The 139853-nt window shown below is 41.7% G+C and overlaps 11 protein-coding genes across 27 annotated transcripts in view; 6 read left to right on the plus strand and 5 right to left on the minus strand.

The window, feature by feature from the left end:
* atad5a (ATPase family AAA domain containing 5a) overlaps positions 1-8158 on the plus strand; it is a 10574-nt gene extending 2416 nt beyond the window's left edge. Inside the window, exons 3-22 of one of the 2 annotated variants that reach the window (XM_019265033.2) lie at positions 1-204; positions 319-403; positions 506-664; positions 1398-1530; positions 1620-1880; positions 1992-2140; positions 2313-2463; positions 2573-2899; positions 3336-3432; positions 3527-3609; positions 3693-3829; positions 3912-4089; positions 4185-4352; positions 4475-4717; positions 4804-4868; positions 4987-5176; positions 5697-5821; positions 5937-6802; positions 6929-7087; positions 7339-8158. The exon at positions 1-204 is cut by the window's left edge and continues 1553 nt beyond it. In XM_019265033.2, the coding sequence (XP_019120578.2) occupies positions 1-204; positions 319-403; positions 506-664; positions 1398-1530; positions 1620-1880; positions 1992-2140; positions 2313-2463; positions 2573-2899; positions 3336-3432; positions 3527-3609; positions 3693-3829; positions 3912-4089; positions 4185-4352; positions 4475-4717; positions 4804-4868; positions 4987-5176; positions 5697-5821; positions 5937-6802; positions 6929-7087; positions 7339-7417 (3859 nt within the window). In that variant the 3' untranslated portion in view covers positions 7418-8158. The remainder of the gene's footprint in view (positions 205-318; positions 404-505; positions 665-1397; positions 1531-1619; positions 1881-1991; positions 2141-2312; positions 2464-2572; positions 2900-3335; positions 3433-3526; positions 3610-3692; positions 3830-3911; positions 4090-4184; positions 4353-4474; positions 4718-4803; positions 4869-4986; positions 5177-5696; positions 5822-5936; positions 6803-6928; positions 7088-7338) is intronic. The other variant, XM_027285402.1, reaches the window with a different exon arrangement.
* Positions 8159-8384: 226 nt separating this feature from the next.
* Positions 8385-13766, plus strand: adap2 (ArfGAP with dual PH domains 2). Its single transcript, XM_010750282.3, has 11 exons — positions 8385-8704; positions 9179-9303; positions 9417-9508; positions 9787-9875; positions 10109-10221; positions 10781-10930; positions 11052-11135; positions 11288-11350; positions 11657-11734; positions 11837-12065; positions 12643-13766. Exons 1-11 carry the CDS (start codon positions 8617-8619, stop codon positions 12669-12671), a joined length of 1140 nt encoding a protein of 379 aa, XP_010748584.1. The 5' UTR covers positions 8385-8616; the 3' UTR covers positions 12672-13766.
* A 1527-nt stretch (positions 13767-15293) lies between these two features.
* On the plus strand, positions 15294-31162 carry rhot1a (ras homolog family member T1a). 5 transcript variants are annotated; one of them, XM_027285193.1, is made up of 21 exons: positions 15294-15703; positions 18319-18377; positions 18506-18587; positions 18677-18720; positions 18805-18858; positions 18970-19022; positions 19680-19788; positions 20567-20668; positions 22190-22288; positions 22489-22597; positions 22729-22849; positions 22939-23023; positions 23156-23301; positions 23485-23585; positions 23777-23907; positions 24289-24372; positions 24511-24633; positions 24730-24932; positions 25807-25929; positions 26427-26513; positions 27354-28044. In XM_027285193.1, exons 1-21 carry the CDS (start codon positions 15667-15669, stop codon positions 27418-27420), a joined length of 2019 nt encoding a protein of 672 aa, XP_027140994.1. In that variant the 5' UTR covers positions 15294-15666; the 3' UTR covers positions 27421-28044. The 5 variants fall into 5 exon arrangements, with proteins under 5 accessions (XP_027140994.1, XP_027140995.1, XP_019120581.1 ...); XM_027285194.1 differs by lacking the exons at positions 26427-26513; positions 27354-28044 and adding an exon at positions 28851-29271; XM_019265036.2 differs by lacking the exon at positions 26427-26513 and having other exon boundaries at positions 15296-15703; positions 27354-28043.
* Positions 31163-31273: 111 nt separating this feature from the next.
* LOC109139890 (uncharacterized) lies at positions 31274-34126 on the plus strand. Of its 3 annotated transcripts, XM_019265005.2 has the most exons (10): positions 31280-31430; positions 31528-31605; positions 31783-31815; positions 32512-32598; positions 32712-32809; positions 32889-33109; positions 33191-33280; positions 33375-33461; positions 33546-33602; positions 33717-34126. In XM_019265005.2, the coding sequence occupies exons 1-10, from the start codon at positions 31368-31370 to the stop codon at positions 33764-33766; spliced, it is 864 nt and encodes a 287-aa protein (XP_019120550.2). In that variant the 5' UTR covers positions 31280-31367; the 3' UTR covers positions 33767-34126. The 3 variants fall into 3 exon arrangements, with proteins under 3 accessions (XP_027140997.1, XP_019120551.2, XP_019120550.2); XM_027285196.1 differs by lacking the exon at positions 31783-31815 and having other exon boundaries at positions 31274-31430; XM_019265006.2 differs by lacking the exons at positions 31528-31605; positions 31783-31815 and having other exon boundaries at positions 31277-31430.
* On the minus strand, positions 34010-40110 carry cxiih17orf75 (chromosome XII C17orf75 homolog). Its single transcript, XM_019261872.2, has 10 exons — positions 39742-40110; positions 38021-38095; positions 37379-37504; positions 37121-37249; positions 36937-36997; positions 36740-36859; positions 36160-36224; positions 35913-36052; positions 35716-35819; positions 34010-35454 (listed from the first exon to the last, which is right to left on the minus strand). The coding sequence occupies exons 1-10, from the start codon at positions 39879-39881 to the stop codon at positions 35239-35241; spliced, it is 1176 nt and encodes a 391-aa protein (XP_019117417.2). The 5' UTR covers positions 39882-40110; the 3' UTR covers positions 34010-35238.
* A 1412-nt stretch (positions 40111-41522) lies between these two features.
* Positions 41523-46929, plus strand: znf207a (zinc finger protein 207, a). Of its 3 annotated transcripts, XM_019261876.2 has the most exons (12): positions 41523-41663; positions 41973-42099; positions 42181-42319; positions 42401-42583; positions 42852-42927; positions 43007-43077; positions 43219-43373; positions 43557-43655; positions 44608-44835; positions 45038-45176; positions 45914-46101; positions 46361-46929. In XM_019261876.2, the coding sequence occupies exons 1-11, from the start codon at positions 41623-41625 to the stop codon at positions 46075-46077; spliced, it is 1422 nt and encodes a 473-aa protein (XP_019117421.2). In that variant the 5' UTR covers positions 41523-41622; the 3' UTR covers positions 46078-46101; positions 46361-46929. The 3 variants fall into 3 exon arrangements, with proteins under 3 accessions (XP_019117421.2, XP_019117420.2, XP_019117422.2); XM_019261875.2 differs by having other exon boundaries at positions 45914-46929; XM_019261877.2 differs by lacking the exon at positions 43557-43655 and having other exon boundaries at positions 45914-46929.
* Positions 46930-49217: 2288 nt separating this feature from the next.
* Positions 49218-51230, minus strand: LOC109139895 (zona pellucida sperm-binding protein 3). Its single transcript, XM_019265031.2, has 8 exons — positions 50711-51230; positions 50512-50627; positions 50341-50435; positions 50092-50269; positions 49896-50013; positions 49732-49817; positions 49439-49551; positions 49218-49360 (listed from the first exon to the last, which is right to left on the minus strand). Exons 1-8 carry the CDS (start codon positions 51092-51094, stop codon positions 49302-49304), a joined length of 1149 nt encoding a protein of 382 aa, XP_019120576.2. The 5' UTR covers positions 51095-51230; the 3' UTR covers positions 49218-49301.
* A 926-nt stretch (positions 51231-52156) lies between these two features.
* On the minus strand, positions 52157-54705 carry LOC104929804 (zona pellucida sperm-binding protein 3). Its single transcript, XM_019261884.2, has 10 exons — positions 54217-54705; positions 54027-54142; positions 53836-53939; positions 53571-53745; positions 53316-53433; positions 53161-53243; positions 52909-53078; positions 52665-52823; positions 52442-52549; positions 52157-52371 (listed from the first exon to the last, which is right to left on the minus strand). The coding sequence occupies exons 1-10, from the start codon at positions 54598-54600 to the stop codon at positions 52175-52177; spliced, it is 1614 nt and encodes a 537-aa protein (XP_019117429.2). The 5' UTR covers positions 54601-54705; the 3' UTR covers positions 52157-52174.
* Positions 54706-55120: 415 nt separating this feature from the next.
* Positions 55121-59858, plus strand: LOC109139205 (hypothetical protein). The gene is made up of 4 exons (XM_019261896.2): positions 55121-55836; positions 56637-56990; positions 57078-57184; positions 57875-59858. The coding sequence occupies exons 1-4, from the start codon at positions 55791-55793 to the stop codon at positions 58085-58087; spliced, it is 720 nt and encodes a 239-aa protein (XP_019117441.2). The 5' UTR covers positions 55121-55790; the 3' UTR covers positions 58088-59858.
* Positions 59505-102292, minus strand: tnrc6c1 (trinucleotide repeat containing adaptor 6C1). Of its 3 annotated transcripts, none has more exons than XM_019261894.2 (21): positions 102053-102292; positions 95902-96004; positions 95009-95030; positions 84961-85305; positions 75000-77549; positions 72106-72300; positions 71618-71784; positions 71440-71517; positions 70933-71151; positions 70659-70805; positions 70269-70388; positions 69923-70003; positions 69515-69755; positions 69261-69425; positions 68535-68711; positions 68161-68310; positions 67777-67887; positions 67162-67380; positions 66226-66299; positions 65985-66124; positions 59505-65885 (listed from the first exon to the last, which is right to left on the minus strand). In XM_019261894.2, the coding sequence occupies exons 1-21, from the start codon at positions 102262-102264 to the stop codon at positions 65486-65488; spliced, it is 5916 nt and encodes a 1971-aa protein (XP_019117439.2). In that variant the 5' UTR covers positions 102265-102292; the 3' UTR covers positions 59505-65485. The 3 variants fall into 3 exon arrangements, with proteins under 3 accessions (XP_019117439.2, XP_019117440.2, XP_019117438.2); XM_019261895.2 differs by having other exon boundaries at positions 66226-66296; positions 70659-70808; XM_019261893.2 differs by having other exon boundaries at positions 70659-70808.
* Positions 102293-129232: 26940 nt separating this feature from the next.
* The window catches only part of LOC104929807 (septin-9), a 95232-nt gene continuing 84611 nt past the window's right edge, over positions 129233-139853 (minus strand). For 5 of the 6 annotated variants that reach the window (XM_010744419.3, XM_010744420.3, XM_019261886.2 and 2 more), the window contains 9 exons: positions 137568-137777; positions 135495-135623; positions 134981-135062; positions 134657-134794; positions 132651-132768; positions 131835-131930; positions 131585-131681; positions 130615-130666; positions 129233-130326 (listed from right to left, as the gene is read on the minus strand). In XM_010744419.3, coding sequence (XP_010742721.2) covers positions 130185-130326; positions 130615-130666; positions 131585-131681; positions 131835-131930; positions 132651-132768; positions 134657-134794; positions 134981-135062; positions 135495-135623; positions 137568-137777 — 1064 coding nt within the window. In that variant the 3' untranslated portion in view covers positions 129233-130184. Of the gene's footprint in view, positions 130327-130614; positions 130667-131584; positions 131682-131834; positions 131931-132650; positions 132769-134656; positions 134795-134980; positions 135063-135494; positions 135624-137567; positions 137778-139527; positions 139548-139853 lie in introns of those variants that run through there. The other variant, XM_019261887.2, reaches the window with a different exon arrangement.

Consider the following 139853-nt stretch of genomic DNA (forward strand, 5'->3'; position numbering starts at 1 on the left):
TGTGATCAGGCAAGCATCTGAGGCCACCCCAACAAGTCCCATCAGAAAAACCAGGAAACACAACGAGTCAAAGGATCCTGCTGCTGCTGCTTCACCCACTGACAGCCCTGCAGAGATGTCCACACCAAAAACACGCAGGTCAAAACACGGAGTCTTTGTAGCAGAGATGGTGTGTCCACCTGACACAAATCAAAGTCCAATCAGGTAACGCATGCATGTAATTATAACTAATACACACTTTAGTGTATACTAGTTGTCAGAGGTTATAGAGGTGTAGATTCAAACGTGTGTTAATTGAGATGTTTTCTTTTTCATCAGGATTAAATTTAGAAGAGTCCATAAAAATGTTTCCGTGACCAAGGCTGACGTGGGAAATGGCAAGAACAATTCTTTAGCTGCCAAAGTGAGTATGATTTCATATTTTACAAGTTGGACTAAGCCTAAATGTAAACATCACCATAATTATGGGCTAATGACGATGAAATACTCTCTTTGTATTTCTCAGACATCAGAGGACTCTAAAAAGAGGAAACAGGCAAAGAAGTTGGTGGAGAAAGCCAAAGTGATTCAGCAGAGTAAAAAAGCTGCTGTTGAGGAGAAGGACACCTTAAGGCGTTCGTCACGAGCTGAAGCCTCCGCTAAGAAGAGCTACTGTGAAGATGAGGTACGGTTAAAGGCCAACAAAACAGATATTAATAGTGTTTTGTATGAATTGGTGGAGTTGTTTCAAATATTGATGGTGTAGCTCAGGTGGGAGTCCTATAGTCCATTTTCTTTTGACTTCTCATCCAGAAATAGACCCATAAAACATTTAAAGCAACAAAATAAAACAACATTATTCATAATAGAATAAATCCTCAGAAGAGAACTATTATTCTCTCCTGAGATCTTTTATTGCAACTGTTTTTGTTGTATGCAAATGCATAAATATGCACTGAATGTGCCACATTAAGGTTGAATCCTTGTTATAGAGAGACTCATCAAATTGTTTGACAATTATTCCTGCAGTGGTCTGTCTGTGTAACAAACTCTCAGAGAAACAAGTGTACTTCTATCCAGTCCAATCTAAGCTCCATGATATAGAATAAATGTTTCACTCTTATTTGGGATGCCTAGCAGATTTAAGGTGAAACCATTTGTACATCAGTATTTATGCTATGATTTTTGCTGTAAAGTCCTACAGAAGTAAAATGTTCAGCACATGAGCCAGTTCATGCCCTTTTTAGCCATGTGGCTCTTGTTTGAGTGTTGATAAATCACCCCTAATGAGCTGGACGTGAACACTGAGGACTTTTGGGGACTTTGAAAATGGGTCCACACAAAAAATGAAGGTCTGATTAAAACCTAATTTGTGTATTCACTCACTTTTTCTCTCACTGTGTGGTTTGTTTTGTCAGGACTCTATCATCTGCCTCGAGGACGACAAGATTTCCACTCCTCAAACGGCACCAGAAAAAAGTAAAACCCAGAAGTCTTTACGGAGTTTAAATGATGTTCTGGGAAAAGCCAAGGAGACCAAGGCTGTCCCAGGTAGTCTTTCTCTCTTTAAATCACCATTTACTGTCCAGCCTTTTTCTTTTTGAAGTCCCACTAATGATGCTGTATTTTCGTCCTCACAGGCTCTAAAGTGGCCTCGCAGGGCCAAGAGAAAACTGCTCGGAAGGTCTCTGCAGTGATTTCCATCTTTGACGAGAGCAGCCACGAGGGCTCTGAAAACTCCCAGGACGATGAGCAGTTCAGGGCACGCAGAGAGTTCTTGAAAAGCGGTCTGCCCGAGTCCTTCAGGAAACAGATAGCCAAGACCGCTGCCACCAAGGAGGCGTATTCCCTCTCCTGTTCCTCCTTTCAAGCAGTTACACACACGAAGCAGCCACCAAACGGTAATAATATAAATCACAAGCTACCCATAAAATCGTTACAATAGTTAAAATTAGCCCACCATTAGGTACAGATACATCAAAGCCTTGTAAAACTTGTTTTTGTATTGACAGATTGCCCTCTTTGGAGTCTGCTGTGGCCTGAGTCTGCATTACTGTGTCACCTGAAAGACCTTTGGTGCCAAACATCCAGCCCACCTCCGTCTGTTAGTGGCTCCCTTTGCGTGAAGACAGAACCAGCCCGTAGAGCCGTTTGTGAACGGGTATGTTGAAACGACTGTAATGACCTGCTGTCTTCAGATGTTCAGGATCAACTCCAGCCTGAAGCACATCGACTTATTTACATGTTAAGCAAAATCAACTACTATGTAAGTTTCCCAGTGAGCTACAACATCAGAATGAATATGTAATTGTAGCATTTTTTTCCTTCTGAAGGGTTCGAGCTGGAGGCCTGAGATCTCTGAAAGTTTTCGTCAGCTTCTAATGGAGGAGGTTGGTGCCTCCAACCCTCCGTTCCCTGTTCAGACATTCATCACTCGCTTCCTTAAGAGACGCACCGATCACCAGCAGCAGTGCACGGCCTCAGGTCAGTCTGACAGTCTTATGTATGTATTGCAAAGAAGGTTGATATAGAGACAGAATTAGAGTATGAAATCAAAATTATTTCTCAACATTCATTGCGTGTTACTTACTAGAACCAGAGGCTGTAACCAGAGTAACAAGCGTCCCACTGTCGGCTGGACCAGTTGGAGGGAAGAGGAAGAGAACGGACGACGAAGGGGAAATGACGGTGAAGGTGGCTAAGAAGCAAAGAGCCAACTCCTCGGAAGAGAAAACTTCCACAGCTGAACCTGAGTCGACAAGAAGAGGAGGCCGGACAAGACGATCTCAGAGATCCAGGCAGGAGGAGGAAGCGAACGAGAAGACCAAGCCTTCAGTGAAAGCTGCTCCCATCCCGCCTGAGGATGACTCTGTGGTTGTGATTGATGACTTGCTCTTGGGAGATGACACTGAAAAAAAAGGTAACAAACTGTGTGATCTAAATAACCTGATTTATTTTGTGACTATCCCTATGAACTTTGGCATCAACAAGCAATACTTCATCCAATTGGGACATAATAATGACATCAGGTGATTTCCAAACTTGTCCTCGATAATTTTGTTGCAAACATGTTATTATCAAATGCCTCAGCTGATAGGCGTAGTGCTTGGAGTAAAGTACTAAAAATAGAATTACTGTGATTGCCTGCGACACAGTACTGTCTAATTATCTGTAATCATCTTAAAAACACTCCTAACAAACCGGCACGACAACTAACCAGAAGAACAATCACTATTATTAGCATACAATACCCATTGGTATGCGAGCATGAGTCATTCGTGTCCTTATTGTCTGTAAACTTCATTGACTCCCACACATTTTGTCCAAATATTTAAAGTCTTTGTTTTGTTCTACAGATGTGGTGAAGGAGGACGTGTTATGGACAGACAAATATCAACCCCAGCACACCAGTGACATCATAGGCAACACTTCGGCCGTGAGGAGGCTGCACAGGTGAGGAGCTAACACCGCACCTTCATAACAACAGCACAAACTCTCTTAAATGGTAACAACCCCATTATAACTAATTTGCACATTTTTCGTACAGCTGGCTGAAGGAATGGAAACTCCGTGCAGATCGAGAAGAGAGAAAAAAGCAGAAAGACAAGAAACAAGAAGAATCCAGCAACGGTGAGAGATTAGAAAAAAACTCCTGAAGTCTGCCACTGTTGGCTCGGTGTGTGTTTGTACTGAACCACTTTCTTTGTGTCCAGACTCAGACTGGGACTGTGGAGAAGAGGAGTCCCATGACGGAGAGGACATGCTGTGTAATACAGTGCTCATCACAGGACCCACCGGCGTTGGAAAGACCGCTGCAGTCTATGCATGTGCTCAGGAGCTCGGCTTCAAGGTACAAACACTTCAAGGTATATAAACGGTGACACCTGATTTAGTGTCTTCACTTCCTGACGTCGTCCTGTGCCTCTTCTAAGGTGTTTGAGGTGAATGCTTCGTCTCAGCGGAGTGGTCGTCTGATTCTGTCCCAGCTGAAGGAAGCCACTCAGTCACACCAGGTGGACAGTCAGGGGGTCAATGCTCACAAACCCACCTACTTCAACAGTTACGGCACAAGCAGCAGCGCTGGCACTCTCAGGCCTGGATCCTCTCCCAGTATGTACATTATCGCACAGATTTGATTTCTGCATAGTAAATATTATAAGTTGAGCACAAACAGATGTAAATTTATTGTTTTCTTCGTCTTCCAGGAAAGGTCAACTCTCCTCGTAGGGTGGTTTCCTCTCCCAGGAAACCTCCCCAGTCCCCAAGAGGTGCTAAAAGAGGAGGCCTGGCTCCCACATCGTTGGCCAACTTCTTCAAAATGGGTCGACCCACCAGCAAGGAGGCACCTAACATCATGAAGAATGAACAAACAGGTAAATCCACATTTCATGTGATAGCTGTTTACCAATATGATGGTGCAACTCTCATTAAAAGTTGTTTTTATCAGGGTGTTAATAGTGTTTTTTTGTTTTTGTCTTTCTCCCTCTTCATACAGCAGCTTCCAAGAAAGTTGTAAAAGCAAAGGAGTGTACCGTTAAGCAGAAAGATCGTGTCATCAAATCACCAACCGCTACCACCCCTAAAGAGAAAAACAACGAAGAGCAGAGCAAGAAGACGGCCACCTCGCTTATCCTGTTTGAAGAAGTGGATGTTATCTTTGACGACGACTCTGGGTTTCTTTCTGCCATCAAGACATTTATGACCACTACCAAGAGACCCGTCATTCTCACAACCAGCGGTGAGCAGGAGAAAGATTAAAGGCGATGAACGTCTCACAGTTTGACTTGTCTTTTGAGTTTAAATGGATTCTTCTCCGTTTTGTAGATCCTGCGTTCAGCAACATGTTTGATGGCAACTTTGAAGAGATCCATTTCACGAGGCCCTCAGTGGTGAGTGGACGCTTTCTGAACAGTGTTTCACCGTTAGATCTGATTGACTGAATGGGATGTGGTTTGATCTTGTGTCAGAGTTCACTTATCAGACGTTGTCCTTCTCTCCTTGCTACAGTTGAATGTGGGCAGCTTCCTGCGGCTGTTATGTCTGGCAGAGGACATGAGGACCGACCTAGGCGACGTCCGCTCTCTGCTCAGACTCAACGGCTGTGACATCAGGCAGAGTTTACTGCAGCTGCAGTTCTGGACTCGGAGCGGAGGAGGCCGCAATATAAGCAGGCCATTGACACATACTGGCAGCAACGGTAGGGAGCTGAGTTGAAGGAAAAGTTGGAATAGTAATGTTGTTGTTTTTCTTTTAATCAGTTAAGAAACATTTTTAAACTCAAACAGTTGTTCAGTCTGCTGTTGACCTTGACAAAGTTATTTTGTCTGGAATACTACTGTGATATTCTGCATATAATAATAATGATAATCCTAAAAACAGATTTAGTCCAAATTGAAACTCTATTTTTAGCTGAAACCACAAGAAGAGAACACAACACCCCAATTTTAGTGTCCTTTCATTGTCTGTCGCTTCCACAATATAGTTTAAAAAAAAAAAAGAAGCTTTAAATGGTTTATATCTCTGAGCTGCTAGGTCTGTACACACACACGCCCTTAGATCAGTCTAGATTTGCAAACCTTGGGTGACCTTGCATCTTTTCAAACTGGATTTAAACCAACTTGCATGATTTATATCTGTAATTTTACACCCTTTGTAACTGTCCTCTTATCTTGTAACTTTAATCCTGAAGTATTTCCCCTCCTCTTTCTTGGAAAAAGTTGAACTAAAGCCAGAAGCTGAGGAGGTAGCTGTGTGTCTCCCTCCCTGTCACACCGGCTGCACTGAGACGACACTGGGCCTGCTCAATATTGAACCTGAGAGAGACATCTGGGAGCTGCTCAGGGTAAACCTTTCATTCATTTACAACATACACTCACTGTGTGTGTGTGTGGTGTTGTTGTTTTCTTCTTGGTTCTTATTGTATTTAAGAGATTCACTTGGATATGTGTTGTCAACAGGGCTGGAGTCCAGCGGAGGAGGCGTCATGCTGGGAGCTGCTGACAGACAGTAAACGACGAGGAGTGGACCTGCTTTACTCCAACATGGAGACACTGTTGCCACTGCCACTCACACAGCTAACTACCTCCACCTACAAACCCAAGGAATCTGTTTCCATATCCCAAGACCGTCCTTCTGTTAATCTGCCGTCCACTCGCCTGCCTGACTCGCTGCCAGCCCATGCCAGGTTGTTAGACACAGCAGAGTCAGCAGACTGCTCAGACGATGGCAGTCCAATTAAAATGTCTAACAGAATGAGGAACACCAAGAGGCAACACCGTTTACCTGATCGGGGTGGACTGGACTCAGACTCTGATTCAGAGGAAAGTTTTCTGTCTCTCTGCAAGCCGCAAAGCGCTCTTCACGTGAAGGAGGATGTCAAAGAGAACGTAGTTTTAGAGACCGCGAAGAGGAAACCGCTGACTCCTGAGGAGCGGCTTAAAAGTGTCCCGGTCTCCCAGTGTCTAGAATCAATAGCTGACTTTTTAGACAACATGTCCTACATGGACTCTTCCTTGCTGGATGGAGATGACAATCACAGAAAAACGTCACCAGTCAGCGCTGTAGTGAAAGATGGGATGACCGATGAGTCAAGAGTTGAGACTGACACGGGGAGCTGGGCGAGAAAAGAGCATTTCTTGGAGATCCCAGCTGCCGTGGAGGCTCTGAGCTTCCATAAGTGTCGGCTTTCAGTAACAGATGCCTGGGAGAAAGCCCGACAACTAGAAGGGGAGCTGGGAAAGGAGGCTGCAGGAGAACTCAGCCTGCCTGTGGCTGCTCATCACGAAGGCTACAGCTTCACACAGGATGGCCCCTGCCAACCACAGTGAGTCTTTTAAACGTCCTGCACCATGACCAAGTTAGCATGTTGGTCACAGAATTAAGTGTTATCATGAATTATAAGTGAGTTAAACCGCATCAGAGAAAGCTCACATGTCTTGATATATTCCAGGCTGGTCCAGCGGAGAAGAGAAGTGATGGAGAATCTGACGTTCAGAGGAGTGTTTGGCAGCGTGAGCAACCGGCCAGCAGCTGCTCTGGACTACTTGCCAGCCCTGCGCACCATCTGCAGATCGGAGCAGCTGAAGGAGCAGGGCAAAGTAAAACGACGGTGAGAGGCGCAGGAAACGATAGTTAGTTTGCCATTACTTTTGCCGGGTTATGGTCGAAAGACGTGGGCAGGATGTGGTTAAAGTGTCTCTCAACAGAAGGCCCGAATGTGTTGTTGTTTTTTTTTGACAAAGCGTGTGAGGCTATAAATAAATGTGACACTTTGCATGCATGCGTGCATGCAGCCTGTATAACCTGCTGAAATGTGTCCACAGAAAACTGTCTGAGCTGTTTTCTTTCTCTCTCCTGCAGGTTCCTACACTATCTAGACGCGATCCATCTGGGTCTTCAGAAGAGCACGCTACAGCACCTCGCCGAAGACTTCCCCTAAACGTGTCCACATCATCACACAGAGGCCTTAAACAAAAACTAGTTTTAGCAGAAGGAACATATTCACAGGTTGTGTTGTGGCATGCGACAACATAAACCAGTGTTCCCTTTTTTTTTGTTTCTTTATGGTCCTAACCTCTGAATGATAGAGGTAGTGTGGTTGGGTGTGTGTATGTGAGCACAAAAAGGACTTTCTGGTGAAGATAGAAATGACTGAATACAGACAAAGGTATTCTCACCTGAAGGACGCACTGCTAAATAACCTCAGACGTGCTCTGATTCAGCACATCTTCCGGTGCTCTCAAAGACTGCACTAAAGATCACTACTTTATATGATTTTTAATTTTTTTTTCTTGTAATAAGAACTGTGTGTTTTTTGTACAGTAGTGTTTTATACTTGGAAGCCTCATTTATCGATTTTGCTTTGCATCTTGCAAAGTGTTTTTTTATCAAGTAGGAATTGCTTTTGAGGAGCAAGCGTGTGTCATTAATGATTTGTGAGAGATTAACGTGTAAAATAGAATTTTCTTTATTTGTAAATTGTCATTATCCACTCGAAGTACTGTTGATGCACACATCTGGATTGTGTTTCTGTTGAGTGTCATAAAAGTCAGCTTCACAATCACTTTTTTTATTTGATTTGTTTGGTGTTTTTTCTTTTTTTTTTTGCCTTTAAATATGTACACATTATTCACAGTGGGTTTTGTTGTGACCAAATAAAGGTTTATCACAACCAAATAAATAAATAGTCTCACAATTTTTATATATATATGCAAAGCCAGTCTCCATCCTGGTGTGACCTGATGTTCAGTTGCGCGCAGGGATGAATGGTAAGTTTGTCATCAAAGGCGTGAATAGTGTGAATAAATGAATGCCATGTCAGCGTTTATACTCGGAAGAAGAGCAGAGGGTGTTAAAAAAGGAAACAACACCCAGCACAGTGAAAAGCACCGCTCATTGTTTCCTACAGTAGAGTTGGACGCGCTCCAGAGGAGGGAGGGAGGTCCCCGCCTGCCTGTGTGTGTTTTTTTTGGGTGTGTGGTGTCTGTTGTGACATCCAAAACTGTCGCAAGTTCCAGTTTTCATTATGGACACTTTGTCAGCTACATTTCGCCACGTGTGAAACTATGTTCCCACCATGTTTAGTTTCTACCGCGGGATTCATCATCGTGTGAGAAGAGACTTCAACTTTGGACCGAAATGGCAAACCATGAGCGAAACAAGAAGATCTTACTGGAGCTGGTGAAGCAGGAGGCGAACAGCCGGTGCGCGGACTGCGGCGCGCCCGGTAAGACGCAGTCACACACTGATACACTCACATGTGTCACATTTAGGAATTTTTATTTAAAATGTATTTTTTAACAGAAACTCTCATCATCATTATAAATGGATAAAATCACATTTACATCCTAGACTTACACCTAGATTTTTTGTAGTAATAGATTACAGTAATCCATCTCAGATTGTTATGTAATCATCACCCTTAAGTATTATTAGCAACTAGTTAAATAGAGCAACAGGGGCCCACAACACCTCCATGTTCACTGTTTGATTAACTAGTTACCTAGTAACAAGATTAAAGCCTAAAAGTTTGTTTTGTTGCCTCACTTGGGAGGTGTCAAAGAAGATCCCTGTGTCAAAATGCAGTTTAATGTGATACTTGTATTACTTACTATGTATATTCATATACACACAAAACCTGGGGCATTGTAATATTCCAGCATGTGTACACATAGATTTATCCCTTTCAATCCCACCTCAGATCCAGACTGGGCATCCTACAAGCTGGGTGTGTTTGTGTGTCTGAACTGCTCCGGCATCCACCGCAGCCTGTCCAGTCGAGTCAAATCCATACAGCTGGACTTCTGGGAGGATGAGCTGGTGGAGGTATAGACTGCTTTATCGTGTTATTATTACTGTGATGGCATATTAGTTCTTCAGGTGAGAGGATAAATTGTCCATATTTCATCTTTATTTGTCTCTTTTTGGGACCTGGGTAGTTCATGAAATCCAATGGCAACGCCAGCGCCAAAGCTTTGTACGAGAAAGCCGTTCCACCATACTACTATCGACCCCAGGAAAATGACTGTGGGTAAGTATTTTTTCAGGACATTCTTGAGAAAACTTAAATTTAACTCTGTGACAGGGTTATGTCTTCATTGTGGAATATTGGTACTGCTGTCAGTGCTCCAAGGGAGAGAGAAGTGCAACTACTGACTGTAGAAGTGAAATATTATTTAATTTCTGCTGTTAGATAAATGTTTAATGAATCATATTCATGTTGTGATATGGCAGCTTATGATGACTAGTTGTTGTCCAACTGTGTTTTGCCTGTCTAAGAATATTTTTACGTTTGTCCTTGACCTGCAGCGTCTTAAGAGAGCAGTGGATTCGGGCTAAATATGAAAGGATGGAATTTATAGGAGAAACCAAGTATCCACCTATCTCTTACACCACAGGTATTGTACTCCTAACCAATCTTTTTGTCAGTCTGCGGCTGGAAACTAATATGAACTATGTGTTTCCTCATTCACATGCAGAACTGTGCAAGAATAACCTGTTATTTTTCTTACTAAAAGCACCAGGAAGTGAAAACTGGCCAGTTTTGCCATGTAACAACAACATATTTGTTTTAAGTGAAATATGTGTATTTTGAAAGACCTGTGACTCAGATTTTTCAAATTGAATGCAGGTTTCTATGAAGGGATGCTGTGGAAGAAAGGGAAAGAGAACACGCATTTTCTGAAGAGGAAGTTTGTACTTTCAGAGAGAGAATTCACCATGACTTATTACAACAAGGAAAATGTGAGTTCCCCTTCAACATAAAAGAACAACGATTTCTTGAGCTCATATTAATATATATATGTTTTTATGTGTTTGAGATACAAATGCATGTGTATTGATTTGATTTTATTTGATTTGTGGGTTAATCACTGCTCTACAGTACAGGTACAGTAGTTTTGGTACGCTGAGCAGGTAGCAGGTAAAATGTTTACCATGTTCACCATGTAACATTCTAATATTTGCTAATCAAGCACCAAACACAAAGTACAGTTGAGGCTAATGGGAATAACAACAGCAGTTCAGCGAGTATTTGGTCATACACCAAAGTATTGGACCAGTTTAAATGTCAGCCTGCTGCTGGCGCTAGATAAAGTCACAGGGTCACCAAAGTAATCGGGGTTCATCTTCTGGGGGACCGTTGATGTTTGTACCAAATTTTGTGGCAATCCATCCAATAGTTTTTTAGTTATTTCAGCTGCTGGCTAAAAATGATTGCATAAACAGCAGCATGTTAATTAAATCCAGTTGTTTTATCTGTTGTACCAATTCTGAAATGCACATCTATGTATTTGTGGTCTAGGAATCCAAAGGTCCTAAAGCTGTAATCTCCATCAAGGACTTAAACGTCACCTTTCAACCAGAAAAGATTGGTCATCCTCACGGGCTGCAGATCACCTACCAAGATGACGATCACACCAGAAACCTCTATGTTTACCATGAGAGTCCTGAGGTGGGGCAGCTTGATTAACTGAAGTATAAATAACATTAGGCTGACCAACAAGCATCACACTGACTGTCATACATTAGCTTAGGGCTGTGGAGATGCTCAGGGTCTTTTTCTTCTTCTCTAGGAAATAGTCACGTGGTACAACGCCATTCGTGCTGCTCGCTATGCATACCTGAGGACTGCGTACCCAACTGGAACCGATGAGGAAGTATGTATCAAACCTTATCCGAACCAAAAACTGACAGAAGGCTTCAACACAGAGAGAATTTAGTTAACTTTCACTTTCAGCAGAGTCAACAGCAATGAGAAGAAAAGCTTGTTTGATTTCATTTTCCACTCGTACCTTTGTTTCTTTGTCAGCTGACACCATTGATAACAAGAAACTACCTCAAAGAGGGTTACATGGAAAAGACGGGCCCGTTGGTAAGTTGTTAGACATGACAACAGATACATGATCTTCAATCAGATTCATTTGTCCATTTATTTATTTAGTTGTTCTGTCAGCACTTCTGCTACTTTGACTTCCACATGCATCGAGACTCCGTACTCATCAGTACGGTTTTAGTTTGTACAGTTGATAATTTGTTTCTGTTCCTCTTACAGACGCACACATGCAAATTCACAACACTTGAATGAGATTTCTTGTAAGAATAGATTAGTATGATAGAGGGATTTGGGGAAATGCATATTCAAATGTATACTGCATATTTTTGTTGTGTTTTTTGACAGCAAAAGGAGTCATTCAAAAAGAGGTGGTTTATTTTGGACTCACAAAACAGGAAGTTGCTCTACTTCAAAGGCCAGTTGGTGAGGATAAAAACCTCTTCTCATTTCAACTCACTGCAGTAGTTTACTGCTGATATGTCAAGTGCTTTAACCACCATTGTGTTCTCATTATTGCAAATGTAGGATGCAGAGGAGTTAGGGGTCATTTTCATCGGAACGGAGAACAAAGGTTACTCTGTGAAGGAGTGCGTCCCAAAGCATGCTCGGGGAAACAAATGGAAGTGCGGCGTTATGGTAGAGACCCCCGAGCGACAGTTTGTCTTCATGTGTGAGCAGGAGAGGGAGCAGAAAGAGTGGCTCAACGCCCTCAGACAAGTCATGCACAGGCCCATGTCACCACAGGATTATACTGGTAAGCAAGGCTAGGAAATACTGCAAACATACCAATGTACAGTGTAAATATGTAAGTGCATATCCTACTCAAACATTCTTTAAGAAAACCTTACACATCACTCTGAGGAGAAAGAAACTACACCCTCAAGGATCAAAGAATCTCATGTTAGGTTTCATTTTATAATAGTTACATCTTTCTGGAGATTGCTTTAACACAATAAGAGTCTGCAGTCTTGCAGTCTATAAGCTAAAATATTGGACAAATTCAAATTATAACACTAAAGTCTGCAGAATTAATTCTTTTTGGACCATGTGTGTCTGTACAAGACTTATAGCAATCTATCCCATAACTGTTGAGGTATTTCTGGACTAAAGTAATAGACTGACCAGCTGACAGATGCGACTAGCACACCTATTAAAAAAAAGCAATGTTACTGAGTAAGCCAGGATCCAGGTTTTAGTTAGTTAGTATTGAACCTGCACCCATGTACGACTTTATGCTTGTATAAACCTACACACAGCACCACAGGAAGTCGCCATACTTTGCATATTGTATCTGTATGACCCCACTCTAACACTCTCGTTTCTCATTCTAGTTGAAGCCAAGATCAAGTTTAAAAGATGAACTACAGAGAGGTGTGTCAACGGGATGATGGGCAGGAGACTGCAGCTTTTGAAAACACAAGTGATGCAACTACAGCAGCACAACAGATGAACAGTGACTGGTGTGGTTAAGCATCTTGAACCATGACTCTGACTATGCTCTCTGACACAGTGTGGATTAAAAACGTCCATCTACTCCTTTTAACTGACACTGTGTCTGATGCTCAGTCTCAGACTTCAGAAAGCATTGTACCATTATATAAAATCACTCTTAAGAACGGACATCCCTGTCACTATCAGCACTGTTACATTGTCATTTTTGTAATATTTAAAAATTACTATCAAATTATATCATTTTACATTTGGTAGTGAGCAGATAAAAGACATGTAGAAAAGTGTAATTTATTCCAGCTTTTTACAGTTGTGCATGCATTTGTATCTGTCATTTTAAGATGAAGAACACTGAACTTCTACTGCAAATACAACCTGATAAATCAAGATGACTGTAATATTACCTTTAACTTTGGTGCAAACACGATGGATATATGTTTATTATTATTATTAAGATACATTCTAGCAGCACAGTGACTTTGGGGGATATATTTTAACTTCTCAATACCAGTATTTTGTTTTCAATTTTTGATCAATAAATGAATGTTTGTATGTAGTAAATCAGCTCTGTCAAGGACATGTTAATGTTAATGTTTTCTTTGATATATTTATCTTTTTTTCCATTTGAATGAAAAAAATATATATCTGAAACATGATTAATTAGATTAGATTAGATTATGTCATAAGCAACTAATGTGTCAAAATGTTGAGAAAAAGAACAAAACAAACAAACACATTTATATATAAAAAAAAGAAAAACAAAAAAAAGTCAGATTCAGTTTAATATGTGACCAGAAAAGCAGAAAGACAGAGTTTATCAAATTGAAATAAATCAAACTATAAACATGGAACACAAAACAAACAATGTGTTATCCATAAAATTAAATCAGAACACATAAGAACGTGAAAAGTTAAAGGTCCAGTGTGTAGGGCTTAGTGGCACTTAGCAGTGAAGTTGCAGATGACTAACCAGATGAAGACTCTTCCACGTTTCACCCTCTGCTTCGGATGTAAGGAAAAACTCATGCTGCCAAATTCACATTAAAAGCAAAAGGCTCTCGATCAGGGTTTGGTTTGTCTGCTCTGGGCTTGTCATGTGATTTTTATTGTGTTGCTGCTGTCTGAGTTGCATGGGTCCTTGGGTAGCTTCAGACTGCTCACTGGTGTCATTAATAGTATGTTTGTTTCCCTCCTCCCATCTATGTTTTTTTCAAGAGACATGATTTTCACCCGACGTTAGTGATAGAGAGTGCCATTTTGTGTCTATCTCTCCCACAGTTGTCAGTGATGCAGAAAGACTGTGCCTTCATCCCACATTCATCCCAGCTCCATTTTTTTTTTGTTAGGAAATTTCTCGTTAAGGATTACCTGATTTTTCAATCAATTTTGCTGCCTTTTTAAAGGGTCCCCCATGGTATCTTTTTATTTTATTTTATGTGATTTAGTATATTGGGAAATTAAAGAAGAGTACTACAATTTGGCATACAGTGTTGTACTTTTACATAAATTGATGAAAACTGTATTTTATCTGGGATATTATATCGGGTAAAATATACCCAACGTTAGTGATGGTGTTACTAATTTTAACGTTAGTGTTCTAGGGATAATAAAAAATCAAGTCAACTTTATTATCAATACTGCTATATGTACAGGACATGAAATATAAAATACAAAATATAAGTGAAGATGTAAAAATATAAAATAAAAATATAGATATAAAAATATATACAAGCTAAAAGACATCCAAGAATAGAAAAGACAGTGGCAAGTCCAGAGATATAAATAGTATAAATATGGCAATATTGGAATTTTAATATACAGTATAAACAGAATTATCAATATAAATATGGCAGTATGGACAGAATTTATAAACAGGTCTATAAAAAATGAAATATGTAAACAGCTTCAAGTATTGCAGTTTTTTGTTATCATATTGCTATTTTTATTGTATTTTCATCCGTACAAAAACGTCGGTTCAATATGGCGGACTCCATGGAAGAGGACCCGCTCTCACTGTATAGATATAAAGGGCTCATTTTGAGGCAACGAAAACACAATGATTCATATTTTCAGGTGACTATACACCAATGAAAACTACTAATACTACAATAATGAGTATTAGGGCCACATTTAAATACTTTTTTTTTTTTTGAATTAATTACGAGAATAAAGTCGTTATTAAATATGGCAAGAATTAATTACTCGCCATATTTAATAACGACTTTAGTCTCGTAATTAATTCCATTTTTCTTTTTTAAATGTGGCCCTAATACTCTGTCGTAGAAAACACACAAATGGATATTATATTCCAATTCTTTCAATAAATACTCAAAATCTCACACACTGGACCTTTAATAAAACTTTATTGTTATCATATTGCTATTTTTATTGTATTTTAATCCACTAATGTCATAGATAGGACTCATCCTATTCCAAATGTGATTTAAAAGTTACAGTTTTGATAAATTCACCGGGTGAGGAGCAGTTAATGTGTTTGGCGCCAGAGAGCAGCATAACGCGTTTTTAAAAAACAATTCAAACGCGTTTGTCCTGTGGGGCTTGCTGTAGTCGCCGGTTACTGGAGGTCGGGCATGCTCCTGAAACATCCACTGCGAAATGCTATGCAGTCACCGAAAAGCCTGTGATTGAGAGGGATTCAAAACGAAATGTGCCACGGGCTGCTGCTTAAATTGTTCTCCCGCTGAGCCGACAGGTGTCGGGCTGAGAAGAAACGCGCAGAAAACGCGAAGCGGCTCAGAAAGCTGTCCGTCCGTTTTGTCCTACAAAGGCGCCGAGAGAGTTTGACAGCGGCCTGACGTGAGGAGGGCGACATCCCACAGGGAAAAGACTACATGAAACAATAAAGACAAGTCCTTATTCTGCTGTAGAGGGAAGCGAGCTGAAAGATGAGGAAGGACGTGAGGATTTTACTCGTGGGAGAGCGTGAGTGTCTTTTATTCTGAAGGCGTTAGCTGCGAGGCTAGTGAGGGAGCTACAGGCTACAGCGAGCAGATGCATGTGCCGAGATTATGTTTTATATAAATATATATTTATGAAACATACACAGTTATTTAAATAATATGCATGGTATGAATCTGGTTTTATTTCCTATTATGTATCACATGGTGCCAGCACATGATCTGCAGCCTCAGCCTGTAACTTTAATAGTAAAACAAGCAATTTTCATTCATAATATCATCAGCATTATTTATCACATGTGCCTTTTATTAGATTGTGCCAGTTTAAATGACATAAAATGGAAATTATGTAAGAAAAATCACAGTAAAAAGAGTTATTATATGTGCAAGTTTTTATTCTACAGTGTAAAATAAAAGTATTGTTGGAGGAAGGCTGAATTATTTTGAATATCAATGAAATCAACACATGATCTGCAGCCACAGCCTGTAACTTTCAAGAGTAAAACAAAGCAATTTCCTTCAGGTGTAAATGGTTAAATCGTTCATGGAAAAAAAAAGCCAAATATCATCAGCATTATGAAGGAGGAATTTATCACATGTGCCTTTTATTAGATTGTACCGGTTTAAGTGGCATAAAGTGGAAAGTATGTTAGAAAAATCACAGTAAAAAGAGAGATTATATGTGCAAATTTTTATTCTACAGTGTAAAATATTTTGGAGGAAGGCTGAAACAGATATTATTTTGAATATCAATGAAATCAACACATGATCTGCAGCCACAGCCTGTAACTTTCAATAGTAAAACAAAGCAATTTCCTTCAGGTGTAAATGGTTACATCGTTCATGAAAAAAAATTAGATAGATTGTGCCAGTTTAAATGGCATAAAGTGGAAATTGTGTAAGAAAAATCACATTAAAAAGAGAGTTATTTTACACTGTAGAATAAAAATGTGCACATATAATCAAAGTATTGTTGGAGGAAGGCTGAAACAGATATTATTTTCAATATCAAAGAAATCTGATGTTTGTTTTCTCAATGATTGTTTGTTGTTTAAAATGTCAATAAGATGATGCGTCCAAACCCCAAAAATAATCACAATAAAAGTAGTAAATCCTCACAGTTGACAGGCTGGAGAATATGGTTGCTGCAAGGTCAGTTATGTGTCACATGGTGCATCAGGGTGTCTGCATGTAATCTGCAGCCACAGCCTGTAACTTTCAATACTAAAACAAAGCAATTTCCTTCAGGTGTAAATGGTTAAATCGTTCATGAAAAAAGCCAAATATCATCAGCATTATTTATCACATATGCCTTTTATTAGATTGTGCCAGTTTAAATGACATAAAGTGGAAATTGTGTAAGAAAAATCACATTAAAAAGATAGTTATTTTACACTGTAGAATAAAAATTTGCACATATAATCAAAGTATTATTGGAGGAAGGCTGGAACAGATATTATTTTGAATATCACTGAAATCTGATGTTTGTTTGGTCTTTAAAATGTCAATAAGATGATGCGTCCAAACTACAAAATAATCACAATAAAAGAAGTAAATCCTCACAATTGACAGGCTGCAGAATATGGTTGCTGATACATTTTCTCTTATTTTTTAATTATTTAATGGGACCATGTACAGTATTAAACATAAACGATTACATTTGATGCACCAGAGTTACCTTACAGCTGTTTTTCATCTGCAGTCCCTTCGACAATTAAAACATATTACAGCACAATAACAAACAGTACAAAGCAAAAAAAACACACACAGGAGGGACACATAATACAAAATACAAAGTTACACACAACAGCACATAACGAAGATGATGGTGTGTGTGGTGCTGCAGGCAGATGTTGCGTTTGCAGAGGGATGGACAGGACGACGATGATGACATGCGGGATCTCTCTCAGCAGATAGTATGACACAGAGACACACTGCATATTAAAGCAGAATGACTAGTTTACAGTTTAACTCTCCAGGACCCCTGAGTGAAACCGATTTAAAGCCAAAAAGTCAACAGAGCCCATCCTCCTTTTTGAAGTTTGTTTTGTTCTCTTTAAAGTGTCTGTGTTGTCACTACTATTTATATTTCAGTTGCGGTTATGCAGGATGGCCTACATTGCCGACGTTAGTCGAGTTTAGTACTGACTGTTCCTGAGAGAGGTGCTGCCAAAATGCTACGTGACTACTTTAGTGTTGTGAAGTTCAGACCCCGGGGTGGGGGCTCCAGATAAGAGCAATGAGCTGATGAGTATTTATGTGATTTAAAAAACACATTAAATAGCTTTTCCCAGTGCAAGAAAGGAAACCCAGTAGTGTAACTGTGAGGATACTAATTAAATTATACTAATTAAATATTAGCCTGTAATATTAAGAATGTATTTAATGTCATTTTAGAAAAAACTCTTTGCACTCTCACTCTCCACCTTGTGTTGTGGCTCTGTGCTGGGATGTAGTGAGTTCTCCTACGACGACTGCAGAGCCTGGCTGCAGCTCTTATCTGTGCCCTGTCACTTAATACAATACACAGACTGCTCAGTAAAAAATGTTACAGAGGTCACGTGTCAATGGCCCATTATCAGTAAAAGAGGCACGTAACGTCAGATTATAATAAAAAATGTCTTTTCTTTGCCCGTGCAGCCAAGGTGGGGAAGACGTCTCTGATAATGTCTCTGGTCAGTGAAGAGTTTCCTGATGAGGTAAGCACAGAAATCCTCCTGGTAGCTGTTTACCATTGCCTCTTCTTGATCATGAAGATAAATAAAGTCAACATACTTGATAGATGTAGTATTTCTTGAGGTTTGGATCGTTGTCCTCTGTCTTCCAGGTTCCTCTCCGAGCTGAAGAGATCACCATCCCAGCTGATGTCACCCCAGAGAGGGTTCCCACACACATTGTGGACTACTCAGGTAACTCCGTATTAATAGGAAGTGGTTCATCTGGTCACAGTGAGGCTTGATAACACACTGATTTGCCTTTTTTGACACCTTTTTTTTAGAAGCTGAACAATCGGATGAGCAGCTGTACCAAGAAATATCAAAGGTTGGTTTGACTTGATTCTTCCTCTCATCTCATCTGCACGCTGTGTGTGTGTTACCTTTTTAATATGGCTGTTTGTCTTTACAGGCCAACGTTATCTGCATAGTTTACTCAGTGAACAACAAGAAATCCATCGAAAAGGTGAGGAGGGTTTTTGTCCTTGCTCTGTGGAGCATGAATATGCTTCTCATCCAAATCTGCAATGACCGTTTGCCTGACTACAGTGTTTTATGTTTTGCTTTACTTCTCTAGGTGACCAGCCACTGGATCCCCCTCATAAATGACAGGATAGACAAGGATAGCAGGTGGGTTGTTCATGTCACTTTGATACAGTGTGTGTGTGTCTATCCCCTCTCTGTCATCCAGGCTAATTGTGCTGCGTCTGCAAACGTCTTAAGCACTTCATGTTAAGATGGTATAACGTGCTGCTGCTTATCTGGCTTTTATTCGTTGCCATAGGCGCGGCTCACTCACCAGTGAGAATGCTTTACGCTGTGATCCGATTGGTTGATTTTATAGCATGTGTACTGATATTACTATAGGTCGTTGTTTAAGCCTGTCAGATCACAAATTCTTTGAACCACCATTGCCAACAGTTTAGGTTGTCTTTCACAGATATAACGATTACATTCATTAGCAGACCTTTTTTTTTTTTTTTAATTGAATAATTGCTTAGGCTGTAAAATGTCAGACAGTGGTGCTAAACGCTCATCATGTTTTCCCAGGGTGCTTGTTGACATTATCAGATGTCTTGTTTTCTCCAAAACTCAAAGATATTCAGTTTACAATGATGTGAAACAGAGAACCAGTAAACCCTCACATTAGAGAGTGGAGGCCAGATAATTTAGCCGCATAAATTAAAAATATATTATTGGAATATTTGCCAATTAGTTTTTGTCAGCCAACAAATAGATTAATCGCCTCGTCGTTGCAACATATTAATAAAAGGCTTTTTATTGCAGGGTACCATTGATCCTTGTTGGAAACAAGTCAGACTTGGTGGAACACAGCAGCATGGAGACTATCTTGCCAATCATGAATCAATATCAGGATATTGAGACCTGCGTAGAGGTAAGAGATCAATACACCCACACACATTCACACATCCACATATCAACCTTTTGGATCTATTGAGGCAAATATCAAAGTAAACTTTGACGAAGCACTTGAGAGCAAAGAATTGGCAAATGAAATATGAAATCCAATACCAGCAGGGACTGTTCAGAGTGAGGCTGGCTGTCTGCAGGAAACATTGGCCCCCAGCTGCTCTTGAGCTGCAGTCCAGCGCCTGACTCCACTTACACTGTGACTGAGTCATTAATAGATTTATATTACCGAACCCATTGCTCCAATGCCATGGCCTACCGACTGATGGATTGAGTGTTTTGAGAAGCTTGGAGGAAGCTGGCATCTGTCTGCATTACTGCTGAATTCAAATTTCCCTCTGTCGCTTGAGACGGCTCAGACGTGCCCTCCTCAGGTGGATTAGTTACAGAGTTAAAATAGGGGGATGAGGAGGACGTGAGAGGAGACACATACAGAGTAGAGTCACACAGCTGGTGAGTTGAACCAGGTTTCTTACTGCTGGTTCAGTGTTTGACCAGGCTCAGGGTTGGTTGTGTGTCCTGCTTCTACAGTATCTGAACTGTACTCAGGTAGTATTAAGTAGCTTAAAATTAATTTACAAATAGTACAAGTGAAGCAGACCTGTACTTAAAGGACCAGTGTGCAGGATTTAGTGGCATCGAGCAGCTGTGGATGCTGAGTGTCTCCTCATTGAAGTAAAAGTGATCGGAGAGGCTCCAGAGTTGCATTCACACACATACGTGTTGCCCTCTTTTGTCCTCAGTGCTCTGCCAAAAACCTGAAGAACATCTCTGAGCTTTTCTACTACGCCCAGAAGGCTGTTCTCCACCCAACAGGACCCCTGTACTGTCCAGAGGAGAAGGAGGTGAGATCTTTACAGCAGCTGCAGATGCAGTAAAGGATGAAATAAATCATCTCAAAGAAATAAAGTTGTTACGATATCGGGATTTTAAACTTCAATCAAACAATAGTATTAAAAAAACAAAACTTGATACTTCTTTTGATACCTAAAGGAAGAAGAAAAAGTTGTAGTATTTCCCATAGAATGACTGTAACTAGGGTTGATTTAGTAATTTATTTGAGCACATAATCCTATTTCTAGTAGGTCATTTAGGTCACCATTTTAATTCTCCAACTTATTTTAGTGTTAACTCAGAAACTACTTTAATCTGCTTCCCTTTCTTTTCCTTCTGTCCCCCACACACTGTTACTGAACACACCAAATTGTCCCACCTCTCTGTGGTTTTCTCTCTCTCTTTGTATCATACAGGAACAGCAGTGTTCTTATAAAGACAGCCAAAAAAAATCAAATTTGCATTTTGCTGTTCTGTTTTCACAGCAGCAGGTGAGCTGTGTGTAGACGAGGCTTGTTGTTAATGACCTAGTCGATCAAAAACCAACATGGTACAGACCAGGTGTGTTTACTGTTTACTGGTGCGGACTATAAAAAAAAAACCCACATGTGTTGTGTGTGTGTGTCTCCAGCACAACAAAGATAACGTCTCTCTCTTATTGTGATTGTCAGTAGATCGCACAGGAGGAGGAGAATAGGGTAGAAATAGTTAAAAAGCGGTACAAACATATGTTTTTCACGAGGCACAGGGAGGAAGAAGGGCTTTAACAATGGGTGTTTTCATAAATGATAAATGATTTATGTATTTGTTTGTTTAATATATTTATTTTCTATTTCTCTTTTCTTTTTTTTGTAAACATGTATTACTTAGAAATGTATGTTTAGAAGGAGAAGGGGTAGGTATAAATAAGCATATGCTTCATCCTACTCCTTTTCGGACATGTTGGGTTCACATTATTACTTTTAGTATTGACTGTTGTTATTGTTGTTTTGACTATTTTCATTAGATTTGTTTGTTTTTTCAGTTCACTTTGTTGTGTTACCCGCACATGTTCGAAATAAACTATCTAAACTAATTATAAACTATAGTTCAATAGTTGCACACGGTGTTGTGATGATCAATGTGTAGATCAATTTCTTTAGTAACTTTGGTACTTTAAATATTATTGAATGTATAATTAATTGAGATTTTACAGTTTTAAATGTGTATTGGAAAAAGTATTGACACTTTAAAGAAGGCTGCATCACATTTTTGTGTCATGACTCTGGTTTTGTGCGTGCTGACTCACGTGCTTTGCTTTCTGGGACACTTGGAGAGAACAGAGCCATCATTCATGTGTTTTCTCTTGCTGTGACAAGCCCGCTGTGAGAAAAGTCTACAGGAGAAGCACACACTGCCAAAGAAGTGACCAGAAATGTATTGGGAGAAAACAAGTTTGATCGGTGCATCCCCGATGTTAGCTGCCACAGAGATTGAAATGCATTACATAAGCACGAATAACCTCCTAAATGAACGCTTCTTTCTTTCTACAGTTGAAGACCTCTTGCATCAAGGCTCTGACTAGAATCTTTAAAGTGTCTGACCTGGACAACGACGGCATCCTTAATGACAATGAACTCAACTTCTTCCAGGTAATTTTCCACATGGCTACATAAGAGTTAAAAAATTATGAGAGTTTTCATCACCAGCACAACTTGAAGAACCTGATTATCGTTGCACCTCATTAAATTGTGTAGTAGACCATAAGGGAGAAAACGGCTAGGCCAGTTTAGGCTGGCAGGTTTAAACATGAACCGTTCGAATCATTGCATCACTTGTTGTCTGTCTATAGAGAACATGTTTCAATACACCGCTGGCACCTCAAGCCTTAGAGGATGTAAAGAATGTGGTCAGGAGGAACATGACCGATGGAGTCAAGGACAACGGACTCACACTCAAAGGTCAGTTTGAATTTTCACCTCTTTCTTCTTCCCTTGTGTCTCTTCAGCGATCCTTCTTTCCCGCTTGTCTTTTTTAGTACATGCTGATCACAGACTTCGTCCACTCACCTGTCATTTGCTTTTTATCGCAGGGTTTCTGTTCCTGCACACCCTCTTCATACAGCGAGGTCGACACGAGACCACCTGGACTGTGCTGAGGAGGTTTGGTTACGACGATGACCTGGAGCTCACGCAGGAATACCTGTTCCCCTTGTAAGTGAAGGCAGCTTCAGACATTTGTGACGCACTGATCCAGAGCTTCCTGGTAAATTATTGTTTCTCTGTCTGTCTCTGTATGGCAGGATAAAGATACCCCCAGATTGCACCACGGAGCTTAACCACAACGCTTACCTCTTTCTCCAGAGTGTCTTTGACAAACATGACAAAGTGAGTGGTTAGAAATGAAATGATTGTTTTTAACAGTACGTTTATATTTTAATGATGACCAGTTGTGTATGCATTTTACCTGTTAGTTTTTATGTCCTATTCGTGTGTCAATGTGCTCTTGGCATGTTTCAGGACAGAGATTGTGCGCTGTCGCCAGACGAGGTGAAGGACTTGTTCAAAGTGTTTCCATACATGCCCTGGGGTCCGGATGTCAACAACACGGTTTGCACTAACGACCAGGGATGGATCACATACCAGGGATACCTCTCCCAGTGGACGTGAGTGTGGAACATGTGTATTAATATACGTGCACGTACACTTATGCCTATTTTAGTTTCACACAACCTGAATATATTCACACACATCATCGTGTTGACTACACAGATCATTTTACAAAATCATGCTCATATAAATCTCTCATGCCACCAGACTAATCATGACTCGTGTGTTTCCTGTGGCAGGTTAACAACATATTTAGATGTACAGCGTAGTTTGGAGTACTTAGGTTACCTGGGCTACTCTATCATCTATGAACAGGAGTCTCAAGCTGCTGCTATTACAGGTAAGAGAATGACATTCACTGTGCCAAGCAGCACGGTATGAAAACAAATAGTAAATCAGCATATCACTTATCAGTACCTTTACTGTTTGCTCTATTTAAAATAAAAAAAAGGTCAATAGAAATGAAATGCATGTTGCCATTGTTTACATATGCATGTAAAAATATGCGTTCCCTATTTATTTTTCTTTCAGTGACGCGTAACAAGCGCATTGATCTGCAGAAGAAACAGACCCAGCGCAGCGTCTTCCGCTGCAACGTCTTGGGCGCCCGGGGCAGCGGGAAGAGTGGCTTCCTCCAAGCTTTCCTAGGCAAGAACCTGCAGGTCAGTAGAAGATTGCTGTAAATCCTTTTTTTTTTTTCTAGCAATTTGTCTTTTAGAGTTTCACATTTAATTTTGGTCTTAATTATAGGACACACATTAAAAATATAATGAATTATTAGCTAGTTTTGTTTGGAAACTGCAAATCGTACAACCAAATCATCTGTACAATGTCTGTAAAATGTGAGTTAATGTGTAAGAAGATGATTTGATTCTTGAGTAGAAACCTAATGCATTTATTGTAGGACACGCAGGGGAAAAAGTTCCTTTTGTCACTGAAAATTGATTAAATTTAAGCCACCAGAGACGACAAACTTCCAGAGTCGGAGCAAAAATTTATCAAACCTACGTGTAAATGATGAACTTGTTTGTTATCCACTACAGCAACAACGGCGAATTAGAGAAGACCATAAGTCCTTCTACGCCATCAGCACGACCTATGTCTATGGCCAGGAGAAGTACCTGCTGGTAAGAAGCATTCACTCATCATCTGCTGTTTGCATTACTGTAACTTAATCAGGGTGTATTACACTTTGCTGTGTATCAGCGTTTTTTAAAATATTAATACTTCCATCTTCCACGCACTCTCTCTCTTTCTGTTCCCAGCTCCATGAAGTGATGCCAGACTTTGACTTCCTGTCAGAGGCCGACCTAGCCTGTGATGTGCTCTGCCTGGTGTATGACATCAACAATCCACGCTCTTTCGAATACTGCGCCAAAGTGTACAAGGTACGTTTCAGAGGACGCACAGGGCTCCTGTAAGACCTGCTGCGTGTAGTAATGTGAGTTTAACTGCTAACGCTGAACACTGGTTGTGTTTGGCAGCAATACTTCATAGACAGCAAGACACCATGTGTGATGATTGCCGCCAAGTCTGACCTGCACGAAGTACGGCAGCATTATAGCCTCTCGCCGCAGGAGTTCTGCCGCAAACACAAGCTCCACCCACCCCAGCTGTTCACATGCAACACGACCGACGCACTCAACAAAGACATCTACACTAGACTCACAACCATGGCCATGTACCCGTAAGTATTGAAACCTCTTTGTGGTCTTATTTAGATAAAACCATCCTGCAACCATATCCACCATGCCCATCGTTACCTGTGTGTGCCTATCCACTTTTACCTCTCTCCTGGATGAATGTATCAGACACTTAAAGGCATGAGTTTGAATATAAAGATAGTGCTCACTCGGTCAGACGAGGAGTAAATTAAATTACTGATTGAGAGCGAATCAAACTGTAAATAAATGATTGAAGTGTAAACCGAGCTAAGCTTCACTAGAATATGATATATGCAAATATACGAGGTCTTTCTGACAAAGACAGACGATGGCTCAAGCTCAGAACTGATATTTACACTTAATTTAAAGCTGTCTTATTCTTAGGTTGGACTAATTTGCGTTTTCAAGCTAAAGATGATGGTAGAGCAACTATGTCAAACCGCTCAGCTCCCTTCACTCTGAAGAAAACATTTGCCATTTAACAAATGTTTTTAGTGGTGGTTTGAGGCTTTATGTTCATAAACAGGTTATATTTACCATTTCAATAAAAAAAATAGAGTTTTGATTTGCATTTTGTTACCACCCTCAGAAGTTTTTATTAGTTGTGGCTGTTCCCTCCCTTTCTTTGTGGTTCTTCCTCCTTTTAAGTTTCAGACTTCATAGTTCATTATTGATGTTTCCTCGTCAATACATTAGTCTACTTTGTGTTGAGAGTAAAGTTAAATGGTTTCAGCTCGTAGTATGTATTTTGTTTACTCATATTCTTTGATATAGCCCAGCGGTTTTTATCCTGGCTTTGGCCTCCTCCTCCTCCTCCTCCTCTGTGTGTTGTTTGGTGTCTAGTTGTTTTTTTTTGTATTGTGGTGAATACACGCATTTTTGTGTGTCTCTCCGCAGCCACATCCGTCTCCGCAGCATGTGCGCCTGCAACAGGTGCACCTATTGCCTGTGTCAGAACCTCCTCAAGTCGGAGCTGCTGCGCAGTATTAAGGCCCAAATCCGCAGGGTCGTTTTCAACAGGTTCATATTGTAGAATTGATCTCTAGTGTTTTAACATAGACTCATTCCTCCTCTCTGTGTCTCCCACCCTCGGGTTTAAACCTCCAGGATGAGTCCACAGAGAGGCTCCTTTTTACCCAAGCTCTCTAACACTGGTGATGGTGACAGCTCCTCTGCTTTCCTTCAGTGGTCAGGTTTACACTGCATATCCACTGCAGGGAAAATGATGTTGTTTAAATGATAAGTGCAGTAGAAATAATGACATACTTTGGTGGTTGCTGTCAGGGAAAATCTCAGGGAAGCTGTCTTGCTTAGCGAGGTGATGCTTGTTGACTAGAAGCAATCTCTGCTTGTGTAGTAATCAGAACTGGGCTCTTTATAACGTATTGTAAGTCTTTGTGAATATGGCCACATGTTCATTGACACCCAAATCAAAAGTGAGCTGAGATTGTATTCACTTCCTCTGTCCTATGCCTAAAACCCGTCAGTCATGTTAGGTGTCTTGGTCTCTGCTCCAGCTCCTGCCAGCCCGCCAGCTCTCTGTACAGTTTGACACAGCGAAGCGTGACCATGCTGTGCCAGCTAAAACACAGACTGCCAGCCAGGCAGGTGACCGCGTGACTGAAACTGTGTGGAAAAATGCATGTTATTTGCTTGTGCAGTGCAAACTTTACTCATAATTTTGACTCCTAACGTGTCGTAAAACTAGATAAAGAAGCATAGATTCATTTTGGTATGTTGGTATGTTGGTTAGCCGTGGGTCGTTACATAATACATTTAATTTGTTTTATAGAATGTTATAATGCTTGACCGCACCAGACCCATTTGTTCAGCAACTTATTAATGCTGACAAAAGATCAAGTCCAGTTACTAAGATCTCTTTTCTCTTGAGTTGTGTCTGCTCCTTCCTGTCCCGCAGTGGATATGCAAACTGTAACGTGACTAACAAGCCGATAATTTGCACATATAATGAGAGAAACACAACCATTCTCTTTGGTTTGTGTTTCGAAACTGAAAACCTCATCGAAGTCTGCATGTTTTGCTATGTGATCAGTCACATAGAGTAGTTTTCAAGTTCTTTCTGTCTGCTCATTTCTTCATGGCACCGACTCTCATCAATTCTCAAATCATTGATTATCTATGATGTTTTCAGTCTCGCTTTGTCCTCATCCCCATTCTTAACTCTGAAGTCTCCACCTACAGGAGCCTTTTATTTTGAAAAGCACAGGTGTTGCTCAAACGCATCCCTCGTGTACAGACTAAAACAAAAACCACCGTTCCAAGCGGCCCTCCTGTCGGTCGAGACTTCCTACATTCGCCTCCTGATCGAAATGTTTCTTTGATGTTTAAAATGATTTGTATTGTACTTTACCAATCACCCTGTCATTTCATCCTGTTTTTTTTTTCTATCTTGTGTTTCCTGTGTGTTTTCTTTCACTTTGTAGGTGTTCACACACATGCTTTTGGCTGCCCCTCTTCCTCTTCCTCTTGCATGTTTTCACCCTCTGCTGATCTGTTGTGTTGCACGGCTCACCTGTTTTCACCTCCCCTCCCCCCCTGTGGGGTAAAACCAAAGGAACGCCTCGGGCCCGTAGCAAAATATTGCCATCTGCTGGCAGCTGGAAATGTGTTTCTCATCTGTCCGTCTGTACAGTAAAGAGAGCTTGGTGTTTTGAATAAGATGGGGGAGGTTTATTGAACCGCAGTGCAAGGTTTTATTGGCTGTTTATGGTGTTGGATTGGGCAGAAGTGTGTTGCGTGTGTGTGTGTGTGTTTCCTGAATTTGCCGTTTGAATTTCTTTTTTCTTTTAGCTCAGCTGTGGCATACAGTGCAGTTCTCCTGGTTCGGTGTTTATGGACCCAGGCAGAGCTGTGTACTGTAGTGTTGTGTCCAGCACTAACCCTTTGTGTCGATGCCTGTTTTAATCTCTAATTAATAGCATGATGTTTAATACAAGACTTGGCAGTGCACGTGTTTTATGAAAAGTGAGCTGGTTGACTGGGCTAGATTATGTTGTCTTAATTTAACACGGACATTGTAATCCATTGTAATCATTACATTGAAATAACTTCACCAAAATCACAAGCATCAGGCCACCTGAGAAACTTTAATGGAAGACAGTACGGAGGGAATTAAAAAAATAGTCTCTAGTGGTTTATATTGTTCTTCAAATTGATACTAATAAAAAAAATCAACTTCCCTATACTGTCTGTAAAATATGTACGGACATTTTTGTAGCAGAGAAAGTAGAAAAAACTGAAAGAAGACAAATTGGAGATATTTCCAAAAGAAACTCACTCAAAGGTTCTACATTTATTTTACGTCTTAAAATGGCTCAACATTTCTAGTTTGGCTGCCAAGTGGTGTGTATATGTACGTGTATGTGTGTGAACGTCATTGTTTGAAGTGACCAGGTATGCAGTCTCATGGCTGAGCTCGTGCTTTTTAAGGTTTTGGGTGGTGATCGGTAGCTTTCAGGCTGGGTAGAGCTGGGTGATATGAATGAAATCAGATATCACAGAATCATCTTCATATCCTGTCACTAACGTACAGGTGTAACCATTGATACTTTAACTAAATATTTGATCTAACCTGTCCCAAATGTATTAGTAATGTGGCTAACTACCGAACTAACAGAATCTCAACTAAAATCCTATTAATATAAGGCCTTAGAGCACAACATCAATTTTATTTATATTGTCTCCTAACTCAGCTTCTTCAACGTGAACATGTGCCATGATAAACCTAATACCTTTAATATCTTGTTGGTCAGACAAAGCTACACATTTAAAGACATCATTTAGGACTGTAGTTTGAACCCCTAGTTAATATCATGTTGAAGTATCTCCCAGCTCTACCTACTGTCCAGTATCTGAGTATATGTGAGCACACCCCGGGCAACCCGTGTGACTGGGTGTGTGTGTGTGTGTGTGTGTGGAAGGCTGATGGGCTGGGTGGAGGCTGTGGGGGGCTGCCTGCTGTCAGAGGAGGATTTCAGCCTGACACAGCAGGTTTCAGCCGTCTCCAACGTGGAGGGGTCCATCTTTATGGAGGCCTCTGCTGAGCAGCTAATTCCCCCAGAAAGGTAAAGGCAGAAACCAGATCCACAGAGAGAAAGAAAGGATGTTGTGTGTCAACCATGTGGATGGACGGGCGCTTCTCAGCAACAGCTCGTCAGGTCACTGTTTTGCCGATGTTTGTATTTATGTTGTGAAGCACTGGAGAGAGACTCGCTGGAGTTTTGAGGAGTAGTTCCACGTCTTTTTCACTTTCTGGTGGAGAGTTTCAGAAGATCACTCTCCTTTCTGTTTTTAAATATGAAGCTACATCAGCAGCTAGTTATCTTAGATAGACATCGCTGCTATCGGTAACCTACAGAAATAAAATATTGTATACATATTAAAATATTATAATTATGAATAGCTGGCTACTGCTCAGAACCAAGAAGTAGTGCGAAGATGAGATAACCAGCAGCTGGCTGTAGCTTTATAGTGATATCGATTTTCTCTACTCAAGCAGCTACCTTGAGTTTATAGGACTTCTCTTCCCATAGACGGAGCGTACGCGACATCGTCTATGACTCTGAAAACTTGTTGTTGTGTTTTCAAAGCTGGTTTCTCTTCCAGCTGCTGAAGCTGCTACAAAACCATCCATGCCTCTTTCACTGCAGTCTGCGTAGTTTCCCTCTGTTTGTGTTTCTCGTCAGAGCAGCCCGATCTGTGTTTGGTAGGGCAGCAAGAGATAACCCAGTTTTTAATAATCCATATTATATTTCGTTCTAGTTCTGTGTGTGACTCAGGGCAACTCCTTCTCATAGTTTCCCCTTTTTTTTTTTAGTATAACTGTTTTGATTGTCTGGTTCTTCAAATCAAAACTAAACCGAATGCCAAGAGAAAGCACGTGTTCCTCTTTCAAGCTACTATGTGGCACTGAAATTCGTCAACCCTGTGGGTTTTAAACAAGTAGTGCACCTGACTTTGTCTTGTCATTTGGAAACTCATCCTGTAGTCCTCTCACACACTCTTTTTGTTTTCCCCCCTCACAGGCACATGGCTCAGGCAGACCTGAAGAACTCCACCTTCTGGCTGAGAGCGAGCGTCGGTGCCACAGTGTGTGCCGTTCTGGGCTTCGCCATGTACAGAGCACTTCTCAAACAGCGGTGATTAGACAGCATGAGACAGCTACTTCCTCACCCCCGGTCCCATCTGTTGACTCTGCCCCTTCCCTCCTACCTGAAAGACTAAAAAGAAAAAGCCTGGATGAACAACCAACCAACCAACCAACTAGGCCCATTGCCTCAGTCCCCCTCATCCATTTCCCACAACATGAGCAAGAAACAAATGTGCAAGTTGATAACTACATTTTATATACATTTAAAAACAAAGAGTTTGGTTTTTGTAGTTTGTTTGTTGTAGGGACAGGGGCAGGTTACTTTTGGAAATATCACTTGTCCATCACTCAATTTGTAACATCCTGTGATCTGTTGGTCTAGTCTAGTCCGGCTCAGACACTACAAGTCGCTGGGTGTTTCCAGCTGATCCAGTCCTCCCTGTTTTTTGTTTTTTTTGTTTTTCCCCTCAGGTCAGTATTATTAGTTAGACGGTTGGAGACCGGAGCGAGTCAGCCATACACAGAAACACCACAAAGGGACTTGAATCTGTTTATAGATGTGTATATGCAGCATATTATGTATGTATTCCTCAAGAATTTTAGGCTCGGACCCGTAGACGGCATCACAAGCAGCACCTACAAGGAGGTGTCGGTGCTACATCTAACTCTAGAAAGGTCATGGATGCACTTCTTCATTTTGCGTGTTTAATTTATTAACCTGTTTCTTTGTTTTCTTGTCTGTTTTGAGTGCGTTGCATGAAACAGAAGGAGGGATTTACATTTTCCATTGTATTTTTGTATTTAGCATCATCACAGCTGTCCTCGTCATGACTTCCTGCGACTGTTTTTAATTTTTCTGTCTTCAGATAGAGCTTTGCCCCTCTTATATTTTTATGAAGTTAGAGGCACCATAGAGCAAGAGATTATGCTATTAACAACCATTCAGTGCACCTCTCACACCTTTAAAATTATGAAACCGTTTCTTCTCATTCTTCTCTTTTCCAGCATTTACAAAAAAAAGAATTGTACGTTCTGGAAAAAGCTGTTTATTCGCGAGTTATTGGGTGAAATGAAAGCTAATTTAAGAGCAACATGAAAAATAAAATGGTTTTAAATATGTGTAATAAATTGCATTTACACTCACTGGTGTCACCGTGTTTGTGTGTCCTTGATTTGAAAACTTACTCATTCCAAAAAGTAGATGTGTTATGTGAACAACTGGGATTTTTGTGAAGCCCAATAGAGAAGTGAGTAGATGATGTGGCTGTAAGCGATACTGCTTTCAGCCTGTGAGGAGGAAGTTATAATAGCCACAGCGTTTACACCTCATAATCATAATAAGGGCGACATGTCTAAAGATGGGACTAAGCTTTTGTTTGAGGGCTACTTGCAGAAAAGAAAAGATACCATGGTAAGTTACAATCTAGCTTTATTATTTAATGTGCTCACATTAATGTACATAACGTCAGGAGAAAGTGACTTTCTATTATTTTGTTTTCTGCCTATAGAAAATAAAATGGGCGACGTACTGGTTCAGGCTTCAAAATACAACCTTGTTCTTCTATACAAAGAAGAATGGCAGCGCTGTAAGTTAACATTTGCTGTGTCACAAGTCCTTAAACTCAACACTAATAAACACATTCAAACTATAAACATTTATTGTCTTTAATGGATGATTATAGTACTAAAGAGACAAAATGTTTCTTTTTATACTTTTAAAGATGACATTTAAAGTAACAGTGTTGACTTTGCTCTCTTCACAGTCACACTTGAGAGGCAATTACTACATTTACACAGTAAGTCCTCCCCCATTTATTTACGGTAGATATATAAGATACTGCTTTGCAGTTGCATAAAGAACTTTTTAAATTGTATTTATATTCTATACTTGCATGTCAGTACATTTCATGTCACAGTTATACTTTTTACTCCTTTAGTTACTAGCAGCTTCAGTGACTAGTTACTTTACAGATTAATGATACAAAATTCAATCAACAAATACACCGTGTATTATTATAGATTAGTCTGGACATGAGGTGGCCTCACATTTACTATCTGCGCCATTGAAGTAGTGGTGGAATGTAAGTACGCGTACTTTGATTTGGGGTACTTCATTGTTTTCATTTCATGCCACTTCATACTTTAGTTATTTAGTTTAGTTACTTTACATTTTAAACTAAATCTTTAAACTGTCCATAATTGGTTAGCAGCTCCAGAGACTTGTCAGCTCCAAACTCATATTATTTCATTTAAATAAATTGCTGAGCCTCTAAGATGTGAAACTTATTTATTTACTTATTAAGTACGTGTAGTCGATTCTCTTACTACTCTTATTTGAGTCACTGTGTTTGCTGAGGTACTTCCTCCACCACTGTTGCTTTGTTTACAGTCAAACATCTATCTATCTATCTATCTATCTATCTATCTATCTATCTATCTATCTATCTATCTATCTATCTATCTATCTATCTATCTATCTATCTATCTATCAGATGCAGACAGTGCGAGAGATTCAGAAAGCTGACAGCAGGCGCTTTATGTTCGAGATAATCATGACCAATGGAAAGAGAAAGATGTTGGTGAGTTAACACCATGGTTTGACTGTTGTGCTCGTTTAAGGTAGTCGGTCTGTAGATGTAGCAGATTTGGACACCTCAGCCTTCAAACCACTCACGCATGTCTATGTATGTAGGCGGCTGAGACAGCAGCTCTTAGACAGCAGTGGATAGGATACCTGTGGCAAGCCATGCATCTTTCTACCTCGGGGGTCTTGAACTCCAGAAGCACACAGTAAGTAAGAAGAGGAATGTCTCTGCTGAACTAAAATAATTCATGTTTGATCAGCTGGACTAATTTCCCTTCTCCTCAGACTTGAAGTGCGCGACAGGATAAAAAGCAGCCTACCCGTCAGCTCACACAGTGATAGCGTGACAGAGTCACTGCCTGCTCGGCCACTCTCTGCCCCTGTGCCTGCCCCTGTAAACCACATCGACCATCAGATTATTTCCCCCAACTTCCTTTCAGAGGAACTGAACAGAGAGATCACTTACGAAAACACACTTCCAGCCTGCAGTTACCAGCAGCACAGTGGTAAATAGGTTTGCTTTTGTTAACTCATTCCTGGATTGAGTTGTACTTTCACTTACATGGTGCTAAATACTCTGTTTCCAGGTGACAGTCTCAACAGTCCTCATTGTTCCAGTGAGTGGAGCAATGAAGAGAGACAAGAAGGAGACTATGACGTTTTACCAATAAGAAATAGTATGATTCAATTTTCTCTATCAAAACATACCGTACAGTATGGTGGTTAAATGTCAAAACTGACCCCATCATGTCTTATGTTATGTCTCTTTAGAGATATGCGAGATCAGCGCTTCAACAGAGACGGTCGAGGACGTGTATGATGTTCCTGTTTCTTGCAGGAGAGCTGCTGAACATCCAGGTGAGATCACGTTTGTTTTTCCCCAGCAGCTAGATTTTTTATAGTCAGTTATACTAAAAATAATAAACATATCAAATCTCACAGAGAGCATCTATGATGTACCGAGCGCTCTTTTGAGGATGTTGCCTGATTCCGCTTCAGGTAAACCCTGCTTCATGTTGTGAACACATCTTTGTCTTCTCACTTATTACTCGATAGAAGACAGCCTCAGTCAATTTAATTTGCATTAACATTTTCTCATCTGCATGTCTAAAGCTTGCAGCTCAGAGGAGCAGGAGGAGGACAGCATCTACTGGAGGATATGAGGTCCAGTTTAAGGACAAACTGATAAAACTGGATGGTAGCAGCAGCAGCAGCAGCAGCAGCAGCAGCAGCCGCCCCCTTTGATTTGAGACTGTTGCTGCCTGAGATCTGTAACGTTGTGCTTAATTCTCTTAAGTTTGAGTGACACGTGCATGCAACTGATATATATATATATACATAGTCAACTTGCACACCACAACAAAGAGGTTCAACTCTGATATTTATTTCAGCTCCTTGTATACAAGATTGAAAACCACATCTGTAGTCATAGACGATACGCTGTACAGAAATATCTACATATCACGCACTGCCGGTCTGTCACGCCATGGTTTACAATAATAAAATAACTCATTTACATGTCACCTTTTCACAGTTTGAAAGTATACACCATCAACATTAATATTGCTGTATGTACTTTGGACTGGTCTGAATGGGAATGGTTTTAGCTTGGTTATAATAATAATAATATAATTGCAGATACATAATGAAAGGAAAATAAAACAAAGGCATGCCAACATTTATTGTGAGCACTTTTATATATCATCTACATTTTAATTTCTTATTTTTTCTTTGTCGTTTTTTAGACTTCAGCTGGTGACGGCTGATTTTTTTTTTTTAAACCCTTTAAATAACATCCAAAAATCACAATATATCCACAACACTGCATTCCCAGATAAGGATTAAACTGACATCTAATATCACTTGCTAGACACAAGTACATAAAGTAGCAGTATTAAATTAGACATGTGTAGCGTAATGGGTTGAAATGTAAGCAAAAACGAGGCCTATATAACAAAGCAATGCATAAAAGTGATTTGTGCATTCTCAAAAATTAATACAATCAAATATAATACAAAACAATAATAAAATAATATTTGGACATCACATGAGCCACAGATAATCCCACTCCAGTGAGTAGAAGATTTATTTTGGATCAGTTCTTGTGTTGTGATCATTGTCAGTTAGCAAAATTACTAGATTATATTTGGTTCATATTGTTACACACCTTCACACAGCGGAATAATCACAAAGGAAAAAGATTGGGAAAGTGCCACTCCACAACTAGATCTAAACATCTGTCATCTTCAAATAACAGCTAGCCTTAATTGTTAAGATTGGTGCAGTGATGTTTAGTCAATAAACTAATATTAGTCAATAAACTAATATTATTTAAAAAAAAGACGTTTGTTGAGCTGTATGTAAGTTGTCAGTGTTTTACAGTACATATTCCAGATGTGACCAACACTCGAAGAAGTAGTGCCAGCAGAGGAAACATATTTTTTAACTTAAATTTAAATTCTGAATATGGCTGATTCAAAATTTCCCCACTGCCAAACTAATGTTCAACAAAGGTTGTAGTGCTAGATTTAGAGCGGTACTAGGTTTTCTGCTTTGTGGCTGGAAGAGCAGACTGTCTTACCAGCTACAGAGAGTATCAAGGCTCACCAACTTGGATTTAGGTGCCACAATGGAATCAAGCCTGGGCCTGGGATTGTTCCTTGAGGAACTCCTCCAGGACAGTGATGATGCTGCAGGATTCAGGCAGGTCGCTGTGCTCCGCCCTGGCGTTCTGCAGCAGCACGTCTCCATTTCCGCAGCCCTGCAGGAACTGGCAGCAGCGAAACAGGGCGTAATGACTCATCTCTGCCTGACGCACGAAGCGCTTTAGGCTGTTCATGTCCTGGATGGCCTGTGGGGTGAGAGTGGTGTCGGATTGATAGAGAGGAAGAAACATGTTAAAAAGGGGAAGAGATGAGGATGAAGGTAAGAGGCGGGAGAAAATAATGATACTGTGTATCTGGAAAGAGGAACTGAGGGCTACTGTGGGCTGAAGGGATTTTTCAGGCTGACGTATTTGTTTCCTAAGTTTGTAACAAAAATATATAGACCTCTAAGTAGAATCCAGACCCCCAAAAAACCTTGTTATAGTCTTGTGTGTACGCTTCCTCACCTTAAGTTTAAAGTTCTCCAGAATCTGTCTGAGCAGGAAAGGATTACAACGCTCCGCAGCGTTTAGAAATGCCTGAATCCAGTCATCACAGAAACGATTACTCACTGGGAGAGGAACAAACATTTGTTAGTCTGAGACAGAGCAGAGATACAAAATAATTATTCCTCATCAAGCATACATCACAGAGCGTGACTCACCAGTGTTTGAGAGCGTCGGTGGGCTGGAGGAGCAGTCTATGGTCAGGTCAGAGTGTGTGTCCTCTGAGATAGCCTTACATAGAGAAGCTGTTGTAGTGTCTTGTTGGGACAGGCCCTGTAAACTGGCTGCTTTGATGAACCTGGTACACAATACAGACATTTAACAGCTAACAAACAGATGATTACATACTGTACTGCATGGAAATAAACAGTATAAACCAAACATTAAAAATGCTACCTAACTCACCTGGACACATCAGCCTTTGTCCTCTCATCTGAATTAATGACCTCCACGTGTGTGTGACTCAGAGCCTGCATACAGAAAATGTAACGCTGGTAATGCATTGTTTGACTGAGGAAATAAATCAGTTGGACTCAGGCTAAATAGGGAACATGTTCATCCAAAAATACAATGAGAGTGTTGGTGTAATTTGCCAGGGTACTTTTTGCTAAGCCTTAAACAGGACACATTTGCTGACTATACTCTTCAGACGTCATTGTAAAGTTCTGTTGTTTGAAGTAACACTTTCTATTTTTCCTTAAAGGAAAAAGAAACTATTGACAATGAGCGCAGGTAACTGTGTTATATTAGTTTAGTTTATCAAATATAAATGTTTTAGAAGTTTGAGTGATACGAACTAGTCCAAACCCTAAAAAATCCAACTGTAATAACCTGGAGAAATACACTCTATGCTTTTGCAACACCCCTTAAAAGACTTCCTGCAGTATATGAAGAAAGTAACACACAGTACATTCACATCGTATCTTAGTTCCAGTATGGTAGTTTTTTTATTTTATTGGACAGGCAGAGGTACAAAATGACTCACGGCATGCAGCAAGAAGCTGATGTTGCTCTGGACCAGTTGTACCACCCGATGAATGTGCATCACAGACTCCTCGTACCACCGGCTCAGGTAGGGACGCACCTCTGTTTCAAGATTATGCAGCTGAAACACACACACAGTCAATTTGGCATTAATAACGTAATGACACACATTATTACACTGTTATTACATTCTCATACCTCTGGGGTTTGCAGGCTGCTGTGCAGGCCTTGGACGTATTTATCAAGCTCTAATCTGAATGTGTATCGGGTCAAGGATTTGGAACAATTACCTGTTACAGCAACGTGGAAAACAATACAACAAAGCAAGATAGAACATTTTGTAAAGGACACTGTGCAATAGAGAACTGTGCACAAAGGATATAGGTTAAGTCCTTTTTCAGATCCACCCATAAAGCAGATGACATATCCGTTTCCATCAGCATCAGGCTGCTCGGGAGACCTTTCCTGCTCCAGGAGGCAGCAGTAGCAGCCGACTGCCTCCTCTGGGAGACTGTGAAGGGTGAACAATAAACACATTTGTGTTAATCCGCTTACTTATTTGATGCCGTGACGCCTTGATTTTGTGTCCCTCTCAGTTACGCTGATGCAAAATGTGTGCGAGGATGTGAGAAGTGATCACCTGAGTTCCACAGTGGCAATGTTGCCCATGCCGCCCAGCAGGGCTCCTTTGCTCAGCCTCCTTGAAATGTAGGTCCGCAGCTCAGGTTCCGCCTCCAACGGCAGGCTGCTGTCAATTAGTGTCAGGCTGCGGGCAGGGCAGAAAGTCAGTACGGATACAAGCAGTCAGCGGAGGCAATGAGGAGTCTGGAAGCCACTCAGGTTAATGGAGAACAGATGGAGAAAAGCTGGATGACCATTAGCCACGACAAACACACGACACACAAACTGAGTCACATAGCTGCAGCTGTGCCGCCGCACTGGGTGTCAAAAAAGATATAGTCATTGATTTTTTTTTAAGCTTCAAACACTGTATCCATACATTCAAATGAATTTCATTCACTTTTTTTTGCCAGCTTCGCTTGACACACAGAAACGGAGATCCGTACAGATTGGGAGAGACCTAAAGGCCATGTAACTCAGCAGCACAGCGATGACCAGTCAGAACAAAAGCATGAATGAAAACAGCACTGACTCCACGTTGATTGGATTTCCAGTGGCAGCCCGTGGATATACTAATGCACGACAGTGAAAGCCAAAGAGAAACGACCACTAGAAAGCAAGGAGAAGATAGGCGGAGATAGATGGATGGCTCCTTCGTTACCTAAAGTCTTCCTGACTGGTCGTGGAGTCTGCTCGTCTCTGATTCCACGCCACATTTTCCTCAGACGCCTCAGATCTAAGACAATCGACAGTTCACTCATCACCTGGTTAGTTCTGAATGTTTGAAGCTGGTTTTACCTGCGTGTCACTGTCGGCAGGTTCAGGAACAAGGAAGGACGAAAACTAAATAGAAAATGCTTTAGGGTAAGAATCATCACACCACTTTACTCATCAGGGACCTGGATGTATTCAGGAAAAACGTGTAAGATGTCCTGTAGGATAAAAAGTAGCAACGCTAAACAATAACACTGGGGAACACAATTTTTGTTGAGTTAGGTCTGACAGCTGGGTTTTTTTCTCTAGCACGTCAAGTTTTTTAACTATAGGATCACCGTTTTCTTAAAAAATATGAAAAAAATGCATGTTGAAAATCTGCATCATTGCTGTCACTGCGCTCTTCAACATCACTCAGATCTTCTAGAGGAGGTAGTTGTTCAAAAACTGGCACTGGGATTTCAGCTGAATGAGGCATTGGTCTTATAGGTGACAGTAGATTAGGATATTATATTTTATTTTTCTTGTTAAATCCTGATGTTTTCACTAAACAAAAGTAACTGTGCAATGATCTTTTTGCTCTCGCCAAACCACGGGGATACCAACTTTTCACACGTTCCTTTGGTCCACATCTGTAAACTCTCGACACACTGCTTGCACACTTTGTGAGGGGCCCCTCATGGCTTTTCTTGATCACTGAGTTTTACTTTAAAATATGCAAAATATGCTTGTTTGACAAATGCACTGATGTCTGCCCTCTGAAACTACCACAAATATAGCAAAAGGAGTCGTTGTTTAGGCATTTACGACGAGAAGTAGCAGGAGCAGACTTGATCTGGAACAAAGGAAATATATACCTACGTAAATAAAACACTAAGATGGAATAGTTACAAGCTTTGAAAACTACAAAACCAGCATCAAACGGTGTGCCCATGGTTACAAGGTTAAGAGAAAAGCCAGCACAGATCCTCTTCATTCTACTATGCCAGCTTTCTGTGTGCAGATATTGATAGTACTGACCTACTGGAAGCTGCACACGCCTCTCACCGCACTGTCTCAATGTGTGACTGCACAAACAAGTTGCCACGTAGCTGTAGATGAGTCCAATCGTGATCAGCTGGCAAGTCTTACTACAGCTGATCAGTGGAGTTTTGCTTATCTGGAGGGTAAAAACTTGACCGGCTAGAAAAAAACTGACTGGAATCAGCTTAACCTTGTAACCATGAGCATGAAGTTTTTTTATTGGTTTTGTAGTTTTCAAAGCTTGTAACTATTAGTGTTTTATTTACATAGGTATATATTCCCTTTGTTCCAGATCTAGCTGCTCCTCGTAAATGCCTAAAACAACCCTGAGCATTATCTATATCTAATATATATATTATATATATCATTATATATATATATATATTATATATATATTTGTGGTAGTGCATTTGTAACTGGCATATTTGCTATTTTAAAATAAAACTTGACGTGCTAGAAAAAAAACGCCATGCAGCATGCCAATTTTAGTTTTAATCAGCATAAATCGTTTTATCTAATCTTTAATTGCTCCCCAGTGTAATAATAATAAAAACATTGTAAAATAAATCATAAAAACTCATTATTACATAATCTAACACACCGCAACATAGATCATTGATATTTCATCAGACTCCAGCTGTTCACCTTGTGCCCTGGTACAGTAGGTGGTGTGTAGCAGTCGAGCTGTGTTTTCTGGCTGTATCCTGCGATGTCTTCGCTGTCAAATCATCTCTCTCCTCCACGTCGATCGAGTCTTGGAAAGACGAAGTCTGCGAGGTAAACATGACGGAGGCTGCAGGGAGCGAGCTGACAGCCGGCGGGGAGGCGAGGACCCGGGCGTGCGTGCGCTGCGTCACCGGTGGGGTGCTGGAGGACTTATATTATTATTTATTATTATTATTATATATTATATGAGTCTCTGACTAACATCAAAATAAACAACAAGAGCTCTGCAGGTATAAAGACTCTCGTTTATGTGCCTTGTGCGCATGCGATGAGTGGATCTTCTCAATAGTGTCCGACTATGATGTTAACCTCTGCGAAAGGTTCCGGGGACCTGTCATCACTGGAGACAACTTTGTTTTATTAATAATATAATAATAATAATAATAATAATATAATAATAATAATAATATAATAATAATATAATAATAATATAATAATAATAATAATAATCTATTTTATTTCATAGGCACCTTTCTGTCACCTAACCCACTTTATTTAACCAACAATATTACATGAACATGACAAACTCAGACAGAAGAAACATAATAATCATAATTTAATTTTTTTATTGAGTTTTACATTTTACAAGATTAAACCAAAAACAGTGGGGAAAAAATAAATAAATAAAATAAGGCAATATCAAGATAAAGATGCACATCTTATTTTGACATAAACAAATAGAAAATAAATAAAATAAAAATACATAACAAGTCCAGACAGATCAGTCCATGCGCAAATTAAAAGCAGTTACCAGGAAACAACCCCATATACCGTTTTTGTTCCATGTGAAATTCACTAATAATCATACATTTTAAAGTCAAGTCACATCTCCATGAGAAACCAAACAAAAAAATGAGTGCTGTGGTGTATATCACATATCAAACATATAACAGATATAAAGAGGAAAGAGAGGAATGAGAGGAACATCAAATAAACAAAAATCAATAGAGGTGAACTCATATAAACAAGTAAATCCATACTAATTAAATATCACTGGAGACAAACATTTAGTCTCCAGAGCAGGGCTGACCAAATGAAGAAAATGTGAAGATATCCGGGGGCCAATACTAACATTAAAAAAATAAAAGTTACATACAAATGCACTGTTCTGTTTGTTTTTATTGTCACTGTTATCGTTTTCTTTCAAAATGACAGTGCAACCAACAACAAATCTAAAAAGAAGTTCTTCCTTTCTTTCACATCTGGAGTCAGATAACAAAGAATAAATTGGTATGGAATATGTTAAACTTGCATGAAGTTGATACAAATCTGAACCTCATTTTTATTCATTTTAAACATGACTTATTATGAGTAATGCAAAGTCTGTTAACATTTAAGTTTGAAACGTGTCACTCTTGCTCTTTCTCTTTGACAAAATAATTCAGAAAGTCATATTTTGTGTCACATCTTACAGCAGTTACGTCCTTAAAGCCAAATCTGGCAGCCACACAGTGTCTGACAATCCTAGCAGACCATAAATAATATATAATAAATGATTTACATAATTAATTATGCATTTATTATTATGTGATATAGAGCTGGAAGGCTGTAAGATATAATATGTGGTAACGTAGTAGTAGTTAATGCAAACATATAGATGGATGATCTGGTGCATATGTTGGTATTTTTATTTATGAAACAATATAAAGTATATTCCTGGACCGCATGAGGGCGCCTGGGGCCGTGCAGGCAGACAGAGCTGCAGATCCGTCGCCATCTTCAGTCGCTTCATTTCCGATCTGGTTGATATGTTGTCAGCTGTTTTATTCTCACTGGATTAACAGAGAAGCGCAGAAAATCATGGGGAGGAAGAAGAAAAAGCAGATGAAGCCGTGGTGCTGGTATCCTTTCACACCTCCTGTCTTTATCCAGACAGATGTCTCCTCTTGTTTACTGAGCTAACGTCAGCTGTAAGTGAACCTGATCTCTTCTAATAATAAGCATGCTGACAATATGCAGCCTGCATGACAGATATTAGAAATACTGTGACAGGACATTATACACAGGCGTTGTCTTTCTTGGATATCTTTAAGATATATATAAATATATATCTATGTATATAAGTGGGGTGTTTTTTGAGTATGCAAATGCAGCTCACGTTCAGCCTTTCAGCATTACAGTGCTTTGGCTTTCCTCAGCAGTGATCTCAGGTACTGTAACAGAGATTTTGATGATGAGAAGATTCTCATCCAGCATCAGAAGGCCAAACATTTCAAGTGCCACATCTGTCATAAAAAGCTCTACACTGGCCCCGGACTTGCAATCCACTGCATGCAGGTGAGGAAGCAGTGATATCGTCACATGAAATCATAAATCATGTGTTTGTGCACTAAAAAATTATAATCACTTCTGTTGTAGGTGCATAAAGAGACGATTGATGGAGTTCCTAACGCGATACCCGGAAGAACTGATATCGAGCTGGAGATATACGGCATGGAGGGTATTCCTGAAAAAGACATGGAAGAGAGGAGAAGAGTGCTGGAACAAAAGAACCAAGGTGCTGCCACCAGCGTCGCTTACTGTCCTGCCCTGTTGAGATCTATTCTGCAGACTTATTATGCTTGTTTTTTATTTACAGAGACTCAAAAGAAAAAGCAGAACCAGGACGACTCTGATGAGTATGATGACGACGATGAGCCCGGTCCCTCGTACCAGCAGCCTTCTGCAGGTCAACCTCAGGCTGGCTACATCCCCCCTATGACCCAGCCTGGCATGCCTCCTGGTTCTGGTGCTCCAGGGATACCACCGGGCAGCTACTCAGGTGGGAACTTGAACTATTGAGCTTATGCCAAATAATATATAACCTATTATATAGACAGCTGTTCTATGCATATTCCTGAGAACTCTTATGTAGTCCTACATATCTTTACAACCTCTGCTTTTGTCCAGTATTTAACCTCAGAGCTGTTGCTGACATAGTTTGCCCCGGTGCTGTATCTTTCAATTTTCCCTAAAGTACATTTCATGAATTATATTTTTTTACGTAGTAACACACTAGAGTTTATTCAATGAATCTCTTTTTATTTCAGGAATTCCCCCAATGATGCCCGGCGTGCCGCCAATGATGCCAGGAATGCCACCCGTACTGCCAGGAATGCCTCCAGGGTAAATCATTTTTATGAATCAAGTCATATTTCATGAATCCCATCCTCTTTATATATAAATGTTTGTCTCGTGTATTTAGGATGATACCAATGGGTGGGATGATGCCTCCAGGTCCAGGGATGCCTCCGATGATGCCAGGTGTGCCACCAGGTAATGTCCTGCCGGGATACACACACAATTATTCATTTAAAATCACTTTTTTAAAAAAAATAGAAGTTTGTAACTATGTTGTAACACTGCTGAGGCCTTACTTGTCCCCTTTATATAATGAATTTGTTCTGCTGGTGTCAGGCATGCCTCCTCCTGTGGCCCACCGTCCAGGCATCACACACATGGCTCAGGTCCCTCCAGCTGCGAACGTGCTGACTAGACCTGCTGTTCCTGCCGCCACCGCACCCTCAGCCCAGCCTGATGTCACAAAGCCTCTTTTCCCCATTGCTGGACAGGTAAAATCACCATTTACTGTTTACTTTTTTAAAATAAAAATCTCCCTCATCACTCTGATGGGGCAGAAAATGAGATCCTCCTGATGGAGCAGGGATGTTTGCGTAGCTCTCTGTGCTCACACAGACTGTGAGACTTCCATTTTATTTACGTTTCCTATCCTTTACTCTTTTCCTGTGCTGCAGATGGCCAATCGTGTTGCAAGTACAAGTACAAGTGCAGGCTCATCAAGTGCAGACTCTCAGTCCTCCTCCCCCAAAGCTCTGTTCCCTATCACATCACAAGTACGCAGCTGTCTGCCTGCTTTACTCTTGACAACCTGCAGCTTTACAATTGGCATGCACACAGTCGTGTATAGTTTGCCTGTGGTGTACTTGGGCAGATTAATTCTGTTTTATTTGCCAAGATGTCAGGTTGAAAATACTTTAAACACTTCTGTAAACATGCCTTTGTTTGCTTTTTTTTATTTGCTACGCTCATAGAACACTAAAAATCTGCTTAATCGCCTCAGCACAATCAAAAAATGGAGAGTTATGCAGATTTGCAAAGTGAGCTGCTTTTTTTTTTTCTGAACCGCTGTAAGCAAATATAGCACAGCATGCTCTTATGGATTTGTTTTCTTGCAGGCTCCACAAAAGGTTTTCACTCTAGTCATACTTTAAACGGTTACTCTCCCATGTGTGAAACAACAGTATAACAGAAATAACCCGTTTATAGACTTGGCATTAAATCTAGGCAGCTTTTTTTTGTGTCATTTAGAAGAAAATCGAAAATAGCATTTCAGCAAGCTGTAATTCAAGCAGCCTGAGAGAAAACTAGTCTTCTCCACTTCCTCTTGGCTGTTTTCAGGCTTTAGAAAATCCAACCCGTGACGGTAGACTACCCTTTAATTGATGGTGTTGTACCTGCAGCCACAATTTAGGGCAGCATAAATTTTTGTAGGTGCAAAACAAAAGACATGTTGCTGTTTAATTCAAATGTAATTTGAAAGACTTACTGTGTAATATTGCAAAATCTGAGCACATAGAAGCAAAACGACTGCTTGGCTGTCACTTAAAGTGAAAGTGAGAAAGTGAAAGATATGTAAAAGCATTCACAGAAAGATGAACCCAGAGACAGGCCAGTCAAGATTTAAATGTATTTCATATAAACTTTGATAATGGGAGTAACCTCAGAGTATGACTATTCTATTTATCAGAGTCTCTCTAATCTGTTTTCCTTTTCTCTCCCCCTCAGAGTCAGCAGACAGTGTCAGGGTCTCCTCACGCTCCCCCCTCTACCTCTTCTGATCCCTCAAAGCCCACATTCCCGGCCTACACTCAGGCCACCGTAGCTGTGGCCAGCCCCAACGCTGGCAGCAGTACGGTCTCCAAACCTCCCTCTACTGTGACCAGTAAGCCTGCCACCCTCACCACCTCCAGTGCAACCAGTAAGTTGATCCACCCTGATGAGGATATCTCACTGGTGAGTAGTCCGGCTATAGCTGTCTCTCTTTTATAGTTTTTTTTACAGTAAGTAGCATTTTAAGAAAGAACAGTTTAATTATAGTGTATTTTTCTTCTTCATCAAAATGAATTATTCATTTTCTTATTGATTTTCTTCTGGTTGAGCTGCAGAATTTCAGTGTCAATCATCCCTCCTTGTTTGCTCTCTGTGTCTTTTATAGGAAGAGTTGCGGGCTCAGTTGCCCAGGTATCAGCGCAGTATTCACCGCCAAGGCCAGACTACTGCTGCAGCCCCGTCAGTGGGTCCCGTGGGTAGCATGATGACCCCTCAGCAGCCTGGCATGAGGCATCCCATACCTGGTATATATACGGCCTGTCTGTAGCTCAGAAAAAACAGAGCTGTTTATTGTTGTTTGTTGCTGTTTTTGGGGGTAGAAAACTGGACTACAGGGTGAGAATCTATCCAGCATCTCTATTATCTAAGCTTGCCCAAGTGATGACAATGTTGAGCTTTGGTCCAATCTCTCAACAGCTCTTAGATGGTTCATCATGAACCTTTGTACAGACATTGATTGTCCCCAGAGGATGAACCCTAATGAGTTTGAAAATCCCCTGACTTTTGTTTCTTTTTTTCCCCCTTTCCCTGATCAAATACCTACAAAACCAACGTGTTTAGTCCTAATTAGTGAATGTGCACATGCTGCACTTTATACCTGCGTCAGCATGCAAGCATCATTGTTAGCATGTTAGCATGCTGCTGTTACCATGTAGCACAAAGCACCGTGGTGCCTGATGCTGCGTTCACGTCATGTTGAGGTATCCTATCATACAGACATTATTTAGTCAACATCCAGGTTATTAGTTTGACTGAAAAACAACACGTTAGTTTGTCATAGAGCCTAAATTAAATACATAAATAAACAAAATAATAAATAAAAAAACACTTAATTAACTTAAATTTAAGGAATATGATGTTATGACGATGACGTAACTGTCACCTCTTATGACATGAATGTCGCATATAGGGTCACAGAGCTACTAGCATGACTGTCTGATTTTCTTTTGAATATAAAGTCAACATCCCTGTATTCTCTCAGGCCAGTATGGTGGTCCACCCCAGGGGATGCCGGGCTACATGCCAGGAGGGATGCCTCCATACGGACAGGCCCCTCCCGTGGTTCCCCCAGGGTACCAGGGAGCCCCCCCACGGCCACCCATGGGTATGAGACCCCCTGTCATGTCTCCCGGAGGCCGCTACTGAAGCCCGCCTTCCTCTCTTCAATAGGTTTGGACACTCAACCCTTTTCTAATGTCCTCAGCTGCTAGTAGACAAACCAGTAATGGTATTCTAGTGCGGCGACGTACTGTTTATTCTACTACTGATCTATGAGGAAGAGACACTGACTAAACAGCAAACAAAAGAGCTATAAAAGCATCACAGAGCGCATGGGAAATATTTACACTGTACCTAACCACGACTATGAACTGTTGTTTCAAACCATCTCTTGTTCTGTGGCTTTTTTTCCTTCTCATGTTTCATTTAGGTGTATAGAAGTGTAGTAGATATGGTTCGTAGTGTTGTGAAGGCGCTGGAGTTACATGGGCAGTACCCACCCTTTATCAAGGCAAGTTTTATGTAAATACATTTCTGTTCTAAGCTTAATCAGTGAGGCCTTCACAGCACGTTAGTGCTGTTGGACTTTGCGTCCCCAACTTTGTTTGGTGAGGGCTTCAAATAACTGTTCATTTATGTTTCATGTTCATAGTTTTAACCTTAAGTAGGCGGACTACTAAATGAAATGGTATATGTATTGTTGTAAAACTGTATTGTAATAAAACGTGGCAAAAATGTAAGACTCTTCTTTGCGGGATTTTAGTGGGAAAAGAGACGTCATGCAGGTTTGTACTCCAGTTCTGAAATGTGCTTTTGTTGTCTAGAAGATGAACACTATCTGTTTAACGTTAAATTAAAAATGTTTTTCTTTTTTATTTTATTGATGCTCTGTACATGGCACTGGCAGGCTAGCCTTTGAACGCACTGAGTGCATTGTACAGCTGCATAACTTCCGGGTCGCTGATGGCTGTAGTGCTAAAACCCAGATTTCTCTTCTCCCTGTAGCGATGCCATGGGGGACTGGCTGAGGCCGTGTCTCAGTGTAGCCCTGTTTCAGCCTGAGGCAAGTCTCACCATTTTCTGTCTTCTCATTCATTACCAGGGGCCCTCACAGCTTTACACTAGAGCTGTTGGATCTCAATGTCCCCAAACTTGCAGCAAGTTTGGTGAAGGCCCTTGTTTTTTGTGTTGTTGCGTTTCTTCAGGCATGTTAGCTCATGTGAATTATATATTCTTGTTAAGCTCATTGAACCTGTGTCCACCATTCTTGATTGGTGAGAGCATCAGGAAGCTGCGTTTTCATTGAATAACTTTATACCAAAAGTATAAAGTCATTACATGAAACTGTAGAAGCTTTTGATATTAAGTAGTCCTGCAGTTCCACAGCAGTCTCAAATATTGACGACTTGGTTGAAAAGTCAAATCATTTGCTAAGAGTCCCACATGCAGACACCATTAAGTCTGTCACTTACAGCCATGTGTGCATTACATGTTTGTTGGGAGGTTTGTGATGATGCTTTTACTACTTAATCCTGTTTGTTTCATCAGCTGTCCTCACTTGATCATTTGAATTTAACTACTTACATGAAGGAGAATCTCTGCCAGTAACAGGTTAGTTAAAGCTGTAAGTACCACTGCTGAAATTTTAATTTTTTTTACGTTGACCCTGTGTTTTTGTGTGCACACGTAACAAGACCTCGGTGGTCTTCTATGAAAAACATCAAACGAGCCCACAACAATGAAGCGTTTCACTCTGACGGCAGCCAAACTTTCAGTATAATCTCGAGGAATAACTGTAATAAATCACAGTTAGTGCTCGAGTGTGCTACACGTTTCTTTCTACCAGCTTTGCTTAATGTGACCAGCACAGTATTGATTTGAATTCTGTTGATTTAAACTGATGATTTGATGCTTTACACGAGTAACACAGGCAGAGTCTACACTGGTAAGTATGGGCTCATTTGTTAAATATGCTAATCCAGTTATTGTTGGACATTTTTGCTCAGACTCTGCTGCGTGAGAATATTGAATCAAGAAAATAAGGCTTATTAAATATCACACAAACGGGTTTTGACTCCTGAAGAATAGTTTTCTGACACATTTTCTTCTTCTTGCTGTTGTTTCATACCTTGTCTACGATACGATGATACTGGGACAGCTTAGAAGCTTTGGAAGATTTTTTTTTTTTCTGCTTTTAAGTTGTCAAAAAAACTGAAGCTTAATCATGAATGTTTGGATTTGACCCATCAAAGCACTCTAGAGGTTTTCATTTGTGATTCCTGTAGCAAAGTCTGAATGTTTACTGTTTCTTCTTGAATAAACCAGTTCATAAACCCAGTCTCTTTTTCATGTTTCCTCTATGTTAAACTTTTAGACAAAAATCAACCAGCAAGACGAGCCATTCAAGTTTTAAAACTTATTCCAGTTAAAGTTGTGTATTAGGAAAAAAGTAAATATTGAGCATGGAAATGCTATCTAGGATTGTATTAATAGTAATTCAACTAGGAAAATTGCTCGTGAATATCCTTTAATGAGGACGAAACAATTCCCTCCAGTTTTCATTCAGAAATATGCAATATAAATAAAGTAAATGCACGTCATGAGCTTTTTTATACATTTCAGTTATATCAGTTGTTTTTATTACACATAATTGCATTTGAAACATTGCATACAGGAAATTGAATATTTGAGCTGTCTAAAAGTTAATGCAAAATAAAAAGTGCTTCTGAGTGTAATTGATATAATTAGAAATTGTTTGCAGAGCTACCTTTCCTCAGTCCAGCACACGTCATCTCATTATGATTTGGTTTTCTTTCATAGTTGTTAAGCAGACTTTATATTTGCCAGAACATTTCTCTTTATTTGTAATCATCTGCTGGACCCTAATTAACCCATTAATTTAGATGTAGTTAATTTGTTGCCATGTGTTTAATATATTGTGATTATGAGTGCACGTTTCCCTCTGGTGGTCAAAGTGTGGAACTACATCTTCCCCATAGCAAAGCTTTTATTTTTAATGTTTTAACCGGAAATATCATTACGCTATTGTGTCTAGCTTAATGCAATTATTCACATAAAATTAATCTGATATATAATTGAGTAATTAAATGTATTGTTGCAGTTCTGCACCGTCACCACTAGAGGGCAGTGATGGTCAACTTTTTCCAGTACAAACCTTCAAAATAAAAACAAAAAGTGTTATTCAGAATAAGATTAATTACCCTTGTAGAGTGAGCTGTCATTACATTGCATCCCATGTAATTAAATTGAAAAGACACAAGGAGCTTACCTTTGGTTGATTTTAATGTTGCCATACCAACAAAATTAAAAAGCCATTGAAATATTGACCCTTTATTTATTTCATTCTTTGCCTATTTTCTGGTGAAGATCATCAGAGGGCCAATAGTTGCATTGCCACAAGCCATGTCATCTGAAACATTAAGTCAAAAAATATTTTAGTAGGAGAGCTTTTTATCGGGACATCTGCACAGAAACGTTTACAGCATACCTTCAGGGATCAGACGTCTCAGATTTGTCTTATTGTACCATTTCAGAGAACTTTTGTTACAGGTGCTATCACAACATCGACACACATCATCACCCCCATCCACATTTTGCCACCTGATGAGAAAAATGTACAGAATTATTTCTAAACAAACTTTGATACTATTTTACTCAGGGGTGGACATTTATCATCTGCAGTAGACTTGAGTCAGCATGTAGAAACACAGAGTGCAGACTAAGCTGTACAAGCCTTTGTATGGTAAACTAAAAAGGAGCCACAAAAGAAAAATAAATCACCTTGACTGTACATAATTGCAGGCCTTGTTGATGGGGCTGCTCCTCTGCATTTTAGAAGTAGCTTTCAGATGGCAAGTGATGAATATCTAAAAACAAAGATGACCACAGAAATATTGTCATAGCATTTCAAACATTTTAAATCATGTTTCTTATGAGTCGCTCACTGAGTTCCTCGTATCATGGTGAAACAGGAATGCATTAAGCCGCAGCTGAAGCGAGTAGTTCCTCGTTCTGGGTTGGAACTGAGTGTTAAACCCTCCATCTTTTGCATCAATCAGGCACCTGACAACAAACAAACATTTGCTCATGCACAGCAACCAGTTTGTTGTTCTCGTACTGTATTCTCAGCATCTCTTTTACCCATTGTTTTCAATGAAGTAGTATCTGGGGACTGATGTCGTGTCAGGCGACAGAGTGGCAACACAGCTGTCGATGAACAGTCGTCTTTGGACTGAATCAGGACCAGTGTAGGACGCCTCGAGGTGCAGGAGGTCTCCGAGGTAGAACATATTGGAGAAAGTCTCGCTTGTCCAGTCATCTAGACATGAAACACAAACATCACTACATGCATACACTAAACAAGAAGAAAAGCATTAGAGCCACACGTACCGGTCATCAGCTTTAGGGAGAAGGCAGGGCGCGCCTTTGCAGGAGCAGAGAGGCTCATGGACAACGACTGAGTGCTACTGCTCACAAAGTGTGTCCTGTGCCAGAAAGTTAACATGTCAGCCATTATGAAGATGTCTAAAAACACCCTACAAGTCAATGGTAACATCTCACCTTTTATAGTGACAGGAAACAGGAACTACAGTATGGGTCATCCTTGTAATGCCGTGGTAACTGGCAGCTGGTGAGATTACCAGCTGGTTTGAGTAGATCACAGAGTCCCCAGATACCTAAATATAAATACACGTTAAAATCTGGTAATAACTTTCACACACATAAATGAATGCAACATTATCAAGCAACGACAACTCACAGTTAATTTGGTGCCACAGTCCTGCAGCCCAGCTTCAATGACATATTCAGTGTCACCAGCAGCAACAGCTTGGCACTGACTGTTCTGAGAGGGCCTGGCTTCTCCCAAAAAAAGCTCACCAGGAGACACAAGACGCCCATTTTTATACAGGTCAGCCTTCACGGCAACGATCATGGACGTTTCTGTGCACTGCACACGGACGGTGGGTTTGTCATTGAGTTGCTGTCCTCTGATGTTTCCCGCATCAGTTCTTAACGCAGATTTATACTCTCTCCCTTCAGTGTCGATCATGGGTCCATCTTTTAAAGATCGAATGGCATCTGCAACACCGATGGTGACTGACAACAGCAGTGCCAGAGAGGCTGAGTGACCTTTGATCACCATCTTTTCCCCAGACTCCAAATGATACCGTTGTTTGAAGTAAGATGCAGAAAACACTGGAGATAATCCTCCCAGTATCTCAAAGGCTTCCCACTTCAGACCAGATCAGTCAAATCACATGTAGAGGACAGCTGGGAACAATTACTCATTAAGTGGTGTGGGAGAATTACTAAAAGCTGCAGTCACACTGAGATACATGCATCTGATTGGCCAACAGCCTGCATCAATGAATCCTATAGTTAATAGATGATCACTGTAAATACTGCCACATTTTATCTTAGTGTTTGTGACATTTTCATATATGAGATTTTTTTAAGACAGCGTTGGTACACGGCTGCAAAAATCCTTTAAAGACATCACAAGACACAAATTAATATGGATGTATATCCCAGAAATGAGAAAGCACCATCGCCAAATTACCCTTTAATCTCTAGTTATAATTATTTTCCAATGCCTGAAAATTCTGGAGGCTGTGATAACCAACTGAAGATGCACATTTTAACTTCTATGAATGTTTATGTTTGATAAACCAAACTAACTCAGAACCAGAATATTTTCATTAATGTTTGTTCCCATTTACAGTGTAGTATCCACATCTGTTCTGCACTTCCACTGAAACATCTTCTACTTAAGACTGTACATCTTAGTATAGACTGATTAAATTGCCACTGGAAGTACATCTTTTTGTAACTTACAAATCATAAATGAAATATTTGTCCAAATTAAAGTACATGTTTTGGAGACCTCCATGTAGCTGTACTGTAGATTTACTTGCATAGTAATTTGGAGTGGTTTGACCCGACTGATCATGTTAGGCAAACACTTTGGCACAACTACTAAGCAAAGTCTTCAAATTAAGTTAGTCCAGCAAATCAGTCAAACAATATTGTCAGGACCAAATATTTCAGTAATTGTCGGCTAAAAGCAGACAGCATGCAGACTAAACATCCAAGTTTTAAAAAGTTAAAATTTTGTTTCATTCATTACAAATAGTGTGCATAAGCCCAACACCATAAAGATCTCATACAGCCAGTTGTATTATGTTGAAGAATCAGTCAAATCAAGTGTAGTTTTAATTGTTTATTATCTCTTTGGGTCATCTGTATGTGAAAGGTCTGTAGCATTTGCATTTGACAGCGTTGTCACATCCAACTGAGCAGCGGGGCCGACGTCACTGAGTGCTGATGTGCCGTTCGTGTCCAGCACTGCGACATCTTTTGACTTCAAGGTGACCGCAGACTCTTCTAGAGGTGCCTCAACTTCACTTTCTGCATCTCCGTCTGCAAATCAGAGAAGTGTTAGTTTTGGATAAAAATGATAAGTGAAATTTTAAAGAGTTTCACAATTTACCTGTTAGATCTGTCCCACTTTTAACATCTTTATTCTCTTCAGGAGCAACAGTCTGAACTTCCACCTGGTCTGGTGCAGATGGACCAGGAAGCAGTCCCTTCTCCAGATCTAGGTGAACCACAAGTTAATGTTTGAGCAGAAGATTCATTGTGATCTTTATCAGGACCTAGAAAAAGGTCTACATTAGCAAAATAAGTCTTATGATTTAGAGTTTAACTCTTACCAACACTCTTCTCATTTACTCCACTTCTCCACTGGCTGCCGTACAGAGGTCTGCTGATTTTTTTGAGAACTGGAGGAAGCTCTTCATCAGGTATAGGCCCACTTTTCTTCATGGCTGGTAAGACCACCATTGGACCCACTGTCGCCTCCTGTTCCCACACTACATAGACAATGATACATCTTTACAGTATTACATCCAAACCTCTGTCTGACCTCTAATGGTCTAGTTGCTACAAGAAAACTACCTTTATTGGTCTCCAGTCCGCTCCTCCAGAAGGTTTCTGGTTTGTCCGGCTTCCCAAACCCTCGAGGACTGAACTGGTCAGTTTTGCTGGGCTTACTGCGGGTTTGGTCAATTTCATTTTGGCTTTGACAATGTCCACATAAGTAGTCATTCCCATCAGCTGACCGCCATCTGAACGAGATGGAGATTTCAGAGTTCACTCCTCTTGTTTTGATTACAAAATGATATTTGTTTCTGACTGCATAGCACTTACCTTCCATTTAGAAAAGTGCATGCTTTACTTGGTGCCTCTGCATTATTTACTGGTACAGCGTTCAGGTGACATGTGATGTAGAGCTGCAAGAAAAAAAACAAGTTAAAGAGTACATGGGCAGTTTTTGATACAAGTCAATTGAAGTGCAGCCTCACCTGTCCCCTGTCCTCATTATAAAACCTAAAGGCATCAATGACCAAGTGAAGCTTGTCATCCTGGGTCCTGGATAAGAAATGGGACCTTGAACCTGGAATGTGGGAGTCAACCAAGCAGCTGAGGATAAGAAAAGATTTTACAACTTCGTTAGCTCTTTTAACTTTAGTCATAACTTAAGATGATACTAAATATGCTACGATAGACCAAGATCTATAAATAATCAAGTGTTAATATCAAGTATTACACATACTTACCCATTTTCAATGAAGACATATCTGGGGACAGAGTATGTGTCTGGGTAAAGTGTGGCCACACAGCTGTTCATAAATACTCGGAGTCCCATGTGATGTCCGATTCTCAGGGATGCCTCGATGCTGATGGGCTCACCGAGGTAAAACACATTAGAGCTTCTTTCATATAGCCAGTCATCTGCACAAAAAAAAAAAAAAAAAAAAAAAAAAAACATGCAGGTACACACAGACAGTATAAGTAAATACACACAAAGTGACTGAAACCCACCGGTCATGATTCTCAAGTCAAACTCTAAGGTTTCCACTGCAGCTTGGGTAGACATGAAGGGGATCCAGGTGGGTGCAATGGAAGAACTGGACAAACTGTACTTCCTAAGAAACAGAAAAACATTAAGTAGTGAGTGTTGCCCAGATCCTCAAAGAAGAGCTTTAAAAAAAACAAAAGACACCCAAACAAACCTTTCATAATGACACTCAATGGGAATCACAGCCTCATCCATTCGAATCACTCCATCTGGAGAGGCCACAGGGGAGTATATGAGGAGGTTTGTGTAGACCAGGGAGTCTTGGGTCATCTGTGGATAGATGTGTTTAGAGCTAGAAGTTAAAATGTAGAATTAATGTTTGAGTGCAATACATGTAACATTACCCAGTGTTTGGTGCCACAGTCGAGTAGCCCAGCAATGATCCTGTACTCATCTCCTAAAGACGAGGTTGCTCTACAGAAATCACTGTGCTCCACTCCAAGGCGTAACTCATCAGCATTCACAGGAGCTCCGACTCCAAACATGTCAGCTTTGATAACAATCTCCAACGAGTCTGGATGGCAAGTCACTCCGACAGTGTTCACCTGCTCTCGTCCCTCAGCTGGAGCCTTTTGTTCCTCCTGCACCGTGCGCCTGGTGAGCTGAGGTCTTTGAAGTAAAGCATGCTGTGTGTAATGTTTGGGTGGAAAAGCTAAAGACGACCTAACGCAGAATCCTGATAATAAGAGTCCAACAAGGAGGTTGACCCAAAAATAAACAGTCTCCATGAATGTAACTCAAAACCAGCAAACTGGTCCAGAATGCAAACACTCCTCTTTGACCCACTAGACAGCAAACCAGCCTGAGTGGTGGAGCATTTTAAAGTGCAGGCGGACAATCAGCCAGCAGCTCTGCACATCTGAGTCTAATTATCTGCTAATCAGCTCGCAACTGGGACAAAAGTCTCTGGTAGTCTTTTAGACCACCACACAATGCAGCCATTTGATTTTCTGGCCCAGTTTGTTAGATGTTTGACAAGATTATGAGTAAATAGAGATTAGACATTGTACAGATTGTAAAGCCCTCTGAGGCAAATGTACTTTGTGACTTTGGGCTATACAAATAAAATTGATTTGATTTAGACAACAAGATTAGCCGAAAGAACCCAATACAACATTCCTGCAATAAAAGAAATCTTATTAATCTCAAAATGGTGTTGTGTGTTGGCCCCGTTGGACCCGTTGGACCTCACCCCTACATGAGAAACACTTTTACTTCTTCCCAGTCTTGGGTTCAGATTGTCATTTTACTTGCAAAGAGCATAAAGCTTTACAAAAGTATGTTTACTATTTATATCGATTGCAGAGCAGCTGTACTGGACTGTCAGATACGTTTATGGATATTATATCAAACCACATCCTGGAAAGTACCTACGCTGTGGTTTACATAAATCAATCAACAATGCCTCTGTTGTTGACGACCTTTCCCCCGACTGTCTCTGAACTGCATCTCCAGACTCATCTTGCAAGTCGCAGATATATCCGGTGACCCACAGTGAACCTGATATATATCATCTTAATGAATAATATTGAAACCTGCTTGTTGAAAGCAGACGGAAAAGTTACAGCTCAAATGATTTGCATGTGATAAAGCCGTCAATACAAAATGAGAAGTACTCTGGCAGTGGAACAATGTGTGTGTTATATACAAATGCACATATACAAGTGTACATCTAGTGGCTGAGCCTGATTCATAACATCCTGCGTAATCTTTAAAAACTCGGTTAGACAATGAGCGCGAGACCAACTGCAGCATTTCAACAGCAGTTCTGCTTTGAAGTCGTCTTCCTGCTTTGAGGTGAAGAACAATAAATATAGTGAGGCTGTCCGCAAAGTCTCATATGTGACTGAAGGAAATAGGAGGAGTACAATATGACTTAGCTTTGGTATATCTTTGTGCTTTTACAACTGAAAAGGCCATGACGAGCTTAGCATGCATTCTCTTTTTCATTCACCTCTCAAAAGGTAAGACAAATCCACCTTTTACAAAAACTATGCAAAATGATCTTTGTAATACTGCAACAGTTTCTATGCATGAGGTAGGATTTGATGGTTTTGTCGCTTCTTTATTGTGACATTAACATCTGCAGCATAACGTGTATACAATGTTCTTTTTTTATTCACTGCTAGATATATCAGTGTAGCTTTGTAACATCAACATTTCTCACATACCTCCCAGTGAATAAAAACAGAAATGCTGATGTTTGTAAATTAAATTCAAATTTTGAGGTTGTGTTTAAATTCTTCACTAATCAACAATTAATTTTGCCAATATATTATTCAGAAAAAAAATAATAGTTTTGATTTGATGGTGGTGACAGTTCTCTGCCACACAGCTTGTGGGTTGTGGGTTTGAGGTTTGAAAGGCTGAGACGTCTCTTGCCAAATGTTACCTGGAATCATCTCCAGCCTCCCCCAAGAAAAGTCAGACGACCAAAATTATTACAGTTAATAATTAAACATCCTGAGAGGACCATGAATAAATGGACCATCCATCCACTAGTTGTTTAGATGCATCACTTAAAAACCATACATGTGAACCTCATAGTGTCACTTCATGGAAAGTTAAGGGATCACCATGAATATCTGTGCAAAATGTCATGGCAGTCCATCCAACAGTTGAGACAAAACTAGAGGAAAAGAAAGAAAATTCAAATTTAATGGAAGTCAATAATTGTCGAGTTACGTTCTATAAAGTCATGCTGCTCATTAAAAACTATAGTGGTATTTTTTACTAGAACTTGAATCTATTTTTTCTCCTGCAGTGTCCGCAGAGTTGATCTTTGAGCATCTGATGGAGAGCCAGTCACTCGAGCTCTCCTGTTCCCCTCAGCAAGAGTATGGCAGCCTGAGGGGCCTCCACCTTTACCACCGCAGTGCCCAGAGCCAGACGACGCTGCTGTCGATGGCCGTGAACAGCGAGGCAAAGGTCGACCCGCAGCACAGGGGGCGTCTGCAGCACAGTAAAGGACTGGACTCTCTGCAGGTCAATGTGACCATATCCCATTTACAGCCCAGTGACACAGGACTCTACATGTGGGAGCTCAGCTACAGAGAGGACAGCGTTGACCAGATTATAACCAGCACTCAAAAGGTTTTCTTGTTCGTTGAAAGGACAGGTATGTTGTTCAAACACAATGCGACACTGACACTTAAACCCAGCAATCTGTATTCAGATTTTAATAGGCATCTGTGTGTTTGTGCAGGGAGGTCATGCCAGTGCTCTCCCAGTTATGGTCCAGTGATCTTGATCATCTTTACAACAGCGGCACTTCTTCTGCTCACACTTATCTGGCTGGCCGTAGAGAAATGTGTGAGTATTACTTCACTCAGCAGAGATGCAGATTTAACTTGATGTGTCATTTTTTACGCTGACGTGTCTTTTCCTCTGGTCACAGTTGCACAGACTATCTAACTTTAGCAACTGTTGTAGCCTAAATAGAGGCCTGAGAAACTTTGACTGCTGGGGTTGATGGTGCATCAATCTGTGACATTACTCAAAATGGGAAATATCTAAAAGGAAAATGAATTATCAAAGAGGATCAGTAATCACATATAGACTGACAGAGAGACACAAACTCAAAAATGACTTGAACACATTTTGGTGAAGGCTCAGTTTTGTTCTGTTTAATGTAATTGTGTCCTTCCTCTCTGAAAAAAAGACAACGTGACTGTCCTGAAGGCATAAAATCTTAAATACGGCACTCTATTAAACATGTACGGACATCAACGCAACAATTCTGATAATCTATCATTGTTTCAAGCAAAGATTAAAGGTAATCTTATTTATGATTGTAAATGTTGGTTGGACCAAAATGTTTTTTAAGATATGAGGTCTGGGAAACTGAAATTTTATAGACTCAAAGAATAATCGATACAATATGTAGATTAACACATAAACACTAGAGGGCTGGAATATAAACATACATCCAAAGAATGAGGAAACTTGTTAATATTTTATAGTGAACATAAATTGAATTCTACACAATGTTATGTTTCGTAGGTGAAGACGAAACATCATCTCAGACCACAACCTCCTGTTCCTATCTATGAGGAAATGACCAGGAAGCAGCAGAGCACCGGAAACCCCCAAAATAACCATGAGGCAGCTTCACACCTGGAGGAAGTCAACTTCCCCGTGTATGCCAACCCCAACATTCGACAACCACAGGACAACTATTACGCCTGCCCCAGACAGCTTGCCCTCAGAGCCTGACGTAACTTCTTGCATCAAACTAATGCTGCAACAAATGTGCAGGAAGTGACACCATCCCGAAAGCAGAAATATGATGTGAGAATAAGAGATGACTTCTCATTTCAGGAAATAAGAAAGAAAAGATGTCAGTTTGGTGGAACAAAGGGCACAGAAAACAAACACCAAATGGCACATTTTTAACAGCCAAGAAAAAAGCTATTTTATTAATATTTGAAAGAAGCTCCATAGTTCATGAAAACATTTGTTTCGGTGCATGTCATTTAACAATCACATTCTATGAGGAGAAAGAGATATACAGAGAGAAAAATAAAACATTACAAGCCACTGACTTTTCATTAAATCTCAGTACAGACTTTTTACTTAATATTAAAAAAAAAAAAGGCCAAAAAAAAAAAAAAAAAAGCAGCCCTAATCCCGTATCCCCCACCCCACCCCTCAAGAAAACCGTAACAACTGAGAAAAAAAACCCTTGAGGGTGACAGGCTAGAATCCCACAGTGCTAAAGAGTGAGATGCTCATTGGTTTTAGGAATACACAGCATGGCGATGTAGCGCTAGGTCAATCTGAATCAGGGGAAGGAAGCTGGAGGCGGAGGGGGCGGGCGGGCTCCACGTGAATCACCTCTCCACCCCCCTCCACCCTCTTAAGAAAACAAAACAAAAAACACATTGGATCCCAAAAACCCCTGCAAGAGATCAGCCACGAAGAAGTAGGCCATAAAATCCCCCGTCTTCCAACACCGCCCGCCCCCCCCCAAAAACACTTGTGCATAGTTTCATGATCCTTTACAACCAGCTCATGTTTTTACAAACATCCTCCAAAATGTGAAAAATGTTCCACAAAAGTCTGATTTATCTATTAATAATACCCGCTGTGGGAGAATGAGAGAGAGAGAAGAGAGAAAAGAGGAAAGAAAGAGTAATGCACAATGTTCCTGATTCAGTCAGGACGGGACCTCCTTTAAGAAAACACAATAAAGATTCAAACATACAGCATTTTGCATGTTATTCACGGTCTCTTTTTTTTTCTTTTTTCTTTTTTTTTTTAAACAATCAAAATCATTGACCTTTTTTTTGTTTTTAAATGTAAAGCAATTTTAATATATAGATTTATATATAAAGCACTCCATTTTCATTTAAAGTCCATTATTTGGTTATTATGTAACTGCTACGGATTTAGAAACAAAAGGTATTTTCTCTTCTTCTGAAATCCATAACTTTCAGTGCTTAGAATTGTTTCTTTTAAATCATCCATTTTTTTCTTCTTTTCTTTTTTTTTTTTTTTACTCATCATAAAAATGTACATTAAAATGGCGTGGAGTTGGTACTCTGGAACCCTGGCCTTCCTGAGACAAGATCCACTTTTTCGTGTGTGTGCAAGATAGTGAGCAATTATGTCTTTTTTTTTTTTCTTTTCGTTTTTTTGTTTGTTTTTCTATAAAGGAAAAAAATATAATCAAACATAAAACATACAGGCTTCAGATAGTCCATGAAATCAACATTAAACACAGAACAAAGAAGGTTAAACAGAACGAGACAACACTGTTCAATCCCAGAGTTCTGAAAGTAGCACAATAAATCTTCATTCTGTGAAGTGTTGCACTTTTTCTTTTCTTTAAAAATGGAAGCATTTGTCCTTTTTTTTTCTTTTTTCCAACATTCCCATGGTTTAATTCTTTTGTGTTGCTGATTTTTTTTTCTCTTTTTTTCTGAACTCCAGAAAAAAACAAAGTGTTTGTAAACTGTCAGTGGCCTTGCAGAGAAAAAAAAAATGACAACATGAGTGAATTGAACTTAAGTGAAAACAGAACGAAAGCTAACAAACCAAAAAGGTAGGCACCTCTGAAGTGAGCCCTAGAAGCCAAGGCTCAGTCTGATGTCTTGTCCTTCACTCTCTCCATTGCTCAGATTTGGGAGAGCTAAAGTCCTTCTACCCAATCTATGGCCACAGGTCTGCAAAATACTTTTTTTTGCTGCATTTTTTTTATACATATGTGATTTTTTTTTCTTTTTTTTTCATTTTTTTTTTAGGTTTACAGTCTGAAAAATGGTGCAATACTCAATTATGATCCATACTTTCTTGGATTATTCCACAATGAAAGCCACTAAGGTAGATAAACATTACATTTTTAAAAACACACTTATTTTAGTCCTTGAGTAAACATTTACACATGAACTGTCCCCGTCTCCCCTCAGTACTTGTATCATGTTGTTCGTTTAGCTGGATGAGGGGTGAGGCCGACACTCAGTGCAACGCTAGAGGCTAGTAACAATTAACATCAGAATATATTTTTGACAAGCAAAAAGAAAAAAAAACAAAAAACAAAATCAACAACAAAAGTATACTGAATTGAAAAGAATCACAAGGCGGAAATTCCTCCGCTGTAATCACAAGCTCTCATACATATTTTCACCTCACACACACTGAACAGTCATTCAAACAACATACAGTACAAGCAGCCTTGTGCAAACACTCAAATACAACAGATGTAAATTTGCCTTTATAATCGATCTTTGTTTTCAACAACACTCGTATTTTTTTTAAATTTAATTCACTCTGAACCCGATGCTATCAAAAATCTCTGAAGTTTATGAATGAGACAAAAAACCACTACAAAAAGTGTTCACATTACATTATTGGCGCTTCTTTTGATTCAAGTATTTGTTTTCATTATTTTGTATTACTCTGATATGTTTATGATCTTGTCTTCTGGGAAATATAATGTTGAGGAGGATACACAGGGTTAAGGGCTGAAGGCAGGGCAGGGAGGGGGCTTAGGCTAAGTGGAAAACAGAGATCTAGCCATATACACACACATACACCCATTATGTACTCTTGGTTGTATACTGTGTATGAACTAGCATGTGCATATTCAACCCAGGCCTTTGTTTTTTTTTTTGTTTTTTAAAGAGAGATTTGCTAATTCAACTCTTTTTGGGGCCCCTGCCCCACACCCTTGTCTGATCCATGATTGAGAAGCATACTTTGCTTGAACTCCAGTTGCCTTTGAGTCTGTGTGACTTTAAAAAAAAAAAAAAAAAAAGGGAAAGCATCTGATTTCCAACACTAGACAGGTAGATAAGAGTGCAGGCGAAGAGTGTTGGAGGTGCCGGGGCTCTCAGTGCTGGTGCTGCGCCAAGAAATCCAGGGCACATCTGAGACCCGACCCCCGTCCCGCTCACCCGTTCTTCCACTCTATTCGACTCCCCGCTTTTAAACGCCAGTTCCTTGATTCATGTCCAGTGTGGAGTAAATGCAGGTTTTCAAGAACAAACAAACACGCAAACAGACAACACAGGCAATAGTGATTGTTTTGTTGAATGATGCGAGTCTGAAGCGACTCTGGAAGAGGGCAAATCCCAAAAGTTTTAAGACTTGGTACCAAACTTGAGGTGTGTCCCTATTTCTGCTGATACGCTGAGGGTCCCTGCATGGACCCTGACCCCCCCCCAAAAAGCCAGATGTGCAGAAATGACCTGTTACATATTGGCTGGCGCGACCTTCAGGTTGCAGGTTGTAATCACCTGGATACAGCTTCCCCACATGTGACCCAGAGGATGAGCCCAGATGGGGTTCGAAGGCGGCAGCTTGCAGAGAAACAGAACACAGGCATCTCAGCCTCGGAGTGCACAGCTGAAACATACTTTTTTTTTTCTTCTTTTTTTTTGTAGTTTCTAGTTTTTGCGAAAACCTTGATGATAAAGAAAAAGATGTTTTTGGTTTTTTAAAAAGAGATGTACCCGATGTGACCCATAAACAGTGCACAGACACATACAGGGAGCACCCCCTCATCCTCCTGCAGCCTCCACTACATTTCCAGTCCCCCTGTTGGTGAAAGACCAGCACCATTCATCTGTCCTGCCCTTCTACTCCTCAAGCCTCCTACAGCTGCGGCAATAAAAGAAACTTAAGTCTCATCACGCTAAAGATAAATGATGATATGGCAAAGGTGGAAGTAGATATTTGTAGATCAGTTGGCACAAGACTGAAGAGGTGACTGTTTGCCAACCATTAGTGCCTCCAGCAGGTCATTTAGTGTCATCTAGTAGCTCTGTCCACACAGTGGGAGACTAAACACTTGAAGTGAAGCTCTTTCAGTGTCCCTTTCATTTTATCAAGGGTTTTTTTTTTTTCTCAAGGGAAGCTGCCTGGTAGTAAAGGTTGAGAGATAAGTGAAGATGTAGATGTGAGGGATGGCTATGATCTTCTAGATGGCTGTGAGCGAACACCTCCTTGTCTTTGCATAGAAATGGAAGGCTGTTATCAGTTGAGGTGGTTCTAAGTGTAACTGAGTGCTCCCAGAGTTAAACATAAAGCACCAGTGAGTGAGGCCCATCAACACTATAAAGGATGTGTGTGATATGAGACAACATGGAGTGGAGGTCGGTGCCCCAGGATGGACAAAAGGAAGTTGGCTCACTATCCTGGAGAACCTCTGACTACACTTTCCCCACTTGATTTAACTCTGTCCAACTCGAAACAACCCCCCCCAACATAAATGAGCTCCCCTACCGGCCTTTTTCTACTGAGATCTGCAGTGTCTCGTGTGGCCTTGCTGCAACGGCTGAGGCGTACCTCTAAACAACGCACTGCTTCTGCCTTGGGAGGCAGGCGGGAGGGGCAGGAGAGAAGCTGAACACTGCATAACGACCAGTATTTAAAAAAAGCCATGAAATCGTCATCATCAGAAAACAATCATTATCTATATCATCAATGATAACAGCAACAATATCAGCAAACTTCATGACAACAATAAAATAAAAAATAAAAATGCTCACTGGCAATTTCATAAGTGAAAAAAAAACAAAACAAAAACACATCAAATGCCTCCATCTCTGGCTAAAGTGATCCTTGCAGGAGAGAGACAGAGAGAGAGAGAGAGAGAGAGAAAGAGAGAGAGAGTGGAGTTGCTGAGGACAGACTCTGGCGCAGCAGTAGTAGTAAATTTAATACAGGTGGGCCAGTTCTGAAAGAGCTGCTCTTGGCCTGGAGGCCGAGGAGGAGGAGGAGGGAGGGGAGGGAAGCCAGTCTCTGTAGGGATCCGCAGGGAGGCAGCGAGCGAGTTGGAGCGGAGGGAGGGAGGGCGGGGATGAGGGGCTGCTGCAGAGCACTGCACTCTGCAGCAGGCAGGCACTCAGTGGCCACACTATCACACAGGTTGGCAGGGCCTCCAATAGAAAGAAGACGAGAAAAAAAAAAAAAAAAGGAGAAAAAGGACGAAGAAAAAAAAAAAAAAGATGGCGATCCTCCCTGCTGGACCCAGTAGAACATAAAACACGTCGAGCGTTTCCAGACACCAAGGCTAAAGATTTCAAAGTATGCAATGTAACAGTGATATTTACTTTGATAAAGAGGGTGAGGATGAGCGCTTTCGGGGGGTCTTTCCCCCCCCCTGCTGCACATCATCATCGGTTGAGTTAGTTCTTTCTTTGTATTTTCCCTTCACTTTGCTACCATGTTTGACATCCTTCCTGGTCCCACTGACTTGAGGGAAGAAGGATTGGAGAAAAAAACAAAACAAAAACAAAACAAACATCTTCACATCCATGTTAAGTTCAAAAATAAGTATATAGAGAAGCCACTAAGCACATTGCTTTTTTTGTCCTTGTTTTGTTTTCAGTTTTTATTTGCCAGTGTTGCTTCTCCTTTCTTCTATTCGTTGGCATTAAGGGTATGACGAGCTGCGACGCTCTTGCTAAGTGCTATGATAGACCACCTATTCACAAATCTTTGCTTCATACTTCTTTTTTTTTTTTTTTTTTTTTTTTTAACCTACGCAAATTTGGGCAAAAAGAAAGAAAGAAAAAAAAAAAGGTCATCTGGTCTTCTGGGTAAAAAGGAAAACAGGCTCCTCTCATTTTGGTTTGATGCCTTCTCCTCAAGCGCACACACACACACACACACACACACTGAAACATACACACACACACACACGCAAACACACCTGTCCCTCCTTCTCCCCCAAAAACTAGTCACTGGCTTAAGTGTGGAGAGTAGGCTGGTTGAGTAAGTGCTTTGTGTGTATGTCCTTGTATCTTGGACAGAAGGTGGTTGAAGACCAGCTTGCTACTCTCCTGAGCTCACACACTCTTGGGGATGGGGGAGATGAAAGGGTAGTAGTGGCAGTTTTAGGGTAGGGGGAGTGGGGTGCAGGGCAGATAGAGCTTTTGCAGTTCAATCATTCCTTATAGTCTCCTCTCTTTCTGCGAGAGGTCGTGGTAGGGTGCTTGGACGGTAGAGTCTGTGGCTTATATTGCACGTCACTTTGAAATGGTGTTTTTGCAGGCGGAGCTGGGGTGGGGGGTCGTTTGACTACAAACCGGTGGGAAACATTTACGACTTGAGGTTTTCCACAACATCAGTGAGAGGGTCCGGGACTGAGACCAAACTGCGAGTTCCCCCGCAGACGAGTTGAGGTGCATTGAAGTTTTTTTTGTCTTTACAGTTCCATAGTAATAGCAGTGGTTCATTTTGTCATCCATCACGTCTACAACTGTACATAACCCCCAAAACTCTCCCCCCCCACCAGGTAAGATTGACAGACACGTTTGAATAATATCAGTTCTTAGCTTTGCAATGGTTTAAGAAGAAAAACAAAAAAAAAACAAAACCACTACAAAAATAAATGGCTTGAACACGGCGAACAGAGTTGCATCATTCCCTTTGAGCGTTGTGTGGGGAACTCAATCTGCTTGCAAAAATGCACTGAAGTTGTGAGCTGTGGTTGTTTATGTCAAGCCGCAGCAGCATGTACTCTCCACTCAGGTTTCACTGGCTCAGAAATAAGGGTGTGCAAGTGTCCGTATGCTTCTTCACCAAGTACAGTGAGTGAGGATAGCAGGGCAGGAAAGAGGTTAAGGCTAATATTAGTGCTGAGAGAAACAAATGTTGAGTCTGGACCAGCTGAAAGTTCGACAACCACTCTGATTGAAGGGTTTTTACTTTGGGAATGACGCCTTTCTTAATGGATCTCTGAGGTGCAGTATGATTGCCTCAAAAGGCAGAGAGGGATTACGCAAGTTTAAAGATGGCAGCTCGTCATTGTGTCAGTTTGACTAAAGTACATGTTTCACACGGCGAGTTCTCAAAAGTTCATTTTGTGTAAAAAGTTCTCTTTCTTTGTTGAATGAAAGACTTCCTGTGTCTTCAAAAGTAAGAGCTGAACACTGTGACCAAAACCTCGAATGAGATTCACAAAAGAACTGCAACTGAAATGTCGTTTAAAAAAAAAAAAAAAAAAAAGGAGCGGAGGAGGTTGGCGAGGGTGAGCAGCGAGGATGTAGCCTCGTCCTCCTCTTGTCTCTCCTTTTCACCGTCACACCCACACTGATTATCTCCACAATGATTTGCAAGGTTTTTGCTCCTGTTGGTGTTTGTCAAGCCGGGGCGTTTTCCGTCCTACATGGACTCCCCACTCAGCAGGTCGCCAGGCAACAGCGTATTGATTTGGGTGGGACTCCCCATGACCCGTCCCTCCTCTCCACTTGGGGGTCCCCACAGGCTGGAATACTGCTGCACTCCACCCCACAGCAACTCTCCGCCCGTCTTTGCTCCGCCTGTTCCCAGGCCACTGCTACTGCTGCTGCTGCCGCCGCCGTTGTTGTTGTTGTTCCAGTGGGGTGAGTGACCGATTGGATGGGAGGCTCCAGACCCGGTCCCACCCATCCTTGTCTGATTGGTGGCTGGAGTCGCCTGCCAGCTGGTTGTTCCACCAAGCAACTGGCCCTGTGCAAAGAAGCGGTTCACTTCCTCTTCCCCAGCAAACTCTGCCAGGATGGTGGTGTTACCGAGCACGCACCTAGATGGAGATGAGAGGAAAAAACATAGATGAGTAACAACACGTGTCCTTAAAACCAAATAAGCCAATCAGCTTGAAGTAGTTCATTAGGAGACGTACATGTGCAGGGACTTCTGAGCCTTGGCGGCTTCATCCTTGGAGCTGTAACGCACCACAGCGTTGCCCTGTGTCAGGTTGAGGTGGAATGTGATGAGGGGGCCGTGCTGCATGCACAGTGTACGCAGAGTCGAACCGTCAATCTGGAACACGAACACACCCACAGAAGGTCAGATACAGTTAATTGTCAGAGAGGCCTAAATGCTTAAAGGGTAAGAGAAAGCAGCTGATTGTTAACCGTTACCTGTGGAGTAAGGTTCCTCAGAACCAGCCACTGACTGGTCCTAGTGGAGCTGTCTGTACTCCATGTGGTACCTGCTGTGTGTAAGAGACATTTGTTAAGCTCATGCTTACCACGCTTGTCTGAAACCAACAAACCAAAATCAGTTAAAACTGAAAAGGGTGGTGTTGATTTCTGTTGTACGAAAAAGGAAAACACCCAGTGTCAGTTGACACTTGTTCAACCACATCGAGATTTTCTCCAATCTGCCGACCCTGTACCTTCCAAATGGTGCTGTGGTTTTATGCCACATCACAGCGCAGCTTGCTCTTCGACTACGCTCAGACTTCACAACCGTACACACTGTACACACTACATCTGCATAATCTGACCTTTAGACTTTTCACATTTCATGCCAGCGTAAGAAATGTCTTGAGCTTCTCGTAAGTAGCTGTGCAGTTAGTTGTAAATACTTCAACTTTGTTTTGGGTTTTACGTCCAATATTTTCACATAAAGGACAGAGGTACATTAGCTTTTCTGTCATATGTTTACAGATAAAAATAGAACAAAACAACAGTTTAATATGTTCTTTCACTACTAAAATTAAACAAAATACCTGTTTAATTTTCTTTTTTAATCAAGTAATAGTAATTTTGGGATATATGCGTTTCATTGGAATTATTTTGACTTACATTTTTCTGCTCTCCTGTGAGTTTGAAGCAATTTCTTGTGATGAGATAATTGTAAAATACCTTGAATTTTGCTATTTTGATCTTTATAGATATATTTTTTTAAATCTTCTTTATATGTAAATAAATATTCTGAAATTTTAGCCTCGACTGAGTATAGAACTGAAAGAGTAACATTTCTTCGACTGCTGCAATTTTCATTGTAAGATTAGTCGTTAACTATTGCAGAAGGAAGTGATTAAAAAGGATTCCCTAAATATTTCACTATACCTGTGGTATAAGAGCTGCTCCAGCCTTGGGCCAGACCCAGGGAGTTGCCTCCCCAGGTTGAGGAAGGCTTGGTGTTGGTGAGGCCAGGTGGAGGGCGGGAAGGGGCCGCGTTGCTGCTCCGTGGGCCTTGGGGAACCTTCCACAGCTCATGGGACAGAGAGGCCTGGCTGTGAGAAATGGGGCCTGGAGACCAAGTAGATTTCATCTCTGACAGTTTACCTGAATGGAAAAGAGTGAGGGAAAAGTTGGCCCGGAGTACAAAATGACTCAAAGACAGCTGGTCCCACAGGAGGGAGTACTGCATAGCAAAATGATTGGGCTAAAAACTTCTTTCATATTTGCCAAAAAGGACAGAACTTACCATGCCACACACAAGGGGGGAGAAGATAAACTACATACACTAACACCACACGGGGTATTATACATTGCATGAGAGGCAAAGTTGGCAGGGAGAGAGCTCAAATAAGGGTCCTATTCAGTCAGCAGCAGGGACTTGAATGGACAGGAGATGTGTGATTCTCCAGTTTGAGCCTCTGGTTTAACGGGAAGGATAGGATTTGCAGTGATTCAGCCACTACAATGTGAGGGGGAGGACGTTACGGATAAACCATGTACCTGAATCGTCCGTCTCCGGGGACGACAGACTGAACGAGCTAGTGTAGCCACTGACTGGCCAATCAGTGGAGGGAGGCAGAGCCTCGTTCTGAGATGAAGTGGGAGAGGAGCCTAAGCCGATGCCACCAACACAAACAAATAGACAGACACAAATAAGGAAAAAATAGCAGAGAGAGAAAATGGAGTAAAGGAAAAATGCACTACAAATGATGATAGTAAGCTCGTTAAGAAGAGTAGAGGATAAACTGGTAAATGACAATGATTGTAGAGGCAGTTCAAAGTAGGAAAATGAAGAACAAAAGAATAAGAAGCAGCAGCTCTGGTGGCAACAGCCACGACACAAAAACAACACCTGGCACTGAAACGCTTTGACTCTGCTCTCACCTCCACTCCTGTCCCGCAGCAGATAGCGGTTGACATCTTGGATGTTGGTGTTGATAGTGGGCCCGCTGGGGACGCTGCCGGGGGTCACGTTGGGGTCGGTCTCGGGGTCGATATTCTGAAGGCCTTTCCAGGGCACACCGGGGCAGAACTCTGAAAAATGAAGTTATGAGTTATAATGTGTGTGATGTAATGAGCTATACATTCTATAAAAATGATAACATTAAAAGATAATTATTAATAATCTAAGATCTGTAATTAACTGACAACTATCAACCACTGTGACCAGGAATTAGTTTTTGGTTCGGGAGGTTTAAATGAATGGTTACTTTATAACCCAAAGTAAATCAATAGTGAGTACTTCAAGTGTTTTTAACCTGGTGGCCAGTTGATATTGGTCCCATTGGCCATCTTGTCACTGCTGCTCTTGCCCTGCCCCCAGCTGTCAGGAGGGACCAGGGGGCTGGTGGGAGACTCTGAGCTGGACATCAGATTGTAGGGGCTGTAAGAGTCCTCCAGCTGATGAGGCTTACCAGGTGGACCCAGGTTGGCACCTGAGAAAGGTGAAATATAAAGTGTAGAGGTTGATATCAGCAAAATGTATTTTTTTCCTCCGATTAAAGAAACAAGAAAAGACACCCTTCTTTACATTTAGTATTCTAAATTACATCTAAATTATATTTAAAAGAACAAATGTATATGATTTAGTGACCTCTGGCGATTGGATTGCAGATTGCAACTAACTGAAACCCCTTGACTCATCCAAGTGTGAAGGAGTAACCACAGGGGCGGTAAAACTTGTGAAAAATGTGAAAGTCAGTTTAGTTTGTCTATTCTGGGCTATTGCAGAAACATGCTGGTTCAGTGTGGCGGATTCTGTGGAAGAGAACCTGTACAGAGCACCTGTAGATATAAAAGACTATATATATTAAAATATATACTAATGAAACAGTCCACTCTAAATCTTACACATTGGACCTTTAAAAAGATTTAAAATCATTCTGTTATAAACGTAATCTTGCATATATTACGACGTTGGTCACATGATAGAAGTCGAAACCTCCTGGCTGTTGTTTCACCCAAGATTCCCGTTCTTTTCTCACCATGCTTGCCCAAGTTGGGTTCTAGAGGAGAGGAGTTTCCAGAGAGGCTTTCGATGGAGTGGGGATGCGTCCACTGCGACAGGCGCGATTGAGGCTGGGGTGGTTCCTTCATAGATAGACTTCCCACCTCCATGCAGTTTACATTCATGTTTGGATTCAGTCCAGCTGAGGAGACAGAGTTAGATGTTACTAAACAAGCCCACGAGGATTATCACAGCATTTCCCATTCAAAGAGAACATTTCACATCACTCACAAAGAGAGTAGGGGCTGTAGTTGTTGGGAGATGACTGTGGCTCTTTGGTCTGCAGGTCAGGGAGGCCTGGAGCCTGGGGGTGACCTGGAAATGAATCCAGGGTGGATTTGGCCCCACCAGGATGCAGGCCCGAGTGGGAGGGGGGTGGCTGCTGTTGCTGCTGCTTCATCAGCAGAGCCTGGGCCAGCTGACGCTGGTGCTGTTGGATCTGCTGCTGCATGTTATTGATTGTACGTGCAACCTAGGATAACATCACAATGGAGACATTTTTAGGATCTATAACATGCAGGTTTTACACTGAAATAAACATTGGCCTCGACTGTTTTATTTAGATAAAAATGTAAGAAACAAAGCAAAAGAGAGGGAGGAGAAAGAGAAGAAAACTGAAGGTTAACAGGGTGAACATACTTGCTGCTCTTGTTGTCGAATGGGGCCAGAGGCGCGCTGCGCCTGCAACATCTGCTGCTGAATTTGTAAACGCTGGTATGCCTGTGTATCAAGAATATGACATGGTTTAAATGTCTTAAGACGTCACTGTGTCTTTAAAACCAGTAATAACTTAATAGTACTCAAAAATAATAAAATTGCATGTAATAAAATGGCTTAATCTATATCTACTAAAAACATGAAAGTACAAAGTTACACTCCCTCACAATTAAAAAAGCTCCTAATGCATTTGGTGAGCGCCCTACTACAGTCGGTTTTAGCTCATGTGTCTAATAAAACTGAAAGCAGAGGCAGAAATGAGACTCACCAGTTGCAGCTGGTAAAGTTGATTCAGAAGGGTCATATGTTGAGGGTTTATTGGTGAGGTTAAAAGTGCAGGATTCAGACCAATGTTTTTTGCTGCAAACTGTAAGAGCTGTGCTTGAACCTGTTGGAAAAGTATCACAGTACACATGTAAAAAAAGAGCATGTGTCTGGGTTTGCTGTGTACACTTTAATGATACATACATATTTATATATATTAGATCAAAGAGGTCTGAAATTATACAGAATAAATGAGAAACCTATAGTGGAGATATTTTTAAAGACTTAATCTAAAAAGGTAAAATATTCATGATTGCATACATTAAAACACTTTGCATACTACTGTGTTCAAGTAGTGAGAAATGTGTGTGTGTGTGTGTGTGTGTGTGTGTACCTGAGGGGAGAGAAACTGAGGCACTTGAGCACGTAGACTAGGCTGAGAGGAACTGAGAGGCGGCACTGGCGGCTGAGGAGGCGGCTGCGGCTGCTGCATGGCCCGGGCTTGTGCTGCTCCACCACCGCCAAACATTCCACTCTGCATCTGCTGGACAAAGGAACAAACAAAACCTCAACCTCTGCTCCAGTCAACTTTGTCCTCCATATTGTGCAGGTGAAAAAAACAAACAAACAGGTTTAACATTTAATTAAAAACTAAAAGAAAGAATTACCTTGTCCATGAAGGGCAAGCGGGGGTCTGCCGAGGGGTCTTTGGAAAGAAGCGGAGGCCGAGGGCAGCTCATGGGCTTGTTGATGAGTCCGTTGTTGTAGTCGTGGCCGGTTATCCCCATTCCCCGCTTGTCCAGCTCAGTCTTCTTCTCCAGCAGGGCACTCATGGCCTGATCCAGGTTCATGTTGTTGCTCTTCAGAGCCTCCTCTGCTGGATCCCTCTGGAGAATAAAACAGAAAGCATTAGAAAAGCAAAATGTACGGTACGGATATACCGCTTCAAACGTGACATGACTCACGTTAGAAATACAAATAACATTGTTTTTAGTACATATGCTTATACTCTAAATAAATATTAAAATTTGTGATGCTGGAATCAGAGAATTAATATCATCTCTACACACTGATGCTTCCCACCGTAAATAATCTTAATAGTATCTTGTAACAACAATCACTGATCTAAAGGCGTTAGCTGTGCTGTGCAGCAGTTTCGTATCACTTCAACTCACAGGGAAGCCCATGTCTGTCAGCTGTTTGATGAGACGATTCATGATCCAGGCATCCTCTTGCTTCCCTGGGATCTTCCCCTGGAAGAGATAACAGAATAATTATTATTACCACACAAACTTAATATAATATTTTATGGTCAAAGAGACAATTCGGTATGTAATTAATCTTGCTTCACACCTTCTGTGGGACCTTTTTAGATGCATTGCCCCAAGAGTTACAGGAGGAGTTGCTCTCCTGGGAGGCAGTGCTGTTCCACATGTCTCCCTCTTCAGCATCCCATTGACCTCCCGACAAGTTCAGCTCTTCACCTCCACCTCCCCATCCGTCTTGCATAGGTTTAGGGGCTGGAAAACACCACAAGAGAGGATGTAAACCAAGCAGCATCGAGAACATATACTATGAGACATTAAGAACTGAAAACATAATATGTTGCACATTACTACATGAAAATAATATGAGCACTATAAAATAGCAGCCACTAGGGGTCAGTGTGTGTTTCTGGGTAAAATGTCCACTGCTCTTGCATCTGTATTTACCCTGATTTGATCAGAGAATTACTGAACTTCATTCAGCATCGCTTCACTCTCAACAAAGACATTCATTATTCCAGTGTACACACTTGGTAAAGACTATTTAATAAAACCATACAGGGTTAAATTATTTACCAGGTTTGCAAGATGCAGATGTCATTGCTGGGTTGCCCCTGCCATAGCCGTCTGGGTTGCCATCTGCCCAGCCTCCACAGCTCCCGGTAGGTTTGCCCCAGGCAGACGTCCCATTGTCCACACTGACCGGTGCGGGTGCAGGTTCCCCCCAAGTGCTCTCTGATTTTGTGTGGGAACTAGGTATCTCTCCCCAACCTGTAGGACACACAAGGACATGGATTAATAGTTAATATTTACCTCCGGCATTTTGTCTCACTTGGTTTTAAAAGTCAGATATATTTTATTTGCTGTATTTTCACTTGCCATTTCCAGCCTTGCAGTGCTTTCTTATGGGCTTGTTTTATTTAGTTAACGTGCATTTTCAAACAAATTTTAATGGCTAAGTACGAAAGCATTTGGTCAAATTGTGCTGGCTCGTGTTACCAAGCTCGCGCTCTCTTGAATGCAAAATGCTGAATTTAAGACTAAATCATCTTTATCGTCTCGTTTCTCCAAGAATGGAAGAGTCTTCTCTTGGATGTTTGTCTTTGCTTCTCATCCGCTCTCAGGTTATCTCACTGCTGATAAGTAAATGACTGGTAAAATGTTTAGATGTGCCTATGCCCAACTCAAAAGTCTAACAATTCTGATGTTCTCATTTGTTAAAAATTAGCTGAGCCTTAAATCTAACTGAGCCTCTGGTAAATTGTGTTATCCTTCTGCCTGGGAGTGTGAAGTGTCACTCTCACAGGATGGCAGAAACCTGGGCTTGGCTTAGCAGGATGGTCGACAGAGGCCCATTTAAAATTTGGCAAAGCCCGGTCTCTCTTGGCATGAGAGACACAGTGCTGTCTCTGGGCCCGTGGCAGTGCCAGGCTTAGCTTAGCTCTCTCTCCAGGGAGAGGTCAAGTCCTAAAGGCTGCTCCAAAATTATAGTTAACATTCAACCTTCTAGTATGAATGGCTGTGGTGCTACTCTGATCTAAATTTGGCATACTGGGATGAAACAAACTTAATCTTATTTTCTCCCACTGTCTCCTCTTGGCTATGAATAGTATTGGAGGAGTTATTATAGGAGTTATCCCTCTCCGTTTTAACCTGCTATATGCTCAACTGCTGTTATGCCAGCAATATTGATAGCTGATCAGGTTTTCTTGGGAAGCAAACGTGGAGTCAGCATGCAGGGTCAAGTGAGGGACAGCAGGGGGCGTCTAACCCCTCTCTGCTCCCAGAGGCTTGCCCCACCACCTCCCTTCAGCTACTGACAGATGGTGGCTCCCATATAATCACACACTTCCGATCCATCTCAAACAGTTTGTGGTGAATCTCTATTTTCACGAGACGCTTTGTAAACAGCATTCTTGTGCTTCCTTTGGGTACCCATGAGAAGTTGCCAGGGTTACCCTTACAGACGTGTCCGGTGTTGTGAAATGTGAGGAGCCTCATGAAGGGACAAGGCTGGCACTGCTTAACTCATTTGGATAGTTGATTAGATGTAAATCCAAAGAGGGCAAACTAGGTCAAGATTTTACCTTTAAGTGGATCAACAGACTGGAGCTTAACAGTGTACGGTGCTAACTACCCAACCAACGCTCACATTTGACACCTTTACTTTGAACACTGAAAAAGAAGTGAGGAACTATGAAAGACATTCATTTAATCTAATTTACTTTTAGTTACACATCACAACACTTAAAGTCTGATTGTTGAAGATAATTTAAATTTTTACTATAAGCAAATGAGTCTGTCTAACTAAACAGAAGACATGTGGGCTAATTATTAGGGCTGTAGCGATACACTAATCTCACGATACGATACACAACATTCAAACAACGATACGGTTCGATATGATTTGACGATCATTTTCTGAAAGATCTTAGGTACAGTGTGATTTTGGTGACATCTTGTGAGTGTTCCATTGACTTGGATTGAATTCACTGAACTGAAAACCGAAAGCATCAATTACACAATATATGGCTCTGACTGGACAGAGTCTACAGCTTGCAAATGCTGGACAAAACTAATCTGATTTTTGTCATATCACACCTCGAACAGTAATAGTAAAGAGTTTTTGAATGAAAATATTATTTTTCAATCTTTCTGCTTGACATACATATGCAGTTTTTCAACCAAATATTTGAAGAACAATAAAATAATGCCCTTTCAGTAAAAAAGGTCCCCTGCGTTTTTGCCTCATTTTCCTCAGGCATGCCACTTAGCAAAGCAAAGACCCTCTACAAAGTTGAGGGGAAGCTGTCATTCAATAGAAATTGTATTTATGAAGTTACTGTGTTACTTTGCAGTCACTTTGGGCCCTCTGTCACTCTGTTCTACGCACACATCTCTCTCTCTGTTGTCCCTCCCCCCAAGACTGCAGAGTCCTTTGATTGGCTAGAATACGTCATAGGTACCCCTCCACTGATTGGTTGAAAAAGAACTAGTCTGCCTAGTAACGTTCGTCCATTTGTCGACTGCGCATGGAGTCTGCCGAACATCTATTTTCCAATCGTTTTTTTACGTGGTGGAACAGAACAAGTAAGTGTCGGACAGAGACGCGGAATCTCAGGAAAACAGTGCAAAAAAACGTTTTGGATCTTCACAGATATGTAAAACTTTAGACTTTTCCGTCTAAAGTTAGAGGGTTAAACCTGAAGTGGTGGGAACACTTCTGCTTTTAAGCATGAAGGTGCTGGATTTATGTTTGCCGCCATTCTCTTGATTTCTCCTCACTCTGTGTAAACAGGATGAGGAAGGCATTGGCGTCTGTGTAAAGAGAGTATCTAGACGGGTAACTTGCTAGAACGATTCTTTCGATACTTACTGGGGAAACAAAATATCGATATGTTGCAGGATTGATACAATTGCTCAGCCTTATTAAGTATACACATTAAAAGCATTGGTTTATATTGTCTTACCTTGAGCTATCAGGGGGGGACCCCTGTTGTGAGATGGCCCGGACTGGTGTTGGACAACAACAGGATCCATGGGCCCACTGGTGGGCCCTGGGTTTGGGGTGTTTTGGGTGTGGTTCTGTAAAGGTGCAGGGGGCCCATGATAGGAGTGATTGTGAGAGGGGGGGTGGTTGTTGTTTGGGCCTGGGGGGTTATTGCCTCCAGTGGTAACTTTAGCCTGGGACATTCCTGGATTGTTCCTGTCCCACAGGTTGACTGCCTTGTTGTAGGTACCAGGGTCACCCCAAGCTGAGGTCCCATCATCTATCTCCATTTTACGTCGGATTGAAGGTGGGGATGGTTCTTCCCAGCCTGTAGGCTCAGCAGTGGACTCCTGCTTACTGCCACTCCAGCTTCCACCCTGCTTTGCTGTGCCTGAGCCACCCCAAGAGCCCATGCTTCCACCTCCACCTCCACCTCCACTACTACTATTATTATTATTATTACTAGGCCCATCCTGAGGCTTGCCTCCCCAACCTTGGGGAGGGCCACTAGGACGCTGGCAAACAGGCTCTCCCCATCCCCCATTTCCTCCAGCTCCAGATATCCCAGGTCCTGAAGAAGGCATTCCCCAGCCTCGTGGTTTTTCCTTCCAGCCTCCTGATTCTCCCTCCCACCCAGGGTTGGCGGGACTCTTTTTGTTTTCTTCTGGTTCTCTCCAGTCCCCTGCATTATTGCTCCCTCCACTATTGCCCCAGTTGTGGGATGCTTTGGGTTGCTCTCCCCAGCCTTGGGATGTTGACTTGATGTGAGAATCATCCCACCCAGTTGGCTTCTCCTCTCCCCAGGACTGACTTCCATTCTTGGGTATATTGGTGGTGGGGCCTCCTGCTGAAGTGTTCCCCCAGCCACCAGAGCCACCTGTGGGTTTACTGTTGCTGGGTGGCTCTCCCCAACCAGGGCTAGGCTGGTTGGTAGCAGCTATGCTTCCACCCCAACCTGAGGGTCCCTGAGAACCAGGCACATCATTTTTGCCCCCAGGGTCAGTCCTCTGAGATGGGCCCATATTAGTGTTGGAAGGCCCCTGGGCATCACTTGGAGTGGTTGGGCCAGAGCCCCATGATTCAGTGCCTCCATCATTCTTGCGTTTAGTATCGTTCATATCCCAGGAGGTGTGCTGGCGAACGGGGGTCTGTCCCCAACCAGTGTTACACAACACTCTGGGGTCCAGATCCTGGGCAGGCAGCAGAGGAGCTGGATTATCTCGAGATGAGTGGTCTCTGTGCCGGGGATGTCCTTCCATGCTGTCACTGCTCCCTTCACTTGCGGCAGCTGTGCTCACAGCTCGGCTCCAAGGACTAGCCTGTGGATCCTGGGGAGGAGAGCTGGGGGCATCCCAGCCTCCCTGGGTCTCTTCAGTGTGCTGCTTCCCCCAGCCTCCAGCAGACTGGTCACCCCAGCCTCCCGAGTTTCCTGCTCCACTTCCACCATGGCCCCAGCCAGAGTCCCAGCCAGGTGCCTCCTTGGATGAAGATGTCTTTGAGTCACCCTTGTTACCCCATACTGAGCTACCATCTTCTCCATTAACCTGTGGTCCCCCTGGTGGGGGTTGGGCCATGGAACCCAAGCCTACAGGTGCACTACCCCAGCCAGGCAAGTTGCGGATGGGGCTGGGGGGTTCCTGCTTATTAGTGTGATTTGGTCCATCAGTTTTAAGGTTCTGAGGTTCTGAACTGAAAGACACATTCGTGGACGGGGAGGGGTGTGGCTCTGATGTGTCAGAGGCCATTATGCTACCCCAGGCGCTGCCAATCCCCGAGGAGTTGCTGTTAGTGTTGGCTCCGGTACAGGTGCTGGTCTGGGCTGGTGGGGGGGCAGGTGGATTACAGAGGTTGGGTGTAGGTTGAGGAGGTGAAATGGTGTTGGCTCCCCCTGAGCTGCCTGCCCCTGTGCCACCCCCATCATGCCCCAACATAGGCCAGGCAGAAGGGTTGGCATTAGGGTTTAGGTTCAAGTTAAAGTTGTTGGTGGAGGATGATGAAGTACTGCCCCAGCCCCTGCTACCTCCTCCTCCAACTGGGCCATCACTCTTCCCTTCACTCCCCACTGAGGACTGAGGGGGGCAATGGGAAGGTCCAGGCCCAGAGCCCCAGCTGCGATTGGCTGCAACCTGGCTAGAGAGCATGCTGGTTCCAGTATGATTGGCAGGGCTGGGCCCACTGTTGGCCTTACTGCTAAGGTGGTTGGCAGGGAAGTGGCCTGTCTGGCTATTGGCCCCTGTGGCCATAATCACTGTACTGCAACTACTACTAGTACTACTGCTGTTGCTGCTGCTGCTGCTGCTGCTGGTCAGACGACCAGGGTCAGTGTCCAAAGGGCATCCTCCTGGAGGGGCCTGGCTCTGGCTGAGAGTAATAGAAGGCCAAGCCTCTGTGTCCTTCTGGTCAATGATCAGTTGATCCCAGCCACTGAGATTGGTGGAAGATGCAGCACTTGTGGCACTCCTGTTGGCTGGCAGGTGTCCCCAGAGGGGATTATCATACTGGGCTCCCTGGCCGCTCTGTGGGGGCAGTTCTGCATGGGAGGATAGAAAAATAAGGACATGAGCAAGAGGATGAGAAATGAGAGGTATAAGTTATGTACGTCATCACGCCCACATATTCTTAGTAAGGTTGAAATACCATGGCAACATGTAAGGTGTCTTTTTATGTGTACATAGACTTCACAAGATGGTTTATTAAAGAAAATAAATACCACCCACACTGAAAATGCAAAGACAGAGAGGAGAACTAATATGATAGCAGGGAGGGAGCTTTAATTAAAAAAGGTATGTAACCTCTTAGCACTCCATTTCAATAATATACATTTTCATTGGCCACACATTTTTCATGCACATGCTTTCGAATATGCAGTGACTAAAAACAGGCCCAATGATCTCCATGATGTAAGTAAAATAAGACATTCACATTGTAATTACAGGGAACTGTTTGATTGGCTTTTCTTCTTCAGAAGCATATTTACTATATCTGAAATTATAAAAACAAATATTCAATTTTTTTTGTTTGTTTGTTTTTCTTTATCAATGTGGTGGGAACTCATCTCACATCACCTTAAGCTAATTTATAATCATCTAATTTTAACAATAAAAATGGAATTAAACCTTTAGGGTCTACCTAAAGTAAATAGGGGTAAAAAAAAAAAAAATTAAATCAGAAAATCGGGCCCCATGCAAGTTATTAAATAATGCATCGTTGTTTCATGTATGAAATGTAAAGTCCTCATAGCAAAATACTGTATCTTCATAACGGGTCACATTAAAATTCATTGCCATATTTGGGAACCATATAGAGGATGTAATCAATGACAGGAGCCACGCAGCTGAGTCATCCTTAACTTCTGACCTAACCACTGCAGTTATGACCTCTACTTGACATGAAGTACTCTGCACTAGCTCTAGGCAGGCTGCCTCTTAACCAATACGTCAGCCTCCTTCTGCCTGCACAACACAAAGTAATACTTCAGCTTATTTCTTATTTCCCTCCCTGTAAAATCAGTTGAGCAAGCTCCCTGGAGTTCCAGTGTGCATATGATATTAATCTAAACTGAGCCCAGTTGCAGATCATGATTACTGCACTGACCATCCGGCTGCCACCTCATTGCCTGCTGTCCCTCATACTGCAGCAGCTTGTTGTTTACATGTGCCCTCACATGCTTCGTTTGTATGCAAAGAGCGACTGTGTCACAACTATGTGAGAGAAGTGACAGCATTTGTGTACCACCCGCTGTTTGCAAGCTTACTTCAATGCTTGCAACTAATGGAGAGAGAGAGAGGAGGCAGTGGAAGAGTAAGAGGGAAAAAAGAGGGCACTGTGTTTCTGACACACAGTGCTGTCGTTCTGTAGCGTCACTCTACTGAGAAGTGCAGGACCGCCATTTTCTCAGTCCTGAACTGAAGCCAAAAAGGCTCTGAGCTACCGTCTGTATCTCCCAACGTTGCTGCTGTAAATCGCACGCATATTTCACTCACAATAACAAACACAAAACGTGAGGACTCAGCGCTGCATGCCTGCAATGCACTGTCGCTGCAGCTTTAATCTTTAAAAGTGCTCATCCACAGTGTGTACATACAAGCCATCCAAACAACAGAGAAACGGCAGAAGAAGAGAGAGAGAGAGAGAGAAAAATAGGGAAACCGAAGAGGAAAGGAGGGAAGATGTGAAATACCTGTGGAGAGGTGCCTCCCAACCATCCTGCAAAGAGCTAGGTTTTGTGCGACGCAGCGACCATCCTTGTCTCAATATGTCTGCTCGGTTCGCCAAGCTTCTGAGGCTCATTTCTGAAATGCTGCCAAGAAGTTGCACAGCTCTTGCGCGGCATGAGACAACCCCCCCCCACACTTGCCCCCCCCTCCCTTCCTTCCTCACCCCTCATACTCAGTCCCTCCCACCAACACTGCTATGGCTGGGTCTCTCCTCTTCTATCTATTGCCTCCCTCTGGCTTTATTTATATCGTGCTCTATTCCTATCCTGACCGAGGATATTCTCCCTCTCTGGAAAAGCACCGAAAGAAGGCCGGTTGGAGGAGGGGATGGGAGATGTTGGAGAGGGTGGGGTGTGGGGGGGTTGAGGGCAGTAATGGTGCGAGGGTGGCTTGGTTAAACAGCTGAACGATAAAGCCTGGAGACTTTCATTATGCACTCACGAGGCATGGGGAAAAAAAAACAAAACAAAAGGGGGACTCCTCTAACCTCCGCCTCCCTCTCATCTTACAACCTTTCAAAACTGTCACTAAATATTTAGCCAAGACCACTCCATGTGCAATTAGCACTGCTGCCTACAAAGGCCTGCTGCACCCCTGGTGCTGGAATGACAATTTCCTTACACGTGCACATGTTTACTTATAAAACAGGCACATCATCAGATCACACACGACGACAAATGACTGTCTGTGTCTACATCGAGGGAATGCCATGATTATAAACAGATTTAGACAGAAAACATAGCGGTACTTTCTGGGCACAGGGCAACGACATAAAATGATCATACTCAAACATAGTGCTGGAGCTGCAGGGGGAAGGAGGTTGCATACAAAGACAACAGAGAAGAAGACATGCATGAGATTTAATAGAAAGCAAGGAGGGGAGGAGAATAGCAAGGGCTGGGAGCTTGTCAAAAGAGAAAAAAAAAGAGCAACGGTCCCCTGGATCAAGGCTGGTATTGTTTACAAATGATTCTGGCGCCCACACAACAACACAATAAGTCAATGTTGGTGGAGAACAGAGTCCCTTTATGGCTAAGGTTCGGCCCACTGTGCCTCTTCACTGTGAGGACCTAACATGTGGTGAGGTCATGCCGTGCTACTGCATGACCGCCCGCTCCTTTGTGTGTTAACATACACACAGTGTAGACACTGCATCCACTGTGTGGCAAACAAAAACACACTCACATGCCGAAACTTCCTTAATGCTCAGATCAGCAGGCAAACCTCTTTCATTCCAAGTGGACGTGTATGCACGACGTGCAGGTGTTGCAAGGTGTCTGTGAGTTAGGAAGGATACAAGGGTCAAGTAAAAGGGGGGATCGTGAGGCATGAGAATACAAAGACAGAACAGAAAATGAAGGACAGAGATGGATGTTGAGAGATGGAAGCAGGAAGTAATCTAGGAGGGCTGTGTGGGCCTCAGCTGGACTGATCCTGGCTTAATGAAGTCCCCGAGGGGCAGAGAGACGGGATGGTACGGAGCTTACAATGCATGCTGCCAGCCAGATGAGCGAGCTCTCCAACACACACACCTCCCAAGAATGTGCTACCTCTGTGTTTAATACTAATCACAGCCCGATTGTTTTTGATTTGGTGAACCTGTAGAGCACATAACTGTACGAGGAGCAGCACAGAAAAGAAAGGGTCACATCAATCAAATGAACCAATGCAGGCTTCTTTTTTTAAAAATAAGACAATGGAGGTCATCAGGATCTCGGTCATCATTAGATCTACTGATGATTGCGGCGTTAAAACTGCTCTTACGTGGGTTTGTTACAAATAGTATGTCTGTACAACATACATATACCTCTCACAAGCGTATGTTTGCCATTTCTAATAGTAAATTCAATATATCGTGTTGTCAAATAAACAATCTAATTATGGCACTGTGGAAAGAATCTTTTTGGAAGTTTAATTGAGAAAAACAATAAAAAAAAAAAGTAGATTTATCTATATTAAACATTCATTAACTCCAGGCTTAAATGTATTTGCATTTTAGCACTAAATTTAATTACATTGTATTTGTAATCTTAGGCACTGATTGAAAATATTATATAATCAAGTAGTTATTAGGTTGTGCAACCACTAACCACCACATCTCTGTAAAACAGCATTTTTCTTTTCCAGCTGATCATTAGCTGGCAGATAAATAATAATAACAGCAGCTGATTTTTGTGTTAAAGGATTTAGAGAGTGAGGCAGGGTCAGGGCAGTATTGCAAAAGCAGTCTGTATTTCCTGTTTGCTTGCTGGTGTGAAGCAGAATAGCTGCCATCAGCTGTACACCGAACCAGGAGAGTTCTTGTAGGCCCAGTACACCCATAACACAGCAGCTTTTTGTTACTGCTACTGGTGGGAATATGCTGAAGTGGCATATAAAGTTTGTTGGATGCTGGCTGAATTGTATTCATCCTGGAACAAACAGCAGCTGCTTAATGACAGACACTGTACAGAAATATATGCAGGAAATTCTTCTTCGTCTGTATGGATGCTTTGCTGTTAATGCTCCGTTATTATCTCAAGGGAAAACACTAACATGGGGACAAACGTGTCACATCTAAAAGACATCTGGTCGTCATGTTTGCCTGCGAGTATCCCCTTTCTCCTCCTCCTCTAAAGGATAAACCAGGTCAAGGGCTTTCTCCTGCATGCCAGTCTTAAAATAGCTTGCTCTCTCACGCCTCCTCCACATGAAAGAGCCCTGGGATATGGATTGTTAGCCAAGCAAAAGGCAACATTGGGAGAAGGCTGTAGTAATGAGAAGACTGACAGTCATACATATATAGTATGCGCAGCCTGACTAATCTTTGCTGCCCTGGGGCCAATGAGGGTATGTATGAGCTGTGGTGTTGAGTATACTGGAGGTGGAGGAGGTGAACGCGTGTGTGCATCACACACAACTAGTATGGCAGAAAGAGAGAGAGCTGTGGGAGCATGGGCACAAAGGAAGAGAGACGAGATAGAGAAAGAAAGAGCGAGCTGAGCATTTGTGGTTAACAGAGAGCTGATGTTTAATCACATCACAAGACGTCTCAGTCCTCTTTGAGGGGATTCCCAAGGCTCCTTTACAGCATCATCATCAGCAGCAGCAGACTTAAAGAGCACATCAAGTCTAGCATGCATCCACTCTCTCTCTCTTTTTGCTCCACTAGACGAGCTATTAACACATTAGCTGCACTGTTCTTTCACTTGACAAGTTTTCTTTTTTTTTGGTGGTGTTAACCACCGACTACAATGCCTAAGGGTGCGTTAATCATCGACTCGTACTTTATGTTGTTAGACAATGAAAAATTAAGATGTAAGTCTTACAACAGATTATAGGAGGATAAGCCAATTCTTAAAACAGATAAACAAAACAAGACGTCATGGGCATATCCATGTCATTTAACTACCCTCAATATGCATAACTGTTATTGCCATTAAATATCAGCGTATAGTAATATAAAATCTGTACTCTTAAGATGAACGTTTAAAAAATGGTTGCTTCTGCTTGCCTTTACAGCACGATGCGTGTGTATGTGTCAATCCGAGCAGGGACACAAACATTGAAGACTGCAGTGGAAGCCAATGTTTATGTTTACATACAGGCACATGTACACACACAAAGACCACGTTTATCAGCCCTTACTTTTCGAGAGAGCCGACATGTGACCGGGTAATGAAAGACCCAGAGAGAGAGAGAGAGAGAGAGACGAAGGGGAGTCGGCGGATGGAGGGAATGAATGCAGCTAGTGTGCTTCTACTGTTGGCTATCAGCAAGAAATGAAAAGCAGGGAGGGAGACAATCAGCAGACAAGGCGGTAGAGGACAGAGTGATGGAGGTGGGTGTACCTGTGGCACTCTGCATGTGTTTTAGTGATACTGCGGCATATTCTGTAAACCAGCTGTGAGGCTTCAAACTGAGATATCTGATATGTGAATAGATGGATGAAGAAATGGAAACAGAGAGAGAGGAGTGTCGTGGAGAAAACTTTTCTGATCATGTTTGCCTTGAATGTTCTAGCTCAGTGTGCAGCATCTGGAGAGGTATAAACGAAAACCTCCTGTCCTATCAGTCTTCCAGTCGGGAAGGTCCTCCTGTTTGTCTGTCCTAATGTAATCAATCAGTTCAAAGACATACAGAGAGCAAAAGCAGAGCAGAGCGAGGCCTGCCAGAGAGGGGCGGAGAGCAGCAGCAGCTTTTACCGTAAGCCATGAGTCACTTCAGCCCACAGTACTGGACCTCTGCCATGCTCGCTCTATCCTTCTTTCTTTTTCTTTCTTGCCTTCTCGCTCAGTCTTTCTATCAATGCCAGGTCAAGCCCACTGAGGCGCCCAGCCAACTAGCTCGCTCCTTATGGCTCCTCCTCCTCCTCCAAAAGAACAGGAAATACTGTGGGGCTGGTCAGCAACGCTCAACGAGGAGTAGGAAGGACGGGAGGAAGGACAGGATAAACATATCATCGCCATGGAGACAGAACTGCATTCAAACAGCATCAGAGGGGTTGGACTATGTTCAGACACACACTTATGTTAAAATTAGTTTTTCCTTCCCAGACAATGAAAAGCGCCAAGTGCCCTAAAATAAAAAATCACTTTTTACTCTTCAAGGAGCAGCTGACATTTTATTAAGAAAGAATAAAACTTTGAAATACATGAGAACCTGGTTTACTGTGACACACACAGACCGAGCAGTGAAAATATACACACACATACAGAGATAGCCAGCTGTGTTTACTCTCCTACTTATACCCTTGTATTCCTCTATCCCCATTTCTAATTCCCAGCCAGACAGAGGCAGAGTGAAAATAAACAACTGTCAGCAGCACCTGTGATGCAAGTGCCTTTGCACTGCTCTACAGGTACACCGTGCTGTGACAATCACAGCGCCAAAACAAGTACATACAACTAATGTCATGCCAGTATATGCAAAACACAGCACAGCTGATATACGTCCAACAACTATCAGGATGAGTTGTAAATAAAAATCATGTGAGACATTCCTTTAATGGCTCTATGCAAAGAAACTATGTCTTTGTCCTTTACTGGAGCTGTCTAACTGGCAGACACTGTACGGATTCAGTTTGTTTGTATTCGTCGCTCTCAGTTCATTCTAGGATCAGGCTGATTTTCTGCCAAATCCCGTTTGTTGTTTGATGTACAGTTTGAGGGGTTTCATAGTGCCTAATTAACTGGCTGAACGAGCTGGTTCTCGGACAACGAGCTGGTTCTCTGGCACGGTCCGATTTCCTACGTGCTGCTGTTAAAACATCTGTAGTGAGCTTGTTTTAATATAACTGGAGGAATATTTTACATGTAGACTTGGCTGAGACTTCAGTGATATAAAAACTGAAATTCGCTGCAGGGTAGTTTTTTTTCTTCTTCTGACTTTCTAGTAGAATTGCACAAAGTAATAATAATAAACTTCATCTGAACTGTCACTGTACAAAACTGACCTAATGCCTGCACTCTTCTTGGGTGCTTCTGTGTGAGCTTCCACGTTTTGGCCAGTCAATTTATGCAAAACAGTTTGAGCATAAAAAGTTGCAGGTTTTGGCCGTGCAGAAAGGCTGATTTAAACTTTTATTGTGAGTTAACACAACATACAAGACTAATAAAGTCGCACAGTGTCTGGCTAGCTTACCACTTCCATTTTAGCAAATCCCTTAAAATTACTTTCTGCAAAGAAAGAAAGAAAGAAAAGAAAATAAAGATAGTAACTCGCCAACAGAGTGTCTATGCTGACCTGTAGGCAGGCTGGCTGTAGAGGAAGAGGAGCAGGAGGGAGAGGAGTGTATGGCTACTGCAGGTTCAGTAGTGGCAGGACGTCCCGTGGTGAGAGGCAGGGTCCCCGAGGGTAGAGGCTGGCCCCTCTTCAACAGCTGCTTGTGCTCCTGCTGACGGAAGCGTGGGGGCACCTCTCTGGGCGGGTAGCGCTGCTGGAGCAGAGTCTGGGGCTGCTGTGCTGTCTGCGGCTGACCTCCGGAGGGGGCGCGCTTGCCATTGCCACTGCTCGGGGGTACAGACGGAACGGCACTGGGGTTGACGGGGGGAAGAGGAGGGGTGGGGTCGAGCTTGGCAGAGTCTGGCACTGTGGAGGTGGGTGGGTGGGTGGGTGGTGGGGGAGACAGGTAACAAGAGAGCAGAAATTTTAGGGACGAGGGATGTAAAGGATTATTAGGCAAAGCAGAGTTGATGAGCACACTTAATTAATAATTATCGACTCATTAGTTGCTAAGTTGCATTTTTAATGATGATGTTTAATTGCATTTATCATTAAAGTTTGCATTTTAAAAACACAAAACACTAATAGATTCTGCTTCACATTAAAAAAATAAACTATGAGTCCTTCCTGGAAAGCTGCTGTGCCTGAGCATTTCCTGCACCAAGTCTTTTCAAAGCCATGGTCACTCTTGGATAAGGACCATAACGTTAAATTGGGGAAGCGAATAAGGAGATGTCTATAAATGCACAAGATTCTCCGTCTCTCCTGACTGCCTGAAGCTCGACTCTCGGCAGTGGTCAGTCTAAACACATGGCTGCTCTTTACAGAACCAGAAGACTGTAATAATCTCAGGGTGGTACTGTAATAAACCTTCAGCCTTTAGGAATGGCCAGGACACAGCTCTCACACTCTGCCATGGTGCCTGGTTTACAGATTACAAGTGATGACTCCCGGGAGGTCAAGTACCGGATAATGGACTTAGCTCTGCCTGCTGCATTATTGTGGCCAATTGTCTCCATCACGACAGTGCTGTACTGTTAAGGTGCTAAGCCCCATCAACATAAGCAATTCATGGTTTGTGGCAGGTTATGGCCCCTGAAATGACCACATCCCTGTGCACTACCAAAGCTGTTAGTTATTAGCTGCTTACCCCTAGTTACCCCTAGAAACACAGTGTGGTTCTCTCATTTCCTCTGGTGTTTAGGTTTGGCTCTGCATCTTACCTTTTGGCAACATTTCAGCCAGACTTAAGAGAGGGTCTAGAAGTCAATACAGTTTTAGAATAACTGATTTTTATGGCCAACAACATACCATCACCTTGAAGCTGATATGTGAATCTGTTAACAGCAGTTACAGAAAAACAATATCATTCATTTGGAGTCGTGTTACTGGCCATTTGGTGAATATAAATCCAATATTCACCCCCTTTAGATCCGTTTTTTCTTCCTCTACCAGCTCCATAATCGGTGTTGAGCAGGTAGTTTATCGGGGGAATTTTTGAAAACTGCAGCTTGAGAGTGGTCAGACTCAAACAAAAAAAAGTAACTGAAACTCACTATGAAGCTCCGTAAAAACAAGTGGAGCGGCTGATTCAGCCGATAATTCTCTGTAGGTTCATCAACACAACCGTTGCCTCTCAGATCACACTTTTATATTTCACTCGATTTGATTTTAAAAAGAAGGCAAAGTCCTCAGCGGGCTAATAAACTGTAGCTTAATGTGGAAGTGCAAGATTACAGGTCACCGCTAAGTCAAACAGGATGATCACCTTGGGTTCACAGAGCTGCTGCTGGCTGAGATGCATTATGGGACACAAAGCACAGCGGATAATCGCCTCGGTACATTTCATTACATAACAGAATAAGCTGGAAAACTAAACAGGATGCAAAAAAAAAAAAAAAGTGTTTAAAACCTGCACATACTGTAAAAGAACAGACCCAAACATCAGCTGATCGGACATAATGTGCACGGGGCCAAAACGTTTTTTTGAGTTCTTTCTGGTAATAAAATACAGGAGGGACCGGAGGGGGGGCGAGAAAAAAAACCTTGTGAAGGCAGCAACAAAAAGAAAAAGAAAATCTTTGTGTGGCCTAAATGAGTTATAAAGAGCGGCGCTTCGCCATTGGCTGCCATCCCGAGTGTGTGCAGTGAAGCAATGAATAACTCGCACACATGCGGCCAGCCCCGACACACACAAAAACAAAGAGTTATGTAATGGTGAGGCCCACACCGAGGGGAGAGGACAGGATGGTGTCGTAGAATATACATTCGCACAGCCTTGTAAATACTGACGGACATGTTCGCACACATATAACAACCTTCTCTGCCTCCTTTTCCTGTGCATGTTTACGACTGTCATGCATGTGTGTGTGGGGTAGAGGGTGGGGGTTGCCTATGTAATTTTTGCCCCACGGTACTGCATTGGCTCTGTGGGATACAACCACCGACTGCATGGTCTGATCCAGTTTCACCCATATATCTGTCTGCGTGTCTCCCCTCTCCCCGCAGCTCAGGAATCACGGGGGGGGAAGCTCTAGAGCCTCTCATCGGATTTCTCTGCATCTGCTCCATTTCCTCCTGCGTTCCTGTGCTTTATCTCTCCCCACCTTCCTGTGCTCCCCTCTCCTCCTTTATCCTTCATTCACTACTGTTATCCTTTTGTCGTTATTACTGTATCAGGGGGCGGCAGATGGACACAATCATTCCCGGTCAATTCTCCGCGATGATTTTAAGAGGTGATTTCCTCTTAAAAACAGCGGACTTTGTGGTTTTGCCACAATGTATAATAATGGTTAGGAAGGCTATCGTTATACAGTTGGGACTCTCTGGTGTGTGTGTGACGTAGATTCTTCTGGAAGCTGGGGGAAGGGGGAAGCTGGCTCGCTGCTCTGTCAGCCAATCGGAGAGAAGAGACGAGACGGCAGAGGGAGGGAGCGGGAGAGAGAGAGAGAGAGAGCAAAAGAGAGAGCTGACGTACAGGAGGAAGGGAAGGAGGTAGAGCAGGGAGGGTACGTGATGAAGAGAATGATATGTGTGTGTGTGTGTGTGTAAGACAGTCTCCACCCCCCTTAAGCGCTCCACTGTGAGCTCAAGTCTCACTGCCTGAAACCAGCTCGGGTCTAAATCCGCTTACAATTACAACACGATTTGCGTATAGTACGCCACACTGCAATGGATTCTTCTTCTTAAGTCCTGCACATTCAGTATTTCAGTATGCACGTTGTTAGTCAGTATGTTGACGATCTCTGGCTTCAACAAGGTGTGGCTTATTCACCGTGACTGTCACAGGGCAGCGTTTTGCAGAAAAAAAAAAGAGAAATGGAGTAAAAATCTTTTTAAAAAAGATCAGAGCCTCTTGCTCTGACAGCTTATTTGCAAGAAAAAAAACACAGTCCTCAGCTGTGTGGGTGCACAGGAGAATTCCCAGTTCATCAAAGATGCACATCAAACCGAAGCCTTGGGGCTGTGTGCACTTCACACAGAGGAAGACATCCCATTTTCCACTTTAAAAGGGGGTTTAATTTTCTAAGAGAAAAGATGATAGCCTGCTTGCCTGACTGTCTAAGACATAGAGGTGGTTGAGGGGGGAGGTGGTGGGGTACGTGGAAGAGGAGAGGAGTGAAGAGCGTCGATGCTCCACTTCTGGGCGAAAGCATAAAAACAGGCCACATGACCTCCTGACAAAAGATTCTCTCTGTGCGTGAGTTTTACGAGTGGTCGTCCAAAGATAGCATCTGCTCGAGACCCACAGGAGAAACAGACTTTCATAGGTAGACTAGCCGATGCAAGCATTGCAATAATAAGATCAGTAGTGGCCGTGTTATAGAACAATTAAAGAAATAAGTTAAATACATAATAACAATAATACATCAAATTACAAAGCTATGATTGTGAGTCAAACATCAGCAAACAAAAGGTGCTGCTCATATGAACTTCACGAAGCACTTTCCTTTGTTGGGAAAATATCATATTGTGCAGAGTACAGTTTATTTAATAACTGATACTGGAACGGTTTTAAATTTGGACCTGAGGAGAACTTGGGACATGGGCAGCTGCCGATCAATACACTTCTATCTTGAGGTTTAATAATAGCATCGTGCTGACTCTGCTTTCCATTCATCGAGGTGGATCTCGCCCTCGGGTGGAGTCTACACAGACGTGAGCGCAAAAGTTTTGTTTGTGAGTGATTATAAGCTTTCTATAGCTGAGCCTTTAATCGACCAATTTAAGGCCTGAATGAATGCTTTTTACAAACTACCTGAAGAACATCTTCGTTCTCTAAAACAGGGCTGCTGTTGCTCGGTGTCCAGTCGGATGTGTGCCTTCACTCAATCACTGGCTTCTGCTACAGCCATTCAGACACAGTCTATTGTTTCGAGGGACAAAATAAAGTTTAACATAGACATAAAATCTGGAGGTGCAGATTTAGTTATCCACACTAGATAAAAATACATAATACATAGATACATAAACACAAACATGCATCCTTGTCCTTTCATCCATGTGTATCAGAGTTTGACAAATTGTCCACGATGCGTGCCATCTCTTTAGTGCGCTGCATTTCAAGTGTATCATATATCTCGTGTTGCTGCCAGAGTATTACAGTACACTACTCTAATTGAAGTAAAGGAAACATGGAAATGACTAGATCCTTATCAGATGTGCAATAAAGCAGAGGCAGCAAAAAGAGTAATCTCTGAATCATGAGCGAGGAAAGGCAGGCATGTCTTTAAGGTTCTCCGTCTCTTTCCTCCTGTGGGCTTTACAATGTGAGCAGTGAGCCTCACAAGAGAGTAGATTAAAGGGCTTAATTAAAAGTGAATAAATGACTCTGTATTGAAAAAGAGAAAACCTTGCCCTCACTGCATCTCATTCAACACGCAGACAAAAATGCTATTTTGAAAAGGCACCTGATGTCTGACAGCACCGTGTGAAGAAAGGGTATATAGGTCAGAGCATTTACCAAACGACAGCTAGATATCTGAACGATACAACATAATAACACACCTGAGTGCTATAATATACTCCATGTCAACACCAGCAGTAGTTACTCTCTGCTGCTGCTGCTGATAGTCAGATTGGAAGAGGGTTGCCTGTATGTCCACTGCTCTCAGAAGACAGGTGGAGGACACAGACAGACTCACTCCTCTGTCCCTGGCCTTTTGTGCCAACAGCTGCAGGCAGGCAGATTCCTCTGTCTGTTATGATTTAGAGGAAGTGATGTGTGAAAGAGAGTGGAACGTCCTGTCCTGACCTGGGCAGCACATGTTGGGCCAACACAATTCATTGAAAAATGATTGGGAATGCAATATTAGCTTCATAGAGAAACTGCAAGAGGCTGTGATTTTACCTGCGTTTGTTTCGTTTTGCTCAAACTTCATAAGAAGGAAGATCTCCGATGTATTCCTACATTAGAAAGGGATGATCCATCCCTCCACATCTCAGCTCCATTTAAAGTTATAAAGTATAATATACTTAAATTCACAACTTATAAAACCACTTTACACAATATAAACACACATTTTTATATTTCCCACTAACCTCTGTGGCACCAGATTGACTTAACTTCATTAACATCTGTGTGTGGCCCCCCCTAGAGCTGTTTTTGATCAGATTACCCTGAAAAAGACATTATGTCAAAACCAGGTCCACTTATAAGTTGTGTTAATGATGATTTAAATGACTGAAGTGACGATAAATCTAACGACAATAAGCTCATATGCACAAATTTATAGCCTAACGCCCCACAAGCCACTACCTCCGTTGCTCTTTATAATGTGGTTTATCATCACCGCCGCTGTATCCATTTATGCTGTGCTTCCTGGGATAAGACATGTAGAAGAGGCGGTGACGAGAGGCGCACATAAATTCCCCCTGATCACACCGCAATTTATGGCTCTCGAACACAAAGCGCTGGGCGTAATTAAGCGAATGTGGAACGGCAAATTAATCTGTTATGAAATTACTGCCGCGACACTACTTTATAATAATGTTATCTTTTATTGCATGTAAACGTGCGCTGTGATGTGCATGTATGTTGCGTCCTATCTTTGATGGGGATAGGAACTCAATAGCTCATTAACCCTTAGAAATGAACTCTAGTACAGCTTGTTGGTGGCAGAAGGCCTCTCCTGTGGTTCACAATAGCTGTCATGGGACCAATACTTACTATTAAGGTTTGGCTCGGCTGTGACGTTGACATATGCTGTGACACAGTGGTTACAGACAGCATCTCCACTCCAGACATGAGTTTCTAAGTAAGGAGCTATACGAATGTTACTATATTTATCCATTAGTAGATACTTACACATGCATATTTTTGTGTTCTTTTCCACCTCTATATTTTTGTTCATCTGGTCTGGACCAGAGGGAAAAATAAGATAATTGTTGTTGTGTGTTTAGACTGGATTTGTACACTGAACTGGTAGGTAATATGTTTGTGTTGATTTGTCCTGTACACGTGACATCCATTGCACGTCTGTCCGTCCTGGGAGAGGGATCCCTCCTCTGTGGCTCTTCCTGAGGTTTCTTCCACATTTTTTTCCCTGTTAAAGGTTTTTGTGGGCAAGTTTTTCCTCACTCGAACCGAGGGTCTAAGGACAGAGGGTGTCACTCCCTGTACAGATTGTAAAGCCCTCTGAGGCAAATGTACTTTGTGACTTTGGGCTATACAAATAAAATTGATTTGATTTGATTTGATTTGAATTCAATGACTGGACTTCATCAGCGCCTCATGGACCAACAGGGGTAAATAAAATTCATGTAAACAGAGGAAAGTGCTGCATATTTTACGTTGTATGACAGGGGAATAATTTACTGAGTGGTTCACAAACCTCTTTTCACTCACATGCTGACACACATACATACAGTTTAGCCTTTGAATTCATGCTAAAAATCACATATCTACCATCATAAAAATCCTGTGGCTTGCCATTTTGCTCTCAAACCACAAATGAAACCGCACCGGAGTCCTCAACCAGAGTTCAACAGACCAGCCCAAAACGAACCAGATTAACCAGGTAAACGTACCAGAAATTGTTCTAACTGTACCAAACAGGTTAGGTGTGAAAGCAACCTTATAGCTGTTTTAGTAATCGAAGGTGAACGTGCTACACTTGCTGGTGATTTTTTATGACATTCTCTGTGAGGCAGAGGAGTTCATGTAGTATCTGTGAGTAGCAATGTAAAACTACATGAGTAAAACCACATGTTTGTGTTTGAACAAGCACACAATGTACATATGCTGCTGGCGTTTGGTGTTAAGGGGACTGGTAGAGAGAGAGAGAGAGAGTGTGTCAGAGAACTGAGCCAGTAGAAGTATCCTACAAAGGGCCCCCTCAGCTGTGCCGGCAAACAGGAAACTGCCGTGCATTCTCACAGTTTCACATGGCTCCGTCTGTTTCTTCAACTCGCGCCCTGTCTTTTTCTACCTCTCTCAAACCAACCAAAAAGGCACCGTGTTTTAGCAGCTACCTCCCTACACCCTGCACAAATTTAACCACAACAACAGATCTTTCCTCAGAGCCCACCTTCTTCTTCTACTCCTATTTTCCTCCTGCTGGTCCCAGGGTGGGCCTCTCTTGCTAGACCAGACAGGAGGTGGTGTAGTGTTACTATGGTGCTCAGGGTCTTCCCGGAGATCTCCTGTGTATGGATGCCTGTTTATTCAGCCTGCGCACTATCTCTGTTCTCCTAATTAGCTCCCAGTATACCCTGCATTAGTATCAGAGACAATCTGTCTCCCTTTGTTGATTAGTCAATAAATCGATTTTTTTTTAAAATGTAAAATAAGCCATTAGATACAAAAAATTAAATAAATCATATCATTATAAATATTCTTTGATTTGAAATTAACTCTAGATTTAAAGAGATCCTTCTGCATCTCTGACTGAAACTGATCTGAAACAATAATAGCAACATTTTCCAAGTCAACAAGCTGATTAGTTACTGAAATCCTACGGTTAATCCTCAGAAAAAAAAACAAAAAAAAACAAGACGCGTGGTTGAAAACGATGCATACAAGCACGTCGAAGTACAACAAATATGCCGCATGTGCTAAAAAGTCAAATGTGACATCTCAGTGTGTGAAGATGACAGTTAAAATGAGGTCATGGCATGTTGTTGTTGTTGTTATGAGCAGCAGCCAAGAAAATAATTGTGCACATCATAGCCTAGTTTGAAGATGGGGAGAAAAGCATAGTATATAGGTCAATTTGTGGATGCTATGAAACAACACAAAGTAGATAAGAGACAAAGAGAATACTAACAGCTAACCCAGATCACATTCATTAGTGCAGCTGTGAGGGGCTGAGGGTGACTCAGACAAGAGGAGTAAGGGGCTGGAGAGAGGGGGCACCTCTGTGACATTAGAGTCTCATTAACTCATCCTTCAGGGAGAGAGTGTGGGGTCAAGGCGTTGACCCTTGATGATAAAGAAATTCACAGTTCTGTGCACCCACAATAGTGTAACGGAACGTAGCAGATCTGTGATCCGTACTGAAGCCCTCTCTCCACGGTTCAGCACGCATGTAAACCGCAGATTAAATGCAAAATTTAACTAACATCAATAGTTTTACTACGGTTGTTGTTTTTAAAGTAATGATTCTATACATCCTGATGCAGAGTTGCAGGGAAAGGACGGACAAAACATGATGTGTGGTGCGTTTTACTGGGTTAGGAAAGAGCAAATACCATTGAGTGGAATCCTGTTGGCTGTGACTTCGGGCATTTTCAGTGGTATAAAACTGTGAAACTGGGCGTGCTGGTAATCAGATCAAAAGATTTTGATGTTTATTGCAACTTCGACAATGCTGCCTTCCCTACAGCACACAGCTCTGCTCACTCACTGGAGCAGCTCCATCCTCTTTGCCTGTCTGTGGCACAGTAGCCTTCAGTGTTCTTCTTCAGATCAAATAAAGCTATGAAGAGTGGTGACTACAGACAGAGGCAGGCAACTAGATCAGAGCCAAATGAGTACATTTTAAATGACTTGAAAAAGAGAGAGCGATCCAATCCGTAACTCAAACCTGTGATACGACTCAAGTGAGTTTTGTGATCTGTTGCATCCCTGCACAAGTGAACACCCATCAACTTCCTTTTTTTACTGATCTAAAGAAAATCAGCTGCCAAACTCACACAAACACATTTGTCTGAACACAGCTTTAGGCACATAAAGACACTCACACTGCAATTAGGTATGCATTCTCTTGTTGCCATTTGGGCCATGCTGCCAAAGTCTACCAGAAGTTGTAATCAGATTTTGCCCTGCCCATCCCTTGAGAGACATTAAGTCCCTCTCCCATCTGCCTGCTCATCTAGACCAGGAGATCTGCTCCTGGGCTGACTGACTGACTGTCCAACGCTGCCTACCCGCCTCTCTCTGGTCATTAAGAGCATTGGCTTCGGGAGACAAAGTGAAGAGTGAGTCTGTGGTTGCCACAGAGGAGGACTTCAAAACATGCAAGCTAAGCACACTCTTCCCTACAGAAGTCACCTTTCAGGCAACTTTATTCACTCCTATCTTTTTTGTGTTTTTGTTTTGTGGTTCTTTCTTTCTGTTTTCTTCTCTTCTGAGATTACTCCTCACCTTTACCCTCCTAGGTATGCCTGAGGAGCCCGTGGGGAGGCCTGAGGAGCAGCTGCACCATCCCCATGCTCCTTATTAGTCTTGTATGGGCACCTGGCCTCTATTTTGGCTCAGGTAGTATGGACCACCTGGCTGCTGCTAATGTTTTCAGTTAAAGATGTTTTACCATAATAAAAGTTAATGCTTCACACCCAAATTGCACAGCGGTGAACCGAGGGCAAATTGAGGCTGTGAGGCAAAAAAGCAGTCTTGCATCCAATTATGAGGATACGCAATTTAACACACCCACACAATAGGTCTCCCTTCTGTTTGAAAACATCATGTCACAAACTCGTAGCAAGGATCACGGCATATATATTTGCTTGCACTGACACTTTTTGTGTTACGCTATGTGCAGCAGATTGTAAGAAAAGAAAGCAAAGGATCAAAAAACAACATATTACTCAATAAAGATAATAAAGTTTGAATACAGTCACAACTCACCTTTGGTTATCTGTTCTGTGGCCTGGAAAAGAAAAAGGGAAAATGATTAGCAATAGTAAGAAGACTCAAAATAACTTATAATGAAGTATTTTTTTTCCACGTATACATGAAAATCGAGGGCCTAAATGTTAAAGCTGCATCAACATCTGAGTCGCATTGGCCTTGCTCGCCAGCTGCACTACAGTGCCGGAGCAACTAGCCAGGCCAATCGGAACAAAATGTTCAGGGGCTGGTTTTGCTCGTCTATTGAAATGCTAAGAGGTTCATGTTCATTCCTACTGCGACAGGGTGAAAGGGTTCATTGGGTTTGTAACCGGAGAGGGAATAAAATAGATAACTACGAATGCTCCTCTCATAAATTAAGAAACACACAAAATATACTCCAGCAGGACTGGACACAAGGGTCAAGGATACATAAATGGTATTACAGCGAACAGCAGGCTAACCTGTTAAGATAACACTGAAAACAGATGAAGGAAAAAGTGAGCAGAAGGTGGGGGGGGGAAGCGGGGTAAAGACACGGATGATGACCACAAGTTCTGGGTTATTGCTCCTGAGGAAACACACATGACAAAATGCATGTGATCGACTTGATGTAACTGCAGCAGACACACCTGAGCATGCTCGAGGTGCTGCGCTCGTGGTTGTGCACCACCTAATATTTAAAATAGCGCAGATGGCTTTACAGAAGTTTCGTCTTAGATCGGCCGAGGAAAAGGGAAGTGGAAGCATGCACTGTCTCGGGCGGCATTTCTTTTTTTTTTTGTTGCCACAAATGAACTGACATTGAACTCTTTAAACCGGAACGTTTTTTTTTAATAAACTGCAGGCAGAGGCAAATGAAAACTAAAAGATGCGCATGTGTCAGATAAGAGGACCCGCCGCAAGCTTACCTTTTTCTGAGCAGCGTCTTTCTTTTTCTTTTCTTCTTGCTTTTTCTTTTTCTTATCTTCCATCAAATGGTTCTCTTCTCGTGTTTTTTGCTTCTTCTCACAGCTAAAAAAAAAAGAAGAAGAGAGAGAGATGGATGTGGCTATTATACCAAGCAACAACTGAGTAGATGTTCTCCTCAAACAGGTGAACTGCAAATGTGATTTCTTTTTGTTTAGCTGCATTGTTCAATTGTTGCTCTCCTGGGTAAAATCAGTGTTGTCAATGGCTGCTGTTGTAACACACAAGATCACATGCTTAGTAGTAATACAACCACCAGACAGAAGAATGTGGGTTTCTTTTGCGCTCTTAAGCGTCATATTTCTTGACAAACTTTGGTTGTTTTGAACTGTGCATGTGTGTGTGTGTTTTAGTCTGGTGGTCTTTGGGGTAGGCTCTGGAAACCATTAGGGAGGCCTTGCAGGTCTAGTACAGTGGGGGCCAATGAGACCCTCAATTCTTTGGTGTATACACCCAGCCGGGGTAACACATCTCAACACGGCTAATGTGACCACAGAAAAAGAATAAATGCCGATATTCTGCGATGAAGACGCCTTTCATGTGTTGACAACTTCTCTGCACCTACCAGGTAATTACATTCACTTTCTCTACCCTGTCCTGAGACAAAGTTACACCCTCCACCTGACAATGCCCCATTGTTTTATGTGCAAGTCCATCCAGTTGAGAGCTACTCTATGTCTATCACAGAAGAACAAATAAATAAAAGGCTTTTTAAGAAAAACACATAAATTGGTATCAGGTTCCTTGAATGTTAAATGCAAAACTGTACATGAAACCATCATTTCCTCCTGCCATGCCTATGCTGCTGCAGGCGACAGCGGTGTGTGCCATTGCCTGGCAACAAGCGCTCCCTGAGGCGGTGGTGAGCAGTCAGGAGGAGACAGACAGCGCCCTTAAGCACTGCGCTAAAATCAGTTTGGTTGTGGGGGTTCAATAATGGAATTGGAAAAAACGAGGTGAACTTGACAAGCATCAACAACTAAAGCACAAATGTAACCTTATAATTAAACAATTGAGTCGGGGGCTTGGAGCGTGGCATGACAGCGTGGGTTCAAGAGAGTGGTTTGAATAGTCAAAAATACAAACAAACCATCAAAAGACAACAACTATTCTTTCTTAAACCTGACAGGAAATGTAATAACTTCACCCAAAATGATGAAAAACCATTAATAAAAAGTTAGAAAACAACAACAACCACGGCTTACACTTAGCCAGATATAATGAAACGTTGTTGTTTTTCTATGACACTGTCTTTCAAATATTTCATTCAGAGACTTTCATGGAGATGACAGGAAAGTAAGAAAGCATAAAACACTTCACCAGCATTCAAATAAACCATCCTGCCGCCACACTACCTCTGGATCGATAATATCAATTCAGTGACACATAATATAGTCATTGGAACCATTTCTATGACAGAAATGAATCAAACGGAGAGACAGAGTAGGATTATATTGGACATGCCCCTTTCATTATGATCCAATACATCGGCTGTGCCATGAAGTTTGCCCCGATAAAGATAATAACTTCAGTTTAGATTGACACTGTCAAAGAGGTACTGATCTCAGAGGTGTTTCATGGAAGGGTCAGAATATTAGAAACACTTTTCAGTGTAAAGCACTGCAGTACGACGCCACTACGACTACAACCTAAAGTAAAATCATTACCTTTCTGACAGTGACTATAAGCTACAGAAAAGAAGAATATATGGCTGTGGATCTCATTAGATTGTACCTAATGAAGTGTCCGATGAGGATATGTTGGGAATATATAGCGGAGTTTTATTTGTTTACAAGACAATTAGTATTCATCGCCTGACTTAAATGTACAGAAATATGTGAAAAAGATTCTTTGAAAACAACGAAGAACAAGATGCCAGTCTTGCATCATGGAAAACTTTTGTTTTCCCAATCTGAGCTTGTAAAAATATGCAGCAATGTTTTGGGAACTAGACGACAGCGACTTCTGCCACCATCTCTGAGAAGCCACGTTCACCTCTGCTCTCAGACTGCACGGCGGGTAGCAAAGAGGTGACAAAGGGTCACCGTGGGCGAAGCTTGCCATTTACCGCGAAGATCAGAGCCCACAATTTTTCTTTATCTGTTCTTTAACAGTAGATCCAGTAGATCAGGAATCAAATTAGAGCACTGCACATTTCTTAGGGGGAAACCTGTGCATTATACTTTCTGTAGAAAGAAGCAAATCACAGTGACAGACAAACAGACAAGGAAACAACTAAATAAATAGTTAATTGTGTCCTTAAATCAACCGTACCCAACTGTGGGCAACAAATGTTTTAACATACCTTTGGTAGACAGACATTAGACATGATTTACTAAGTGATAAAACAGCCCCAACCGTGGCTGTTCTGAATTAAGGGCACATTCATTTGAATTAAGTTCAATAACAAATCTACCATCTAATACCATCTCGCTGTAAAGAGGTCATAAAAACCTTTGTGAGTCATTAACCACTGCTAACAGATCCAAATACACAAAAAAACAATGAAACAAACAGGCAAGCAAACAAAAAAAAACAACAACCTGTGACTAGTTTTCTCAGCACAGTTTTTTATTTTCCGTCCAGATTTTAATGTTTCAACTCTAACAAATTGTTACCACACTGGGCCTCCTGGCTAACCCAGCACATGCTTTCAATGTTTGCAGGAGCTGAAAACTGAATTCAGTCAATCCTGCAACACTCCAGGCCCGAGTGAAGGCCAGACTGTATGCCACAGATTATGTTGTTGGAATTTCGCTTCAACACAAAAAACACACACCGCCTCCATCTACCAATTCACATCATTAACACTTGTTTTTGTTTTGTTTTTTTTTACCTCCAAGGGTCTGGATGTGGAACCTGCCGGTGCAGCTGCCATGCTAAATATAGCTGGTGCTGCTCCTTTCAAAGGCATCAGTGGGGCTTGTGTCATGTAGGATCAGAGGATAAGAGAGATGCTCCAGTTAATGTGAGCTGCTGTCGGGCCTCCAACCCGGATGAAAAGAGTGAGTGTCGAGCAAAAGTGTCAAAATGATTTCAGTTTAAGAAACATTTGGTCCCTGAGCTGGACAGTCAGGGACAGGACAGAGTCTCTCTATATATGAGGGCCGTCGAACATCTGTCTAGCTCAGACAGATGTTTGTCCCTTAGATTGCTGACTGATGGGGAGGATGCAGCAATGGCACCTCCTGATGATGCACTGGTAACGGGCATAAGACAAAACTTTAATTAAACCACTATTTTAAAATAAAGACTAGGTTTGCAGAAATAAACCCAATTCCAAGGAGACCTTTTATCAAAAGTAGATTAATAAAGATGTGAAATCACACAAACATTTCATTCAGTGTTTACTTGTAGTAATGGGTCGGCTATATCGTGAGCATGATCGTTTGTGGCAGCACAGCTCGTGTTGATATGAAGGACGCAGGTCAATGAGCTCAGCTCTGTTGTGGAATTACACCCTCCTGTCAGAACAAGGGGATTAGAGCTTGGTGTCCCTCTTAAAACCAGACACTCACTCTGCTGACAAAGGAAGGCGTAAGGAGGAAAAACAGTGTCAGACTGGAGAGAGACCAAGGACAGCCTAATAACAGCAGGTGTAAAATTTGTAGAAAATTGAGCGGAGGCGAAGAGGAAGGAGTGTCGGCGTGTGCAAGGTGAATCGTGGATATGTAAATGCCTAGGTGCCCCACATTGGAGCGATGAAGATGAGGGGGCTGCAACTGATGGGGTCTGGTTTGTGTGTGTGTGTGAGAGATGGGGGAAGGGGTGCTAGACGGCAGTCGCTGGGCACAGAGCCAGGAATGCCATCGCTGCAAGCCAAACAAGAGCACGGCGAGCCCTTGGGAGAACGTTCACTAGCAACCACAGCAGCCGCCGCCGCCGCCGCCACTGCTATGGCAGAATGTGCAGCCCCCTCTGCTTTTCTGCACAATTGCACTTTTTCAACTTGCCCTGAAAAATATCTGATCTGTTCGGCAGGTTTTCAAAACGCACGAGCGTGAAAACAAAAAGCCAAAAAAGGACCAAGTTAGTCAATGTCAATACTACCTTTGAAATTGTGCGAGGGGTTTAGAAAACTGCTGGGTAAGCACTAACAAAATCCTTGTGCTCTGCAAAGAGGATTGCACTCGCTAAAGTACTTGAAGCTATTCTCAGAGTGGTCATGTTAATGCTTTCTGACCCGGGCCTGACGACAAGGAAAAGAGAAACTTATGCTGCACTCCTGGCATGCTGAACCGGCCCTAAAATAACTTGTATGGACACAGTCCAAAAGAACTACATCCAATCCTAATGTCAGTTGTCTGCTCGGGAACACTTTCACAAGCCGTGATTGGCTATTTACTGGTACAACGGATCAAAGAACATCCCTAACAAATGTCTTATTAAAGTCCAATAATGTAGCCTTTTCCACTGTTTCCACAGTTGTCTTCATAAATCAAAAAAAAAATAAAAATCAAGCCTCACATAACTCTGAGCAACAGTAAGACTGATGGTGTGCTCTTTATTTTTTATTTCTGCAAAGGACAATTAGGAAAATGCTTTAAAGTGGCATTTATCTAAAAATACTGCCAAGAGTCTGACACCCCATTACAGAGAATTTGAATTTATTTAATACTGATGACGCCTTTAAGAAGTAAGCTGTGCAAAAGCGTATTGACAGCCACGCCGGCGCTCGAAAAACAACACGGGATAAATGAAACTAGTATTGACGCAAACTAGCTTTTAAAAACATAGTTTTACTTCAAAACAGAGCTCATCATTTCCAGTGAGGACTCCATGTAAGCATCTGATCACTGACACCAAACAACCCGCCAAACCCGAATGACACAATCTGGCAAAACTGCCCCTCGAGCCTTCTGGTCCGGCGCTAAGTTAAAAACGCCATCGAGAGTTTTGAACTGAAAGTGGGGCTATGACCTAAGCCTTATAGTAATCACAGTATTTAGTGGCCTGTTTTTGTTATCAAGCCCCCTTTGGCGCCTCTCTGTGAATACACACTGCCTCTTTCAGAGGCTTTGGGTGCTCACTGGGGCCCCCTGACCCAGCAGGGACAGAAACGCCACCCCCCCCTCTTCCCTTTTCCACCACCATCTCTTCATCCCTTGCCAGGCCCAGGCCCAAATTAGGGACTCTAACACATTAGTAAAACCAGCGGGCCTCAAAGCTTACGTCAGCCTGCCCTCTACATGCATCAGGGTGCTGGCATTCCCAGTCTGTACACACTGCCTTCCCCATTAGGACTGTGTGTCACTGCAGGATATCAAGCTGCAGCAGGAGCCAGGCAACGACGACCGTCTCTATGGTGAGGGGAGCACAGGAAGCAATCATGGATGAATCATATCTGGAGGTTTACACTCGCCAATGCTCAAACCGTGCACTGACTAGTGAATTATTAATTATTAAAACAGTCTGGCAATAATTTTCAACAACCATCCCAAGGTTACAAACATAGCTAAAAAAGACTGCAGCATTTGTAACATTCCTTTCAAAATAAAACCAACTATACTGAGTGAGTAAATGGCTGAATGGATGAAGGATGCAGAGGAAATGAAAGTGGAAAAAGTAAGAGGACATGAGCACAGTGATTATGCTCTAATGCGTTTACTACCAATCAGGTGATGCATGTTAGATCCAGGCATGAGCTGCAACAATATCCATGTCAGGTTTGCTGCACACCAATGCAACCAATGCCTGGCTACAAATACGACAACTCAACAAGCAATAACACAGCAGTGTGTCCTTGAATCATGAAGCCACTGCGCTGCTTTTTTTTTTTCCCTCAACAACACAGAGTATAACCACGAATGCACTACAAAAAAAAAAAAAAAAAAAAAAAGCTTAGCACCCCATGCACGAAGTAAAAAACAACAACACTGATGTCAAAGTGGGCTGAGCTGAAAATATTTTCATTCCCATCAAACAGCTGCCATGTTTATAACTTCGCCCTATTTCCGCAAGCGGAGGGAGAGAAAAAAAAAAAAAAAAAAAAAAAAAGCGACAAGGTGCAAAAAAAAATATGTCGTGCTACAAACACAACCCCACCCCCTCCACCTCCACCCACCTCCTTCAAACTGGATTAATAAATCCTACCATGGAGCGATCAGGAGGATCTCGTCGGCGGCGGCGGAGCCTCTGCAGCCATTTTGTAGTAACTGACCGGAGCAGCAGCTCGAGACGGTTGAATCGGTGGTAACGGAGGGGGGAGGGGCCTCGCCGTGCCACGTGACCTTCAATAACAAAACACTGGTCCCACTTCCTAATGCTCCTCCCTCCTCCTCCTCCAGCCCCCTCGGCGTTTCCATGACAACTGCAGCCCCTCTCCATCACTCCCCTCCTCTCTCCCCTCCCTCTCTCTCCTCCTCCTCGCTCTGTCTGAGCTGATGCGCTCTCCTAAAGCTGGCCTCACTCCTTCAGATATACAGCAAGAAAAAAAAAAGAAAAAGAAGAAAGTAAAAGCAAAACACAGGCGACAACAAACAACGTGTAAAGAGCTGAGCTTGCCCCTGTGAGGGTTTAACAGAACAACAACAACTGAGCTGCAACATGGAGCCCGTGCTAATGTTTTTACACCAACAGAGGGCACAATTTCTACTGTAAATAGTGTTAGTGCTCAATGCAACTGTGTGTTTTTTTTAATCTTTGAGTCAATGTATATGTGCAGTAGTGATGGCTAGTAAGTACCTTATTTATTTATATTAGATTAGATTATACTTTATTTATCCCACAATGGGTAAAATTCACTTATTACAGCAGCAGAAAGTGTAATATACGCTACAGAAGTAGAACGAACCCACAACGAACAGACAAAAGTATCAGCCAGCCTCTACAATAGACAAAAAACAAACAAACAGGCAATCAACAAAAATATATATAAAGCACCTTCCATGCAAACATGCAGCCCAAAGTGCTTCACACAGAGCGAAATAAAGACACAAATAGACAGTAATAAATTGAATCCAGCAGAATAGGTAATACAGAAATGAAATACATAAAATTATAAAAATGTTAGAACAAAAAAAGGCAAAAACTTAAAAGAAGTTTAAGAGCAGCTGCATAAAAATTAAAAAAAAAAATTCAGCAAACATAAAAACTACAACAGTAAAACTAATTATTAAACAGCAATAATTTCAACAACCATCCCAAAGTTATAAACGTAGCTAAAAGACCGCAGCATTTGTGTTTGCAACTCAACATTTCTCTAAAACTAAAAACACTATACTCAGTTAAGAGCAACTGCATACAAATAAAAAAAAAACAATTCAACAAACATAAAAACCACAACGATCAAAACCAATTAAATCTTTAAAAGTAGCTAGTGGCTAGACACCTTAAATAAAATGTCTTTTGTTTTGTTTGTTTGTTTGTTTGTGTGTTTGTTTGTTTTTATGTCTACAGAGGTGCAATCCCTCAGATTGTATTCAAAGTGGAATATTTTTACATTGTTGTATTGCTACTTTTATAAATGTGCTATTTTTTTTACTTTATATTCTGCTATGTTGACGGCAAATGTTTGCACCATGGATTGATGGATTAATGGCAGGTTGTGAAACCCTTTGTAACAATGTTCAGAACATTTATTCTCCTAATCCACCTAATCCTTTTAGGGTCATGGTTAGCCGGTGGTTATCCCATCCAGCAGGCACGTACTGTACATGTCAACAGTACATAAGTGTGTGTAGGAATGGAGAAAAAGGGGGAAATCCATCTGACATTTGGTGTTAGAAACCGATCATGTGCATTTTACGTGCAATAGAGCAATCATCCAAAATGAGCTGTGATACAGTATATGAGCTTCAAGCCACTAAATTCAGATGTATTTTTAATACACTGGTGGAGAAACCAGTCACTTTCACAGGTCGATATCTCGGCCACTTCAGAGTGAGAAATTCCCTCTGTGCGTGGCTCAGTGGAAACCTTATCTCCACCATCCAAACTGAGGAGAAACAAATAGGATTGGAGTGCTTGCCAGCAGGCCAATATGTCACCACTCAATGAGCCAGATCTGGAGCTGAATAAATACCCTTATCTGTATCTAATTATCAGACTCTGAGGTCCACTCTAAATGAGACTCCAGTGGCATCTGATGGGGATGAATCTGGAAACATCAAGTGGTGAACACCCACAAGAAATAACTATGAATCTGATTACAAAGCAGGCTGATCGCCGCCGTGTGCTCGCAATTATACAACCATCTGTACTCGTTGTCACGGGCATATGGATTATGGTGTCAACCACATCTGGATAATCGCAGAGATATGCATTACAGTGATGGTGGCAAAACACAATTATTCAGTCTACAAGATGATGGAATACAAGGGGAGAAGTGTGGAGGGGAGAGGAGGGGAGGGGAGGCACTAATCACGCACCATGGTAATGAATCTTTCTCTGTGTGTCATGATATAAATAATCTATTACATGAAGCCTTTTCAAACTTTGCTTGTGTGTGTGTGATATTTCCACGGTGTACCTCAGGTAACATGCTGAGTGATACACTCTTCTTGCTGTTTTATTTATAATGATTAAACAAATGTATTCTGATCCTGCATTTATTGCATTTTATCTGACTTACTGTATGCTCCGAAATGGGAACATGGTTTACTTAGAAAATCTTTCTGCCGCATCAGCTTGTTGTGTGATTCAGTGTGTTTTATATTATACCGTTACGGTGTTATACAGTTACAGTGTGTTGTTGCTGATGCTGTTAATATTTTCATGCTACACTGAATACAAATATTTTTTCTTGTGGTTGTGCGGTCGTAGGATGACATGATATTGTTTATTTAATTGTGCTTTGTGGTTCACTCAATTTGCACACATTTACACATTAAACAGTTTAACTGGGGAATGCATTTGCTTCTCTTTTAAATCTAATAAATGTCAGGATGGATTCAAGTTTAACATCTCTAACACTCTTGCTATTGTTTTTGTAAACAAAGGCAAAAGACGTGTTCCAGAGGCTATGTTTTTGACCTGTACTCAGATGGAGCATGAGTTCCTGACAGTGAATCTCAGCGAGCGAAAGAGACAGCTTTTCTTCACCCTCGAGTGTTGTATAGAATATAATTCTAATATCTGAATACTGCAACGTATTTAACTCCTTCTAAGAAAGCTAAATCTAAAAGTTCAGCAGTCGTTCAGAGAAAAAAATAACCTTGCTGTCTCGACTGTGGACGTTAACAGCATTGATCAGCGCACGCAGTGAGAAATTCAATTATGACCCTGGCCAACTGACCTGTCTGGCAGAGGGTAAAGTTCAACGGTCAAATTGTTACCGTATCAACCTGCCCCTGTGGGAAATGCAAAGGGGGTCAATCAAAGTGTCATTTCATACTGAGGAGGAGGAGGCAGGTCTTGGAGGACTCCTGGGAGCTGAGGGATATTTATATTGATCCAGTTAAAGCAATGCCTGAGTTAGAAATACAACTCATGACATAAACACATACAGTAGAGGTGGGTGCGCACGTCTTAAAAACGTTCATGCTTGTTAAAGATTGCATGTGTATAACACACAGGTTTAGACGGAGTACTTATACTGATATATTAATAAAAGAATAATGTAAATGTAAAGCAGAAAATGATGCACCATTATTGTTTTAAACATGTATAAAATTTGCCAGTTATGTGTAATACACACAACACACTAATGAAGATAACATTTCTACAGGGGCTGAATCTCCTCTTCTCCGTCTGCATTGATGCATTATTTCTACATTAGAGCAGTCATCTGAAAACCTCTAGGGGCTGCATGACTCCAAGCTAAATCTTATGTCTGAAGTGTAGTGAGACAGCAGGTGACAGTGTAGTTGCCTGCAGCATGTCCATTAGTGAGGCTAAATGATGACATTGCTGATGTCTATGTCGGTCTTCTGCAAACTGGAGTCCATCAGTATCTTTGTAGTGCTTTAGGGCTAAAATTTAGTAAACTTGGCATCCAATTTACCCAATATTGTCGAGAAACAGGTTTAATTTACACAGTATTTTATTTCCTACCTCTATCCATACCTTGGCACAGGATATTTTGCTCCTCATAGTCCAAGCAAGGTGTGTGAGGGAGCCAACCACATTTGTTAGAGTGATGCTGGGGTATTTTCTCAGAAAGGCTTGGCAAATGGAGGATGTTGTTTTTAGGAAGAGAAGCTGAGGCAAGGAATAAATGAAAAGTGACGGTTGATCTGCAATGTTGACTCACCAGACATAACACGTAAAGGCATAGAACTATTAATTTATTTTATATATTATCATAAATCATCAACAAAAACAAACAATGATTGTAAGAACTACTACCACCAAACACAAACTGAGCTGTTGGTAGCTCTTTGAGCTTGGCAGTCATTTTGACACTTTTGTCACTGATGTTTAAGTCCCAAATAAGAAAAGACTAGATTAGTTTGAGTGATGCATCATCATACATCACCATGTAGATTGTGTGTTAATAGAAACAGTTATAAGTGATGGTGTTTCACAGATTATCAGACGTGAGCTGTGTGGGTGGGCATTAGCTCCCCTATACAGACTGAGTTGCGTTTGCAGCGCAGCACTCAGCGCTAATCAGATTTATGGCGTGCATAAACGTAATTGTGGCTTTATGTATTCAATTGAACAATTAAGCTCTGGCAAACATTAATTTGCAGTCTTGGTGTTGTTGTTTTAAGCTTTCTGTCTTTACTCTTTCTAATTGTTATGTCTTAAACACCTTTTTCCCCTCCGTTTTCCTCTTAGGAACATCACACCTTCTTGTGTATACTATATACAAACAGAGACATACACAAGAAATAAGAAGCACATCCATCTCTCCCACAGAGAGAAGACATTTGGAGAGATGACACAGTAATATGCTATGAAAGCTTGTCTGTTTGTCATCCTTCAAAGCCAGCGCAACCCATCGCTGACCGCACCTGCCAAGGTCGCTTTGCTGTTTTGGGGGTGGGGGTGGAGAGTAGCAAGCTTTCTACAGTGCTAAAAGTGTCACCCCACCAGCAGCTATGATTGTTTCTATTTTCATTTGAGATGAGATTAAAGTCCTTGGGGGCAAAGATACCAATCTGATGTAACATAATGAGTCTTTTCTAGTGAGCAAATAGACACTCGGGCCAACAATGGCCGTGGTCGATATTTGTCTGCCACTCACGATTATATGCACAGAAGGCAGGAGAGAAACAGAGTGACAAAGAGAGGAAAGAATGGAAGACTAGTCTTTCACTAGAAAACGACGTTGATGCTGTAAAACCATCTAATCATGGACTAATTTCAATTAACAACAGCATCACACAGAATACAACATCTGTAAGCTGAGTAGCTTAGTACAGTAAAGAAACAATGGCGTATACACTGCATATCTTCAGCTAGTGCTTTAATACTATTGGGAGCTCTACTGGGTGGAATAATACTGTAGTAGTAATAGTTGCTGCACACACACACACACACACCATCTTCTTCTCCCCACAGCATCCATGTGTCAGAGTGATGAATGTCTCCTTCCTGTGAGTGACCTCCAAGGTCAGCAGTAGCGGGGCAAATGCAGCCTAGCTGCCTCATTTCCCCCGGCAGCTACAGCAATGTAACAGCTCAGGCATAATTCACCATTGCTTGGCCACAGCTCTAATCGCAAATGTAATCAAACTGGCTGGGGTGCAACGGGCTCTGCAGCGCTGGACTGGCCTAGAACAGGGTGGAGTTTGCTTGAAAGGTGGATTTGTTTTGTTGTTTTTGAAGGTGTAGCATGCTGTCTGTGTACACATGCACATGTTCATCTCAAATCAGCATAAAGCCTTTATGACACCACATTACTGTCAAGTCCACTATCTGCCTAGGTGACTGCTTACATGTACAAATCATACTGGACACCATGCTTCACTACAAATACATGAAGAGGATAAACGCAACAGAAATAAACAGACTGTAACATTATAAAGCAAAACTCCATATGCCTCGTGCCAAAAGACCCATTTGTTCTATTCCATCATGTATGCCACCTCTGCCTTGGGATGTGCCTGTAAATTATACATAAGTATGTCATTACGCACAGAAGCCAATGACAGAAGCCTAATGAATATGGGCAGCGTTGCTGTCTGTAGCATCCTCTCACTGGAGAGACCCTATCTGGGCCACAGCATCAATCTTCCTGTCAGCGCAGCACCAACCACTATCTACGCATCACCATCATAAACAGATATATTATTCATGTATTAGCATTATTGTCCACTTAATTATTGAGCAGGTCTTAATCATCCGGCGGATAATCTATTCCAGGTCGTGGGAAATTAGATAAGGAAAGATAACATTGTTTCAAGGATCCCACCGTCTTAAATCGTGGAGCGTTTTCCGCTTGAGTGGTTGTGAAGTTATGAGAGGTAGAAGAGTGTGCGGGAAAGGTGTTTTGTGAGAATTATTCAAATTATTTGTTATAAATATTGTATGAAAGTGGGATAAGGTGGATAAAACAAAGAACTAAAACAACCTGGAGACGCATTTAGATTAATGAGACAATAAGACGTGATTTCACAAGGATGATAAATTACAATTAGCACCCTAAGGACTGTGAATGCCTAAGTAGTAATGAGAACATTAATTTCAGAAATGAAGGTAAAGACTGTCCTTAAGGCAAAAACAAAGTAAACAGATGTTCATGAAATAAAAAAGGGCCACTGCATGTATGCTGTTGCATTTTGAACTTGGTACACACACAGGTAAGAAAATCCTTTTATATATTTTACCCAAAACATCATAATTTCTCCACGTGCTTCTGTATATGCAGGTACTGTAACAGTATCTGCTGTCGTCCTCCACCTCTGGATATGCTCCCTCACCTGTCACCTCATCTCCCCTTCCTTCAGCCATCTACCTTACTATCTCTTTCCCTGCTTGTTTTCTAGTCCGAGCACATACACCACAGAGGGCGATGAATCATTCATAGCAGCACATAATGCCCTCGGCCTTCTCCCCTGAGAGAGAGAGAGAGAGAGAGAGAGAGAGAGGAGGGGGTCATAATAGAGAAGACTCAAATGAAATGGGATAAGATGCAAGATAAGTGTGCCGTATATTAAATAGATGTAATAGATTTAAACATGTTACGGGGAGGATGGTTAAGATATCTTACAATTGAATAAAGTCTGGTTTATATGGATGATTTTCCTGTGGTACTTATGGGTTTAATAATACCTCAAGTCAAAGCACTCCATATGCATGTATACATTCTGCATACATGCAGCGCACACTGAACTGCAGCCTTGTTGGAGACAAATGCAAATATAAGACCAAAATGAATACAGTGCCTTCAAGGCTATGGCAACATATTCCATCCACAACCTCATGTTTTGCATACAACCTTTCCTCCAACACAGAGAACTTATCAAATCCCAATGTTTTCAAGAGATATGAAATTTGGGTTTGACAATTCCACTTATTCACTTCAGTGACATACAGGTTGATACAGAAAGCTGTCAACAGTGTTGGGGTTCTTTTTTGTCTGCTATACTCACTGAAGTTACAAATGTGTTCATTTAAAGTGATTTTAAAATGGAAGAAGACAACTTTTCATTCTAATTTTGTTTAAGAAGAGGGAAAAAAGAAACATGTTCACCGCAGAAGTGAATTAAATGTTTCTAGAGTAGCCTAGAACGGATAAACTGCCTGATAGGATAGGGTCTTTCCAATTGTTTGCGGCCAGTGTAGTTTCTCGTTCATTCTAGGAAGGAGAGGAAATTAGTTACAGCAACAATACTGCTAGATGTCACTAAATCCTACATACTGGACCTTAAATAAAAGGGTAAAATGATTTATTAATAGTTAAAGTAATACAGCAGTAAGCCTCTTGAACAACTGAGAAACAGAAATCATTTCTGGCATGCATCAGCCCTGGATGTACAGTAGCATCTGTTAAATGCAGCCTAAGGGTATCTATTCCTCTAACTCTCGTCAGCAGACCTCTAAATCATACCACTAGTAATACATTTATTCTCCCCAGAGACCACCCCCCATGCGGTGCAGTGGAGAGATTGAAACGACACACATTGACTCAGTGACACAGACAAACACATGGTCTAAGGGAGCAGTCTTGATTTCTTTTTGAGAGCTAATCTGTCCTTGTGTTTGTGATATTATCAGCAGCGGGGGAGTTGAGTCGGAAGGCTGAGAGGAAGACAGGGGAGGCCGGGTTAGATAACGCTGGTTAAAGTCTCCATTGCTCTGTATGGATTTTCCATCTCCCCAGTGTGAAAACCCCTCGGCTCTTCTCTCTCCCTCCTCTCCATTATTTTCTTATTTTCTTCACCTTTCTTCTCCTACCTTTACTTACCTATCAAAACTGTAAAACTAAAACGCCCTGTTCGGATTGCTCTACAGCTATGCCAGCTCATTTCCCCTCGGTGGAAATTAATCACAAAAATCTGCTGCTGCAGTGTTTGGTTGTGACACTCTTGGGTCATGAAGGGATGCTGTTAAAAACCACTAAAGATCCATTTCGGAAAGCACAAAATGCTGCAGAACTGCACATTTAAAAGAACCCTTTAAGAACTGCTCTGACAGCAGCCTGGCAGATCATATATCTCTTTATGCCCCATTATGACTTGTGTAGCTATAACACAGTGGGAAAAACATTTACCATAATGTAGTGGAATGTCTGAAAGTAAAACAATGAGCTGTTATCTTGTTTATCATATTAGCAATTACATAAAGCAGTCTGGGTGACAGATATGGCCAGATGAGTGTTGGAAAGTACCAGAGAGTTACAAGGAAAAAGATAGTTTCCTTAATAGCTGCAATTATGACGAATGATGAGGGTTTTTTTTGTTTATGTGCCTATACAAGGAAGTGGTGAGCATGCATGCTTGTGTGTCTGTGTGTTCAATACAGAAAATGAGATTTTGTGATGACAGTCTGCACAGAAATCACACTTCTATATTTGCAATTATTTCTTTCGTGGCCCTTTACATGTCAAATGTCATACGTCACGCTTACTCTCTAAACAACATAACTTGTTTTGTTTTGTTTTGCAGCTCATCACAGACAAAATACAGAAATAGAAGCATCTTGGTGGATCGTATCCTGCTGTGAGAGTGACAGAGACGCGAAATCCACACTGACAAATGCAGCCATTACACCACGAAAGGCCACAACATGACAAACCTTGCATATATGAGAGAAATAAGAAGTGCTGTTAGGCCTTCCATTATCCCTCGCCCTCTGCAACCTACAAAAGCTTATTTCGCCATCTCAAGTGTTTCCACGTTAATTTACCCACTCACCAGGGCCTCATCCCTTCCTCTCCTGTCTTCCCCTCTTATACACAAATACCTTTAATGTCTTCATTGGTAGTCTGAGGACTGTGTGTGTGTGTGTGTGTGTGTGTTCATTCCACTGTTATCTTGACAAGCTCTCAAGCTCCTAATTGCTGCGCTACACCCCGAGCTGCTGGGACAGACCCTCTAAACTCTCACCCTGCTTTTACTATTTTCAATGGGAGAGGTGGGAAAGAGGGAGAAATGGAGAGGTGGAGACAGTGACAAAGGGATGAAAAGAGGTGGGTAAAGAGAGAGTTAGTGGACGGATGCGATGTGAGAGAGACAGTAATCGGTGTCACATATGTGGGAGAATCTGAGAGAGAGAGAGAGGACAGAGAGGAAAAGACACACAAAAGGAAAATCTGTCTTCATCTCACTAAAGTGAAACATCTTACACATTTTGCTATTGCTATTTTCATTTTCATATGACATTTCAAATCCACGATTTATCATCTGAGCATGCACAAAGGAGGAGAAAAGCCATTATCACCTGGAGGATCAACGAATATGAGCAAAGTGATTACTCACTCGGCTCGTGTAATTCCTTGGAATAAGCGTATGCAGTTAAAGATATTTGATAGATTAGCACTTTTATTGAAGGGTAAATGAAAAGGAAATACTCTCATTAACCCCTCTAAAGTAGTCATATGCAGGTGGGACAGCCATTGTTAAAATGTGCACTTCTTCCACCAAGTAGCTTGCCGGCTCATAATGGAATTAGGTATTATTAGAGGGTCTGACTATTTACCTTATTAAATGGGCAGTAAGAAAATCCCCTGTGTTCTCTTGTTAGCTTTTAGGAGCAGGCAGCCGGCTAGACGCCATGGCCCAAGGGGCACATCTAACTCACTCAACTGAGGCCCCCACTGCTGGTTGCCATAGAAATAAGGGGAAGGAGATGCAGGACCTGCCAAACGGAAAATGTCAATTACTGTAGATATAGGCAGGGAGTGTGGAGAATCTGGGTGGGGGTCTGGTGTTGAGAGTCGAAGCTGGCACGGCCACCTTCATTTAAATATAATTCTGCAGGACACAGCAGGTATCTGTCTCCATCTCTGTTCCCTGTCATTGACACAGACGTACATAGTCAGTAAATGAATGCATCCTTCTTTTCTATGTGGTTATCAGGTGCTGAGTGTGAATGTGAGAGGTGTCAGAGATCTGCAGGGGTTTCTGAGGCAGTGCCGAGGAGTTAACTCCCCCCTATAATCCACATATTGATCCCTCTATTCGGCCAGAGCCACGATCAATATAGGCAATAAAACCAAACCAAGCAGCCTCTCTGGGGAATTGTAACAGACCCTCAGGCGAGATGCGTGTGCATGTACACATAAGTCTCTATGTGTGTCAGCGGCGTAGTATGCGAGGTGATTGTGTGTGTGTGTGTGCGTGTGTGTGTGTGAGTCCCAACACAAATCAGTCAACTGGACAGTCCTCGATGGCTGTCATGCACGCTTCCCTCTTGGGACACTCTGAACATTCAACATGACAAAACAGTCACTGTGCAGCATAAATGATCAGACAGCTGCTGAGGCTCCAACCAGAGAGAAGTTTTGGCACAGCATATGCTATCATCTCTCAGACACATTGTGCATGAATGTATAATTGCAGAGATATATTTACACACATACCTGGTGAGATACACTGCCACCCATAGGTGAGTCATACAGTGACCGGTAATAACGTCTATATAATGCTGGATCACAGATACTGTACACTCTGTACAGTCAGTTTATGGCTTTTCTTATACACACAGAAAATGTTAATATAGTCCGGTAATATTTGATAAAGACAGTCCGCTATAAACTGGACGAGCAAACACAGAGATGACGTTGTTTTGCACGTACACAATAAACAGATGAAGTCAGCAACATAAAAAATCTGGTAAACATAATATCTCATATACATTACTTTTATTTGCAGTCACACACACACACACACACACACACATTTCATTGCACAGAGCACAGAGAGCCAATTTTCCTAACCCTGAGTAAAAATATGAATTAACTCTGAAATTACAGCAGGGAGGATGTTTATAATTCACTATACATCACAGGGTTTGTTATTGTTACTAACCCCAGCGCCTCGGTGATCATCATTACTTTTATTGTGGCTGTTAGCGTAGCGTCATTAGCATACTGTATTGCAATGTTTGAGGGGGAGACCTGAGGTGGATTGTGATGCTCATAATATTATCATCGTGCCCCAAAACTATTGTAGCACAGGCAACACAATTACGCAATTTTGCATCTTTTAATATCTGTTGGAAATTACAGTGTTCCAGCTTCAATCAAATTCATGAGGTGTGTGAGGGGCCATGGCAGAGTATTTTATATTTATGGAAATCAGCCTGTGAAAAGCACATTTCTGTGATTAGACATCTCCCAGGCTGTGGTTAATACTATTAGCAGCAAATATTATGCATCATTTTGTATGTGAAATCTCATAGAGGGAGGTTTTTCCGGAAGATAGTTTTGCCATAAACGTGCACAGCGGATGCTTGTAAACTTGAGAATGAAATTTGACCTGATAGTGGGCTCCTGGCCATCCACTCTGATCCTCAGTAGTACCAACTGCAGCAGAGAGAGGAAGAGGAAAAACAGAAGGAGGGAGAGGAAGGTGATCAAAAAAAGAAGGATGAGAGGAAAAGTCAAACAGCAGGATGAGAACTAAAAGACAGAAGCATTTCTGAAGGGAGAGAAAAACGTACTAACGAATGTGTCTGGAGTATATGACAGATGGGGAGACAGGCTGAGACACCAAAGCTATAATAATAAAGAGTAGCAGTGTTGAGCCGGGCAGACGAAACAAGCCCGTGATAACTTGACAAATCCCAGTGCTAGTGCTCTTGAGAGGATTGCGCTTCATTAACAGATAAAGAGTGCAGGAGACAGAAAAGAAGAAGAAAGAGGGGGGATGATATGAGACGAGTCCACTCTTTGTTCCTCAACCTTTACTCATTTCACTGTTATCTGCTTCGGGGCGCTTTATTTGATGACATGACCTTTAAGTTGCAAGGAGCATGAATTGACAATGAGCACAAGTTTCCAACAGTATGTTAATGTGTCTTTCATCCCCCCACTAGGATATTCTCTTATCACATCCCCTTCTGCAAGTGGCAAGGACAAATAACAAAGATGTATGTATGTATACGAGAGAAAGAGAAAGACAGACAGACAGACAGACAGAAATAGAGAAAAATGTGTCAAAGAAATAAATATGCTGCATTAATGCTGTATCTAAACTGCACAGTTCACATTTTAATATCACGTTTAAAGGAATCGTTCATAATTTTGTGAGATAAGCGCTGAGGAGAGGATTGATACCGCTTGCATAGTTGTCTGGTAAATATGACTGTATGTTAACTAAAGCTGCAAAGATAATTGATTGAATAATAAAAAGTATATTTTCCAGGATGTCAACAACTATTTCTTTAAGAGAGATCATTTAAACAGTCGATGTACATGAGTCAATACGAGGCACTTTCCACCTCGTCAGTCGCAGACTCCCTTGGGAATCACCGCAGAGGTCAGAGGTCAGGGCTCCAGACAGACTAGTCCAGACATAACCCCTGACATTTTAACCTTCACAACAGCTGATCAATAACCAAAACGGCTGCCAGCCAACCTTTGGGGAATCCAAAAAGCTAAGTTCATTCCTAAAATGTGCTATCATGCATCATAATTATGGAGAAAGATAAACACTCGGAGTATAGTTCACATCTTTTTGCATCTTCCTAAGCGCTGGACTCAAGAAGAGGATAGGCTCAGCTGTCTTTACATTTCAAGGGGGGAAGAGAATGATGAACAAGGGTGCTATTTATAAACCTCAGATCAATATCCATTACAATTTTAATTTCAGTGCAACACGGGTTAGTCTGTGTGTGTGTGTTAAAGTGTGAGAGGTGGAGAGAGAAGGGAAGAGAGCGAAAAGGACAGAATATTTCGACTATTGTTCCCTTTCGACAATATTTTCAAGTGCCCCCCCCCCACACACACACACATGCATGTTGAGCTTGTGTTAATTTTCAGCGCCCTTCATTCTGGTGATGAATGGAAGGCTGAGGTCTTTCTATTAAATCAGTTCTCTCTCAGGTGATTGAATAAGAGTTCCTAAGAGAGATTTAGATTGATATCACAGCTCTTCTGTTAGAGAGGCTGGAGACAAACACGCCGTGCACGTAATACATCTTTTCACTTTACCTTTTTATACCCTCAAAGATCCTCTTTACATTCTCATCGTATGCATTTCCTCTCTGCTTGCTTGTAAGTTGGAAACGTCAAAGGCTTTGTGAGCATGGATTGTAGCTGGTAAAGCAGTCCTGATTACCTCTGTAATTGTGTACTTATGGCCCAACAGTTGAGCAAATAGCTTTTTTATATGCTCTAAATTAGTAGTAGTCATGCCTGCAGGCTCAGGCTTGCCATTCATTTTACACATATTCATGTTCCCACAGAAGATAAACTCAATTTGCCTATTTCCATACTTGCTCCTTTGAATACATAGGTGCATTCACACTATCAATAATGGCTAAAAGCATTGTACTGTGAGTACCTGGATGGTGCACTCATTAGGGTGGATTGTTGGAAGAGGAAGGGGAGGCACCACTGGCATTGTGACATCACAGCTGAGGTAGCTGAAGAGCTTGCAGTCAACACATACAATATAAAAATGCAAGTTGTACAATGTTTTATATTCGTATTTTCGCAGTCAAATCTTGGGCTCCACACAGAAGAATTGTTTTTGCGATCATCATCTCTGACGAGTGCACAAGAGCACAGTGGTGCTCAAATTGAGACAACACTACCCCGCCAGAATAAGCACTAGGCCAGGGAGTACATACTGTAGGGTACGCAGTGTACTTTACAGATGTGTACTATATAAGTAGTGTACTATTACAAAATACAGTATCTAAATTGAGACACAGAATTTGTCTAGTGTCATGAAGTCATTTTTTTTATTTTGTCCAATAATTTGGTCTATTACTAAATCCCAGCAAAATTAATGCTGTACCAGCATCCTCAGCTACCTTGTGTTTAGTGCTGATTATGAAATGGTGAACATTAAAATCTGCATCTCAAAAATACAAAGAACAGAATGCCTTAATATTTACTTGACTCGATGATCTACATCCGGAGGTTATTTCGTATTTCTGTTTAGTGTAAGGATTTATCCATGACCCCCTCTGTATCTCTCTCCATCAACAAAACCTATTTACGGAGCGTATGCTGCACCACTCAGCCTCCAATCAGTGCTGCCATGATCCTCTGTGCTCTGCATAACCCCTAATGTACTGAGGCCTGGGTGGGCAGCGAGCTAATTGCCTTTTCATTTTCGCACCACGACAGAGATTGCATGCTAAATAGAGCAGTTTCCCTGGTAACCAAGATTAAATACAATGTCTGACAGGTAACAAACGTTTGATGGTTGATTGTGTCAGTTGGATGAAATGTCATTGTGTGGGATGTCAATTTCCCCACTGAGCTCTGAAATGTCTGGAAAACACCTAACAGTCACAGCTCTGAAACCTGATATTGACTGTGGAAGCTGTGGTTTGGTCTCAGCTCTGCCCGTAGACAGAAAGTAATCACGGTGAGTTATACTTCATCTTTCGCTCTTGCTCATTCTCTCCCTGATCAAACATTAACTCCACTGGGAGTGATAGACACACACTGAGCACACCTGTGCTCCTCACCAACACAATCACGGCAGTGTGTGTTTGTGAGGATGCTGAACTCTCTTGCAATCAAGACGGTGAGAGAAACACACAGCAATGATGGAGCACGGAAATACAAAACAAACACAAAAGAAAAAGTCCATCCAACAATCAAGAACAAGAAAACCAAAAGCGCACTGTCCGGTGACATCCCAGTGGGAATAAAACTGTGCCTGGCTGAGTCCAGGCATAGACTGGGGATGGAGAGGGGATTATAGTCGAGTGGCCTATTCTTCTTTCCACAGCATCCAGTCAGAGAGACAGCCGGCGAGCCGAGATGAGCTCTATTCACCATTCCTATCTCGTAGCTGCAGCCCTGCAGCCTCATCCATCTCTATTTCCCACTCCCTGTCGTCGTGTCTCCAGCACCGGCTCAGCCTCAATCAATCTAATTACCAACCACAGAATGGACCCCAGACCCTGATCTACCTGTCTGCTAAACCTTCCAGACCCTCTCGATGCCTTTGCTCTAAACATTCCCCCCTCCCCAGTAGAGCTTGATTAAAAAGCAGCCTGATTATTTGATGATTTATAGTGAAATAAAGAGGGAATAGATGCAGAATGGCAGCCGCATTTCACAAATAAGAAATGAACCTGCATATGGTTTTATTGTGTAATTAACTGCACATTCATGTCGTGCAAATAATGACAAAAAAAGAGGCACACTTCAGATTCACATTTACTTCAATTAAGCTGTAATTTACATTATTAGTTTGCTTGTAATAATTTTCCCTTTTGTTGCTAAATTCTATTGTTGACTTTATGTAATAAACAATCTTTTTTGCAAATGGTACTCAGTGATCTATAAGTTTAGTGCTTATTGTAGACGTATAAGACATGGTTTAACAAATTTGAAGCAAAGTTTTCATCATATTTTTTTGCACCGGTTACTCTAATTAAATGAAACCAAACATTCAAATAAAATATTTTATTAAAATACACAGTCACTGTTTAATATACAGTACGAGAGTGAACTTGCATGTACTCGCCTACAACTTACAGATTGTTACAAAGGGATCAAATCACATTCTTACCAGGCCTTCATAATATGAAGTGTGACCAAGCGAGGAGAGAAAATGTCTCTCTCTCTCTCTCTCTCTCTCTCTCTCTGACAATGGCAAGCTAATTAAACTCCTGGCATTTCATATTCATGACTAATTAGCTAAACGAGATGGCAGCTCCAAAGTGGGCTGCTCTTAATTAAGCCAGTGAATTTGAGTTACACCTTGGTGCGGAGGTGTGTGATCTGTATATGTATATTGTGTCAGTGTGTGTGTGTGTGTTTCTCTGTCCCTGTACTAGTGTCTATTCATCTTATCTTGTGCCCTGGCATTTTCCATGAAGCTTGCCCTGTTTCAGTGGAGGCAGAGGGTAAAGGTTATTTAATGCTGCCTGTGTATACTGTATGCTACACACCATCCGTGTTGTTCCATAGTTTAACGCCTCTAATTATCAAGGTGTTGTTACTTATTTTACACAACAGCTTAAGGGATATAATGGTACAGGCTGTGGTAAACTTTTGCAATATCACTTTGAAACACCATGTTTGAGCAAAGTTCAATGGACACATTAATTATAAGACCGGATTAGAAAGTCTATATTGCCTACTTAAACAGAAAAAAGCTCATTGTTAATATTTTGAAACTTACATAGACCTCCAATAGTCCACTTTTGCATTTCCTCACACTTTCAGGACTCAGAATGACACTGTCATATTTTATATTTTATACCCCTTATTTTATTTTTATTTCTATACTAGTTTATCTTTTCTTTTCTATATATGTTCTGTGTATGCTCAATCCTTCCACAGTAAATTCTGTGTTTGTGTAAACTTGCATAGCGAATAAAATTAATTCTGATTCTGATTCTGATTAAAACCACCATAACATGATGCAGTTGAGAAGTTTGTGTGTGGATGAAAGGTCAAAACGCATAGAAAAAGCTACTTTTTAAAAATAAAATACCTTGGTTTTTAATTTACCTTAAAGTGTGTACTCATTATTTTTGTGTGTGCTTATATGTGAGATCTTCACTTTGTGGTGAAAGAAGCAGAGATCTGTAGAAGAAAGAAGAAGGTGAATAAAGGATAAAAAGAGAGCTGACAGGTACATATAACTTTTCTCTCCTGCTGTTAAACTCAGACAGAAAATCCTCTTTCATTCTTTACAAGATTCCCAAATCCTAGATAAATCCACAGCAAGACATAAGTGCACCACAGACCCCTCTCTGACTTTGTAGAGATTTGCATCCTTCAAAGCTCTCAAAGCCTGAATACTTTCATGTGGTGCTGTTGGACAGAACCGAACTGCACTGCTGTGAAAACAGTACGATCCCATTATCGCTACCTGTGCATCAGAGCCTTGATGAAATGAGACAGGCACTAAAAAACCATGAGGTGGTTTTGTTTAGCATATTTTTCCTTTCAGTTATTACAAATCATGCATATCTAACATTAAAGGTGACCATTTTCCAAAACACATAATGGTTAAGATTAATTTTCCATGCAGCTACTGGTGTCAAAACTATGACATGATAATGAATGTGAAATTTCTCTTTTTTCAAAACATTATTACAGCATAAACGCTGTTTTTGGAAAGAAACTATAAATCTGTGATTTAAAGGAATTTTTTAAACATTTTTGGAAATACACATTTTTTTTGGTGAGCATATTCACTGTAGCTACATACATAATAGTGGCATCATTTTTCTTATCTAACTCTCAAGAAAAGCTTGAAATTTAATAAGTATTCCTTGAAGAGTTGGCTGCCAAACAGCAACATTTTCAAAGCAGCAAACAAACCAAGAGTATGACATTTTTCACAACTCTGACATTTACTTATTTTATCCACTCTGGGTTTGATTTCCTGACAGCATAGCTCATAAAATGCAACGCTATTCGGCTTCCGGCTCAGGTTTGAGTTTCTTGATATGTTTCTGTCAATTTTCCCTCCAGAGCACTAAAAGCTTCTTAATAGTGATCTAATTAAAAATAGGAGAAAGTACTGTTCTGTATGTGGGTGTTGCGTTCTCAGAAAAATGTCTAACTAACTAAGCAGCATGCTTTTACCTTTGGGGAATAGGATGTAGATTTAATAAAGACACTAAGCATCTCTGCATTAATCCCAACAATCTTTAAAGCATAACGCGGCCTGCTCTTGTGTCTCTTTGATGTCAGGCATGCTATTTAATGAATGAAACCATCCAGGGGTCCTCTGTAATGAATGGAACCTGAGCAGGAGAACTGTAAATAGTCAAAATTATACAACCACTCACTTCCTTAATAAAGCAGAGTTTTACAGGGATTATGGGTACAGTGCTTCTTCATGTCTTTTATGTCATTAGCATGTCTGTAAAAGCCTCACTGAGTACAAAAACCAAAAAACCCCAAAAGAAAACATGGTTGCACTTTCTCAGCTGCGATATGAGAGATGGCAAAGGAGTTTTCAGTTTTCAGTAGTTGACATTGTTAAGATGGGTTGTCTCAATGACATACAAATAGGTGTAAATATGCGCAACCCACATACACAGACATGCACACACACACACACAAACATACACAACACGACAGCTTGGAGCCATAATAGATAAATCTAATTTCATGTGGGAGCATACTCTATAATATTATTACAGCACAAAATTAGACTACTTGTGTGTTGGTGTGAATGTGTGTATGCATGTGAGCCTTTGCATGTGTTTGTGTTTGAGTGAAGGTTACCATCTGTCAAATGCTATTGGCTGCTGAGGCTGGCAGGCTCTAATCCACTTGTTTCTGCAGTGTGTAGATTAGCACCAGGTTAATGGATAGGCTGCCAATGCGGGGCGCAAACACTCACCCACACACACACACACACATTCAATCTAACAGACTTCTTGGCAATAACACGAAGACAACCAAAGTCCAATAAAAGATGTGGTTTTATAGAGAGGGACACCTTGAATATCCTCGAGGAGACGAAAGCGCACAATGACAAGACAAAGAGACAGTGAAGTCAATGGCGAAAGATACAATGTGAAAAATAAGTGTGTTGAAATGAGTAAAGAGTGATGGAGACGTGTGTGCATGAGCAGAAAACAAGAGCGACGGACACCTGAAAGTCAAAAAGTCTGAATCATCAGAGAGCAGTGATAAACACACATTCTTAGTCGCTTTACATAATGCACTGAATATTTTATTTCATCATGATGTGATTACTCTATCACTCCTTTTACTCCCCGTTAGATTGTGACAGACGAGGCCTCACGGAACAGAAACACTTAGTTGCGATCAAATGTTTTGACACATTATGTGTCAAAACGTATATATAATACAATAATAATTCCTTATTATTGTATTATACAGCAGCACACGACCTGGCACATAAATCCCATGGAGAGATGAATGGAGCGTGCTTCATATTTCTTGTCCAACTTTGTGAACACTGTTCTAAAAATGAGGTTTATACTGTGTTTCAGGTGTTTTAAATCATGTTGACCATGAGTTCCTACTCTTCACGTGTTCTGTTTTCACTTCTCTAATATGACTTTGTTGCTAAGGCTGGCACGTGAAGTTCAGGTTAATGTACAAATAGAAGAAGTCCAGAACAGAACGAGGGTCAGGGACAGGTCAGAGAGCTGACATTTGAATTGGGGAAATGCTGACTACTGATTAAGGAAACTAAGAAGACTCATGATGCTATCTGTATCTATGCGGAGGTGTCCGAGACAGCCCATTATCGACTGTATAAGAACCAACTGTTAGAGCTCCACAGGGAGCATTTTTTCTCTGTAACCACTCTTGTGTGATGCACTGTTGAACGCTCCTTCTTGTACAGTACAAGAATAATAAATTCAACTTAAACTTTGATACTTCGAATCCAGTCTTCCTTATTGAAGGGTCATCTGTATATTTTTCTGGTTTCACAGACAATAGGTGACATAACACATGTACTATGACACAAATATGGGAGGGGTGTCCTTTCATCCAGAAATGCAGATCTACCTTTACACTCTCAAGTTGTTTCTGAGCAAACAGTAGACAGTGGGAACAGTCTGGAATATGCACATTTAATGTGATGACAGGTAATCCATTACATTCATAACATGTGCATGAGTGTGGCAATCCCAATACTGCCAGCACATTTCTGACACTTTGCTCTTAACGTAACAGTCAGCAGTGGATAGACACTGTAAGAAATCAGAGTCACCTTGTAGGTAGACAAACACCAAGAAACAAGGCAGACATTTTCACAGCATGAGCCCATTGTGGCAAAGCCAGTCTTTAGACTGTAGACAACTCTGTATCCAAGGTAGTGTTCACCAAACACACTAGTTAGTCCTCATTTTGGTAGCTTTAAAAATAACATAAATCTGAAGAAGCCTAGTCTTACTTTTAATCTTTCCTTGTCATACATATATAATACTCCATATTATGATATATTAGGTCTAACTAGCTCTATACTATCCTGTTTATTTATTTCCCTGTCTTCTTCATGGATCATCAGCTGACTTTTTGGCATTATACATCTATATAACCGAAAATGTTAAAATCAGATTTTACAGGTTTCTTGATTCAAAGTGAGTAAAAAGTCAACCAGACACGCCAAGGACCCAGTGTTGTGAAACATATTTGCCACAGGTGAGATTGTAAATTGTAATCCAGGGATTCACTGCTACACGGTGTGACCACGGGACTTCTAATTATATAACAGAGAGCTCATGGTGTTTCTGTCACATATGTAGAAACACACACACAAAGTCCGACACGTGCTCAGTCCCTTTTGTCTGCACACCATCGGGTATCTAAATATATCTCTCCTCATATGACAATCACAGATCAATAGCACGCTCTCCGCCCACCTCTCACAGAGGAATTCAGCCAACACAGAAATGCTTTTGTCGTCAACAGTATTGTGGGTGGAATCCTCACAGCTGCATAAACACACACACACACCAGGCCTAACAATATTGAATATATCAGAGCAGAGACAGACAAAGTGAAGACAGAGGTGCCGTGGAGACGACGTGAAGGCGGTGGATCAGTAGAGCGGCGCAGAGCGAATTTACAGAGGGACTTTGTGCCAACATTTCTCCTGTAATAAAGAGCATGTTCTCCCTCTGCCTCTCTCTTCAGGCTTATACAGACCAGCTTTATTGGTTCATATCTGACTGACTGCTGCAGCCACAGGGGGAGTGCGTGCGTGTATGTGTGTGTGTGTTCGTGATGTGGGTGGTCAGCATTCGAACAATATTAAACCCTCTCTACATCAAACCTTTCATACCAAGTTGATGGAGCGGGAGGAAAAGCTCTGAGGACAGATGTGCACACAGCATTTTCTAGTTATTTTTATGGCATCTTTGACACAAAAGAGGGCCATGGAGGTGAAACTAGAAGGTTTGGGCTCAAGGAATTTCCTCTTTAGTGTCCCAACTGACTTCCTGTCGTGAGATTTGTTTAATTAGGCAGGTATTGTGAGGGGGTTTTATCATGCCAGTCAACTTGGCTGTTATGACTGGCAACCAATGGGGAAATAAAAGGAAACATGCAGACACAGGCACCTACCTGTGCTGTGCTGTTTGTGATGCGTTTGTCTTCAGTGTCTCTGTAGACGCCTGATGGCAGTTCCATAACCTGGGTGACAAAACCAAGACCTGATGTTAAAACTCCAGGGGGTGGGAAGGCAACATCTGGATTGTTGTCAGCTTGAGGGCCAGAAGAAATTACATGAGTGTGTTTCTCTGCTGCTCTCAGTTTCATGTCCTGTGTCTCTGCTTCTCCTCTTTCTTGCTGTATCCACTTACTCACTCCAGTGTTTTCACTTTAGTTTGTCATCAAGCTTCCTGTCTCACTTTCCTTTCCTGCAGTCTTCGTTTTCATGCTGATCTACTTTTTCCAATTATCAGCAGCAAATTGGAGGAAAGTTGAAGTATTTGCGCCTCTGTGCGTGCGTGCAGTGTTTCCACGTGTCCATTCAAGCATTCTTCCTTCTGTACCACCACTGAAACTGATGTGCAACCATGGGGAAAATTAATTTCTTATTAAGTGAATCTCCTCTCCTACATACCTTCCACCTCCCGTGTCCGGTGACAGCTTCCATCTTTGCTACATGTGCATACAAAATACGCGCTTTCTCTGTACTCCATTTGTCAACAACCTTTCTGTTTTCTGCTCTGGCTTGCATCATTTCCATCCTTAACCTCGATTACTATTCACCTGCAGTCTCACCTGGCTGCATAAATCAAAACTAGCTTTAAATTTTTTTTTCCCCCAGAGAGCCGGGTGGCTTTATTCGCCCCATCTCTGATGAATTCTGTCGGGAGACTTGAACAGGAAAGTCAAACACCAATCTGGCAAGCGTGTCCTTTCAACAGAAGCACATTTAGGATTTTCCCCAGGCGCATACACACTGATTGGATCTTTTAGTGCGCGGTAAGTCCTGCATGCAGATGATATACACAAAAACACCCACACACGTAAACAACAGATGAGCTCACCACAGACACTGGACCTGTTTTTCTTGCTGCAATCAGTCCTCCAAATTCCTAAAGTTTCTGTTTAACAATCACTTCTAGCATTTAAATCCAACATGGCATAACACAACTGTCTCAATCAGATCAATTCACTTTCATGGTTTCGTTTGAGCTTTCAATGGTTGTGAGATTCATAGTTTCCACTCTCTTTATCTCGTGCATCTTCTTTCACTCAAATGGCCTCAAAACTGAAACTATTCTATTTTTGTGCTGTAAAAATGCATCACTGTTGAATTCGGTTGAAACCCACTTTGGCTGACTCTGGAGAACACTATAAACCTTGTAAACCTTTCAAGTCGACAGGGGGTCTGTCTGTTTCTCTTTTCAAAGTGGGAGGCAGGCCTCCCGGGGTGGTTTCAAACCGTCTCAGTGAACAAAAGTGAAAAAATATTACATTAGTTATCAAAGAGAGTAGCCTGCATGTGTTTCGGTTAAAGAGAATTTTATTGTTTTAACCATTTTCCCAGAGCTCGAAACTGATAAATGCCTGAGGACATTTTCTTTTTATGCAACTGGTGTAGTCTGAAGTTATGTTAAACAGCAATATGAGGCTCATATCTTGGCTTAATCTTTGAGTGTCTATGGGATCACATAACATAATCAGAAACCCGTTGACCAAAACGATGGCTTATCCAAGCTTTGTCTGAGGGGAAGCCCACAGAGTCAGACTCTGGAAACCCCTGTTATGAAGAAGATTTTGGGTGGAGTAACAAACTGGCTTACATGTGGATTATAAAAGTTCACATTCTGCATAGTCAAACAAACAAAGGTGTGGCCAACTTGAGCAGCATATTGATTGAACATGCCTTTCGAGGACAAGCCAGTACAGGAACGACACATCGACATAATTATTGAAAGCATTGAGTTTCTCACCTCATTACAAAGTCATTTAACCTTTCTTTCTTTACATCCAATTTCATCTCTTTTGTTCTGTTCATCCCAAACTCACTCCCATCCATTCATCATCTCTGTTGGGTTGGGTCTGGGCGGCGTGCCATGAGTCGATCTCGCCCACCAATCCTCCACCTTATCTTCCCATATATCTCAGTAGTAGAAATTGCACTGTCGTCTCAGTGTTCTGCCTGAATGGTTTCTATCTGGAGAGTGTGTGGGGTTGCCACCGTGATACCAAACTAATTTCTAAAGATCAAGGAGGCACTTTAAGCAAGCCTGTATGTTGTAGTTGCGTTGCCATGCTGCCACTGCACATGTATTGCATCTAGTGTAAACACAATCAATATGTCAACAGCTTTTGATTGGAAAACAATAAGCCTAATTTGTTGTCTGTGTAGTTCAGTGAGTTGACCATTAAAGTAATTAAAATGTCCGCCTACATGCCAAGTCGAGGGCAGCCCACTAACTCACAAAGCCTGCAGATTCCAGACAGGTAACGTTATATACAATGTACGTGTAAGCATGCACGGTTACGAGTACGCATATACATATATTCACACACTCGCTCGCATTCATTTCCATAACAGCAGCATAATCGTTGACATACATCTCCGACTAGTTTAATTACTCACAGTAATTAGCCAGAGGCAGGAGCTACCACCGATGCTCTTCTCTCTCTGTCTCACCTCCCTCTTCTTCTGTCTGGTTCTTTCTCTCTCAAATGCTTTCTAGCAGTGTGTATGTCAACCAGCATGCCAGTTGTGTGCAGAGCAGGACTCTTCTGCATTCTTATACTATGAACCAGTGACTGGCATCACTTATACCCATGATGAAGCAGCACTTTGAACCCCATATTTACCCTTTTTTAAAAATCCTTTAAACCCCCCAAACCAGCCAGCAGTGATTGCTTTGTTTTTTTCGAATCCTTATCCACGCCACACAACGTTTTGCGATTTTTTTTTCTCCCCCCCTACTAAACCCGCAATCCCATCAATCCAAGCAAACCTACGTCCTCCCTCTCTGTTCTGTTCTGCTAATTGAATTTGCAGCTGACTTTTAATTAAGAGCAGGACTGATTTGCATAAAGTCAGATCATTTGCATACGGTCGACAGCCCCTCCCCCTCCGCCCTTACATGTCTGAGCGCCTGGCACGGAGCCAAAGGCAAGGGTGGAAACTGACATCGGAGAGAGAAATAAGGCGGGAGGAAGGGACCGATGGAGGAGGAGAAGGTGAGTTGTCTGCCAACAAAGGAGAAGAAAAAAACAGCAGATGGGGGGAGGAAGGTGGAGACAAATGGGGGCAAACAACAATTCATGCCATGGGATGGGGAGTAAGCAAGGTAGACATGCACATACACACAAAAAACACAACACGATGCACGCACGCACACAAGGCATCACACTGGCACAAATATCTCCACAGATTTTGCAATCAGGTTAGCTAATTAATAAATCAGAGAGGGGGAAATAAAATGGCGCGACGCATGCTAAATAGTTATACTCGTGTTACAAACAGGTGTTAATCGGTGGCAGGGTGACTCTTTGCAGATGAGCTGGGCGGACTCAGTAACAAGATACGGTGATGAGATGCAACGCAACGCATTTGTCGACAAACACCTGGGCAGCTTCGTGTAAGAGGATGCAACTCACGCGGACCACGTGCGTCTAAATCTGTGTCTGCCGAAGTTCACGTATAAAACTCAGCATTAGATATGGCAATTCACTTTCAAGCACTCCCCTCCCCAAAAGTCTTAACAATACTATAACCCCCCTCTTGCATATTCATGCAATTACACATTAAGCAGGATGAGTATTAGTCAAAATGCTTCCTGTCCAGAGGGCTCGCTCTGCTCTGATAGGTCCCATCCATCACACTGTGCCAGGTCCAACCAATAAAAACATGCCTCTATATATTAATACCCATCCCGTAATGCCTAGAGTGGTCCTTCAAACTAGCAACACTGGCAAAGGTTTCATAAAGCGTTAAAACAATCTGGAGCATGTACACGAGTTGTACGCTCGCACAGCATCGCCGCAAAAACCTGAAATCGATCTACACCTCTACATGTGTTTTTGTACACAAACACACAGTCCGCAAGCAGACGCTGTGCCAACGAACACAGGTTCCTTCCCTGTCTGATTCGACCCCAACTTCATTAGTATCCAGAAAGAATGCAGCTCATTAATGAATGTCATTAAGGCAGGCGGTGAAGCGCTGGGTGGCTGCCAACAGGACGACTGCTGGGTGGCATGTAGGGAGGGGGACGAGCTGCGGCCAGCAAGAGCAGAGATGCAGCTGCTTCACTCCCGGTTGTTCCCAGGGGAGAGGAAAAGAGTGGGAGCAGAGCAGTATGAGAATGTGGGGGTCTCAACTTATGAGGTGAAGGAACTGCTTTGCTTAGAGGGTTGGGGGCGTTGGGTGCTGCGGGCACGTGCCATCTTAATGCTGCAGAAGACCGGGAACGGCAGACGCCATTTTGGAAGACCGGTGCAGCAAGTCGCCATTTTGAAGTGCACTGTATGGGGAATATGGGAATTAATTAAAAAAAACTGATTATGTAAACGTTTAAAACAAACACTGATTGACGATTGATTGTCGGGTCACATGACTGCACGAACCTTGTTGTGACGGTTTCTCCTCAGATCAGCTACTGGCTCTCTTTGTTTCAGAAATCAACACCAACAGACAAAGAGATTTATCTTTTTGTTCTAAATATGAGATGATACCAATGACTCTTTGTGGCTTTTTGCCTTTTAACAAACAATACTCAAGAAGAGAGAAGTAGCTGTAGTTTGTGTTTGGAGCATAATCTTAATTTTAAGTAATCTCAAATAGAGTGAAACTTTTATCAATGAAAAATTGCTGTGATAGGCAACAAAGGGAGTTTGGACTTAAGAAAATCAACCTTGGGTTAATTCCATGTCTGTCTACATCCTGCTGCTCCAGTACCTCAGGACGCTGACGTCTGCACATCCATGCACCGATCCGAGGCCTTGCCTGGAGCTCAGGACTCGTCTTCTCCCATCTTTCTTACTAAAAGGACGAAAACACCCATTCATGCATTCAAGTAATTAGCGCTAATCAGCCATGCACTGACCTAGCAGGCAGCCATATTGATTTCAGAGGCTAATCAAGGAAAAGCTTAATGACATGGCAATTAAAGTGCTCCAGTACATGAATTACACCTGTGATTAAATGCTATGGGAATCCAGTGTGGGAAATGATCTAAAGTGTGCTTTTCTGCAGTCTATACACAATACACACATGGCCTATAAAATATATTGATGGGGGGACAAACTGCGTATACATTACTTTCATGGAAAAATGTTAAATAATTAAAAATAAAACAAAATAAAAAAACAGAGAAAGTATATATTTACAACTTTAATCTTTATTTCTTTAAAATAAGATAAAGGAAATTTGTTATTATCAATAATACAAGTACAAAAAAAAAATGCATCAGAACACAGAAGAATATACAGGACAGAGCATGACAGTGACAGCTTAGGGAATTATATATGGTTCAAACAGATAAAGATCCTTGGTATATTATGGAAAATAGAAGTAAAAGTGGACTGGTCAATGGAAAGAAGAGATTTCTTTTCCAGATAAACAAGGGAAAAGGATTGAAAAATGTCTAAATGTAGCTCAACTTGGCACCAACAAACCTGCTCTCTCTTTCCAGTTTCAGCCAACATGCTAGCTAACATTCTCCAATAAATAAGGCACTATGATGAGCCCAAAGGCAGGAAAGGCATACGTGTGATGTGTGTGTGTGTGATGTGTATGTGTGTGCGTGTGTGTGTTTGCATGTGTTTATGTGTGTGAATAATCTGAATAAGTGGACCACAACTGATGACAAACTTTCACATTTTTATATCGTGCATAAATACTTATTCATCTTAAATCACTCTTAAGATATTTCTATTAATAAACAATGACATTTATTACTGGGAATTTAAAAAAAAAAAAAAAAGATGTCAAGGCACTTGACACCTGGAACTAACATGACACGAACATTTAACAGTTAAAGCGAAACACAGCTTGTGACAAAAAAAGATAAACTCAAACGTATGATGTGCTATTTGGTAACCTTTTTTTGTTAAACTACGGGGAGAGAGCTGGACGACGCTGCGTCACACGGACAGACCGGTTTGACTGTATATGTGTCACATGTTGGAAAAGTGCTGCCCAGCACCCTTCCAACATGCTTGTCGATGACAGACTATGTAGTTATCAAGTGCAATAATGAATATCATCCCTTCCCACATGTTGATACGGCTGTGTGCATAAGGACAGAAAGCTGTGCTTCTGTTAAGGCATGAATTCTTATAAGCACTGCTAAAAAAAAACATCAAACTTGAAAAAAGCAAAAGTGGATGAGATTAACATGGTACTAATTAAGGCAGTTTTGATGCCGACGAATATTAAGCGCCAGTCCGTTCTCTTTGGAAGATGCCTAATGTTTGGCACCACAAGTAAAGACCACAAAGGTTAACTGTGAGATCTGGAAGCAGGTAAAAATCAAGCTGCAGCACATTGCAAAGAATCAAACTTCTCTTCACTCTCTTTGTCAGCGATAGTGAGAGGATAGTGTTTGTTAATGAGGCAAAAAAAACAAAAAACAGTCCATTTGGCCGCCAAAAGTCACTGAAAATAAAGTCCCTTTGGCAGGCTTTTAAGTTTCTATCCCACCTGTGAGGAGGTGATGGATGGAGTGGAGGGCTGGAGTGGTGGGAAGACTGTCAATGATGGTCAAAGTCTCATACCAAATGAATTTACACCCAGTTGAGGGTCAACTGCAGGTGTGGCAGGTGTGGCGTCTACATCTCATGGGCGGCAAGATGATGTTCTGGGATACCGTTGGCGTGAGCCACCACCGTGTTATTCTCATTGAGGCGCCTCACGCGATACATTTCATAGTGGATGCTGCTGGTGATGTCCTTAATGTTCTGCATATGGGTCCTGAAAGAAACACACATATACACAGCCATAAGAAACCAGCAGAAGAGACAGACAAACCTCCACACTTTATGATAATATCTTAAGTTGACCTTCACTAAAAGGATGTTTGAGCTTAACTGTCACTTCACACAACTAGTTTGTGGCGCACTAATTGAACTTTCTTGTGTCATCAATCAAAACGTATGCAAATTAGCATTCAAAGTGGAGCATTTTTACATCATAAAACATGTTTAGAGGGGATCTTCACACACACACACACGAAAACAGAAAGAGACAAAATTCCCTCACCTGATGAGGAGATCCCGTAAATAGGCAAACTCACAGTGAGCTATGTTCTCGACTAAAGGAGGGAGAGATGTTAGGAGTTATTATCAGAAATTAATGACAGTGATCTAAAACACAGCACAGTGACAGTAGGTGTGAAAACAGTACCGACAAACAGTATGCCAGCTGTGAGCTGTCTGGTTGCTGTTAAACTTTCTTAAGAGTCCACTAGGTGGAGTCAGTGATCTCAGTGTGATGTCCTTGTTGACACAGTAATGTCGTCTCAAAACTCAAGATGCCATCACCCAGAGCTGATCTCTGTTGCTAACTTCATCTACACAGAGTCCCTCTGAAGAGACAAAAGCCTGTGTGCTCAAAGACATGCTGCCAGATGTAGATGTATGTGTGTGTCAGCACTGCACACTCTGGAGGAAATGAAACTTCCTTAATGAGACACTTGATAGAGGGGTGGAGTGGATAACATAATTAAATATTGAAAGACAAATCCCGCAGTGTAACGTTGTACACTACTAGCACACTACTGGCCGACTGATAAAGCTCAATGAGTTGCACTCCTCAAAACAAAGACTAGATTTCACTAGATTTTATAAACTGGAAAAATCTACACTCAGAGAGTTTTTCCCCTCTGCAAGCATCCAGTGTTTTTTTTCCACAATCGGGGATGTGTGGGCTGGAGGGAACTAAATAAATAAATCAGGCCTCTTCAGACAGACTGTGTCTGCTGGAGGCCCGAGCCAGCTGCATGGCACACGACAAGAGTCTGAAAACTGAATGGAGCATTGTTTTATTGACTGACAGCGTCACTGAGGTCTTTACCATCTCTTTATTGTCTTTTCTTCACAGCAAAACAACTTCCTCTTTAGTTATATATGCACATTGGCGGATTGTGTCACAGCGTGTCTCTCAAAGCAAATTTAAATAGAAGAACAAAAAAGGGACTGAAATGGGAGAGAAGAAAGGGAAAGAGTTATACCTTCAATGGTTCCCCACTTGGTTTTCCTCCCCAGCAGCCTCCTGCCATTGACCTGGTACTCCTGGTCACTGCCCACCACGGCAAATGGGATCATCTCCTGCACACAGGTTAAAGGTCAACAGACAATGGAGTCAAAAATGAAATAAAAAATGACTCTGAATCGATTAAGGAAGACACTGCTGTGTGGAAAGGCATACCTAAGCCTCAGACGTCTATCTATTAGGGACAGTGCTCTGAAATGACCCCTTACCCTGATCTTCTCGTTGATCATCCTGTCCTCAGCGTCCTCATCAAATTCTTTCTGAGGGTACACGTCGATCCCGTTGGCTCGCAGCTCTTCCCTGATCTGGTGAGGTAGGAAGTAAAACTTTTAACTACATTACAGTTTTAAATGATACATGCTAAGGCCCTTTAATTGCAGGAGTAATTAGACAGACCTGCTTGATGCAGCCTTGAGAGAGACATCAAATAAATCTAAATCTGTACAATGTACAGATTAAGGCAGTATTAGCACTAATCTGTCTCCTAATCTACCCCAAAGTTGCGGCTTAGGCATTAATTGCCCTCTGTGTACAAACAACACAGAAAACCTCACAAGATGCATGCACACATCCAGTCTGCTATGCACAAACACAAAGACAAAAGACACACACACACAAAGCAGGGGGAGTTTAACCTCCTCATTGCTAATGAGAGGAGGGGAAATCCTGAGATCCTTGAAGACATTGCCAATAAAAATATACAAATGAACGGCTGCAGCCTTATTAACTGTGTGGAGGAAGTATGGAAAGTAAAGAGAGTGGGAAAGAAAAGACAGAGATGCTCTTGAGCTCTTGCTGGAAAGTAGCCATGTTTTCTGACTATCCAGCGAGCGAGGAGAGCACAAGAGAGAACCACCGAAGGAAACCACAGGAACTTATCCGATCTCCAGTTACTGCACCACAAACATGAAAAAATGCAAGCATGGAGTCAGAGAAAGAAAGAGGATGTTTCTGGATTTCATGCGAGAAAAAGGAAAAAAAAAAGAGATTTAAAAAAAAAAAAAAAAAGGCCAGAAAGTTGTTACCTTCTTTTTGAAGAAGTCCCTCTCCTCCAGGGTGAGTGTATCTGCTTTGGCAATGACTGGGACGATGTTGACCACCTTACTGAGACGTCTCATGAATTCTACATCAAGAGGACGCAGACTGAGAAAGAAAGAGAAAAAGAGAGGAGAAGAGAAGCATCAGACGTGAAAACAACTCAATTGAATCAGGCGTAACACACAACTCTTCCACCAGAGGGCAGATGTTCCTTACAACTCCCTCAGATTGGTTGGATTGTACCTGCTAACATACAGTACTTAAAGTTGCAACTCTTGCTCATCATACTGTGTGTGAAAAGCTGCTTAATGAGGTTGAGAGGAATTGTGGTCAGTTTGAGGAGCTTAGGCTTCCCCTGCAGTCAGGCAGTGATAACAAAAGAGCCTGACTAACAACGCTGCAGGATTGCCGTTTGTGAACAAGTAGTCTCGTGCTCTTCTGCAAGAGCACTCGGAAGAAGACAAAAATTGATTGCATGCTCTCAGACAACCACACAGACTCTCTGTCTCTCTCGTCCTTCCTGCCTCTCTCCCCCCACCCCCTTTAGACTTTTTAAGGCGAACCCTGAGCAGCTGCTGGCCAGCCCATGTGACATCTGCAGCATTGGATCGACATGAAACGTTGCTGAATGGGGCACAGAGACAGGGGGCCATTTCACACCAGTCCCCTGCCTGAGCAAAGACAGCCCATGACACACAAGTGCAGCACTTGAATGGTGCTCTTATGATCAACTGTGTGTGTTTAAGCGAGGCTGACAATCTACAGCTGCGCAACTTTTTCCCCAAGACCGGGCACTGCACTCGACTAGAGTTACACTAATGCAAAAGCTATAAAATGAACAATGAATCTATCACTCGATGGATACTTAGGACTGTGTCCACCCTCCTGTCTAATTTCTTCTGCTAGTCTACTCTGAACAATGAGAGGCTCAACCAACACGGATGCCGTTCGATCAGAGCCAGATGTGTGACTGTAAGAGATCCAGGAAGAGAAACTTGGGACATTGTGCTGCTTCAGGGCCTGGCGAGAGCAGCCTATCTTTCCAGTGTGTGTGTGTGTGTGTGTGTGTGTGTGTGTGTGTGTGTGTGGCGGACTGCTGCATCGTGCTGAGCGGAAATGTGTGGGAACATGTGTGTGTGTGTCCAATATTAGGGGTAAGAAAACAGAGAGATGTTTTACATTGTTCCACAATGAAATAAAAGTCTGTATCAATATGTGATCTGTTAACACATGCTCACCAGGCTGTTGTTCCCATTGATTTTATTGTATTTTTTACTTAAGGGCAAAGTCAACTCTAGTTATTATTTAATAACCAAAGTCATTTGTTTTAAATGTTTTTTGGGGGAAAATATGCTTCCAAGAGTTTGATGAGCAGATTGATACCACCCTCATATCACAAAACATGAAGCTACTGCCAGCAGCTGGCTAACTTAAAAGTCACAGGAGGAAAGAGCTGAAGCCTGGCTCTGTCAAACATTTTTACACTTTGGTTATTGTTCAGGTTAAACAAGGATACAATGTGTTAATTATTAAACTTTACTGCAGCACTCGTATAGTGAGCAGACTGTGTTTCCTTTGGACAGAGGCAGGATAACATTAACATTAATGGTATCCTGAGCGAGTGGGTCCCCGATTTGTTTATGTCACACATGCATGCACCCTGCACACGGGTGCAACACACAATGTAAATATAACCTTAAGTAAACTCCAAAGAGTACTTCTAAGGTAGTCCACTTCTTCTTTACCGTACAGACATGAGCTCTCATCCAACTCTTGGAAAGATAGTGATTAAGTTTCCGAATGTTTCCCTTAAGTGTCCAACATCTTGTGTTGGTTCTCATCTGAGTGAAACTGATGGCAGAATTGATATTGTTTTAGTCTTGTTGTGCTGAGTTGAATAAATATTCAGACTTTCTTCGCCTTGTGTGCATGTTTTTTTTTTTTTGTATGTGCTCATGTGTCCATATTTAACCATGTTTGAACCCGTCCTTACCAGTGTCCGGTCGGGGGGATGAAGTATATGCAGCAGTGGACTCTGGAGTCGGGAATCCTTTTCTTCCTGTTGATGTTGATCTCCTCCTGCAGGTACGCCTCGTACTGGTCATTAATGAACTTCATGATGGGCTGCCAGCTAGACCATGGTAAAGATGAAGTGCAGGAATGATGAGGAAGGAGTGGAGATGGACAGATATAAGAGGACAGGAGATGTAGAGTGACAGGAACAGGAAAGAAAAGTAAAGGGAGGGTTACAGTCTGGTTAGACACAATTTAAATCTCACTGCTCTTTATATAGTCATTACAATGTTAATACCAGTACCAGTTCTCGTTGTTGATCTGGTCTCCAAAACCTGGTGTGTCAATGACTGTCAGCTTCATTCTCACTCCCTTCTCCTCAATATCTGCACACAAAGAAAGAGACACAAGGTCAACCAGCACATTGTGAACTTTATAAAACTACTGAACCAGATGTCAATAATGTAACTTTAATTCTGCAGTTGCACTTCCTATTTCTCGCCTGAAATGTATTTAGAAACTGACTTGTGGGGATAATTGGTGATTTAAGGTAGGGTTAAGAATACAATATGTTCAGACATCATTTCAGCCGTGATTACAGTAGTTAAAGGGAATAGAGTAGAATTAAAGAAAAGAAGGACTAAGAGTAGAGAGAATAAATGATGATGGTACTGTAAATGTTTGGAGTCGTAAGTACATAAGGTAAGAGAATGAAGTAGTATGGAAGGAGTGTATTTTGGCTGACAGACCTACAGATAAAGACAGACAGAAAACAGAAGAGGCACAGGGAAGATTCGCAGGGTTCAAGAGTTCCATACCGTGACTGATGGACTTTATTTCGATTGTTTTGGGGATCTTCTCCTGGGCTGTCGCCAGCACCGACTTACGGCTGACTTTAGACTTGAACAGCGTGTTCATCAGAGTGGACTTTCCCAGGCCACTCTGTCCTGTAAGCAAAAACGCAGTCAGAGAGGCAGACAGTGAGAAAGACACACAAACACATGTCAAGATGCAGGTACCCAACGATCTACACACTGTAACACTGGTGCCATAACAAACCCAAACAAGATTCAATGGTTATTTTCCAGGACAGGACTGCAGACTAAAGCAGTGACATGGTGCAGGTGTCGGTCTGTGCAAACACTGCCAACAAAGCCATTGGTACGCATGAATACAACCTAAACACATCATCAATAAGACAGTTTGGATCCCTATGTATACATTTGGATTACTGTGCAAAGGGTGACCAGAAATAAAGAATCCTCCATATATTGTAATGGAATATGCCCCAACAGGCACATCGAAAATACTAGATTACTGTTTTTAATTCTGGGTGAACCATCAAAAATGAAAGGACATCAACTTGCCTTAATTTCATTATTTAAACATGATCACATGAATTGTCGCTGCTTTCTTGTAAAGACCTGATAATTGTGAGATCATGTTGCAGTTGGCTGATAAAACACTCCCCACCTAGATAAGATGGAATGAGGGCATCTTCAGTGTAGAAGCCGATGATACTCCTTATCTGTGAGTCACTGTTTACTGTCTGTTTATATGGATGGGACCATCTGTGACCCCTGCCCAGGCTAACATCACTGGGGGTTAATGAAGAGGAGTTTGGAGGGGCCCACTGGGCTGAACATTCTCAGTTCAACTTCAGGTTAAGTCAGCATAGAGACCTTTACTAATTTATCATGACGCACGCTCAGCAGCGCACGTTATGTACAACCAGTGAGGAAGCTAACAGCTGCAGATTATAATGGAGAAACTTCATACTTGAGTCTCAAGTTTAAGGCCTGATCATCACTATCATCAGTTTCTGTAACAGCTGTATTTCCCAAAGTGTTTCGGTCCAACATTCTCCCACTAACAACCATCACTAACAGTAATGTGGTGCCAAAGTCCCACGCTGCCTTCTGTAGTACGTCATAGAAGAGCAGATTTTGTTTAAAACTGGGATAAAATAAATCTGGTGACCAGATTTTTTTGAAATGATGAGGGCCAGATAAAAAATCATCAGTGAATGATGGATAATAATAAACTAAATAACTTACTTTTGCACTCAATTGAAGTAAAATTTAAAAAAGGAGCTTCATTCCTTCCTGTGCGGCAATATAATTTCAACTGCATGCAAAAACCACATGGAAACCAGGTCTGTTTAGTTTTGTTTACCATTGCCCCACAGTGCATTCTGAACCCCGAGGCCGCTTCTTAAACAAGCTTTTTTTTATTTGAGCATGAAACATAGACCAGCTGGCGCGACATCACTCACAGGAGACATGCAGTAGGTAAGTGGCATCGGTTTTATAGTAGCATGTCTACTGTTGAGATATGTGTGTGTGTGTGGCAATCTGTTTTAAAAAGGGTGTCTGATCACAGTGATGAGCGCTTAGTGAAAAAGAGAGTTTTAAGTTCTGCTGTGTGTGACTGCTTATTAAAAATAAGTTTGAGGCCTTCATTTTCTGTCAGAAGGTGATGAGAGAGAACACCTGAATAACAGGACACATTTTATAACAGCAGACTCAAGATGTCTGGAGATAAACACACTTCAGGTGTAATGGTGAAAAGTATCAGTTGATGTAAAAAAGACTTCAGAGTCTGTACTTGATGACAAGACTCGGAGAATGAGAAAATCATCTTCATGTATGTAGTATTTTATGACGCATGCAGCCTCGGATTTTGTCAGTACAATTTGTGAAACATGCAGACGTGCATTAACAACCATCCATAAGCAAAAATCCCAACATTTAATTCATATTTAATTAGTTCTCATGGAGAAAGATTTCTAATGCTGAACATGCATGTCCTTTGGTGTGTGCAAGAGGGGTAAGCACCCAAAAATTTGCACCCAGAATTTCAGTTTACCTAATACAACATGTGCTACTTACCCACAACCATAATGTTGAGCTCAAACCCTTGCTTCATAGCCTTCCTCCTCATCTGCTCCAGAATGGCATCGATGCCCACATAACTGAAATCCACCACAGGGCCACCGGCCTTCTCCCCGTACAGGGCACCCACTGCTGGGGACACCATAGTATCCGTCACCACCGCCTCAGACATGGCACTGCTGCTGTAGCTGGGAATCACCTCTGGCCCTGTTTGAGAAAGAGAAAGGAAAAGTAAGAAGGTTAGAGATGATGAGATTGGTGTGATTGTAAGGGATAAAGGGTATGACGGGAATGGGGGTGGAGAGATCAGTTTACATTTAATCATTCAGCTGATGCCAAAGCGACTTTCAGAGAAGGGAACAATCAAGGTACAGTGCGATAAGAAAGCAATTCTTAAAAGGGTAGATTTAGCATTAGTTGTTGGTAGTGCTAGCAGAGAAGGTACTCTCTGAAGAGCTGGGTCTTTTGTCAAGTCTGGATTGCCTTGAACGAACAGGTGGGAGAGCCAGGCGTCGTTCAGTGCAGTGGTCGTGAGGGAACATATGCCTGTATAAGGGTGTTCAGGTAGATGGGTGCAATACTGGAGACAACTTTGTAGGCAAGCATGATAAAATAGCACTGGTGAGAATATGAAAAACTGGTAACGTAAGTAAGATGAGGATGCATGACAGAGTATGATAACATCGACACAACAAAAAGAACTCCAAAAATGTGAGATTATTAAGTGCACACCAGTTGAACAAGAAACATCTTAATCGTACTAAACTGAGGTTGCACAAAAATCTAAACCAGCTTTACCACACTTTGAGTAAAATGTTTATTTGCTTTCTGATTGGACATGGATTTTGTTGCCTCTACACAGAGCCAGGCTAGCTGTTCCCCCAGTTTTTACAGGGTAGTATCGATCTTCTCTTCTAACTCTCAGCTCTGATCAGCAAATTTTTGCTCAATGAAAATCACAATAGACACAAAAAACCTTGACGGACTTCCTCATGAGTTTTTTTGGGTTGCATCTGTTGGAGTATTGGTACCAAAGTGGCTAATAAATCTGTTTAGTTGTTTTAGTCTGCTTGTGAATCAAACACCACCTCTTAAAACTGCTCCAGACTTTCAAAACAGAGGGGATGGCTGGTCTCATGCCAACACGCACTTTTGACTTAACAGAAAACTATAAAAAAAATACACTCTGTACTAGTCAAGTAGTGCAGTTGGCAGAGGTTATCCCTGCAGTTTGTTTTGATAATGATTAGCCTAATGTCTTTCCGTGGAATGCCTACATAAATAATCAACATTTAATATATTCAATGCGCGCGCAGAAAGTGGCTGTAACTCTGCTTAACAATGTGTAAAGTCGGCGTAGGTGAGGAATCTACAGCGATCATGTTTGTGTCTGTATGTGCTGTCGTTTATGTAGCTGCTACCCCTCACAAGGCCTCCCTCGCTCTCCACAGTGCAGCGTTACTGTCCTGTTAATGTGAGAGTGGAAAAGAGGCTGAAACATGATCCACTCGCCCAGCTAGTCTGGGTCACACACACACACACAGAGTACATGCTTGAGTTTCATACTCGTGCGCGCTTCTTTAGATCACAAAGCTGACCCGTGGGCACATGCAAGTTACAAGTGCATGAAAACAAGAACACATACATACACCATACATTAAACATCTGTAGGATTCCAGCTCAGGCACAGATTTTACTCCATGACACTTGGCCTGCCACAAAGAGAAGAAGTCCAGACGGCTCAGTTCACTCCTATCACTCAACAGGGAAACGACACCACTCGCTTCAAACTGGCACCGCATTGATTAATGGAAGAAATTCAGTGGAGGAATAACACTGCTGTGGAAACTCAACACACAAGTTCATATTCAACGCTGAGTCTTACTTTTATAATGTGCCCCATTGTGTGTGTGTGTGTGTGTGTGAGTGAGTGTGTGCATGTGTCATAGAGACCCACCTATGGAAGCAGCTCTCCTGGCCTCCTTCACCACTTCCCCATCCTGTTCCAGCAGTCAGTCAGCAGCTTACTGCGACTTACTGCCCTCCACCTCTCTCCCTCTGCAACTCCCACATTCCCGTACATCTGCTCGTGTCTTTTTCTCTCAACCTCACCCTTTCCTCTCTGCACACGCTGATTTTCTCTTATCTCTCGTGTCGTCAGTTTCCCCCCCTCCAATCCATCTCTTAGTTGACTATTGTTAGTCCTTTACCATCTTCTTCCATTACGTGTGTTGTTCCTTCTTTAAACTCTCATAAAGTCACTTCTTTTGATTGTCTTCATCT

The sequence above is a fragment of the Larimichthys crocea genome, chromosome XII, assembly GCF_000972845.2.
Source record: "Larimichthys crocea isolate SSNF chromosome XII, L_crocea_2.0, whole genome shotgun sequence".
In the NCBI taxonomy this organism is placed as follows: domain Eukaryota; kingdom Metazoa; phylum Chordata; class Actinopteri; family Sciaenidae; genus Larimichthys; species Larimichthys crocea.

What these genes read in the sequence shown, in the direction of transcription:
- adap2 (XM_010750282.3), top strand. Translation starts at nt 8,617, where the DNA reads ATGGCAAACCATGAGCGAAACAAGAAGATCTTACTGGAGCTGGTGAAG. An exon ending in ACCTATCTCTTACACCACAG is followed by an intron (nt 9,876 to 10,108) that starts GTATTGTACTCC and finishes AATTGAATGCAG; the next exon opens with GTTTCTATGAAGGGATGCTG. An exon ending in CTTATTACAACAAGGAAAAT is followed by an intron (nt 10,222 to 10,780) that starts GTGAGTTCCCCT and finishes TTTGTGGTCTAG; the next exon opens with GAATCCAAAGGTCCTAAAGC.
- rhot1a (XM_027285193.1), top strand. Translation starts at nt 15,667, where the DNA reads ATGAGGAAGGACGTGAGGATTTTACTCGTGGGAGAGC. An exon ending in ACTGTCCAGAGGAGAAGGAG is followed by an intron (nt 20,669 to 22,189) that starts GTGAGATCTTTA and finishes TTCTTTCTACAG; the next exon opens with TTGAAGACCTCTTGCATCAA. An exon ending in AAACACAGACTGCCAGCCAG is followed by an intron (nt 26,514 to 27,353) that starts GCAGGTGACCGC and finishes TTCACTTTGTAG; the next exon opens with GTGTTCACACACATGCTTTT.
- LOC109139890 (XM_019265005.2), top strand. Translation starts at nt 31,368, where the DNA reads ATGTCTAAAGATGGGACTAAGCTTTTGTTTGAGGGCTACTTGCAGAAA. An exon ending in CAAAGAAGAATGGCAGCGCT is followed by an intron (nt 31,606 to 31,782) that starts GTAAGTTAACAT and finishes CTCTCTTCACAG; the next exon opens with TCACACTTGAGAGGCAATTA. An exon ending in GAGAGCTGCTGAACATCCAG is followed by an intron (nt 33,462 to 33,545) that starts GTGAGATCACGT and finishes CAAATCTCACAG; the next exon opens with AGAGCATCTATGATGTACCG.
- cxiih17orf75 (XM_019261872.2), bottom strand. Translation starts at nt 39,881, where the DNA reads ATGTTTACCTCGCAGACTTCGTCTTTCCAAGACTCGATCGACGTGGAG. An exon ending in ACCAGTCAGGAAGACTTTAG is followed by an intron (nt 37,505 to 38,020) that starts GTAACGAAGGAG and finishes CCCTGCCCGCAG; the next exon opens with CCTGACACTAATTGACAGCA. An exon ending in ACAAAGGCTGATGTGTCCAG is followed by an intron (nt 36,053 to 36,159) that starts GTGAGTTAGGTA and finishes ATTGTGTACCAG; the next exon opens with GTTCATCAAAGCAGCCAGTT.
- znf207a (XM_019261875.2), top strand. Translation starts at nt 41,623, where the DNA reads ATGGGGAGGAAGAAGAAAAAGCAGATGAAGCCGTGGTGCTG. An exon ending in GCTGGAACAAAAGAACCAAG is followed by an intron (nt 42,320 to 42,400) that starts GTGCTGCCACCA and finishes TTTTATTTACAG; the next exon opens with AGACTCAAAAGAAAAAGCAG. An exon ending in GATGCCAGGTGTGCCACCAG is followed by an intron (nt 43,078 to 43,218) that starts GTAATGTCCTGC and finishes TGCTGGTGTCAG; the next exon opens with GCATGCCTCCTCCTGTGGCC.
- LOC109139895 (XM_019265031.2), bottom strand. Translation starts at nt 51,094, where the DNA reads ATGGTGATCAAAGGTCACTCAGCCTCTCTGGCACTGCTGTTGTCAGTC. An exon ending in CTCCCTAAAGCTGATGACCG is followed by an intron (nt 50,270 to 50,340) that starts GTACGTGTGGCT and finishes TTTCATGTCTAG; the next exon opens with ATGACTGGACAAGCGAGACT. An exon ending in TGCAATTATGTACAGTCAAG is followed by an intron (nt 49,552 to 49,731) that starts GTGATTTATTTT and finishes TTTTCTCATCAG; the next exon opens with GTGGCAAAATGTGGATGGGG.
- LOC104929804 (XM_019261884.2), bottom strand. Translation starts at nt 54,600, where the DNA reads ATGGAGACTGTTTATTTTTGGGTCAACCTCCTTGTTGGACTCTTATTA. An exon ending in ACTGTGGCACCAAACACTGG is followed by an intron (nt 54,143 to 54,216) that starts GTAATGTTACAT and finishes ATCTATCCACAG; the next exon opens with ATGACCCAAGACTCCCTGGT. An exon ending in CGGACTGGAGACCAATAAAG is followed by an intron (nt 52,824 to 52,908) that starts GTAGTTTTCTTG and finishes TTGTCTATGTAG; the next exon opens with TGTGGGAACAGGAGGCGACA.
- LOC109139205 (XM_019261896.2), top strand. Translation starts at nt 55,791, where the DNA reads ATGACGAGCTTAGCATGCATTCTCTTTTTCATTCACCTCTCAAAAG. An exon ending in TTTCATTCACCTCTCAAAAG is followed by an intron (nt 55,837 to 56,636) that starts GTAAGACAAATC and finishes TTTCTCCTGCAG; the next exon opens with TGTCCGCAGAGTTGATCTTT. An exon ending in GGCTGGCCGTAGAGAAATGT is followed by an intron (nt 57,185 to 57,874) that starts GTGAGTATTACT and finishes TATGTTTCGTAG; the next exon opens with GTGAAGACGAAACATCATCT.
- tnrc6c1 (XM_019261893.2), bottom strand. Translation starts at nt 102,264, where the DNA reads ATGGAAACGCCGAGGGGGCTGGAGGAGGAGGAGGGAGGAGCATTAGGA. An exon ending in TCCCCCCCTGATAGCTCAAG is followed by an intron (nt 72,301 to 74,999) that starts GTAAGACAATAT and finishes TGTGTCCTACAG; the next exon opens with GTTGGGGAGAGATACCTAGT. An exon ending in CTACAGCCCCTACTCTCTTT is followed by an intron (nt 69,426 to 69,514) that starts GTGAGTGATGTG and finishes CTGTCTCCTCAG; the next exon opens with CTGGACTGAATCCAAACATG.